The sequence below is a fragment of the Jaculus jaculus genome, chromosome X (assembly GCF_020740685.1).
Source record: "Jaculus jaculus isolate mJacJac1 chromosome X, mJacJac1.mat.Y.cur, whole genome shotgun sequence".
NCBI lineage: Eukaryota > Metazoa > Chordata > Mammalia > Rodentia > Dipodidae > Jaculus > Jaculus jaculus.
Window position 1 is genome coordinate 45,487,977 of NC_059125.1, and position 138,196 is coordinate 45,626,172.

The 138,196-nt window shown below is 38.8% G+C and overlaps 1 protein-coding gene across 1 annotated transcript; it reads left to right on the top strand.

Annotated features, from left to right (window-relative positions):
* Nucleotides 1-45,952: 45,952 nt before the first annotated feature.
* Nucleotides 45,953-121,583, top strand: LOC101594411 (amine oxidase [flavin-containing] A). Its single transcript, XM_004665758.2, has 15 exons — nucleotides 45,953-47,093; nucleotides 63,502-63,596; nucleotides 70,223-70,360; nucleotides 86,160-86,264; nucleotides 88,332-88,423; nucleotides 92,917-93,058; nucleotides 99,807-99,956; nucleotides 100,234-100,393; nucleotides 101,228-101,324; nucleotides 105,884-105,937; nucleotides 109,124-109,181; nucleotides 116,375-116,472; nucleotides 118,107-118,218; nucleotides 119,275-119,337; nucleotides 119,505-121,583. The coding sequence occupies exons 1-15, from the start codon at nucleotides 46,205-46,207 to the stop codon at nucleotides 119,649-119,651; spliced, it is 2,400 nt and encodes a 799-aa protein (XP_004665815.2). The 5' UTR covers nucleotides 45,953-46,204; the 3' UTR covers nucleotides 119,652-121,583.
* The last annotated feature ends 16,613 nt before the right edge of the window (nucleotides 121,584-138,196 follow it).

Genomic DNA, 138,196 nt, shown 5'->3' on the forward strand with positions numbered 1-138,196 from the left:
AATTCCCTCCCACCAAGTACACATTAGAAAACACTGTATTGCCCCTATAATTTATGTGTCACTGTTGCAATGGTGAGTACATCTCACATGGCAGGTTGATTTTAAAGCTTACAGGATCCACTATTCACACTGTTGATAACTTTTATCCCCCAGCATCTCACCCAGCATTTGCCATTACTATGACATTTAGCTAGTGTGGAGATTGTTTCTACTCAGTTATAGCTTGATTTCCTGACCAGTATTACTGATGGTTACTATAACGTATATACAAATTAAACTATGCTAAGTTAGGATCTGAATATGAGAGACAAGTAGTGTTTGTTTTTCTGAGCCTAGGTTGCATAACATAGTATATTTTTTCCAGGTCCCTCTGTTTCTCTGCAAATTTCATTTTTCCTTTCTGTTGAATAGAACTCCAATCTATCTATCTATCTATCTATCTATCTATCTATCTATCTATCTATCTACCTACCTATATACCTACCTGCCTACCTTTGTATCTATCTATGTATATGCCACATCTTCTTTATCCATTCACCAGTTGATGGGCATCTCAGTTGATTCTACTCCCTAGCTTTGCAAATAGAGGAGTAACAAAATTACTGAGCAAGTATCTCTATAGTAATATGCAAGAGTTTTTGGGATATATGCCCAGGAGTACCATAGCTGGGTCAAATGGTAGATCTAATAGATAAATATTGAAAATTCCTTTGTAATATCTGATTTGACTTTTGAGGTATGGGAAATTGAAGGATTTACACTCTCCGAAGTTTTGCACATCCCTAGATTTGAAATGGTTTCTCTATGGCTATTGTAACAGTACCCTAAAGAACATACTTAAAATTGTATTTTTTTTTTTATAGAGAACATGAGTTTTTTGTCTTTCTTCATTCAGGCCACTTCACTTAATATAATTCTTACCAAGTCCATTTTCTTGCAAATTTCATGATTTCAGTTTTTGTAGTGCTGAATGGAATTCCACTGGGTATATGTGCCACATTTTCATTATCCATTCATCTGTCAATGGTCATCTAGGCTGATTCCAGGTGTAAAAAGAGCAGCATTAAACATGAATGTGCAGGTATTGCTATAGCAGAATGTGGGGTCCTGAGGGAATATGTCTAGGAGTGGCATAGCAGGGTTATATGGGAGTTTGTTATACCAACATATAATATATATGAGTATGAGTATATATGGACAAACATGAGTAAGCCATGTAGAAGCAGCATGCTAACCATGAGCAAGTATAAAGAGATGAGCTGGAAGAGGGATGAGGAAAGGGTGAAAGGACATATGTTACATGTAAACAGATGGTGGAGAATATTTGGGGAGGAAGATTGTAGAAGGGCAGAGGGAAGAATCAACCAAAAGAAATTGTATTTGAAAATGCTGGAATGAATGAGAGCTAATTCTTTGTATACCAACTAAAAAATAAATTATTTTTAAATGGAATTTTTGAGAGTTAACACAGGCATCTCACATAACTCAAGTACTGCCTTTTGAAAACATATGTACAGCTCCATGGACCAAGAGAGTTTATTTAAAATCCAAATAATATTTTGGGAAAAACTTAAAGCTCTTCAAGACTTTATAATCCATTTCTTCTCCAGTATCACTCTCAGGGATGTAAAGCAAATAATGGCATTTGAGAAATATTCATGCTCCCAAATGAAATCAATTTTGCAAGCAATTGTTCACCCCTCAAAATTCCACACCAACTACAGTTTGTGTCCCTTTAACATTCACCACTAAATACTCATCAAAAGGACAGTACCTGGGAAATACTATGATTCCTCCTCCATATCATAGGACCTATATATCCCCGGATGCCATTAGCCATTTGACTTACACCTAGCAGCATGTTTTGCTGCTCAGGAATTCATGGTTTTAGAGACTAGTTAACTTTATGACAGAATGGATTATCCTCAGGCCTGGAGGCACATCTTGGAGTAGGGTACCATCAATGTTGAGCATTCAAAAAAGAAAAAGATCAAAGTCAGGTATCTGGAGTACACCTTTACCCTAGCACTTGGGAGGTTGAGAGAAGGATTACAAATTCATGGATAGATTAGTCTACATAGCAAGTTCCAGGTCAATGTGTGCTATAGATTAAAGCATATTGTCTCGAAAAAAGAAAAAAAAAAAGAAAGGAAAGGAAAAATAAAGCAAGGGTCAAGGAAAAGAGAAAGAATAGTTTATCTTGACTTGGTAACCCTCTTTAGTTGATGGTGATGGTTAGTTACTTTGATTCCTTGTTTATTTGGGACACAGCATCAAGATGTTGCTCAGAGTTGGGCGTGCTGGCCCATGCCTTTAATCCCAGCACTCGGGAGGCAGAAGTAGGAGGATTGCCGTGAGTTTGAGGCCACCCTGAGACTATATAGTTAATTCCAGGTCAGCCTGGGCCAGAGTGAGACCCTACCTTGGAAAACCAAAAGCAAAACAACAACAACAACAAAAAAAAGATGTTGCTCAGGCTGGCATGGGGTTTCTGAGCTTAAGCAGTCCAACTCTCACATCCACCTCACAAGCAGCTGAGACTACAGGGATGTTCCACTCTGCCAACGTAAGCAACTAAACTTGTACCTTTCCATTTACCTTTAAGAAATTTTATGTCTCAGTTTGAAACAGCATAAAGTATCATCCTTCCTACTCTAAGCCTCCCTGGATTCCAAAAGCATCTGTAGAGCCCCTGTACCTTCTCCTTGTCTCTCAGTCCTTTCTATGAATAGCTTTCCCACATCCTTCCTCTTATTTTGCTCAGTAGGTATCTTCTGTTCTTAGGATCCCCACTGGAAAGCCTCAAGGTCTATCAAAACACAGATGCAGCCAGTCCCCTGACAAGTAAGCTAGTAAGTACCTGAAAGACCAACTTCTCAGAAAGTCCAGTAAGATTGATTTTTTTAAATATTTTTATTTATTTGTGAGGAGAGAGAGCAAGAGAGAAGTAGAGATGGGGAATGAATATGGGCATGGCAGGGCATCCATCCACTGCAAACAAACTCCAGATGCTTGTGGAACTTTGTGTATCTAGCTTTACTTGGGTACTGAGGACTTGAACCCAGGTCATCAGGCTTCACAAGCAATCACCTTCTTCTGCTGAGCCTTCCCTAGCCCCTCCACTAAGACTTAAATGGGACTATATCCAACTGTGCCCTAATATGGTAAGGAATGTCAGTGCAGAAGGATAAACATTTGCAAAGCAAAACTTGACTCAGCTCCAGAAGCCTCCAAATAAAATGAGAAAGTCTGAAACTTTTCAATATCCAATAGGATCTATTCGCAAAGAATGAAGAATCTATTCTTTCATGGACTTGGAAATTAAGAAGAAAAGAGTTACAAAAGATAAATTGTGTGCATGCACACACACACACACACACACGGGGGGGGCGGAGAGAGAGGGAGGGAAAAAGATAACAAGTTAGAGGCAAAGGTCCTCATGGGCCAAATCAAGCTCCTAGTTCCTTAAGATATGGATTAATGATTTTTAGGCTCAATCTATCTGTAGGACTAGTTGCTTTGACATTTTAAAACAAGGAGTGATTTAAGAGGCAGAAGTTAGCATTTACGCCTACAAAGTAAAGTCTGCATCAGTCTTTTAGGTATGTTGTTTTGTTCTTGTCTTCTTGGTTGAGATGGCTTTGATATGTAGCTCAGGTTAGCCTAGAACTCACAAGGTACCTCTGGCGCTGCTCCTGATTGCTAGGATTCCAGGCATGTGCCACCACACTCAGTTAGAGTTGTTGAATTTTTTTTTTTATTTATGAGAAAGACACACAAAAAGACAGACAGAATACGAGCCAGAGCCTCTGATGCTACAAATGAAATCCAGACACACATGTACCACTTTTTATATCTGGCTTTATGTGGGTACTGGGGAATCAATTCCAGGCTGTTGGGCTTTGTAAGCAAGTACCTTTAAATACTTTAACCACTAGCCTCCCAAGTTAGACTTTTTTATGATATGTTCTCACTCTCTAAAGACTGACCTTATATCCACTATGTAACATAGACTGGCCTCAATCTCTCTTCAGTTTTCCTGCTCCACTTTCTGAGTACTGGTATTACAGATATGTGTCAACATGCCTAGCTTCTTGAGTAAGATTTTAATGTCTAGTTTGAAGTCTGAACCACATTTTGCATTAATCAAGCAAAGTTTTCTAGTTTGGAACTGAATGACAGAAACTTAATCCAATTTGAAAATCCAACAGTGTAGTAGAAAGTCAAAGGTGCCTGGATTAAGTGTTCTCTCTGTTAACTCATCCAGTTATTTGTCACAGTACTCATGCTTGACAGCACTCCAAAATGTACACATTTCCTCTTAAGCAAGGACAAAGCAAAATTGGTCTTGTGCACTGACTCATGGTTAGCAAACCATCTTGTGATTCAACTGAACCACCATTTCCCCAAAACAAGGAATTAACAAAAGAAAACAGCAAATAGAAAATCTGTACTGCCACCAGGTTTATAGCTCATGTGTACAATCCCTGTACTCCAGAGGCTGAGGCCAGAGGATTTGGAATTCAAGGCCAGTCCTGGCAAACAAAACCAAAACTGGGGCTGGGGGACATGAATAAGAGAAGAAGATATCCTACCTCACTAAAAGACCAAAGCGTTACCAAAAATGGTTCTACCTTGGTGATGTTTAGGAAACTCAAAGGTTTGGTTACTCTTATTTTATTTTGTTTATTTATTTGAGAGAAAGAGAAGGAGACAGATAGAGAGAATAGGTGCACTAGAGCTTTCAGACACTACCTTTTGCATCTGGCTTACATAGGTTCTGAGGAATCGAACCGGGGTCCTTCGGCTTTGTAGGCAAACACCTTAACCTCCAAACTACTTCTCCGGCCCAGGTTTGGGTACTCTTTAGAGAATGGCCTTCTGCCTGGCTGCTTGAATGCTGACAGCTCAAATTCACTGTCACCCTACTTCAAAGGGGTTCCCTTTAACTTTGGCTCTGATGTGTTCCTATTAGACAATCAGTGCCATCAAAAGCATACAATGAAGTCAGACACATGCCTCTAATCCTAGGACTTGGAAGGCTGAGATAGGAAGATTTTGAGTTCCAGGCCACCCTGGGCCAAAAAGCAAAAGCCTTAACTCAAAAAAAGGAGGGACTAATGCATTCCTATATAAATCTGTATATTTTGCTAGTACTGGTTTCATAATTTTGAAAAATATACCATGGTTACAGTTGCATCAGATGATATTATATTATATTATGTTATATAATATTATTAGCCTTCTTTTTCTAAATCTACATAAGATGCAAAATTATTTTAATTAAAAAGTGAATTACCAAGAAAAACTCTACTGTGTTCCCAGCACTGTAGTCTAGTACTGGTTGGCCTCAGCCGGCTGGCTATATCCTGGTTCTATCAGCAGGAGTTTAGCTAGTAAAGTCAGAAATATAAGGGAACATTCCAGGCAGCATACACCTGATGAAGAGGAAGAATATTTCTACAAACAGAGCCCCATTCACAAGAGGGGAGGTCAAGGATCTCCACAGTACTTGCTATTATCTGCTTCTGTCACTCCCTTAACAGGCAGCAACTGTATTCTTGAGTCTATCTAGAAGGCTTCAAGAGAAATGTGACTATCTAAGAAACATGCTCTAATGGGCATGTTCTTGTACTTTGCTCTTCCAGCTTCTTCTTTCATAAATGCTCATATGATCCTCCATTGGCATATAGGCCAACACTGTCAACGTGAAAGCAAGGAGTTTTCCATCCATTCACATTTGCAGTCTATTTGAATAGCTTAAATCCCTGATTAGATAGGCCTAATTGTTCTTGACAACAACCTTGACATCCTTACACTCTGAAACTCCTGCTAAGGAGTTATGATGATGACATGATGAAATGCAATTCGTAATTTCAGTAAAAGACTTTGTTAGTTACTTTGCTCTGCAGGGGTATTTCATGATAGATTATCTTTCTGCTACTTACTTTCTTACAGAGAATAGATTGTTTATCCCCTCTTTATTTCAGGATGCCAGCCTCAAGTTTGGGATATAAAAATTCAAGCATTTTATGTCCCTTTCCTCAATATATTCTGCCTCACTATTTGATATTCTTTCCTTTTCCTTTTCAATGTTAGTGATCCCATGTAGAGTTTCATGCATGACAGATAAGTGTTGTACCACTGAGCTACATTATCAGCCCATCTTGATATTTAAAAGGCCTTTAAATAGATTTGATTAAGCTTTATTCATTTTAAAGCTTCATGAGTAAGCTTGTTCAGGTGACTCAGTGAACGCCTTCAGTGAAAAAAATAAATATTTCAGGTCAAATCAACTGCTTTTTCTCAATCCATCAAAAATTTTATGATTTGTCCATCTGGCAGAGATAGAAGGAAGTTGGTTTGAAAATATGTTGAATGGGGCCTAGAAAGATTCCTTAGTGGTTAAAGGTGCTTGCTTGTAAAGCCTGATGGTCCATATTTGATTCCCCAGTGCCTACATAAAACCAGATGCACAAGTGGTACATATATCTGGAGTTTGTTTGCAGGGGGCCTTTCTCTCTCCATATGTATATATATATATGTATGTATGTATGTATGTATATATATATATATATATATAAATATATATATATATATATATATATATATATATATATATATATATATACACACACACATACATATTGAGTAAATGAAATAATTCTATTCTATTTTTGGTTTTTCAAGGTAGGGTCTTACTCTGGTCCAAACTGACCTGGAATTAACTATGTATTCTCAAAGTGGCCTCAAACTCACAGCAATCTTCCTACCTCTGCTTCCTGAGTGCTGGGATTAAAGGCATGTACCACCATGCCTGGCTAATGAAAATATTTTTAAAAGAATATATATTGAATGGAGGTTATATGGAAGCATCTAGGTAATGTTTTATAGCATTCACTGTAAGATACAAGGAGTTCTGGAGAAATAGTAAAGAATAAGAAAATTTTTGCCTACATAGGACTTATTTGTTCATTGAGGATTGAAATAAAAATTGAATCAATAAAATAATAGTTATAAGTTGCCATAATTTGTGTTAACTTTAGGCACTATGATAAAGTACTTAGCTTAAATAAATTAAAAGGAGGACGGATTCATTTTGGCTCAAAGTTTCTGTCTATGGTCAGCTGGCCCCTTTGCTGTTGGTCTACAGTAAGGCAGAACACCATGGCTGCAGAAAACATGGCAGAGGAAGATGCTTACTGCATGGCAGCCAAAAAGCAAAGAAAAGGGGGGGGGGGGGCAGAAGGGAAAGTATGCATTTAAAGAATATACCTTAGTGACTCATTTCTTTAAGTTATGCCTCTCCTTCACCCTTCTCCTCCTCCCAATAATAGCATCATAGTAATCCATCCAAGGATCAATCTATTGACTAGCACAAAGTCATCAGTTTGCAAGCACTTTCCAAGAGCCTCTAAGCTGCCAACTATTTCTCAAATATATAATTTTTCAGGAGGGCATTTCAGATTCAAAGCATAACTTAGGTATAAAAGAAACACAGTACACTGATATACAGACAACATTCGAAAGAAGGGAAATTCTACCTTGAGGTGGACTGTTTGGCAAGGCTTCCCTGAGAAGATGCCATTTGAAATGAGACCTAATAAAGTAAAGAAACAGCCTCAGAAAGACTGAAATAAAAGTCCTTTGCAGGTAGAAGTGATAGTTTGTGGAACATCCTAAAGTGTGAATAACTGGACATGTTGAAGCAAGTGAAAATGAGTTGGATTGAACCCTACTGAACAAAGGGCAAAATACTCCAAGGTTGTGTAAGAGAGATGAACAAAGACCAAATGACTCAGGACCTTGCAGGGTCATGGGGAAGATGTTGTGTTTTGTTACATGTATGGCATATAAAGCCATGGAAGAGCTTTAAGCTAGGGTGTGACCAGATCTTTAGACTTTTGTAAGCTTACTTTTGCCACTGGTTGGAATGATTCAATAGAAATAATCAAGAGAGGAAAAGGGAAGCCAGTTTTAGGCAGTTGCAGTGCTCCATAACTGGTTGATGAAAGTGCTCATGGCTCAGGGAAATTTTGCGGAAGAGGGGGCAGAAAGAATGTCAGAGTCACAAGTTGGGTCATGATATGCAGAGACATTTATCGTACCAATAACTGTGGGCTAACTCCACAATGCACGACCCATTTACATCAACAAGGAGGGTCCAATGGGAGGGGGTAGATCATGGATGAGCCTAAACAATGGTACCAAGCTGCCTGTATTTGCTGAAAAGAAAACTAATAAATTAAATTTTTTTTAAAAAAAAGAAAGCGCTAGTAGAGAATGGTAAAAGTGGGCAGAGTAAACAGACAAAAAAAGACCAGATCCTCTCATGAATGAGTTATATGGGATGAAAGAAAGTAAGAAAACTATTGTACCTACTACCTTCTTGTGGCTGGTACAAAACATTTGACTAAAAACAGCTGATAGGAGGAAAGGCTTTACTTTGGCTTTCAGTCTCAAAAGCAAGTTTCACCACTGCAGGGAAATGATGGTAGAGGAAAGACTGAATATTACAATCTACCAATGCAGGTGGAAAACAGTAGCAGGAGAGTGGGCTGAACTCTGGAAAAGGGGCACAGACTATAACACCCCAAAATCCACACCCAATAATACACCTCCTTCATCCAAGTTCCACTTCCCAAACTGCCACCAGCTTGGAACCAAGTATTCAAACCTCATGAGTTTATGAAGGGCAGCTTATTCAAACCACCACAGAGACTAAAATAACTCCCAATTCTGACTTGCATAATATGGTCAATAGAATTGTCACTGTAGTGAGGTGACCAATGCTGAGAATCATAACTGATCAAGTGCTGAAAATAAGTGATGAATGCCCATCCCTAAATGAGACATATACAACATCTTCTCCATGGCTCAGGGATGAGATAGAAAGTAAGAGCAGAAGAATGGAAAGGAACACTGTTGAACTCTGATCACCATACATAACAAGCTCATTGCCTTGATGAACCCACATCAGTTGTTCTGGCACATGACAGGGCCAGTCAACATTCTGTTTATAGATAGGGGAGGGTCTTAGGAGGTCACTCGCTTCATGAATTAATAAACATCAGTGGTTGATAAGAAGGGGGAATCTTTCTCTTCCAAAGCATATCCACTGGTAATTGATGAGAAGAAGGAGAATAGTGATAGTAAGGGGGAAATAGGAGGGCAATGTGGGGTACATATGGTCAAAATGTAATATACATATAAAAGTATCAAAAAACAAAACAGTATGGCATTGTATAGGGTAAAGTTATTTATATGGTGTGTTTTCTTTTTAAACTCATCTCAATTTTTAAAAATAAAGGTTTATGTCTTTGGTGTTCAAACTTTGATATATATTAGAATCACTTATATAATATTTTATTTGCTTACCATACAGATATCTGTTCTTTACTATAGCACTACTGAATGTAATTGAAGGACACAGGGCCCAAGCATCTGCTTTTCTAACAAGTTCTATAGAGTTCTAATGACAAGTCTGAGACCCAATGGTTCAAAGACAAAAATTTGAGATACACAAACATAATTTGTTTAAAGAATATATAATGTTCTCAGAATAGTGGTACACCCCTGGAATCCTAGCATTTGGAAAGTCAAATCAGAAGGAGTGCAGCAGGTTTGAGGTCATTCTGGGCTACACAGTGAATTCTAAGTAAGCCACGGCTGCATAGAAAGACCTTTTCTCAAAAAAAATATTTAAAAAGAATGAATCAGATGAACCTACAAGTTCACTAAAACAGCAGTTTTTGGCTAACACAGAAGTGGTTTTCAGATAACAATGATAAAGAACTCGTGGATATTGTCACACAACGTGTTTCTAAAAGACAAGTGAAATGACTGCAAGAGAAAAGGGGAAGAGAAGTTTCTGAAAAAAAATAATGTTTACTCCCACGATTCTCTGTCAGAACTGATTTATTTAGCGTAGAAGAGTATGCATCCAGTAGTATAATTACATACACACACAAGGTATTTCATTATGATTTACAGAAGTTCAAAGTGCTATCACCACTACTATCAGAATGACCACTGGGTGTGGTGGTATATACCTGTAATCCTAGCGGATGGGAGGTGGGAGAGGAACACCAGAAGTGCAAAGTCATCCCAGCTACATAATGAGATTGAGACCAGCCTAGAACTTTCTGTGAGATCTCATGTCATAAGCACACCATATCAGTGACATAACTATATGTGTTTGTGCTTTTCTATGATATTAAAATAAAAAGGAATACACAATGAATGTCAGTTTTATTGGTAGCATTTTGCCAAGTAGTCCCACCTTTTCTTGATAGCTGGGACAAAGCAAACACAAGTTCTTTTGTTCCAAAGTTAATTACTAACATTAACTTTTAGATCATGTATTATATATCATATAGTAAATATGTGTGGCTTACAAAATAGCTACAATGTGTTTTAAAAAGCTGCACCAGAGTTTAAGAAATTTCAAAGAGTCTGGGAAGCAGTAGCTGGGAAAATGATATAGATGCAAGAAGAGTCTCTGCAGGGACAAGGCAAAGAACCCCCAGCGGGCAAGAGATCTGTTGGACTTGTTGCTTCTAACACCATACTTTTGCCAGGTTATAATTTTGAGCAGTTATTGCAGAAATGAGGTGCAGAGCTGTGAAGACTATAGAAGTGAAAGGCAGGTCTGGATCTGGCAGATGGATGAAAGGTCCAGATGGATGAATTACCAGATAGGCATATGGGCTGACAGAAATTCAAGTAGGCCACATTGATAGCAAGGACTGAGCTGAGAAGAAGCTCTTGAAAGTCTGGAGTTCTCTGTTGGTCCCTTGATGCACACTGCAGGGGGGTAGATAACAAGTTTATGGGGGTGGATGTCACTATTGCAGTGTTATGTGCTCTCATTATATGGAATCCGGGTGACAGACCTACACTTTGTCCTCAGTCTAGTGTGTCTGTTGAGTTCTTAGGCCTAGTCTTCCTGATAGGATTTTAATACGCACATGTGCTCTGATATTCTCAACTTATATTGATAAATTTACAGGACGGCACTTTTTTTACTTTTAGGCATGTTATTAGTGCTGGGCAGAGAGAGTTTGTAGGTGTTCACTAAGGTGAAAATTCATTATCTATCCTCAAAATGAAGTCAAATGCTGCTTCTAAAATAGAGTCTATCAGGCTAAGGCACTATCTGAAAAACCACTGGTCTTTTAAAAAATTTGTTGGTTTATTTTTATTTATTTATTTGAGAGTGACAGACAAAGAGAGAAAGAAGCAGATAGATAGAGAGAGAATGGGTGCACCAGGGCCTCCAGCCACTGCAAACGAATTCCAGATGTGTGTGCCACCATGTGCAACTGGCTTATGTGGGTCCCGGGGAACTGAGCCTCGAACCAGAGTCCTTAGGCTTCACAGGGCACTAAGTCATCTCTCCAGCCCAAAACCACTGTTTTATATAACAGGGAGTAACTTAAAACAGGGAACCACCTGATATCTACATCCTGTCTCAAAAAGAAGCAAACAACAACAACAAAACCATAAAAAAAATGACTGTAAGTTTAATAAGTATTCGGAGAGGCGTTGGTGTATCATCAAATGTTTTTGAAGCTTGTAAAGGTAGGAGGCATGAGTAATGGTTTTAATCAATGAAAAAAGATAGCAAAAGAAAGGGTGCCTACAATGTGATGCATTTGTAGCATCCAGCATTTCATGTAGTCCTTATCTGAGACTGTTGTGAGACTGAAGTAACTATATTCATTTTAGAATTGAAGATAATGAAGCTCCAGGACGTTACATCTTGTGCTAAGCCATGGTTTTAGTAAGTAAGCAATAGGACCTGAATTTTTTTTAATATTTTATTTATTTATTTGAGAGCAACAGACACAGAGAGAAAGACAGATAGAGGGAGAGAGAGAGAATGGGCCAAGGCTTCCAGCCTCTTCAAACGAACTCCAGACACGTGCGCCCCCTTGTGCATCTGGCTAACGTGGGACCTGGGGAACCGAGCCTCGAACCGGGATCCTTAGGCTTCACAGGCAAGCGCTTAACCACTAAGCCATCTCTCCAGCCCCAATAGGACCTGAATTTAAACCAGGTCTCTGTGATATAACCCCTGTCTACATTTTGTGTGCATGCATTGGTGGGGAAAATTAAGCATGTTCAGCTAATCCTTGATGGGCAGGTAAAATCATGAAGGAATTGATAAAAGCTGATATATTTCTACCTCCTAACATGTGTGACCTTTTATCAAGTCCAGTAGGAATAAATATGACTTTGCTATGATCACAAGACAGACAGCCCATGATAATAAGTACGTTTACCCAATTGTGTTGTTTAATTTCACTCCTGCAACCTTGGAACACACAGCTTTGCTGCAACTATGGAATCACTTGAGGTTTCTTGAAACTTAGGTTTAATCCAATAGTAAATTATATAAGCATATTTATTTTCATGAGAAAGGAGAGGTGGATTTTGATTTTTTCATGTTAAATACAATTTTAGACTAAACATAAATTTTAGCATTTATGATAATGCATTAAATCCATGTGAGGAATTTTTGTGTCTTTTTCTCCTCTTTCTCCTCTTCCTCCTCTTTCTCCTTCTCTAATGCCTTTCTACCATGTTATGCTAAATTAATGGGGTAATTATAACACTATGTATTGTGGATTTTCATGCCACAAAATGGTAATTCCTGGGACCAAGGTACTGACTCCCTTGAAGATAGCATTTATTATTCAAATGTAATGTGCAAAACCTACTGAATAGCTATGAATACAATTCATTGCTTTGGCGAAGAACACATATGAATCCAGAATTGTACTCTAATGGATCTCACCAATAGATGGCAAATTTAGGAGCTACAAAACTATAAGCCCAGATGTGTCATGATTGTGTTTAGTCTTGTTGTGTCCACTGTTTTCTATGCACAATAGCATTCTATTCTATTATACATTCAATTTATTCTTTTAGTATTTTGCTTTATTTGTTTATGACAAAGTTTCATTCTTGCCCAGGCTAACCAGTAACCTACTCTGCACCCTAACCTGGCCTTGAACTCACAGTGATCTAACTATCTGAGAATTCCAAGTGCTGTAATTTTGTCTTTTAAGACACGGTCTCACAGTGTACATCAAGTTGGCTTGGTACTCACTATATAGCCAAGGCCTGCCTCAAACTCATGACAGTCCTCTTGATTAGACCTTCTGAGTGGCTTGTAATGTACGAGATAATAAATTACCATTTGTATTTGAAACCCTACATATACTGAATGTCTTACAAGTTACATTATTCATTATTATACTTCTAGTTTACTTACAACTTATACTTAACACTTTTTATGACTTTCTTCTTTCCATTTAATTTTCTTTTTTAGAATTTAATTATTAAATTGTGGCGGAAATAAAAATTATAGCAGCTGTATGATTCTGAAATAAAATAACAAAACCACATGCCCCTCTGTCTCTCAAAGGAAAGATAGCCCTTCACCAATTGAGGAATTATTTTTCTCAATATACATTTAGATTATGTGTCTCCATTAGAAATGTATGTTAATATTTAAAAGAAGTGATTTGAGGCAAGTATTGTGGCATATGCCTGTAATCCCAGCACTCCAGAGTCTGAGGCAAGAGGACTGTGGTGTGTTTGAGGCCAATCTGGGCTACACAGGAGATCATCTCTCAATTAGTTAATCAATAATTAGGTTACTGAGTAAAGAGACTACATGGCTATTAGCTTACTTGGACAATATATCTAGCCACACATATACCAGGCCCCCACTACTGCCTTCTTAACAACCAGTGGCAACTAGTAAAGTCTACCGAGAACATTAAGGAAGCCTAATGATGACTGAAGAAACCAAAGGGCCTCTTGCAGCTTTGGTTCTCTGGAAACAGAGGATGTGATAGAGTATATGGTATAAGGCGGCTATCAGTGAACAACATGCTTTAATGTAAGAGGAACAGAGGGGGAAGATGAGATATCACGCAGGCCCAATACGAACTGGTTCAGTACAATAGGGATTTCTGAAGGCAGTTTTGCCCATTAGAATAGTTCTCTGTCAGGCCAAAATAGGAGAACCTTTATGTCTCTCTGTCTTCTCTCTGTCTTGTGTTATTTATTTGCTGTGGGCTCCCCCTCTAACTGTATAGCCATTCTGACAGGAATAAAGATATTCTAGAGATACTACCTTCAACTATCAGGCTATAGAAACACTGCATTCTAGGAAATTGCAATTTCCCCAGTAATCTGTTGCTGGGAGATGAAAAGAAGTTGAAGCCTAATACCATCCAGTGAAGGAGACTCCAAAAACAGATTTCACACAGTCCTGACAACTTGTCAAGCCAAATTGCAGGAAAGATAAGAGCCAGAATAATGATGGACGAAACCAGACTTTGACCAGGACTTCTTGGTTAGACATACCTCTTGCCTTCTGTTTTCACCTAAACCTCATGTAATGACCCAAAAGATGAACTTAGATATCAGTGAGCTTCCTTACTTATATTCCTGTACCCAATGTAGCCACATTAAAGAAATCTCCCTTTTATACTTTCCATCATTATTTGTATATTTAATTGGCCTATTGAGGGCAGGTTGGCAAGCTTAGCTTTTTAGGGCCATCAGGGTTGAGGCTCTGACCCTAAACAGCTCCTATGGCATGACCTCCAGCAAGGCAGCTGCTCTCTTTAAATGAGGCAGCCTCTAAGGACTGACACTGGTAGACTGCTTGCTGATAATATTCCTCCTGGCTAGGTAGGAAATTCTTCCTAAAAAGGAGATCCATGGACTACACCTTTGTGTCTAACACATATCTAATAAATCTTTCTTTCCCTGTGAGATAGAATGTAGTTTCCCTGCTAGGGAGGAAAGGTATTCAGACTGAGAGTTTTGAAAAATTGCATTCTTGGAAAGGAATGATCAATGCTGACAAAAAAAAATTCCACTAATAGTTAAAGCAAAACAAGGAAAAAAGAGTCAAGGGAATTTAAGTGATACATGCCTCTAAGTCCAGCATTTGTGAATCTTGGGCAAGTAGACTTGTAAGACTGAGACCAGCCTGTGTTACATAAGAAAGTACTGTCTAAAAAAATAAGGAAAGTTGGGGAAGGGTGCCCTCTCCAAGGGATGACCTGTGTTTTGGGCTATCTCTCTCAGAAGACATAAAGGAAAGTCAACTGTTGCTAAAACTTTAATTTGTATCTCCAATCTCTCTCTCCCTCTCCCTCTCCCCCCTCCCTCCCTCCCTCCCTCTCTCTCTCTCTCTCTCTCTCTCTCTCTCTCTCTCTCTCTCTCTCTCTCTTTGTAGGGAGGGCCTCACTGTAATTCAGGCTGACCTGGAACTTACTCTGTGGTCCAAGGCTGATTATGAACTTAGCAATTCTCATATCTCTTCTTCCAAAATGTTATTGTTAATGGCGTGTATCACCACGCCTGGCTTCCATTTTTATAACAAAGGAGTTTATCCCTTTAGAAACAGTGTATTAAGGCAAGGGTTCCAGCAGAACGTGGTCTGCTGTAAACTACACTCATTCCTTTCCCCAGGTCCCAAGGAAAGTGGACATCTACCTACTGAGAGGGGCACATTTCTAAGAAAAAATACAGCAGTGTCTTCAAATCCTGGAGCTCTTCTCACAATTAAGGCACAGGCAATGGGAAGTATCAAGGCTATAACGGAACTGTTCTGGAGAGAAATCATGCAGGAAAGATCATAACATTTGGCTGTGTTCATAGATTAGCAATGATGCCTCTGAAATAAAGAGGACAAGGAATTACTCAACTTATTTTTAAACTGTTGGGCTTAAACGTGATGAGTACATCCGAAAAGCTATGTTAATATGTTGAGGTTCGATTCAAACCAAATCAATAGACTGGCATTTTATCAAAACACCAAAGAACCAGGTGTGGTGACTCATGCTTTAATCCCAGCACTTGGAGGCAGAGGTATGAGGATCACCATGAGTTTGAGGCCAACCTGAGACTATACAGTGAATTCCAGGTCAGCCTGAGCTAGAGTGAGACTCTACCTTGAAAAAACAATGAAATATAATAAAATAAAACAGCAAGATAAGCAGCCTTTCATATTCTCCCTGTAAAAGTAAAATAAGTAGTTCTTTACTGTTGTTTCTGTGAAATAGTTCTTTAAAACCATGAACAAACCAAATGTTTCCAGTGAATTCATGCCACCTAAACCAGGGATAAAAATATTATAGTTTCTGAATCTCTCACTACTCGTTGTTTATTTAATGCCTATTAGATGTAAGGCACTTTTCTCTGAGGATAAATGGCATTCATCCCTGCCTACTTAGAGCTTACACTGTCATGGATAGAAGATTGTAAGTGGTCTTGAGCAAGCAAAGTAACTGAGCAAGAAAGAAAGGTAGGAATTGACTTGGCACTCATCAGTGCTCAAAGAACTATTTGGGAATTAGGAGTTGAGAGAAAAGAAAATGAAGTCGTGGGCTTCCTATGGGGACTTCTGTGAAACTAGCTAAAGATCATGATGATACTATCCTTGATTATCACAAGGAGATATTAAATTATACTTTTGAGAAAAAATACATACCCATATGTTAGTGGTATGGGTAAGGTGGAGATCTTGGTAGAACTATGCATAGATCCAGCTCCCCTTTTCATTCATGTAAATGGTGGTATGAAGACTAAGAGATATATCATTGTAACCAGAGAGTGCATAGCTCTAGGTCTCAGTCTACATTCTTAATTTTCATTAATCTGTTTTTCCTACAAAAATATAAATTTTCTGGAAGGTAGGACTATACCTCCTACATGCTAGGATTCAATGCTGGACAAATAAATATCTATGAAATGCATTTGAAAATATAATGTTGGGGCTGAAGAGATGGCTTAGCAGTCTGCAAAGTCAAAGGACCTAGGTTCACTTCCTCAGTACCCATGTAAGCCAGATGCACGAAGTGGTGCATGCATCTGGAGTTTATTTACAGTGGCTGAAGGCTCTGGAGTACACCCATTTTCTTTCCCTTTCAAATAAATAAACCATATATATATATATATGGAGAGAGAGAGAGAGAGAGAGAGAGAGAAGAGAGAGAGAAGTGAAGTCTGCTCCATGGGAAGGAATTTATGCTTGGTACTGAAAACCTAGGCAAAAACCTATAGCTAGGAACGTCAAAGGCTCAAATACAGAAGCTATTATTTTTGAAATCAATAAGTTGTGCACATCAAACTGTCCCCAAATATTAAAACTTATGTCCACAGATTAGTTCTGCTTCCAAATTTGGTCAGAAGAGTTATTTTTGCACGTGTCAGAGATTACTGAGGAGACTCAAAACTTGTCAAAGTGCTAAGAATAAGTGACTATTGAATGTTCCACACTAAAAGAGAAAATTTTATCATGCAATTCAAGCCTTGGTGTACATTGCAGAAGAGATAGCTGAGAGAATGTAAGACCTAGAGGATGAAGAGGAGTCCTTTAGAATTCTGTCTTCTGGACATGAATTGGCCATTGCGTTCATAACCTCACAGTGACTATTTCTAGCTGCACAAGATCTGCATATAATAGGTTCATCAACATTTCATCATGGACGATGTGGGAAGACCAAAAAAAAAAAAAAAAAAGACATCAAAATAGAAGAGACTAGTTAGAAAAAAGAAGGGGTCCAGTGGAAGAGAGACAGGTGAGGAGGGGGGAAAGGAAGAAAATGGGAGTAGATTGTGATCAAATTATATTATGTTCATGTATGAAAATAAATATTTAAATAAAGTAGTTACAAAATAAAAATAAATAAAGAATATTAGCCACCTTGTAACAAGAGTAAAGTAGGCCAACTTTGTTAGGATGAACTATATTTTTCAGAATTCCATTTCTGGGAAAGTTTCTGATTAGGGTCAGTCACAAGAAAGATTTTGGGAGCTGAGCTTGGTGGCACATTGTGTGATCCTAGCACTTGGGAAGTAGAGGCAGGATGATCAGAAATTCAAGGTCATCCTCAGCTACGTAATAAAATCTTGGCCAGACTAGACTACATAGACCCTGTCTGCAAAAATGAAAAATGGAGAGAGTGAGAGTCAGAAAGAGAAGGAAGCAGCAGTCATTTACAACTTACTCATGCTGCTGACTCACTCACAGGTGTGAGGAATGTTAACATAAATAACCGTTGTAAAGGAAACAAGAAAACAGTTTTTTTCCAAGCCAACTATGAATAACCATGGTCTGGGAACACAGATTCAAGTAACCGTGAAAATGTGCTCTGAAATGAAACAGGTTACATAAACTTTTATTGCCAAAAAACAAAGTATGTCATAAATCAGTGCATTCAACAAATACATTGGTCAGATGGTTGAGGGTGTAAGTGGGCTACAGCAGAATGGGGAATTCTTTCCTGTGAGTTTCAGATCTTATCTTGTCACGTTCTTAGCTTGGGAGTTCATGGAGACTCAGGTTTACTAGTCATGAGAATGTCAGTTCAGATACAAAGGTTAAAGGTAAAGGGCTATATTTCTGAAAGGCCAAAGATATCCTGAGGCAATTTTGGCTCTGGAAATACAAATCTCTCCACAACTGCAATGTCTTACTCAGCTGGGGCCAATGAGACAGCAAAATCTTTAACATAGATGCAGTTCTCTAAGGATATAAATGCTTCAATCATTAACCTTCAATCATTAACACTATCAAAGAATTAATGTGTTAAGCCCTATGTTCTGTCCCCAGTACCAACCCCACTAAAGAAATGAAAACAATCCACATCTTGGCCACATAACCACCTATTTGTAGGAAAAGTTACTCTTTTAAAACTTTTAGCTGGGCGTGGTGGCGCACGCCTTTAATCCCAGCACTCGGGAGGCAGAGGTAGGCGGATTGTCGTGAGTTCGAGGCCACCCTGAGACTCCATAGTGAATTGCAGGACAGCCTGGGCTAGAGTGAGACCCTACCTTGAAAAAAAAAAGAAAGAAAGAAAGAAAGAAAGAAAGAAAGAAAGAAAGAAAGAAAGAAAGAAAGAAAGAAAGAAAGACAAAAAGCCTTTTTATTGACAAATTTAATACAGGTACATAGTATATTTTGATCATTATCTCCTGTTACCTCCTTTTGTCCCACCTTCCCTGGTCCCCCTCACATTTAACCCCTTCTTCTTTAGGACAATTTCTTGATCCCAGGAATAGGAGGGCAGCATGGACAACACAAAAAGATCTTGGCTCATACAAACAAAAATGTACTGAAATACCACATTAAAAATACTCTTTATAAAACCTAAAATGTTACTAGAATTATGCAGTTAAACTAAATTTGGCTTAAAGTTGACTTGGTACATAGCAAACTGTAGCTATTTAAACAAACTGTAACTTAATTTGGCAGTATATTCTTATTACAAATAACGGAGTTTCAACCAAACATAGTAGCTGAGCTTTCAGCCAACCACAGCCTGCAAACTATGTAAATAGCTTGAAAAAGTCAAACACCAATGCTGGAGAGATTGCTTAGTGGTTAAGGCGCTCGCCTGCAAAGCCACCAGACCCAGATTTGATTCCCTAAGACCCATATAAGCCAGATGCCAAAGGTGGTTCATGTGTCTGGAGTTTGTTTGCAACAGTTGAAGACTCTGACATACCCATTCTCTCTCTCTCTCTCTCTCTTTTCTCTCTCAAATAAATAAATAAAATAAAAATATTTTTTGAAAAGTCAAACACCAAACTGTAACCAATCCAGCTATTTCTAGGTCACTTTCTTTTTCTGGATATACTGCCTGCTTACATTGTTCTGAACCATTACTGGTTTGGGGAGCTGCCAATGCATGAATCGTTTCTCTGCTTATATAAATTCTGCTAAATTCAATTGATCTAATTTTTTTTTGTTGATGTTGTTTTAACATAATCCCTAACCATGGTAGAATTGCCTCTCTCTCTCTCTAATAAACAACCTATTTAAAATGAACAACTTTAAGTTTAAAAAACGTAGTAGCAGGTTTATTTTAATCAGTTGAAAGGGGTTGGTGGCTTAGCTCAATGTGATCACTTGTCTAGCATTACAGACAAAGAAAAGGAAAGGAAAGAAAAGATGAAGAGAAATACTGGAAAATATAATGACAGAAGCTTAGAAATTAGAACAGAAAGATTATGCTTTTAACTGTTTTCAGACTTTCTCTCTGGAGCTTCTTGTTTGCTTGTTATGGTGAATCCAGCTGCCACTTCTTGAACTGTGCCACTGAGACACCTGTGTGACAGGAAACTGGAAATCCTGTCCAGCTAAGAGCCAGCAAGGAACTTAGACTTGCCAATAATCATAGCAGACTTGAGATGACTGTGGACCAAGCCAACATCATAATGGCAGCTTCGTGTGAAAACCTGAGCTAGATCTAGCCACCTGGGCCATGCTCCAATTCCAGATCCCCAAAACTTGAGGCATAGTAAGAGGGAATGCATGTGGTTTTGGTTTTTAAATACAGATATATATATATATATATAGGTCTTACTTTACTTTATGATACTTTGCATTGTGTTGCACCTACTATGAAGTTGATGATTTTCATATTGAGGAAGTACTTTCCAGGAAAGCAATGGCAGCTATGATAATGGTTCTAGAATTTGTATGTGAAAAATACATCATATAAAGCTGCTTTTGCACTTCCTAAGTAGAGATTTTATATTGGGATGGACCTTTCAGACATGTTTAAGGATTTTAAACTATTGAAGACAATCTAGGCAAGAGCGCTCATATTTGTAATTCTAGCACTCAAGTTACTGAGTCAGGATTGCTAAAAGTTCAAGGTTACATAATAAGTTCCAGGACAGCATGGGCTACAGTGAGACCTTGTCTCAAAAAAAATTAAATGTAAATAAGTAATAATATTAAGGATAGGACAAAAGGAAAGATTGAAATGAAACATACATTTTGGAAATCTAAACAAATGAGTACTTTTAGATTAGAAAGCTTTTCCACGTGCTATTTGGTGTGGACATTGGATCAATGTTATATAATCAGTGCTCACTTGGTATTGATATTTTTAGTATGCATCTTCTTACTTTAATGACTTTTGGAAACAGCAAATAAAACTGTATGTGATTAACAGGTATGGTGATTGTTGCAGTTACCTTCTCGTTGCTGGAATTAGCACCCCACCAGAAGCAGCTTATGGGAGGAAAGGGTTTATTTCAGGCTTACAGAGGCCAAGGGCAACTTCATCATACACAATAGAGAGACAGCAGCTAGCACCAGCAAGCATGAGCTGACCCTGCACACACTGTAGAGCTAGACTCAAGATCCATCCCATTGACATATCTCTTCAGCCTGCTGGAGACTAAGTAAGAAGCTTAATCAAAAATAGTTGAGGCTAAGGGGCCATTTATAGTCAAACCACAATACTAGTATACATCTGTAATTCCAGTACTCAGGAAACGAGCAGATGGATACTTACTTTGAGGCCAGGTAGGGTTACATAGTGAGACCCTGTCTCCACGAATAAAATGGATATGACAATTATAGTAAAAGATCATAATATAATTGACTTCAGTAATTTCAAACACTCTAAACATGGAAGGAACATCAAATTTATTTCTCCTTTTTTTGAAACAGAATTTCATATATCTCATGTAGCCTAGGCAGGCCTTTAACTTGGTATGTAGCCAAGGCTGGCCTTGGGCTTCTAAGCTTCCTGCTCCCATCACCCTAGTGATAGAATTATAGACATGCACTACTATATCTAGCCTAAAATTTGCTTTCGGCTATGATACTAGATTTGGAAAAGGGAAAAACTGACAAAAAAAGAGCAATTGGAGGAATTAGGTATTAAAAGAACCACATATTTTAAAAGACAGCATATTGTATTTTCTCTGAAATTATAGTCATAATCTAAACTATTAAATTGGTCAGTAGAGTTTAAGTTTGGGAGTCTTTCTTTCCTTAATGTGTGAGAGGGTAACAGTGCAGAATAAATGTCTAACAATGTAAAACAAATAACAATACCTTTTCTTCACTTGCTCTCAAATCACTTAAAAGAAAGTGGATGCAAGGCTACAGATGGCTTACGAACGAACAGCAATTGCCTAGCCTGCACCAGACCCTGCACTGGAAAGAAAGAGAAATATGGGGGAGGAAACAAGGGGACAGGAAATGTATCAGTTACTTTCTTATTCCTGGGACATAATATTCCACCAGAAGCGGCTGATGGAAGCATAGGGTTTATTTCTGGCTCACAGCTTGGAGGGGAAGTTCCATCAAGACAGAGAAAGCATAGCAGGAGCAGACAGCTGGGCATCACATATCCATAGAAGGAGAGAGGAAGAAGTGAGCATGAGCAGATTACAATAGGTGGGGCTTGGCTATATAACACCCCAGAGACACACCTAAGGATCCATAAGTTGGGGATCAAGTATGAAGCTTAATTGCAAATACATGAGGCTATGCGGGACATTTTACATAAAAACCACCACAAGAAGGGAGGGAATAAACAAGAGAAAGAGAAAGACCATAAGTTTATTAGCAGAATATTTCATGTGTATATAGGAGACAACATAGTGGGTCTCAAAGGGGTAACCTTGAATACTAGCTTATACAGTATATTCAATAAAAACCAATAGTTTTTTTAGCTGAGCCTGTTGGCATATGCACATAATCCCAGCTCTCATGAGGCTGAGGCAGGTTGCTCTGTGAGTTGAAGGCCACCCCGAGGTAAGTTAATGTAGAAAGACAGAAAAAAAAATGGGCTGGGAAGATGGCTCAGTGCATGTATTCCCATAGAAACATGCATATACACATGCACATGTATCCCCACTGCACATTAACACACAGAAAAAAAATAAAAATAAAAAATAATCTATACTGTTTTCTGAGAAATATCTAAAAAATCAACTAACAAATCATACTTAAGGCCAAAGCAAGTCATAAACTTCCATTTAGTCAAAAGGCCAAGAAGTGATTATATGTCATAAACACATCTGACCTTTGATTTTAACCGTACCACCACACCTTTCTCATCCATAAACCTGAACAATGCATGCCATAAACCATCTTACACATTGTTAAAATACAAGTATTTCTTTTTCTTGAGTCAGTGTTTTGTATAGCCCATGCTGGCCTCAAACTCATTATGTAACTGAGGATGGCCTTGAACTTCTGACCTTGTCCCTACCTCCAGAGTTCTGGGAGTTCCAATGTGTGCCATCACACATTCCTAGGAAATTTTTTAAGATTTAGAGGGGAGAAAGGTAAATCAATTCATGTGTTTACTTACTTTTTTAAAACTTAATCTTTAATCTAGTTATAAATCACATCCTTTGAACAATGAAGCTACAAAAGCCACAAACATACATGAATAGCTATCATTGATGTGTATCAGTCTAAATACATGTGCTTACTCACATCCTTCTCGTTGAGCTTGTATTTTCTTTTACTTAAGAATCTCCAGCTTTGGTTCCCACCAACGCATCCAGACATTCGGAGGCATAAATCAGTGAAGATCCTGGCTGTGTCTGAGTCATGTTTTGAATAGAACTCTTCAGGCTTCACAGATGCCAACATGGAGTCTCATCCCACACTGCCTGTGACAGACCTACATGTCAAGGTTCAGGCCACCCTGCTAGCCTCCATAGCAAGACAATTGCCTCAACAAAACAAGGAAAAGCAGTATAATTTTTGTACAAATGACAAGACTAGTGAAAAGTAGTTTATCTCTTCACAGACAGCAACTTGCACAAAGGCAAATAACTTACTAACAGCCAAGTTAGTAAGCTTGTTCGCCTAGACTCCTGTTATATCACCATTACCAAACATGAAGATTTTGCTACCTGCCAATGCTACCAAGGGGGGAAGCAGGAGGACAGACTGATAGAGGGGTTAGCATTAATTTAGGTCTGAGTCTGAGGTGAATGGGATAAACTTTAAACTTTCATTCTCAAAGACCTCCCTTTTTCAAAGGGGGAAGAAAATCAGGGTCTTTGATGGGATGGTCGGTGGAAAAATCCCAGCTCACCCTTCCAGTACTTGATAAATTTCTCTGTCTCCATGTCTATTCATATCTCTGTTTTGACAGATTGTTGGGCCAAGGCTTCTCCTCTTTTTCTTTGAAACTCAGCTTCAAGATTGGCCTCCTGTGGTAGAACTAAATACATTAACTTTGTAAATGAAAGTTACAGAGTATGACAGGAGGGAGGGGCAGGGAGGAAAAATGAGATAACAAAACTGTTTACTTTGCATATCAAAGCCAATGAAAGTGGAAAGTAGGCTATTTCTTCCTGGCAAGGCAACGCTTATTTCTCATGTCATACTTTCATCTATTCCATAACATTACCTCCAGGCCGAAAAGGGTCCAAAGTTGTCTTTACTAGTTGTTCTTTGTTCTATCTGATAGAGCAAAGGGTAGGGTGCATTTAATCTGCTTTTGGCCAAAGTGTGAGGCAAAAAGCTTTCCAGCATCTGCTTCTTATCTGCCTTCAGTTCAACTATCCTTTGTATGTGTGAGAAGCATATTCTTGTCTCCCACATAAAAAAAAAGAATTATATTCTAAACCTACTGAATATACTTATGGTGCATATGCACAACTGATGACATTTGGGAGACATTCTGATGCAGCTTTCTGCTTTATGAGAAAGGTCTGCCTTGAGAGTCACTCTTTGCATGGTGTAGGGCAAAAGGAAATTTCTCTGTCACCTGAAAGGTCACTGCAATAAAATGAGAATACATTAAGTAGGAGAAAAGGCTCAGATTTCGTAATGTGTACAACATGAAAATTATATACAAATTATGAGACTCAAGGAGGTCTGGATAGTTGAAGTTTAGCATCCCTTCTTTATAAGGAAGAGAAAGGTCATGAGGGATCATAAATGATTATTAAGAAAATAAACTCAGAGTCAGAAATTAGATTGTAAAGGAATCCCCTTTGGTATTTGAATGAGCTCAAGGGAGTCACCTCATCTAATAACAAAGCTGGTCCAGGTATGATTACAATGTGCTTTTGTCAAATGGATAATGAGACTTCCCAGTGGGGATGAAAAATAAGTTTGCTCCCTTTTGTGGCTCTGACCTCAATGCAAATAAAAGAATTCCAGAGAGAGCTTCTTTCTTGTGCTTACATGAAGAGAAGGAAGAAAACATTAGAGGGATCTTGAATCTGAGGTAGGTCCTCAATATGGCAAGTCCCAGTCTTTGAGGTATTATTTTCTGAGCCCCAATATTGGTTAAGAAGACCAGAGGAATATGTGAATCAGCTAGATAAAGGACATCATGTGAAAAGGACCCAAGAACAGAATCCAGAAAAACATCCAGAAACAGGCAGAAAGACAGGAATCAGAGAAAGTCAGAAGGAAATCCAACAGTATGGTGCTCCAGAAGTGAAAAGAAAGAATTCAAGGACACTGACTACTGGAGAAAGCCAAATAAGATGACACCTGAGACATGTTTATTAGATTACTAACAAGTAGTCCGTACACTGGTAAACCTGGCAAAGACAGTAGTGTTATAGGTAGGCAGACGCTTGGAGGTTATGGAAGGATGGACTTCTGCCTCTGGTTTCCCTGGTAATATTAGACACTTGGAGGTCATGGGAGGATGGACTTCTGCCTCTGGTTTCCCTGGTAACATTAGACACTTGGAGGTCATGGAAGGATGGACTTCTGCCTCTGGTTTCCCTGGTAACATTAGAAGGGAAAGAGCCACTTCCTCCTGACCACAGAAGGTGGAGGCTGTCAAACACTCACCTGGTCAAGAGACCACCTCCCTACAAACATGCTAAAGAGATGGGAGGAATAGTTATTTCCTTAATGTGATGATATACAGTACCCCCCAAGAAGCCCATTCTTGGTGCAGTTGTTTATAAACTCTCGATGAGCCTGCCTGCTTTTCTGAGTTCTTACTCAAAAAAATTTTTCCTCCCCCTTCTTTGGATACCAGCTAAAATCCTACACATGCTTGCCCTGACACTTTAGGGCTTTTACACCTTTGTCTGAATAAATTTATTTTGCCTCACACCTTGGTTTCTTGTAAGGAGTCCAGAAGAAGGAGAGGTCAGTTGCCAATGGGGCAGTTTGGGTGGTGCTCCAATTTGACTAATAGGCTTCAGTTATATAAACTTTACTGGCATGACTCTTTCCCATGATGCATCTTATTTTAATCATATTCACAGGCATAAGATGGTAAATAGAGGATTCTTCCTAAAAGTTCAGTCTAGGCTGGATGGTCTCCTGCTATTCCAATCCCAGATATAACTTAGAACATTTGGGGAGGAATAATTGATGGTTACTAAGGGAGGAGAAACTTATTTGGAGAGTTGTACATGCAGATTGATACAGGTAAGGCTCTCCAGTTCCCAATAGCTTGCCAGACATCTTGTTAAGGAGAAGCTCAGTGCTTTTGTGCAATCCAAACAGTTTCTCAGTCAAGCCATTCCCTATGTTTGCCTGACTGAACAGGACTAACCAAGACTTTCTTCTCTGTTGCCTTTGTTTTCTCTTACTTGGATAAACTTAAGCACATTTCCATTTTGATGGGATGGAGAGTATAGAAATTAATGGGATTCTAACTAAAAATAAGACAGAGAGCCAGAAGTGAGAATAATGGGCCAAAACTGAGCCAGAGCTGAGCATGTGCTAAATACATCATAATCTAGCATTCAGGAGGTTGAGACAGGATGATTGAAAGTTTGAGGCAGCCTGAGCTACAGAGCTAGACTGTGTATCTGAAAAGAAAGACCTTTGGCATGGTGGCACATGTATGTATACCTGTATTCCCAGGACTTGGGAGGTAGGAGCAAGTAGCTCAGGAGCTCAAGGCCTTTCTGGTATATATGAGGTAATGCATCCCCCACTGCTCACAAAAAGGAAAAGAAAAAAAGTAAAGAAGCACTATCATTCAGGAGGCCGAGGCATGAAGTAGATTATGAGTTTGAGGCCAGCCTAGGCTACACAGTAAGTACCTAGCCAGCACTGGCTGTAGAGTGAGACCCTGTCTCAAAAAAAAAAAATTGAGGCAGTAAAAAGAAAGGAAGTAAGGTAAAGAGAGTCAGCAGAAGTAGAGGTCTAGTACAGTCTTGAGACACAGTTCCACCCTGCTACCTGTAGCAGCCTGAGGAGTTCTTTTCAGACCTCTTACTCAGGATTGTAAACGTTTGCCTTATTTCTATTCTTCTTGTTCCTTTCTACCCATACTTCAAGACATAGCAACTATAGCAGATCAGATCCCCTACTTAAACCCTTCCAATTATTTTGAACTGCTCAGAAATAAAACCTCAAGTTATAGTCATGTCATACTGCCAGGTCCTACATGGGCATTATCCTGCCCATCCACAAGATATGAAAAATAACTTTCTTCAAGCTTCATGAGTTCTTAGTTGAAATGGATCACTATGATAAAAGACAGATTAACAAGAGAAATACAAGCTATTCATGTATGAAATTCACATCAGTTGGAGAAATCTCAATGAAAAAAATACCAGAGAGCTGGAGGCTTTTATATATACACATATTCAGGCAAACTTTGAATTTGTCATTCCTCTGCCTCAACCTCTGAGTACTGGGAAGGAGAGAGAGAGAGAATGTCTCAAAAAATCCACTGATATAGTATTTTTAATGAAGAACAATAAATTTAAAGAGAAATGGTAGACTAAATCTGGCTGTGGTGGCACATGTCTGCAATCCTAGCACTTTGGAGCTGAAGGGAAAGGATTAGGGGACTATCCTGAAAAACAGGGACCTTGATCTCAAACAATCTCTTATAAAACAAAAAGGGTTTTATAAGTTTGGGAAACGGGCCATAAGTATAAGTAGATAAAATATGAATGCAGCAGCAACTTCCCTTAGAATACTATTTCTAGGACTGGAGAGGTGGCTTAGCCTTTAAGGCAATTGCTTGCAAAGCCAAAGGACACAAGTTCAACTCCCCAGGACCCACGTAACCCAGTTGCACAAGGGGGTGCATGCTTCTGCAGTTCATTTGTAGTGGCTGGAGGCCCTGAGCACTCATTCTCTATCTGCCTCTTTCTCTCTCCTTCTCTCTCACAAATAAATAAATAAATAAATAAATAATATTAAGAAAAGAAAAAGGAATACTATTTTTAAAGTAGTAGGCTGAATGATCAGGGTTACACATGCTTTCAGACCCAAAACTTAGTAAGTTCATGAGTTCAAGGTTAACCTGACTACAAAGTGAGATCCTGTCTCAAATATTAAAATAAAACAATAAAAGTGGTGCAATTGGTGTATTAGTTACCTTTCTCATTGCTGTGAAAAAAATGCATGACCAAAACTTAAGGAAGGAAGGGTTTATTTTGGATCACAATGTGATAGTTCAGTCCAATATGGCAGGGAAAGTAAGGTAGGAAGAGCTTCAGGCAGCTGATCACCTTGTGTTTGCTGTCAGGAGAGAACAATAAATGCTGGTGTTCAGCTCACTTTTTCCTTTTTAGTCAGTGTGAAACCCCAACCTATGGAAAGCTATCATGCCCAGCTAGGGTGAGTCTTCCCATCCCAATTAACCTAATGTGAGAAACTTCCTTAAGACATGCTCAGGGATTTGTTTCCATGGTGATTTTATATCCCATCAAGTTGACAATCAAGATTAACTATCACGTTGGAGAATTTTAAGACAATATGAAACATTTTAAAAAGATATTACAGGGGCTGGAGAGATGGCTTAGTGATTATGTTGCTTGCCTGCAAAGCCTAAGGACCCAGGATACACAAGGTGGTATATGTATCTGGAGTTCATTTGCAATGGCTAGAGGCCCTGGCATGCAATTCTCTCTCTCTCTCTCTCTCCCTCTCTCCTTCTCCCTGTCCTTCTAAATAAAGATATTTCAGAGTTAGTTTTAGCTCCAGAAATATTTCTGCCTACAGTTATTTTAAAACTGGAGATTCAGGCAGAAGTGCTGAGTTTTCAGTTGTGCTAAATTTTGCATGAATAGACCAAGGGTTGATATTTTAATATCTAAGAAGCTCATATACATCAATAAATAACATCATGAATACTTCAAACAATATAAATGTTTAATGGTGTGAGCAGACAACTCAAAAGCAGCAAATAATAAGAACAATCAGTAATAAAAATGTAATTAAAACAAAGCAATATTTTCCTTATTAAATTATAATACATTAAAAGTTTAAAAATGCCTAAACTTGGTGGGGTTTCAGTAAAACAAACATTGCTAATGGAGTAAAAATTGGTAGAGTCTGTGGATGTACTTTAATATTATACATTATTACAAAGAGAATAATATTTTTCATTAAAGAATATTTATTTCTTAGAATCTATTATATATATAAGAATATATATATAAGAAGTAATTCTAAATGTGAGAAAAACTCCATGGTATCCATTTTATCACATCACTAATTTAAATTACAAAAGCAGGGACTAGAGAGATGGCACAGCAGTTAAGGTACTTGCTTGCAAAGACTAGCAGCCCAGGTTCAAAGCCTCAGTACACACATAAATTGAGATACACAAAGTGGTACATCCATCTGTAAGTCCTTTGCAGTGAGAGAAGGCCCTGGAATACCCATTCCCTTTCTCTCTCTCGTTATCTCTGTCTCTCTGTCTCTCTCTTTGCTTGCAAGTAAAGAAATAAAATATTTAAAACTAGAGGGATAGAGAGATGGCTTAGCAGTGAAGGCACTTACCTGCAAAGCCAAAGAACACAGGTTCAATTCCCCAAGAAACATATAAGCCAGATGCACAATGTGGTACATGTGTCTGGAGTTCGCTTGCAGTGCCTGCAGGCCCTGACATGCCCATTCTCTCTCTTTCTCTATCTGCCTCTATCTCTCCCTCCATCTCTCTCTCTCTCTCAAATAAATAAATAAAAATTATCAAAATATTACAAAAAATGAACATATGTAATTATGAGACTTGTTTATAAAGGTATTTACATGCATTTGAAGTGTTGCACAATCATAAAAAGTGGTTATGAGGTCATAAAAGTTTAGAGAATGTTCCTAATTTAGAATTAACATAAATACATTCTGTATTTCCTCCTTGGTATTGAGTAGAAAATTGTTTTTCCAACCTGATACCAAATTTAAAGAATCATATTTTGCATTTAAACTATGTTTATCCAAATAATTTAAGACACTCAGAAGATACTATCTGTATCTGTTTTGTTAGTTTTAAGATAATCTTGATGTTGGCTGTGATTCATTCTCATCAGTTTATCTAGAAATTGGACAGATTGATTCAGTGAAATTTTGGGTGGAATCTAAAACACTAGAAGGTTAAACACTGTCCTACTGTATAGTGGTTTCTAATAATTTCAGGACTAAACAATGCCCCACTCTTTAGTGGTTTTTAATAATTTCAGGGATTTTAGATAGTCCAGAGCCCTGGATCATTGTCTTATTTGTTCTACAAAATGCAATGTGATTTTTACTTATTGAACTACCAATAGGATTTTGCCTCAAGGGCACTTGAATCATAAACAGTTATCAACAATAAAGCCCAAAGACCCTTTTGCAGGAGCATCCATCAGGGACAGATCTGAACTTCAAGCTATGCTTCATCATTAATGTTTTGGTCCTTAATGTTGTTTGAGCAGCATGTAGCATGCTTACTGGGCAGTTTGGTGGACATAATATATGCATTTAGCCAGACACCAGGAGGTGTTACATCCCTAGAGCTCATGACTTCCTGTTACAGGTTTTCAGTATCAGGCATGTATTCCCTCTTGTGGAGTGGGCCTCCAGTCCAATTAGCAAGTGGTGGGTTTCCCCCTCAACAGACAAGCCACTATTGCACCTATTGGCTCATTTGGCCTGGCTAGCCCAATTTAAGGCTTGCAGTGTCTACTGCTTTTTTTCTGCACTTCTCTCTCTCTCCCCCTGGAGCTGCATGCAGCATAGCTTTTCATAGCTTTCTGTCAACTGATCTACAGGAAGGAGGCTTTCATCTCAGCTCCAGCAAGATTTCTGAGTGATCTTGCATCCCAAGCATGTGGAGTCTTTAGCAATAGGTCTTACCATCTATTCCTGGTAGGAAACCAAGAGATTCAGCCATAGCTTGTAATGTTTTGGAGTCATCAGGCACCTCCCTGGTCAACAACTCACTGTAAGGTATCCTATTCCTGGCACTGAAAATTTTCTAGTGACAATATATGGGTTCTAGATGCAGCATTGTCCAAAAAAGTAGGATTCCATATGACTTATTCATACCTTCTTAGATTTTTATGAAGATGGGGTCTTGTTATGTAGCATTACCTAGCCCTGTACATGCAATGTAGCCCAGGATAGCCTCAAACTCATGGCAATTCTCCTGCTTTAGTCTCCCAACTGCTAGGATTGCAGGTTGTACCACCATGTCTAGCTTATGTAATAATTCTCTTCCTCATCTTTTTCCTTTTTGTGATTGAACCCAAATTCTAACTCTTTTTACTTTAAAGATTTTGGTGTGCATGTGTGGGGAGGGGTGTGCATGTGCACATGCATGTGTGTGTAGGCATGTGTGCCATAGAGTGTGTGTGGAGCACAGAGTACAACCTCAGGTATCATTCCTCATCTTTCACCTTATTTTTCAATCCTAGTGCTGTTCAAATATCCCCGTAGTCTAAGGTCTCTAAACTGTTAGCTGTAAAACCAAAAGTACATAATGGCACAGAGTAAACATTCACACTGCCGAAGATGCCACTGTAAGGAAAAGTTGAGCCTATGCAAGATTAATAACAAACAGAGCAAACATCAAGCCCTGTAGCTCCAAGTTCAACATCTCACCAGTGACAAACTCTCTGGACTTCCAACTTGCCCCCACAGCTGGATGCTTACAGACCTGGGAAAATCCACCCCGTTCTGGCAGCTCTCCTTGGCAACCATCCCTCAGTCCTGGCTGGAGTCTTCTCTGCGACCCTTGGTTCATCTTCCTGGCTCCATTAGGCCTCCACATAGCGACTCCTAACAAACCAGCCTCACATCTCCCATGTCCAAAATAAAAACAAAACAGCATTGCAAATCCAATGATCCTCTCTAACATTTGTTAGAATCCATAGTACCAGCTAGGTTACCAAACTCGTTAAGCCGGGGGGGGGCAATAAAACTGACTTTGAAGAGCAGGACAGCCCTTCAAATTTCAGGCCCCCAAATTTCAAGAGTTAGCATGCTTCCTTCAGTTCTAATGAAAAACAGCTGACCCAATCTCAAGTATGGTGATCTGTCATATCATTGCAGATGGAGCTGTTGTCTTTAGCCTGAAACTTTCATTTCTTTCTGTGTCATTTCCCCATATCTCAAAAGAAAAATATATCTTTTACTGTAGCAGTATATAAAAAATCACTTACATGTTAATACAAAATATTTTAATTTTCAAACATTTAATATTTCGAACAAAATAATATTGTGAAAAAAATTATCTATAAGCTGTCATCTTGACATGAAGTTGTCAAAAGTTATTTTTCTAATGTGTTAAAATATTTTAGCTATAGAAATGTGAAATTCAGGGCTTCTTCACTGCCTTATGATTGAAATTTCTTGCCTCATTTCTTCTCAGTAGGGGATACTTTTAAAATATCAGTAACAGGAACCAGGATTTTCAGAGCAAGTAACATTTGCTAAAAACAATTCTCATGCTAAAATTGCCACTTCTAATGCATTCATAGCCCCATGATGAATGCCAATAACCTCATGGAAAAGGCCTCTTGGTGGATGGGGTCAGGGGAGAGGGGATATAGCAGAATAATATGAGGGGAATGAGATCAACATGTGATTTGTTCATACGGTAAAGTTCATAATTAATTTTTTAAATAGCACTATTATTTTTCCCAAACATGATTTACATTGTTGTTCCCACCCTTCTAGGAAAAGGCTTATTATTTAGGCTTCAATTAGGATACCATAATTTGTCAAAGTGATGTATGTTTTTGAGACAGGGTCTCGTGTAGTCCAGGCCATCATCATACTAGCCATGCTGAGTATGACTTTTGACTTCAGATCCTCCTGCCTGCATCTCCTAAGATCTGGGATTCCAGATGGACGTTTGACATTCTTAATACTTAATAGAACATGACAGGAATGTTGGACAACTTGAATGCTCATAGATTGCTGGTGGTAAAGTAAAAGAGTATTACTATATTGTTTAAAACAGTGTGATATTTTCTTAAATTAAATATAAGAGGAAACCAAAATGTTGTCCTAAAATATTTCTGTCTGACACAAAAATTATTCTTGAGCTGAATTAAGAAACAGGAAAATGACTTCTTTCCAGCCTCCCACATTCCTGCATAAGGATGGACATGCTTCAGTAGTGACAGCTCTATTGGCTCACAGGCAACACCAGAGGATGCCGCAAACAAAAGTGCTATGTTAGGCATGGTAGCTTATATCTTTAATCCCAGTACTTGGTAGGGGGTTAACACTGAAGGATTGCCAAAATTTTGAGGCCAGCTTGGGCTACATAGTGAATTACAAGCCAGCATGAGCTTGAAGAGGCCTTGTCTCAATAAAACAATCACAGAGGGCTGGAGAGATGCTTCAGTGGGTAAGAGCACTTTTCTGTACAAGCATGGTATGGTGGTTTGATTCAGGTATCCCCCATAAACTTAGGTGTTCTGAATGCTAGATTCCCAGCTGATGGAGATTTGGGAATTAACACCTCCTGGAGGGAGTGTATTGTTGGGGTTAGAGAGATCAGTCAGTGGTTAAGGCGCTTGTCTGCAAAGCCTAATGACCAGGATTCAATTTCCCCAGTACCCAAACAAAGCCAGATACACAAAGTGGTACATGCATATGGAGTTCTTATGCAGTGGTTAGAGGCTTCTCTCTCTCTCTCTTTCTCTGTCTCTCTGTACATACAAATACATAAATTAATAAAAATTAAAAATGCCTGAGTCTATGGGGCCATACATTCAACCCACCACACTCAGTCTCTGGTCATCCAGTTTAATAAAAAAGAGGTGGGAGGAGCTCCAGATTCTATTAGAAACTGTCTCAGGGAAATAAGTAGGAAAATAAATACAGGAAGACACCTGAATATCTTCCTCTGGCCTCCCCATGTGTGCCCACAGCACATACATATCACACACACACACACATACATATGACACACACAACAATATATAAAAACAGGGACTTGGGATATGATTTAGTGGGCAAAGGGCAATGCATGTAATCCTGAGGATATTAGTACTTATCTCCAACACCCATGTAAATGCCAGGCAGGAATACATACATGCCTGTAATCCCTGAAACAGGGAAGCGGAGACAGGAAATTCTCAAGGTTTATTAGCTACCTAGTCTAGCTGAATGGGTGCATTCAATGTTCAGTGGGAGAAAAGCTGTCTCAAGAAATAAGGCCAAAAGCAATTGAGGAACAAACCCAACATCCACCTCTGGCCTCCACATGCTTGCACACCCCCACAAACATGTGTGCACATGCATACTCTCACACATGCACATAACACACACAATACACACAATTCAAAAGAATGCTTTTTTTTAATTATTTGTTTTATGTTTATTTATGTATTTGAAAGTGACAGAGAAAGAGGCAGAGAGAGAGAGAGAGAATGGGCATGCCAGGGCCTCTAGCCACTGCAAACAAACTCCAAACACGTGTGCCCCCTTGTGCATCTGGCTAACGTGGGTTCTGGGGAATCGAGCTTCGAACCGGGGTCCTTAGGCTTCGCAGGCAAGCGCTTAACTGCTAAGCCATCTCTCTAGCCCTCAAAAGAATGTTTTAAAAAGTGCTCTTAACCACTCAGTTGTCTCTTCAGTCCCCTGAACTGAATATTTTGAAAAACAGACAGAGCAGAAACTCTGAAATCAGGTAAATTACCATCTGGAGAAGAAATTTGAATCCATATAGGATACTTACATTTGTTTAAAATATTTTATTTATTTTAATTAATTAATTAATTAATTAATTAATTAATTTGAGAGAGAGAAGCACTTGCTGACCAAAAATGATACACTGGAGACACCCAGAGTTCAATTCTCCAGCACCCGTATAAATAGCAGTGAGTGGCCACACATGTCTATAACCCCAGTCCTGTGGGGGTGAAGCCCAGAAACTCATTGGGGAATTCCTGAACAGAAAAAAATACTGCAAAAACAAGCAAGTGTGGGTTGAGTGGGAGACTCCTTCTCAAAGACACCCAAAATTCTCTTTGGCATCTGCACACCTGTACATGGGGTGCACACATCTGCATTCAAGCATACATATACTACACACACATATCAAACATATTCAACATCCTCAAAAACAAAACCCCAAACCAAACAGCTTGAAAACTGTGCATGGTGGTATATTTATGTAATCCCCAGAGCAGAAAGATAGAAAGTTGAGGTCAAGAGATGGCTTAGCAGTTAAGGTGCTTGCCTCTGAAGCCTGTAGACCCATGTTTAACTCTGTAGTACCTATGTAAGCCAGATACACAAGATGTTGCATATGTCTGGAATTTCTTTTCAGTGCCTGGAGGCTCTGGTGTGCCCACTCACTCTCTCTCCCTCTTTCTCTCTCAAATAAATAATAACATATTTAAAGAAATAGTCAAGTGTGGTAGCAAATGTCTTTAATCCCAGCACTTAGGAGGCAGAGGTATGAGGATCATCATGACTTTGAGGCTACCCTGAGAGTATATATTGAATTACAGGTCAGCCTGGGATAGAGTGAAACCCTACCTCAAAAAAATAAAAATAAAAAATAAAGCTTGAGGCCAGTATGAGCTATATTGTGAGTTCCATCTCAGTCTTAGCTCATAGAGAGAACTTGTCTCAAATCAGTCCCTATAGCATACAAAAAACTCTGCTCAAAATAATTCTTATGTTGATGAGGCATATTTTGGAGTGACAGATTAGTTTCCTATAGCCATTGTGATTTGGAATAGTGTGATCTCCTGCACTGGATAATTAAAATAAGAGATAAATTATAATCCACGTTGTTCATAAAAGGCTTAAAGTAGAAGTGGTTCTACAGAAACAACTGGAAACCAGCTTGAAATGGTGAGTGCATGTAATCCCAAAATAATGCCAGAACAAAACACTGTATCAAAATGTTGAAAGGACTACTTACTGTTTTCTGGTAAGGTTGTAGGTGTTCATGAGCAAGCAACATCTTGAACCCATTAAAGTTAGCAGTTTTATCCTTTATTACTCAATTGTGGCCAAATGAAATTTCAAAATTGACAATAGGAAATGTAATGAGAATGAATTTATTTGTCCCCAGGGATAGGAATTCTTTCCTAGGAATATTTTTCATAGAGGTTATTCACTCTCTGACTCAATAGAAGCCAAACAACTATTCTGATCATTTGAAAAAATAGTAATGACTAAAGTGGTCATTACCATAAAAATTAATAGACTTTTAGAAACTCAATAATTTTTGAGTCGGGGATAATTACTTAAGTCAGATGAATGATCTTAAAGATTTTTGTGGGCTGGAGAGATGGCTTAGCGGTTAAGCGCTTGCCTGTGAAGCCTAAGGACCCCAGTTTGAGGCTCAGTTCCCCAGGTCCCAGTTAGCCAGACGCACAAGGGGGCGCACACGTCTGGAGTTCATTTGCAGAGGCTGGAAGCCCTGGCGCGCCCATTCTCTCTGTCTCCCTCTATCTGTCTTTCTCTCTGTGTCTGTCGCTCTCAGATAAATAAATTAAAAAAATTTAAAAAAAAAGATTTTTGTGCCACTTTCTGGATAATAATCCCTTTCAATGAATGAAAGATGTAAGATTACAAAGGAAACCAATTACAATGAAATACAGTTATCAAGCTATTAAAATTTTAAATACAATCATATGGGTGAATTTTTACTTAGCAGTTTAAATAGCAAAGTATGGTGGTTTTTTTTTTTAATTACTTTTGAAGTAATGTGTCAGTCCTAAAAGATTTCCAAGATAGTTATATTATGATAATATCTTACATTTTTCTGTTGGTGACAAAGCTACATGTGGTTTTCTGTCTTTTCTCATAATCAAATGACATGTTAGTACTAAATACTAAATTGTCACTTCTCAGCACTTTGATGAGTTTATTTATTTATTTATTTATTTTATTTGAGAGCGACAGACATAGAGAGAAAGACAGATAGAGGGAGAGAGAGAATGGGCGCGCCAGGGCTTCCAGCCACTGCAAACGAACTCCAGATGCGTGGGCCCCCTTGTGCATCTGGCTAACGTGGGACCTGGGGAACCGAGCCTCGAACCGGGGTCCTTAGGCTTCACAGGCAAGCGCTTAACCGCTAAGCCATCTCTCCAGCCCACTTTGATGAGTTTTGAAATCTCCCAATGGTCACCATTATCTGAAAAGAGAAGCTACTCTAATCAAAAGTGAGAGTAGCATTAATATGTGAGCATAAACATAAATATCTAGAGGACAGTTCGTTGGGCATAATATATCCATTTAGCCAAACAATTGTAAACAAACCAGACACAAAGTTGTGGTTACATTCAGGACCTCCTAGAGGCTGTCATTACCTGAACAAGACCTGCATAATATTGGGCTCACTAACATGTTTTTACAGATGATGGAGGAGGGCAAAAATGACATTAAATGAGAAGAGGATGAGGGGATTCATTGAAGGAGGGTTGGGAGACAAGGGACAGTGGTGCAGGGAGATGGTCTATATTTATAGAACTTGTCAATTTACAAGGCTTAGAAAAGACATGCTAATTTCAGTTAGATGTTAATAAAAATTGGGACTGGAGAAATGGTTCAATGGTTAAAGGAGCTTGTTTGCAAAGCCTGACAGCCTGGGTTTGGTTCCCCAGTACCCACGCAAAGCCAGATGCACAAAGTGGGACATGCATCTGAAATTTGTTTGCAGTGGTAGGAGACCTGGGCAGCCCATTCTCACTCTTTCTATCTGCTTCTTTCTCATTCTAATAAATAAAAATATTTTTAAAAGAGTTAATGAAAATTAATATGTATTTTTTGAGACAGTCTTGCTACTTTGCCCAGGTTTGAAATGGGGATCCTCTTGTCTCAGCCTCCTGATTGTAGGTGTTACAGGCACACACCACCATGCATGATACACACACACACACACACACACACACACACACACACACATATGTACATATATCCTTTTCAAGATCACAGTTCCTCCAAATTCTGTTAGTTGACTTTGAATTTAAGAACAACCTCTGATCTAAGCATTGGGGTGTAACTCAGTGGTAGAGCACTCGCCTAGCACTTGTGAGGTACTGTGATTGATTCCCACCACAATAAAAATTAAATAAGTAAATAAAACATTGAACAAACCTCTAATCTAATCTAAAAGTCTGTGGTCTTATTGTATACCCCTCCTATACATACATACATATTGGGTTTGCTAACATGTCCTGAGAAAAGCCCCCTTGTATATAAAACTACATACTTAGAGACAATACTTAAAATTTTCTAGACACATTTCCTCAAATCACCGAAGTATGGTCAAAACTATGTGCCAGACCTGGCAGCTCTGCTACTTGTACATCATCTGTTTATAACTTTTTTGTGGAAATCTCTCCACTTGTCTTGTCTCCACTGTCTCTAAAGCACTTCCTTAAAAAATAGTAATCATGGTTCTTTTTATTCTCTCTAGGGAACATTTTCTTTAAATTTTATCTTAATATAAAATAGATACAAATGAGGGATTTCTGAAAATATAGGTTCTTTATACGTGTGGTAAGCTGTCAGTTTCACAGTTTAATTCCAAAAATGAAAGCAATTGAAAATAATGAAAGGCTTACTCATACTCATTTTAACCCATCTAAATAGTTCTAAAGAACTTTCACTCTCCAAGAAAAGGATTTTGTACTTTTTATTTTCTAGATCACCAAATTTAGAATGGTATATTGAGTGTGCTTTTTTTCTTTTAACTGTATTACAAGTTTCATTTTGAAAAATTAAATTGAGACTGGGTCTTTCTATGTAGCCAGGCTTATCACAAACTCTTGATCCTTCTGCCTCAGCATTTGAGTTCTGGGAATGCAGACATATGTAATAATGGCCAGCTTGTTTTTGAAACTTTTTAGGGCCTGATCCAAAAGTCCAACATATAAAGAGAATATAGCTGCAACATCTTGTTTATCAGCTACCATAGGTCCTGTGGATAGTTAACCATCACCATCATGTGATAAGGAACATGTGAAAAATTAACTGTGATTTTTTTTGTCTGTGCTTACTGGTTTTGAAAAAGCATCTCAGCTCTGTTGCACAAACTGACCTAGAACTAGTGCTATCCTTCTACCTCAGCCTCGGGAGTGCTAAGATTACTAGCATGAGCTGCCCCACCCAGCTTATCCCCTAAAATTTCTGAACAGATGTTCTAAATGATTAAATGCAATATTGTGAGCCAAGTTCAGCAAAGATGGTGAAGCATACAAGGACTAGCCACTTCTTTCCTTACTGGGTAGGAGGATGGTGTTAAGGAATATTAGCTGAGATCTGGAGCTATGGAAGCTGTAGTCGGAGAGAGAGAGATGGCCATGGCCTTGACCTCAGGTTAGTGAGAGGTGCGATGATAGTAATGGAATAAACACCCCAACATTTCTTTCCTGCCCTTCAGTCTCTTACCAATGGGCACTCCCATGTTGCAAATCAACTAGAAGGCTAGTTGTTGTTGTTTCGAGGTAGGGATTTGCTCTAGTTCAGGCTGACCTAGAATTCAATATATAATCTCATGGTGACCTTGAATTTATGGCGATTCTCCTACCTCTCCCTCCAGAGACATGTGCCACCACATGGGGCTTTTAACTAGAAGTTTAAAGGCAGGGAGGGGTGCCCAAGTCATGCATCTCAAGGGGATTAGTGCAGAGCAGAGAAGGATGGAAATCACTATGGATAATCAGCCTTCCCCGGCCCTTTGGAACCATGTTTATACAAAAAGAGGTTGAAGAAACTGGGGGCCTTTATCTGATTTATAATTCAAGTCCTTTCTAACAGGATGCTTTTAAGGAAGGTCCTGTTTGCCTAAAGTCCTATATTGATCAAATTGTGTAGATAATTGTTTGTTTACTTTATACCATTTTACTTTGCCTTCCTGGTCCCAGCCAGTGGGAATGCCTGGAGCTGAAATCTCTTAAGTGAAGCTGATTTGAACTTAATTGCTTATCTGCTCAAAGGAAGCTCTGCCTGGTTTAAAAAAAATTCCTTGTTGTTTTTCAAATTGTGTCTTGAAATATTGAAAGTTCAAGGGATGATTTAAACAAGAGCTTGGACTTAACTTTGCCTAGAGCCACATGATTCAGAGGATTCTCTGACTCTTGTCTATTTAGGTGAAGAAGAGTAAACATGTTTATAAATGTCAGACATGACCCCTCTAGGGGCTATTGATGCAGACAGCCAGAGCCAACATTAAGAAAAATTACCCATAGGACTTGATTCAATATCTTTGCTGACCAGAAGTCTGGAAAAGAACTGATGTTGATGTGCTTGGAAAGCGCTTCCTTCCCCCAACCTTCTGGCTCCACACACAAGAATTTCTTTAAAGGAGTAGCAGCTCTTGGGGTTTGAGGTTAGAAATTTGGCCTTAAACCATGGAGCAATTGAAATCCTGATCTCACTTACTATACAACCAATGCCTTACTCCAAGCCCAATTTACCTGTCATTTGTTAAGGAACTTAACCAAGTACATTCATGCTTCTTGTCCTTGGGATATATTTCTGAGGATTTAATTTGGTCCCCATATATACCATTTCAGCAGTGCCATAACTGGCTATCATTTGTAGGATACCTTTACCCAATGGGGCATACTTCAAAGTGCTAGTCTGATTGCTCACAGCTTTCCCTAGCACCCTCTTCACTATCACTGGCACGCTAAGGACCAATTTCACCTTGGCAGTTTATCCTGGAAAGCAAATAAAAATATACAAAAAAAATTAAAAAAAAAAAACTTCTAGTATGTGTTGAATGAAAATTCTTAGTGATGTGTAAGATAAATTTTCTTCTCCCAGAGTTTAGATGAGATGGAGACAAAGAGGAAAGGGATGGAAAAGTAGACTCAAGGAGACCCAACAAAAGAACAGGAAGAAGATATTTTTTAAATCACAGTAACCAGAGAGCCGAAAAAACAGAACCCAAATGAAGGGCTGTCTTTGAGTTCAGATTTCTTTTCCCCTACCACTACCAACATATAACCTATAGGTGATTCATCTTTTAGTCATATTTGATCCCCAAAGATGACCATGTCTGTTAGTGGTAAGTAGCTTGCTTAGCATGAGTGAAGGCCATTAATGATTCTATCCCCAGCACCAAAAAATTGGATATTATTTTTCAATCTATTTACCTAAGCATTTATCATTTATGTATGTGTATGTGTGTGTTGAGGCTTGGTCTCACTCTATAGGCCAGGATGGCTTAGAATTCAGATTGAATACAAATTCACAGTGATCCTTGTGCCTCTATCCCCTGACTGCTAGGATTCCAAGAGTGAATCACAACACCTAGCTTATATTGGGCACTTGTGAGTCTTCTCCACTTCCCCCATCTCCATCCTTGACTAAAAGGCAGAGAGATGGGAGACAGGAACGGACAACCTCAATCCTTGGTGAGGTGGAACTTAATAGGTTGCTTATAAGTCTTAATAGGACCAGTTGGGAGTATCTTTGAAAAGGGCGACAGTAGACACATATTTATTGTTCCACATTCCTTTAAAGATATCAGCCAGGAGTGGTGGCACATCCCAGTACTCAAGAGGCTGAAGCTGGAGAATCCTGAGTTCAAGGACAGTATGTGCTGCATAGGAGGTGCTTCTCAACAACAACAAAAACAAAGAAAAAAACATTTTTAAAAGGACTGTATCAGTAAGATTAAGTTCAGATTGTTGTGACAAAACTCCTAATTATAATGGCTTACACAAAAAGAAGTTTATCAAACACATAAAAGAAACTTAAAAATTCACAACTAACATGATGTTGGATGTGCTTCATCTTTATGCATCTGGCTTATGTGGGATCTGGAGAGTTGAACATAGGTCCTGAGGCTTCACAGACAAGCCCCTTAAGTGCTAAGCTATCTCTCCAGTCCTCTTTTCTCCTTTTTTTCAATAGAGTCTTTCTGTGTTAGCCCAGGCTGGCCTTCAACTCTTGATCCTCTTACCAACCTCCCAACAATTGAAAATACAGGCATATGCTACCACACTGGGCAAAGAGAGCATCTAAATTATTGTGATCTCTATTAGGAGAAAAGATAAAGAGAAGGTTAATAAGAGTGGCCTTACTACTTCAGCTAGTTTTCCAAGTGAAATGCTAAGGAGCCATATTTTAGGATAATGGGTCCTGAACTTTGTTTTTGTTTTCCATTCCTTTTTTTTTAAATTTATTTATTTGAGAGTGACAGACACAGAGAGAAAGACAGATAGAGGGAGAGAGAGAGAGAATGGGCGCGCCAGGGTTTCCAGCCTCTGCAAACGAACTCCAGATGCGTGCGCCCCCTTGTGCATCTGGCTAACGTGGGACCTGGGGAACCGAGCCTCGAACCAGGGTCCTTAGGCTTCACAGACAAGCGCTTAACCACTAAGCCATCTCTCTAGCCCTGTTTTCCATTCCTTTTCTTTGCTCTTTTCTGTTCCTTATCCTTTTGTGTCTTTCCCCTTCCTCTTTATTTTTTCTTTTCCTTTTCTTTCCTTGTCTGCTCTTGTATCAAAAGGAAATTTAAAAATTTTCTGAGTACTCAATATTTTTCTATAAAGAGCTTCTCATTTTCAATCTATTTCTCTGTATGCTTTATCAACACATTTATTTTGGTCTAAGATAATGGGATTATGAATTTTTATTAATATTTGAAATTATCATTTGTGAATCCTGTTCCCTTGGACCTATACTACTTCTGGGGAATCTTCAGTGAATAGCTGTAGTCCAGATGTTTGGACTGCTCAGTGATCTGCTACAGAGATGCACAGTAAGTGCTCAATACTGCCATGCTGGCAAGTGATGATGTCTGTTCTGTGTCATTTTTAATTGATACCAAATACAGGTAGTTTTTATGAGTCTGAAGGTTTAATAAAAACCCATGGAGGGCTGGAGAGATTTAAGCGCTTGCCTGTGAAGCCTAAGGACCCCGGTTCGAGGCTCGGTTCCCCAGATCCCACGTTAGCCAGATGCACAAGGGGGCGCACGCGTCTGGAGTTCGTTTGCAGAGGCTGGAAGCCCTGGCGCGCCCATTCTCTCTCTCTCCCTCTATGTGTCTTTCTCTCTGTGTCTGTCGCTCTCAAATAAATAAATAAAAATTTAAAAAAAAAACCATGGAAATGGGGCTGGAGAGATGGCTTAGTGGTTAAGCGCTTGCCTGTGAAGCCTAAGGACCCTGGTTCGAGGCTCGGTTCCCCAGGTCCCACGTTAGCCAGATGCACAAGGGGGCGCACGCGTCTGGAGTTCGTTTGCAGAGGCTGGAAGCCCTGGCGCGCCCATTCTCTCTCTCTCCCTCTATCTGTCTTTCTCTCTGTGTCTGTCTCTCTCAAATAAATAAATAAATAAAAATTAAAAAAAAACATGGAAATGTACTAGTTGGAGCTACATTTTTTAAAACATATTCAGAGAAATTTTATGTCCATCTCTACCACTGACAGCCCAGTCTCAGCCATTTTCTTATGATTTATATATGTATATATATTTTTTTCTTTTTTTCTTTTTTTTGAGATTTCTGGAGGTGGGGTTTCACTCTAGACTAGGCTGACCTGGAATTCACTATTTAGTCTCAGGGTGGCCTCAAACTCATGTCTTTTTGAAAAATAAATATTTTTTCTTACATGATGATACACACACACACACACACACACACACACACACACGCCCACACACATAACAGTATAATATACATATTTCCGCAGCTTGATTTCATTGTTTAATAATATACATAAAAACATTCCAGATTAGTCCTTCATTTTTAACAGTCTGAAAAATGTTTCATGTACACACATTCAAAATTTATGGATCCAGTCTCTTATGAATTTATTTGTAAGTAATTCTAAAGATGCCTGTACTGGTGTAATCCAGTCACCTAGACTACTAGGGAGGAAGAAAGCAGATCACTTGAGTTTGTGAGTTTGAGGTCAGCTTGGCCAACACAGACACACTCCATTTTTTAATGGGGAAAAGAAAAAAAAAAAACACATAAAACATTCCAGATAGTGGTGAATGCTTGTAATCCCAGAAGTCAGGGGACTGAGTAAAGTTGAGTTTAAGGCCAGTCTGGGTAACATACTGAGAACTTGACTCATAAAGATCCCTAATAATTACCTGTCTCCTATTTGAGGAAGTACATGATTAGGGAAAATTCATTCCTTTCTTACTGTCCTTCCTCCCTTCCCTTCCTTTCTCTTTAAGAATCTGAGGCTGGAGAGATTGCTTAGTGGCTAAAACCACTTGCATGCAAGGCCTGACAGCCTGAGTTCGACACACAGTACTTACATAATGCCAGATGCACAAAGTGATACAGGAGTCTGAAATTTATTTGCAGCAGCTAGAGGCACTGGTGTGCCCAAAACACACATACACACACACACACACACACACACACACACAGACACACACTTCTCTTCCCCCCTCACTATGTCTTTATTTCTGTATCTCTCAAATAATTGAATATTTTTAAAAATTCTAGTTTTTTAATTAATTTTTTATTTCATTCATTTACTTATTTGAGAGAGAGAAAGAGGCAGATAGAGGGAGAGAATGGGCACATCAGGGCCTCTAGCCACTGCAAATGAACTCCAGATGCATGCTGCCACCTCATGCATCTGGCTTACATGGGTACTGGGGAATCGAAATTGGGTCCTTAGGCCTCACAGCACCTTAACCACTAAGTCATGTGTCTAGCCCCTCTAAATATATTTTTAAAAAATCATTTGAGATAATGTCTCACTCTGTAGCCTAATTTAGTTTGGAACTCAATATGTAAACCAGGCTGGTCTATAACTCTCCACCCTCTTGCCTCAGTCTCCCTGGTTCTGGGATTACCGGCATGTACCAGCACGCCCACCACTTTTTTAAATATATTTTTTATTTTTATTTATTTATTTGAGAGAGAAAGAGGCAGATAGAGACATAGAATGGGCGCAACAGGAACTCCAGCCACTGCAAACGAACTCCAGACGCGTGTGTCCCTTGTGCATCTGGCTAACGCGGGTCCTGGGGAATTGAGCCTTGAACCGGGGTCCTTAGGCTTCACAGCCAAGCACTAAACCGCTAAGCCATTTCTCCAGCCCACACCCGCCACTTTTTATATGTCCCTTAACAATCCTTTCACTTTAGCTTTTTTTTGGTGTTTCGAGGTAGGGTCTCACTCTAGCCCAGGCTGTCCTGGAATTCACTATGGAGTCTCAGGGTGGCCTCGAACTCACTGTTACCTCTGCTGGGATTAAAGGCGTGCTCGGCTTCACTTTAGCTTTTAAATTTCATTCCCACTTAATATTTGACAGTTATTATTTTTTTCCTGCCTACTTGCTTCGTGTTTTAAGAAACTCAGCTTAAAAAAGAAAAAGCCAACATGATACAGAACGATGAACAACAGCTGGTAAGGTTTCCAGTAATACAATCCGACACTTAGCTCTGTTTCCCCAGGGAGGGTGCGCGGCTGCGCAGACTGTGAGGGGAGCTTTCTGTTCCGTCACCGTTGGATCAAACCAAGTGGAACTAGGGAGGCGCCCACCACCTCGCCCACTGGGTTCGTTTTCTTGAAATTTTTGCTTCTTTGACCCAATTATAGCACGTCCCTACTATAATTTAAGCTTGATAATTAAGGTTTCAGGTTTTTATCACAGAAGATCACGAGAGAATGCACGTTTTCACCGTCGCCGGCGTACCTACCCCCCTTTCAAGTGGTATCGCCCTATCGCTGCCTGCTGAAGGACTTTTCGCGCGCTTCTACCTCAGGCGGGAAAGGCGGAGCTGGGCCAAGCTTGTGCCTCGTCTCCCCGCCTCCGAGTGGGCCGGGCGCTTGGGCTGGGCTTCAGATTGCGGACTGGTAACTGCAGGGCCCGAAAGGCGAACGTCGGTTGGGGAGGGTAAAGGGTAGCCGGAGGCTTTCTCCAGCGTCCTGCCAGTTTAATAACTATGAGCGAAAAGCGATCAGCCGTTACTTCAAGCCACGGCGGCAGTGGGGGCGGAGGTGGAGGCGGCGGTGGTAGTGGCGGTGGCGGCCGGGCGAGTGGCGGCGGAGGCAGGGGGCGTGAGGCGGCAAGGGCCCCCGAAACCCCGGGTACCAGTACCCAGGCCCCGGTTACGACCTCTTTCGTGGGCAGCACCTCGAGCAGCTCGCTCGATTTAAGCACCCAGTCTCAGTGGCAGACCCTGTCCCAACCTATTTCGACCCTCCACTCGAACGGGTCCAGCCGGGAACTGACCAGTTCCATAAGCTCCCACAGTGCCGTTTCTGGCCGGAGCTCTGACTCGGATATGAAATCTGTGGTCCAGGGCTTCACTGCCCAAGGCCTGAGTGATCTGAGCTCTACCATACCCTCCAGCATGAACTCAACCGACTTTGGCATCCAGGGGTTGTCGGTTGGAGGCACACTCCCGACCTTGGGCTCCTCCATAATGTCCATCCAAGGGGTCTCGTCATCTTCTATACCTAGCAGCCCCCTGGAGTCCATATCAGGGTCTGCCTCTATCTCGGTAGCCAACAGTCCCAGTGGTTCGCTAGAAGAGCCCACTCAGACCATAATGCCTGGCTATACTTGGGGTTTGACACCAGGAATTTCGGTATCCAATAATCCGTCTGTAATGTCGGTCCAAGTACCTTGTACACCCCAAAACAACCCCCGAGTTTCAGGAGAAGAATCCGCCACACCCTATATGCCTGGCTCATCTTGGTTACCGACGCCAGTACCCACTGCACCCTATTTCCTTTCCCGGATGTCCATACAAAGACCTATGACGCCGGATAACTCAATGCCCTCACTGTTCACCCCCCGGAGTTCCATGCAGGGACCTCCTCCATTTTTTGCCACCCCTCGAATTCAAGGGCCTGCCCTGCCCTCATTGCCACCTGGCTGTCCTTGGGTATCTCTAGAAGGATCAGCTCCGCCCCTGAGTGCTCCTCTAGTCTTAGGACCAGGGTCCGCTCCGCCCTCAGGGCTGGGCTCCCCCGGGGTATGGGTAGAAAGACCGGCTCCGCCCCATGACATCCAGCGAGAATCAGTACAAGGGTCCTTTCCACCCTGGGCGGTCTCCACTCCAATCCTCACGATTGGGGAGAGTGTCACCCAGACCATGGAGAATCCAGCAAAGCTGAACACTGCAAGCCACTTGTTCGACGTAGTTGTGATTGGAGGCGGCATCTCAGGTGAGTATAGTGATAGTAGTGGCTTGAGGGGCTCTGGCTGGCCAGGGGTGGACGGACTTTTAATACTCATTTTGTTTGGGAGTTTCTTTCATATGTGCAAGACTTTCCGAGTGGTCAACCCTAGACCTGCCAGGTGAGAGTGCAGGTTGGACAAGTTTTGCTGGTGGTATGAACCGTAAGAGGGATGCAAAATAATTGCATTACTACTACTAAATACTAAATGTTTAATTGGCTCTTATGCAGTTCTACTTAACACATTATGTGGATATCCTCTGTCCTCAGTTCTGTGAAGTGGGTACAAAATTCGCTCCTGTTTTATAAACCCAAGCAACTGAGGTTTGGGAGTTTTCATAACTCTCCTGAGGTTCTAGTGCCTCAAAGGGAGGCAGCTGAATGACTTTCTTATTAAGACCTTCACTAATAATTCCTGAGGTGACTGGGTTGCCTCACTGATACAACATTTTTTCTCCAGAACAGAGCATCAACATGAGGATGTCTGTATTACTGAGTAGAATTAGTTCAGTCCTGCCCTTGTCTAAAGGACGTTTCCTTACAAAATTGGGTAACTGAATAAAAAGGCAGAATTCCTTAGGAAAATGTGTTTTTTAAATGAGATATAAGTGAATTGCAACCTACTCATGCTGTTCTTCAGAACTTGCTTGAAAGTGTAGCTCATTTATTGCCCAAAGGGTATCCCTTTCTGAAGCAGAAGCTGAGGGCAATCAGGAAGTGTTGTGTCCTTTTGCTCAGAGCCCCACTACCTTCATCCTTTCCTGTGGTCCTGGCTTGGGTAGCTAACCAAATAAGAGGTACATTAGTTTTGTTTTTTCCTCTCTCACTTTTCCTGGAGGTCATTCATGTTGTCATAATTGGCAAGATTTAGATATTATCTTTCAGCTCTAGATGGAAGCCCAAGCTGGCCTGTTCCTTCACCCCACAAGTATGAATAATTTCAAAGGTATATTATATTATATGACCTACAAAGAGAGAAAGAAGGTGAGGGAAACTACTTAGGGTGGTCCCACAGTACCCATTTAATGTATGATTATTTTGAGCAGACTCTGAGTGTGCTTATATGTTAATTGTGGATACAGCTAGCTTTTTACTTGTCCTGCTCAGGATAAACAAGCCTAATCACCAGAGAAGAAATTGGTATTAACTTTTGTTTTCACAGTTCTAGCCTGTTCCAGCAATAATATGTATGTAAGTTGGAGCAGATCCTGGTGGATAGTAAGAAAAAGTAACATTTCACTTGTTTCCCTTCTTTCTTACATTTATTTAATCATTTGACAAACACTTGTTGAGTGCATGCAGTAAAGTGGGATGTGATTTCAAAAACCTGCTCCTTCTAAGAAAGGCTTCAAGAAGCAAGATGTTTGTTGATTGCTGAACAATGAATATGATTATAGTGAATAGTGTAAATTGATTATTTCTGTTTCCTCTTCTACTTCTATATCACAATTCAGAGGTCTTCCAGAGATTCCCCCTCCCCTTGGTGTGTTTCAAGTGTTCCTTAAAGAGAGTTTTGTCTTTTCCATTTTATTTTTGAAACAGGATTTCGTGTACCCCGGACTGACCTTAAACTTTCTGTTAATAGCTAAGGATGACCTTGAATTTCTGGTCCTTTTGCCTCTACATCTCAAGTGCTGACATTACAGGTGTGTGCCACCACACTCACTTCCTGTGTCAGTGTTACATGCTTTTAGATATTTCTTAAATTTTTGCTAGTATTTGTACACTTTGCCATTCTACTGTCATTCCTCTATTAAGTGTCCAGAAGGGTATATATTCTAAATGATATTACTATCTGCATTAATGAGTACTGTCTTTGCACAGGGAATAGTAATATCTTGATATTCTCCTTTTGTAATTAAAATATAAGACATAGCATGTCTATTAATTTTCTGTCCACCTACCAAATAAAATTTTATATACTTTTTTGATAGTCGAGAGGGCAAACAACCCTGCTCATTTGTTAGTGTAGTGTTTTCTTTAACACACCGTGGTCCTTCCATCTTCACCCATTTTCTATAACCCATTTTGAAGTGCTTTTCATGTTTGCTATTACACTAATGGATCCTATTCCATGTGGACTGTACCTTTTCTACTCTTATATTCTCTCATTCTAGGTCTTCAATGTTTCCTTATCTGTAGAAAACTCTCAAGTCTTCAATTTGATTTTTTTTTTTTTTTGCCGCTGAACTCATGTCCCATAGTTTATCTACTCCTAGATATTTCCCACCTAAGCTGTCATACTCTCCAGTCCAGTTTCTCTTCCTTACTTCTTTCACTCCTTTCTTTTTAAAATATTTTTATTTATTTATTTATATATTTGAGAGAGAAAGAGAGAGAGAGAGAGAGAGAGAGAGAGACATAGAGAATGGGCATGCCAGGGCCTCCAGCCCCTGCAAACGAACTCCAGACACATGTGCCCCTTGTACATCTGGTTAATGTGGGTTCTGGGGAATTGAACCTGGGTCCTTTGGTATTACAGGCAAATGCCTTAACCATTAAGCCATCCCTCCAGCCCTCTTTTTCTTTTCCTTTCTTTCTCCTTCCCTTCCTTCCTCCCTCCCTCCCTCCCTCCCTCCCTCCCTCCCTCCCTCCCTCCCTCCCTCCCTCCCTTCCTTCCTTCCTTTCTTTCTTTCTTTCTCTTTCTCTCTCCCCCCCCCTTTGTTTTTTTGAGGTAGCATCTCATTCTGGCCCAGGCTGACCTGGAATTTGCTATGTAGTCTCAGGGTGGCCTCGAACTCACAACAATCCTCCTACCTCTGCCTCCCAAGTGCTTGGATTAAAGCTGTGTGCCACCATGCTGAGCTCTTTTTTTTTTTTTTTCTCTTTTTGAGATAGGGTTTCATGTATCCCAGGTTCGCCTCAAATACTCTGAAGTGGCCAAGGATGCTCTTGAACTTCTGATGCTCCTTCCTCTATCTCTCATGTGCTGGGACAACATGTGTACTACTATGCCCAGTTTTTGGTTATATGTGGGCATTATATTCAGGGCATTGTGAATGCTAAGCAACCACTCTGTCAACTGAGCTACATCTCCAGCCACATCCTTTTCTTTCATCTTCTATAGCCCCTTACATTTTTTATGTGCTGGGGTTTTAATACTGGACATCACACATACTAAGCACATGCTTTAACCACTGAGCTATATTCCCAGCTTTTCCCTTTTATCACCTTTTTGGGATTAATTTCCCTTCTGTCTTGTCATTTACCATTCCCTTTTTCCCATCCCCAGAACAGACTCTTTACCCTTGAAGCTTACCTAATTATGACACCTACCTTGTGTCCACATTTTCAGTAATGCTGCTCCCTTCACATTTATCCTGCATGCAGTATTCTCCAACACTTGACTTGCTTTAAACACTTTCTGTCTCCTCTGTACCCTAGCCTCTCAATGGTCTTATATTACAAGTCTCTTAAGCTCCTAAACCACACTTCCAGTTATCTGATCCCACTTTGTTGGCCAAATAACTACTTTTTGCCAATATGAACTGCAGTGTTTAGTAATACTGCTTATTAGTGCTACACAATATTTATTTTGTTACTTCATGTTTTTCCTGTACATGTCTTCACAATGGAAGTGTTTCTGAACATTCATTCTAGCCATTCTGAAATGCTTGGATGGGGAATCCTTTTCTTGTTCATTCTGACTCACATTGATTTTTTTTCCTTCTTACAGAGTTTATAATCTGCTTAACAAGATATGCTTTGATAAGGTCTCTTATTTCTCCATTTGATTGTCTGGCAGGGGCATAGCCTGTGACTTTAGGTGTTAGTTCTTACCCATAAGCTGACACATAACTCTAGTAAAGATTTAAAAAATGCTTTTTATTTGGGGGAGGCAGGGAGAGAGAGAGAGAGAGAGAGAGAGAGAGAGAGAGAGAGAGAGAGAGAGAGAGAGAGAGAGAGAGAGAAGAATGAGGAGCAAGAGGAAGAAGGAGGGAGGACATACACATCAGACCCTCCAGTAACTGCAAACAAATTCCAGATGCATATGCCACTTTGTACATCTAGATTTACATGGGGACTGGGGAATCAAGCCTGTATTGGCAGGCTTTGCAAGGCCTTTAATTACTGAGCCATCTCTCCAGAACCCTCGAGAGAAGATTTTAATATTGCTCTTACCAGAGAGTTTCTAAAATGAATCTCTAGGGAGAGGTAAAAAGCATACATCCTTAGGACAATGTGGTCTCTTTGGACTTTCAAAATCTTTGGGTCAGAGGAGATTTTAAAGGCAATCTAGCCTGATAACCTATGATTTTAATCTTCTTGACAATGTGTGATTATCTGATTATAGTTACAAACACGTCTGGGAAAGAGAATGCTCTATTCCTGTAAGCAACTTGGGAACTCTGGCTCCTAGATTTGTTCAGACATTTTAGAACCTTTACCATATGCTGAGCAGATCACTAGAGTAGAGCAGTTTAAAGATGAGTAAGGAGCATCCCTGCTACAGAGGAGCTTCTATCCTCTTGAAAGAAGTGATCTAGTAAGAATATAACTGACATGAATACAATGAAAGAAGTATTAGTGTTATGAAAATGAACCTAAGTTCTAGGTCCTTAGGAGGACAGCAACATTTTTACAGGTAGAGCTAAGAGGCTGGAAAAAAGACATTCTAAACAGTAGAGACCAGAGCAGCACTGGTATGGAGACATAAGAGTGTAAGCCAGACATAAGCAGTACTTAATTAAAGCCTATGGCAGAGATGACCTGGAAGGAAGATAGTTTCCACCTGTGCCTCTAGGGTTATGATTCTGGGAGTTACTGAGAGGATTTGAGATGACATGTCTGCCTGTGAAGTTTAGTGCCTGTGAAATGTGAAGGATTAGCAAGTGAACAGGGAAAATAACTTAGTCATAGTGCTAGATGGCCCTTAGTGAATAGAACACTTTCCCACACACTTTCTTACAATTAAATGACAAGCTTACGTAAGAAAACAAGTTCACAGTGTCCAAATGCCTAAGCAATAGACCTCAGTCCTTATTGTTTGTCCATGAGCCAAGCACTGCTCAAAGAATTAGGAGCTCTAGCTTTCCATAATTTAGTACTCTACGAAATCAGCATCATTAAAAGGTATTTTGTCATCATCTGAGTCAGAAACATCAAGAAGCAAGGTGAATAGTATTCTAAATTCTAAAAATTGAGTTCTACCTACCATAACTTTCTTTTGCTGAAATACATTACCTATCACAATAATTTCTTTGAGAACCACTTTAAGCATTTTAACCCATAATTTAGTAGCACATAGAGTGTGGTTTTGCACTAATTAAGAAAAGTGTCTAGTTAAAAAAAGACACTTATTATTGATACAAAGGTAATTGGATACTTTGTGATTCAGAAAGGCTGAGAATTTTGTGCATGTTGGGTACTTCTTTGCTCCAATTTGTTTGTTAGACAAAGAATACAGGATTTGCATTTATTTGGCTTTCATTCCATTTTTAGAATGGTTAAATGAAGTTTTGAATTTATGTGACATTTAATGGGCAGTTTTAACATTTGTTCAATTCTAATTGATTTGAACTTATACACTTCTCAGTTAATGCGACAATGGCTTTTAGAACAAATCTAAGTATAGTATAAATACATGGATCACAAAGGCCAAATAGGGAGAAAAGAATGTGAAAACCCATTATTGTCGAATATTTTATCATATTATCTGTGCATTTATATTTAGCAGTCATTTGGGTCATTAGCTTCTTGCAGGTTTGCATCTTTAGGTTTCCCTTTTGGACTACTTAGCCCTGTGTGCTTATGTGCTTGATTCTGGAAATGATTTGCATTATTGTTCATACTGACTCCTTCCAGTGACTTAAATCATTGTCTTCACAGGTGCTTACTCACACTTCTTATGGCTTCTGTAAGTCTTGTTTAACAACTCCTTTCTAGTTGCTATGCAAAGTAAACAATTATCCACTTATTAGCAATATTTGATTGATTAAACAAATAAGTATGTCAATAAGAGCTTAAGAACCAGATGATAAGCTGAGTTGAATTAATTACATATTAACTAGTCTTAGAATGGCTGTCCATAAGGATTCAAAGGGACTAGGGTAGGGGAGAAGGCTTAGCAGTTAAGGACACTTGGTTAAAAAGCCTTCTGGCCTGGGTTCACGTCCCTAGTACCTATGTAACCAGATATACTAAGTGGTACATGCATCTGGAGTTAATTTGCAGTGGTTCCTCTTGGTCGGTCAGTTAGTCTGCCTTTCTGTCTCTCTCTCCTCCCTCTGTTTGCAAATAAATAAATAAAGAATTTAAAAAAATTCAGAGGAACAGAAATGGAAGCTTAAAGAAGTAAATGCATTATCAAGTGTCACAAAAGTTTTAGCAACATAATTAGACTTTGGATTCTTAAAATATTTACTTCTAGGACAGGCTTTTTTGTTGTTGTTGTTTGTTTGTTTGTTTCCCACCTCACTGGTTTTGCTTTATATCTCATCTGTAGCTCTGTAGGAAACTTTATTACGTATTTTGAGGCTTGATGCTCTAAAGCCTCCTAATTGCTAACTGATGGTAATTTATACATGAGACTGTAATATATTCCTATTATATTCCTTTGTGGACAGTTCAATTTGAAAACTATGGGGTATCTGATTAAGTATGATCACTTTCATAAGACAAACACATTTAATTTTTAAAGTGCTGAATTAAGGATAATGTATAGAGATTAAATAGTTATGATAAGTAAGTCTCTTTGAAAGCTGGGCATGGGGAATTATTTCTATAATTCCAGTACACAGAAGGCTGAGAAAGGAATACAGGGTGTATTGTCACAGATTTGAGGACAGGTTTGGCTATAGTAAGATCCTATCTCAAACCCTCCATAGCCCTTTAAAAATCTGGTAAGACCTTTTCACTAAAAAATTCATATTTTTCACATAGACATTTTCTTCTTATAGCCTATGTTTTTAAAACTTCTTCAGTGTCATTATCCCTGTATTATAATTTGGACTTATTCTGAGAACTCACAGAAGTGGTAAAAGTAAGTAATAAGATTCTAGCTGGACATGGAAGTTTACACAGGAAGTAAAGATATAGCTATGGATATGCATGTATGATTTACTATGTATTTATTATATCTTATAGAGAGTATTAGTCAACATTAAGACCCACTTGGAAGATGGAAGTTTTGGTCAGAGGTGTTTTTTGGTTTAATATTTGTCTATCCAGTACTAGTATGAGACATAGGACCCTTCTATATGCCAGAAATTACAGCTGTGAGCCTGAAGAGCTTTGGGCACATTTTGAGCATTCCAAAACTGAAGATCCAAAATCTGAAACTTTTGAGTCTAGGCACATTGCCATAGTGGAAAATTCCACACCTGACCTTGTGACAGTAGAAACTCAAATGTGACAAGAGTGGTGGGATTAAAAGTGTGAGCCATCATGCCTGGTTCAGGTTATTCATATAAGGTATATATTGTAACAGATGAATTTTATGTTTAGATATTGGTCACACCCCCAAGGTATCTCATATATATGTATGTGTATGTGTGTGTGTGTCACACACAAGTATAACAAAATCTGAAATCTGATCCTAAGCATTTCAGTTAAGGGATGCTTAGCTTTTACCTGTATGCAGAGAAGGGAGCAGTTATTTCTACCTGGAGGAAATGGCAAGGAAAATATTTCATAAACAAAGTAATGTTTGATAGAAGTGTCATGAATGTTAGATCAGTTCTGAAATACAATGAAGGTGACATTTAAAGCTATTTTCAGGGCTGGAGAGTTCACTTAGTGGGTAAGGCACTTGCCCATGAAGCCTAAGGACCCAGGTTCCATCTCTCCAGTACCCACATAGGCTGGATGCACATGTGGCACATGCATCTGGAATTTGTTTGAAGTGGTTAGAGGTCCTGATATGCCCATTCTCTCAAACAAACCAAAAATATAAAGTTATTTTTAGATTATGTTAACTATGAAATATGACTTAAAATCTTTTGCTTATGTGCCTGCATTCATTCATTTATTCATTGACTCAACATTTAGCAATCTTTGAGTAAAATTTGTAGGTTTTTCCGTCTTTTTCTTTTTTTTGAGAATATTATTGTGAAAATTTTAATGTGAGCTGATGTTTGAGTATACTTTTTATTGTCTTTAGCATTGTTCAGTCCAAGAGACCAAGCATGTACTTGTGTAAGAATTCTGTTGAGCAGAGATCACATCACTGAATAGTATAGTACTTTATGCACATCCTTGGGTGATGACAATTGTGAAAGTTTAAGAAAAATTACTTTTAGGAATAAAGAGAATATTGAGGTGGTAAAGTATAAGTCATGGCTACCCAAGGACTTTATTTCCACACTTACCTTATGCTTCAGATATCATTGACCAAGAACCCTACCTGTAGGAACTTCTTTCTGTAACTATTTGAACAATCTAAAAAGATATGAAAGCAGTTTTATCAAATGTATTTTGACATACAGTCTTTTTATTTATTTAACAGAGAAAAAGAGTGAGAGAGACAGAATGGGCATGCCAGGTCCTCCAGCCACTGCAAATGAACTCCAGATGCATGCACCACCTTCTGCATCTGGGTAACGTGGGTCCTGGGGAATCGAACCTGGGTCCTTTGGCTTTGCAGGCAAAAGCCTTAACCATTAAGCCATCCCTCCAGCCCTTTTTTGTTTTTCTGAGGTAGGGTTTTACTCTAGCTTAGGCTGACCTGGAATTCACTATGTAGTCTCAGGGTGGCCTTGAACTCATGGTGATCCTCCTACCTCTACCTCCCAAGTGCTGTTACATACCCGGCTTCAGTCTTTTTTTTTTTTTTTTTAAAGAATAGTAGAGGGGAGAAGAAGAATGAGTTCAACAGGTCTTGTTGCTAAAGAACTTCTCAAGGTGCTTATCATGTCTATGTGTGCTCTCTTAAATTTCTCCCTAATAGCAAAAAACAATATAAGCTGTTCCAATTTCCATGAGCATTGATACATTTCCTTGGAATATCTTTCATGATGACTAGTGTTCCATAAAACATTTTGGGAACTATGGCTTTAAATTATAGCCTGTCCTAGTACAAAGAATCTGAGAATGGCTGTGTGGAATACCTGCATTGAACTTCAAGTTTCTATGAAAGAACTGGGCAAATTAGGAATTAAGAGTTAATTGCATTCCCTAACTTAGGTGAGATTTGTTTATCTAATGTGAAGATGAAAGCTTAGCAATAATCAAATAAATTGAGACTGTCTAGACAACCAGTCTGTTGAATTCAGGGTAAATTGAAGTTAATTGTTAGCTTTATTTTGTCACTTGGGATAGCTCTAGCTTTTTTAGCTTATTGAAGTTGACAGGATCATAAGTGTTAGCCTTTTCAAAAGTAGAGCATGACTCCTCTGAAAGAAAAAAAAAAATAAAATAGAGGTAGATATAGGTAGATTAAAAATATATGTAGGTAGAGGAGATAGACAGGCAGGAATGCTTGTATGTATCAAGACTAAGTTTATGTGCACATTGATATTCTCTTGTCTTCTGCCAGCAAGCATAATGCCAGGTTTAAAATCAGAAAATAGGTTAGGAAATAGCTCAGCAGTTAAAGGCATTTACTTGCAAATCCTGCTATCCTGTGTTCAATCCCCTAGTGCCCACATAAAACTAGATGTAAAGTGGCAAGAGACTTTGTCTTGAAGTGAAGCAAAGCATCATTGAAGGTGTCCTCTGAACTCACTGCACGTGTGCCATGGCATGTACCCATGCACATGCACACACAAAGATAGAGAAACAGAGAGATTAAAATTAAAATTAAAAATCAAAGTATCATTAAAATTAACCTGCTGCCCATCCACGTAAGTGTGATTTTCTTTTTTGTATATCAGACTTTACCTTTTGTAGCAAGCATTTGGGTACCTGCAATGTGTTACAGAAGCAAAGATGTATAACACATTTGTGTAATCAAGAAGTCTGTAGCAAGGTGGAATGCTTGTATAGGCCTGTAATCACAGAACTCAGGGGGCTGAGGCAGCAGGAGTCTCAAGTTTGAGGTCAGCCTGAGCTCCCACTGTTTGACCCTATGTGATCATCTCATTAATTTTGGCAGTACTGGCTTCGTTGTTTATAACACACAGGTATTATCTTAATGCACTTCAAACCAAGCTTGTAAAGCAGTATAGGTGTTATTTCCTCTTAATTTACTTATAAGTAAGTGATATCATCATTTACTCAGTTGCTCATGTCAAAAATCTTGGAGCCCTTCTTATCTCCTTTCTTTTTAACTTACATCACTGTATGATAAGTCCTGTTGGCTTAGCCTCAAAACATATTCTCAATCTGACCATTTCCCTTCACTGCAACCACATCCACCTTAATTCAAGCTATGTGGTCTGATGTACTTATCCAAGCCACCATAGTATCTTGGCCAGAGATCTTTTAATTAGTCTCCATGCTTTCTTCCTCTTTTTTTCTTTTAAGCCTGTGTGCTTTACCCTAACTATGATTATCTTCTAAAAAGTTTAAATAGGATGATTTATTCTCCTCCAGTGGCATGTTCATCATGCTTATACCAAAACCACATGCTTATCCGTAGGCTACAAGATACTATGTGTCTTTTTATCTTCCTTGGAAACTTGTCTGATCTCATTTTCCCTTGACTTTTTGCCCTTTGACTACAATAAGACTTATTGCTTAATGAAAACACCAGCTTGGTTCCCAGCTTCTTGCATGGCCACTTACTTATTACATTGTGGTCTCTCATTTAATGTCATCTTGGAAAAGTTTTTACAGTGCATTCTTAACATTTTATAATGCTAAATGTCTATTTCTTGATATGTCTATCCATCTTCCCAGGAGCATGTAAGTTTTATGAGGACTTGCTTATATTTACCTTTATCACACCTAGAATAGCATAGTGCTTGAGCCCTATTAGGAGCACAATATTATTTTTTGGTTGAATGGATGAAGGTATTAATTTAACCAGGCTTATGATACTTGTGAAAGTTTAAAATAGGCATTTGGCTAATACTTACCATGCAATTTTAAAATTGGCAGTGGTGATCATTAGTACTTCATTTCTGACTTTGAATGCTACTATAATTTTATCATTGAACAGAATGTCAAATTAGTTACACCAAAATTTTTGTAAGCCTTTCCAAATCACTCCTAATAAGCTGGTATAAGTATGTCCATTAGAACCATATAATTCATTATTCTAGTGTTCAATGAACTCAGTTATGTGTCTATCTTACTGATAAACCTGGAGAAATTCTGTGTATATCCCAAAGATGTACTTGTCCACAGAACACTGAGTTAATGGATTCCGGTCTAGAAATGTATTATGCAAGAAAGCACCTGAGGGCTGGAGAGATGGCGTAGCGGTTAAGCGCTTGCCTGTGAAGCCTAAGGACCCTGGTTCGAGGCTCTGTTCCCCAGGCCCCGTGTTAGCCAGATGCACAAGGGGGCGCACGCGTCTGGAGTTTGTTTGCAGAGGCTGGAAGCCCTGGCGTGCCCATTCTCTCTCTCTCCCTCTATCTGTCTTTCTCTCTGTGTCTGTCGCTCTCAAATTAAAAAAAAAAAAAAATTAAAAAAAAAAGAAAGCACCTGAGTTGGGTAAAAAAGAATAAACCAAAAAAAGGGAAAAAAAAGATAAAAATTGATGTTACATTAGGTAATAAACATTGCCTAGTTTAGTATAAATGGGCTTAAGGACTGAAGCAAAAATTCTAGTCTTGGAAAAAAGTCATTAATAACCTTAAGTATAATGGTAATAATGGCAGCTCACAATAATGGGACATTTTACCATGTATCTACCAGTCACTTAGCTGAGTAATTATGTTAACTTATTTAATTCTAACCTATTCCACTAAGAGAGACCATTATTATCTCTTTTACATTATATAAACATAGCCTGAAGATACCTTCCAAAGGTGATCAGTGACTAGCAAGGTGTGATGCCAAAGCATCTGAGCTCTATAGTAAGAACTCTTACATATAGTGCACCTGACCTTCCAATTCATGGGGATTGCATCTGCAAATTCCACTAGCCTTAGAAAACATTTGAGGAAAAAAAATCCATCTGTACTGAGCAGGTGCATATTTTTTTATTATTCCCTAAACAATATAAAAGAGCAATGCTTATATAGCATTTACATTGCATTTGGTATTATAGAGATTATTAAAAGCATAAATAGGCTATGTGCTTATGCATTAATTTCTATAAGGAACTTGAGCATGAGCATCCCCAGATTTTGATATCCATGGAATATCTTGGAACCAGCCCTTCAAAGATACTAAGGGAAAAAAAGAAGACTGTATGAACAGGATCAACTAATTGCCTGCTCCAGGAATACTTGGTTTGACCAATTCACTATGGCATTCAAAAACAAAATTCTTGGGCATGGTGGCACCCACCTTTAATCACAGCATTCAGGAGGCAGAGGTAGGAGGATCACTATGAGTTCAAGACCAGCCTGAGTTTACATGGTGAATTCCAGGCCAGCTTGGGCTAGAGAAAAACCCTACCTCAAAAACCAATAAATAAATAAATAAATACATAAATTAAATAAATAAATAAATAAAAAACTTTAGTTGGAAGTCATAGCTTTTCAATTTGTGAGGATTTTTGAATTCAAGTATGCATCTGTTCACTAATAATAGAGACATAATGAGCAAAGACCCTACTTGTTCACTAATAATAGAGATATAATGAGCAAAGATCCTACTTTCATGGGGGCTTAATTCAATATACAGAAAATATGTCTCTGTGTGTGTGTGTGTGTGTGTGTAGTGTAGTGTAGTGTGAAGTAGTATTGTTTGCCAAGGAGAGAAATCAGAGTAATAGGGGCAGGGCATGATACATGACTGTATTCTTTATTGTTTATATACACAAACAGTGGGGCCATTGGACATTTTTCATGAAGAATGTGCTATACTTCATGGTTTGTTTTAAGGAAGAAATGGAGGTACCTGGTCATGTACTACAGAAGGAAAATCAGCACACACGAACTGATAAGGGTGGCCTTAGTCAAAAGGATAATTTTTTTTCTTTTCCTCTGATTGATTAAAATGAGTGTGCATAAATGAGTAAGGTAAGCCAGGCTTGGTGTCAAAAGCCTATAACCATAAATACTTGGGAGACTTAAGCAGGAGGGCCACAATGTTGAAGGCCACTCTAGTGAGATTCTGTCTCAAAATAAGATACAAACAGGGTTAGGGATATAGGTCAGTGGTACATTATCTGCCTAGTTAATCAAAGCCCTAGGTTTGATCCCAGTAATGAAAAATATGAAATAACGTTAAGCAAATGGACCTTTGTGACAAATGCCTAAGATACCTTAAGGAGCAAAGGAAGGTTTTCCAGTATTCATCACAGACCTAAGTGACTCCCAAGGTATGGTATGTCAAGTACTTCATTTATATGGTTTCTGTGGTGACAGTAGCCATTATAGGATGTTGGAAGCACTGCAGAATCTATGAGAACCCAGCTTCCAAGAGCAGTGGCTTTAGAATCTGCAAGTGGTTTGAGGTTGTCATGGTAACACCACTTCTAGCTGCATACAACCTTTCACCCAGACTCTCCTGATATAAAACCAGGGCTGGCATTTCTTGGACTGTCAAAATAGGTATGCTTTTAACAGATTTGCTGGTTTTTTTAAAAAATATTTATTTGAGGGAGATAGGCCAAGAAAGCTGAAGATCAAGCACCAAGGTCTCCTGTTAGTGCCAATGTACTCCAGATGCTTGCACATTTTTGAAAAGGAAAAAAGAAAAGAAAGAAAAAAGGAAAAGAAACCTCTGATAAATCCATCAGCCTATTTTATTTTGGTTTCTGTAAAGTTGAAATGAGAGAAATTGGATTGCTTAAGCTTAGTATCCTGACTTAAAATGCTACAAGACTAAGTATTTGCCTGCACCATGAACCACTATTTTCCTTGTCTCAAGTATTTTTTAATTTGAATGTTATCAAACCCCCTTATTGACATTAGTTGTAGCTTCTTTAGGCTCTCTACTATCACTTCTCTCTCAGAAAACCACAATATGGGCTGGAGAGATGGCTTAGTGGTTAAGCTCTTGCCTGTGAAGCCTAAGGACCCGATTCAAGGCTTGATTCCCCAGGACCCACGTTAGTCAGATGCACAAGGGGGCGCATGTGTCTGGAGTTCATTTGCAGTGGCTGGAAGCCCTGGCGTGCCCATTCTCTCTCTCTCCCTATCTGCTTCTTTCTCTGTTACTCTCAAAAATAAATAAATAAAAATGAACAAAAAAAAATTAAAAAAAGAAAACCACAATACACTTGGGAGTCCTAGACTCTTTTCCTTTTGATGAGGTTAGTTTACTGTGGTTTGGAAGACGAGGAGCTCTGACTGTATGGGATGGCAGATTTATTTTATTTTATTTGTTTATTCTTATTAACTAATTTTGTACTCAGTGAATACAGTCAAGTTGGTACCATTGTTAGGCTCATCCATGTCCTAACCCCTCCCCCTGGCCCCTCCTTGTTGAGGTATGTGGGTCATGCATTGTAGAGTTAACCCACAGTTATGGGTAGGAGAAATGTCTCTGCGTATCATGACCCACTGTGTGGCTCTGACATTCTTTTGGCCCCCTCTTTTGCAAAATTTCCCTGAGCTATATTGGGTTAGTTTTTGGTCTGCTTCAGTGATGAGGTGTTGGGGGCCTCTGTGTCTCTGGATATCTGATTTGGTAGGAGTTGATTGTTCTCAGTGTCAAGCTCCTTCACCCTTGTGCTGGTACCAGGTTCACCAAGAAAACAGCACCCTTGCTTGTTCCACCAGTTATTCTTAGTTCTGGCTGGGTCCCTTTTGAGGTATGATGGGGTGGTTCTCTCCTTAGGCAGATTTTTAACAATGCCCAATTAGAGTGCTTCCCTCAAAAACAGGTAGGAGAACCACAGACTTTTGACACTAAAACACCAAAGAGTATAGCCCTATGATATGCTCCTTTCTAACATGGCACAGCAATGCCTAAACCCAGTGAATACTATAATACTTGTTGACCTAAAAGTCACATTGTGGTTTGAAATGGGAATATGTATACACAATGGAAATTCAAATACTGCCAAAGAAGTGCTTCCTATCCCTGGTTATGTATAATTCACTACCATGTCTCTATCATCATGTGCTTATCTTACAGAGTATGGTAGTATGTGACCAGTTTCCTACTCTTAAGTTTCATGTAGCCATTAAATCTCAGAAAATGAAAGAAGGAAGAGTTACAATATACCAAAATCTGATCAGGTTTCTTGTATAAAATGGTATCTAGTATTTGCATAGACCCTATATAGTCCACCCATATCCTTTACATCATATCTAGATTACTTATAGTAACTAATATAAGTGATGTGTAAAGAGTTATCATACAGTTTATAGAATTATGTACAAAAGTTAGTACATGATGAATACAGACCCAATTTTAATTTCACTTGTTTTTAAGAAAGGGTCTCCTGTAGTCAGCTGGTCTCAAACTCACTATGTAGCTGAAAATGAAGCAGATGGCTACTAACATTTAGAATCTTGGAATATAGTAGAGGAAACATGATGTAGGAAGCATGTAATCTAGATATAAGTCATAGAAGATGTTGACAGGATTTTTTAAGTTAAGGAAAGTCTAGATATCTGAGGGCTGGTGTATGGAGGGAAATTTTTTAGGAAAACATCTTTTATTTGTATAACCAGCATTGTGTTTGAAGTGCTGGGAATGAAACTTGGGGTTTGGAGCATGGTAGGGAAATGCTGTACCACAGAGCCACATTCCTGTTTATGCAGTCAGGATTTCTGGAACAGGGAACAGGTACTCAGAAGGTTCTCTAAATATGATTTGACTAGTACCCGTAAATAAATACACACGAAAAATTCAAGTCTTTGCCTAACAACCAACCTGAAATACAAGATAACTATACCAATTGTAACAGACAGCTTCAGGTTCACTGAGATAAACTTTCAGACCAGGCACAGTTATGGAGGAAGGGATTTATTGAAGCTTACAGATCCAGGGGAAGTTCCATAAAGGCAGAAGAAGCTGGCCTGCCTTCACAGGCCCAAGCAGACAGAGAGAAGCACAAGCCTAAAAGGTCAAAAGCCACAGCACATTTTAGGAACTCCAGCTAGGCACACTTTGCATATCTTTAGATTGAAATCAGAAACCCACCACCCCACCTTAAGATCACCCAGTGACATTGCCTCCAGCAGGTGGCCAGTAGATGCAAACTACAAACAATAAAGAACTGAATATATTGGGGGCCATCTATTCTATTCAAACCACCACATCAATCATTTTGACATCTTTTACGACAGATAGTAATATTGGTGTCTTAATTAGTATGGTCAGAATTTCTTAGAAAGAAAGCAAATCAATAGATTGTATGTAATACCCTGTATTCATTACATGAGGAGATGTGGTAAAATCTGGGATGCCTGGAACTTTGTTATTAAGGTTTCTTCTCTTTTAGGATTGGCTGCTGCCAAGCTCTTGTCTGAATATGGTATTAATGTCGTGGTTTTAGAAGCTCGAGATAGAGTTGGAGGAAGAACATATACTGTGAGGGTAAGTGATTTTAATGCATACATATAACATCCCACTTAAAATTACAAATGGGGCCATTAGAAGGCACAGTACTCGAGGAGGAAATCTCAAGAATTCATACAATTAATCCATTTGTACTTTAAGGCCCTAAACTACTTCATCAAGTAAGGGATCTTTATTATTTCCTCTTATTTATTTATTTACTTATCTATTTATTTTTGAGAGAGAGTCTCACTATATATTCCATGCTGATCTTGAACTCACTATATCTCCCAGGCTGGCCATAAATTCATGAACTTCCTGGCCCTGCCTCCCAAATGCTAGGGTAACTCGTATACACCACCATACCTAGCATGATCATTCTGTTTAATAATTACTCACTGAAGACTGATACCATCTGACCTTCGGTCACTTCCAGTCTAGTGAAGATCACACATATAAATAAGTCACTTAGTCCCTATAGTTTTTATCAATCGCAATGATGTTCAAACATCCCCATAATTGAAGACCTTTCAACTGAGCGGTAATACCAAAAAATACCCCCCTCCCCCCCAAAAAAAAACCTATAATGGCACAGAATACACATTAACACTGCAAAAGATGGCATTGGGCACAGCAAAAAATATATATATATTGAACCAATACAAGATTAAAACAGGTAAACATCAAACTCTGTAGTTCTAAGTCCAACAACTCTAGTCATTGACAAATCTCCAAGTCCAGTAATTCTAACCAGTGACAATTCACTGGAGTTCCAATTCTGCCCTTCTAGCTAGGCTACTCTCAGTCCTGGAAAACTTCATCTGGGGCCAGCAGCTCTACTTAGCAGCCCTCTTGTGGTCCTGGCATCTCCACTGGGTCTCCACTGCAACCTACAGTCCATCCTCATGGCTCCATCAGGTCTCCATGCAGGCATCCAGCAAACCCACTTTACACTGCCCATGGCTGTTTCCAAAACACCAGCCCATGTTGCAAATTCAACGACCCACTCTTTCCTGTATTTCTCATACTCCAAAATACCAGGTGGGGTGCCAGATTGTTAATTCAGGGGGGAGTAAAGCAGACTTTGAAGAACAGGACACTCCTTGATCACTCAGGCTCCTTCAAAAGAGGCTACATTCTTCCTGTTGCTCCAGAGCAGGTCAGCTGGTTCAATCTCAAAGGTTGTAATCTCTCATATAATTGCAGCTTTCAACCCAAAGATTTCATTTATGCCCATATTCCCCTGCTCACAGTAGTACATTTCTATGCAATATAACCCTGCACAACTTCTCAGAACATGGCCATAACAGCAAGCCTCTCACACAAACTGCTTCTAGTCCAGTCCAGGCAAAGGTCTTTCTCACCCTCATAAGCCAAACCTCACAGTCCATAGTTCTTACTGTATTTAGGTCTTTCAACTCTGACAAACATAGTCCATCAAGCTGTACTTACAGCACTACAAGGTGTCTCTTAGGCCAAGGTTTCAAATCCTTCCACATTCCTCTTGAAAATCAGCTCCAAAAGGCCAAAGCTACGCAGTCAGTTGTCTAGCAGCAATCCCACTCCTCGGTACCAACTTTACTGTTGCAGTCAGGTATGCATTTCTGGTAGAAATCACCACCAAGAGCAGCTTGTGGGAACAAAAAAGGTTTATTTTGGTTTTCACACTTGAGGGGAAGCTCCCTCATGGCAGGGAAAATGATGGCATGAGCACAGTGTAGACATCAATTTCTGGCCAACATTAGGTGGACATCAGGAACAGGAGAATGTGTGCCAAACACTGGTAAGGGGAAACTGGCTATAATATCCATAAGCCCAGCCCCAACAATATACTGCCTCCAGGAGGTTTTAATTCCCAAATCTCCTTCAGCTGGGAACCTAGTATTTAGAATACCTAAGTGTATCTGGGACACCTGAATCAAGCCACCACAGGTACCAAAACTACATATTGAGCTAGGTGTAGTGAGGGTCTGAAAACTCAGATCTCCTATAGAAAGATTAGAGGTGAAGACAGAACAGAGACCCTGCCTCAAATCTGGAAGACGGTGAGGTTGTCCTCTTGCCTCTACACATATGAACACACATACAAATAACAAAACAAAAATTTAATTAAAGGCTGTGTGTGGTAGCCCAAAAGAATCCCTGAATAGTCTTCCTGTATTCCCTTGGCAGATGTGATTGTTCTGTCATTTTCTGAAAAATATTCCTTCATTTTAAAGATAGTTATTAAGTTGTCCCTTAGCCCTACTTTTCTTATCTCTTAAACCTTTTGCTTATTAAATAGGAGCATCAGTCATGCTGTAAATTTTTAGTAAAGAACAAGTCATACAAAGGAAATGAGATTCCAACATGCTTATCCCAATCTAAGTTATTGTCCTAGGTTACTTGGTCATGTTACATCATTTATATATGTCAGCATCAGAGAGGAACTATTAGTGTCTGTTCAGTATGGTACTATATACCTCTGCAGTATATGAGAAATGGATGTGTTTATAAATGAGCACTTATTATTTATGCTACAAATGACTGGAGAGTGTAAAAGAAGACTTTAAGGGACAAAATGGTGTTTGATAGGAAAGTGAATCAATAATTACTAATAATTAATTTAAAGTAATAATTACTTTAAATAGTATAATTAGGATAATTTTGAAAAAAAGATGCCATAAAAAAACAACTCTGTGTACTGAGAGGATGGCATGAGGTCCTGTCTTCAATCCCAGGAACCTGGGTATGACATCAAATATCTGTAATCACTATATTGTGGAGGCATTAGTATCCTTTGGTCTTGCAGGCTAACTAGTCTAGCTCAGTCAGTTAAGCTCTTGGTTTAGAGAAATTCTGTCTCAAAAATAAGGTGTAGAGCAATTGAGGAAGACACCCAGTGTTGACCTCAAGCCTCCACATATGTACACTCACATAAGAATATACATACATATGAATGCCACATAAACACATACACATGAAAAAATATCTGGATTTTAAAGACTATCAAATTTGGTATTGTAACCTAATAGTTACTTAGATAGATATTCCATAAGTTCAGAACCTACCAATTTTATCCAATGTAAACCATCCATAATTCTTCAAAATCAAATTAGTAAAGCTGAAATGCTTTCAAAGCTATCACAAGCTTGGTATGTTTCCTAATCCAGTTATATCTCTTATAGACATATGTCTTATAGACCTCTTCAAAAGCTGTCTTTTCTCCAGTCTATGTCATTGGGGCCTTTCTCAAAGATCACATAGCTGTAGTTACTTGACCTAAAGTCCAGATCCTAAATTCTGTTTCATTGTTCTGTATTCCTGTTCTAATGCCAGTACCGTGCTGTTTTTGTTACTATGGCTTTGTAATATAGCTTTAGATGGTAATATCTCCAGAGAGCTTTATTTATTTATTTATTTTGCTGAGGACATGCTTGGATATCTGAGACTGCCATTCCATGTGGATTTTTATTGGTATTGCATTAAATTGGTATATTGCTTTTGGTAGGATTGCCAGTTTTACAATGTTAATTCTACCTTATCAGGAGCATGAGAGTTCTTTCCATCTTCTCAAGTCCTCCTCAATTTCTTTCATGAGTGTTTTTATGTTTTCATTATATAGGTCTTTCACATACTTGGTTAGTGTTATTCCAAGGTATTTTATTTTGTTGCTATTGAAAATGGGACAGTGTCACTAATTTCATTCTCTGTATCTTTGTCCTGTGCAAGTAGAAAGACTACTGACTTTTGTGTGTTGATTTTGTATCCTGCTACTTTGATTTACTTTTCTGCAAGTTCTGCCAATTGATTGGTCATGGTCACATATCTTATATCTTCATTTTGGGGTTTTGATGCTGTTGTCACTTCTTTGTTTGGATTGGAGACTTCTATTTTAAAATTGTGAAACCTTGTTGGGGTTCATTCCACTTGATGTTTCTTGTTGTTCCTTTTGTGCTGTGGTCTGCCCATCACAGTGTGGGAGTCTTATTTAATTCATCAGGAAGCTATGGTTTGCCCTTGAAGTGTCTTCAGTGATTGTTCCCTTGTATGTTTGAGTAGATTAGGCTTTTGATGGTACAGGGCCCTGCCTGCTCAGGTGGGATTAGCTGGTACGGCCCAGGTACAGACCGAGAAGCCTGGTGGTGGGGAGAGGAAACGGGACATGGCATGGTCCTGGAGGTGGGTGGAGAGGTGGGGAGAGGCGACTTCACCAATCCAGTAGCAGGTGGTGGGGTAGGGAGAGAGGTCAATGCAATCCTGGAGGCAGGGCAGGAAGAGGGGTGGTGCAGACCTGGTGGCTGATGGTCTGGCAGGGAGAGGGGATGACACATGCCTGTTGGCATGGTGGGGTGGGTCCTAGTGGTAGGTAGGGGTTGTAGAAGGGAAGAGAGATATAGGAGGTTGAGAGAAGACTGGGTCAGCAGGAGGAAAAGTGAGAGTCACTTGATCCTGATCTGCTACAGACATGCAGGTAGCACAGCAGAGAACTTGTTTTGTGGTACAGTGGCTGGGATGGGTGCTTGAGGGGTTTGTGGGGACTAGTGGGTTACCCGAAAGCATGTGAATTAGTGGATTCCCTATTGTGCCCCTCTGCACCCTCCCACTGGAGTTCTTCGAGGACCTGCTGACCCTGGAAACCCACAGATCTTGCCTGGCATTATCCTTGGCGCTGAAGCGTGGCTAGGTGGATGCCATATCCCCTATCCATGTTTTGATGAGGAATATCAGAGTATCAGAAGTTCAGTGTGGGATGCTGCGGATGTGGATTAGTGGTAGAGTATTTGCTGTCAAGGCCTTGGGTTCCATTGCTAACACTGAAAAGAATTTTATAAAATAAAGACTCCTACAGAGCAACTCGGCTAACACTTGGGGTTTTGTTCAACACTTCCAGACCCACATTCATTCTGTCAAGAAATTTTTCTGCCTCTGTCCTCAAAGGCTCCCTATAATTAATTTGTAATGTAGTAGTGGTGAAAGTGTACCTTTCTAATCTAAGTCAGACCCTACCACTGCTCATACCTTTGAAAGGTTATTCTTCTCTCTCAAGAGCAAAACCTTATGTCATTCCAATGTCCTGTGAGATTTTTACCTGACTTGTTCCTGGGTAGTCTTCATTTTCCTCATTCCCTTTTTTCAAACATACTGACTTCTGTACTGTTGAGCGTAAGAGCTACACAACTGACTTAGAGTCTTTGTACTGACTTTTCTTTCCACCAGGAGTACTCTTCTGGAAAAAATAAAACAGATGGGGTAAATTATAACAAAGTACATATACTAGACAAATTGCATTGTGTGTATGCACATGTATACCCTGCCTTCAAATCAACAGAGATCTATCAAGATAGTATAGAGTCACTAGACCAACATCCAAAAGCATTGATTTACACTTTCTCAGGTGCTGGTGGAAGCTGCTAACAAAAGAAGCTACTGGAAAAACCAAGCAATGCTTTCCATAGTCTTGCAAGGCAAGGGTTATAGAAGTTGAAGTCCAAAGCGCAGAAAAATGTGCATATGTATGGAGGGAGATTTTCAACTCCTCACTTTGGGTTAGGTTGCATTTTAGAAGTAATGGTGAACTGTGAGAGGACCAGGCCACATGTTGCATTTCAACCCAGCTTCAAATCATTTCAAATACTAAAAAGAAATAAAGTTATTTAATATTATTAGTGCCCCACGTATTGGATAGAAGTAAATTTAAATCTCTGAGAAAGATATCTCCTAGTATTCAAGTTATTTTGGCATGTTTTTCAAGCATAGTGATTGTCACACAGTAATATCAATCAAGTAAGGCCAAAAAAACCAACATGAATACATGAGAATTGATTAAAAACAATAAAATTGAAATACACTTATAAGTTCTTCCAAAAAATGAGAGTTGTAGGTAACAAATACTCAGTTTATTTACTAAAATAAATGTGTTAATAAAAATCTGGGAACTTGGAGAAATATATTTAAAGGGGGAAGAAAATAATTTTATCTTATGACTTAGAGTATACACAATAACTTAGTAGGTATTTGAATCTTTTAAAATATTTTATTTTTATTGATTTATTTATTTGACAGAGAAAGAGGGAGGGAGGGAGAGAGAGAGAGAATGGGCATGCCAGGGCCTCCAGCCACTGCAAAGGAACTCCTGAAGCGTGCACCCCCTTGTACCTCTGGCTAACGTGGGTTCTGGGCAATCAAACCCGGGTCCTTTGGATTTACAGGCAAACGCCTTAACCACTAAGCAATCCCTCCAGCCCATGAATCTTTTTATATTTTATTTTTCCTGTTGTGCATTCTTCCCTATTTAAAAATAACAGGATACTATCAATGTGAGCTATTTAAGATTTCATCTAGTGGAAATAAATCAGGGAATTATGGTTAATGAATCTCCAGCAATAACCTCAGGGCAAAGCACACATAGTGACTTAATGATTTGCAAATGATATAGACTGCAGGAGGTACTACTGTATGACATGTGTTGTATTGCCGACTCAGCTTCACCAGTAACTGTATAAATGGTGGTGCTTAATGAACCATCATTGTTGTGCCCCAGTTCTTGAGGGGAGGAGAAAATACTACTAGTTTCACTTGAACTTTATATATTTTCAAAATAAATAGAATTTTTAGAAGACTAAATGATGTCTTGATTCCAGGTTTCAACTAAAGTCTCCTTACCAATTTCTCTCTTTCTGCAGAATGAGCATGTTAACTGGGTAGATGTTGGTGGAGCCTATGTTGGACCAACCCAGAACAGAATCTTACGCTTGTCTAAAGAGCTAGGCATAGAGACTTATAAAGTGAACATCAGTGAGCGCCTAGTTCAATATGTCAAGGTAAGCATAACATTTTGCCCATGTAACTAAATGCAGGAGAATTTTATTAAACAAGTATTGGGTTTGTTGTTTATATACTGGCTTTTTTACTTTTTAATTTTTTAAACAAACATTTTCAGTGTATATTCATTGTACATGGTACTGTGATAGGACATTTCCATTTAGAGTTAATATTTGTATAGCATGACAAGGATTTAGTTTCATTCTTCTATACATCTGGATATCCAGTTTTCTTAGCACCATTTGTTGAAGAGGTTGTCTTTTCTGTGATGTATGTTTTGGTATCTTTATCCAAATTCAACTGTCTTTAGCTGTGTAGGTTTCTACCTGTGTCTTTTGTTCCATTGATCTACTTCTCTGTTTATGCCAGTACATGTTATTTTGTTTCTATGGCTTAAAATCAAGTATGGTATGGTTACTTTTAGCATTATTCTTTTTGTTGTTTTCTTTCCTCAGATAAATCATAAAAATAGTCTCTTGATTTTTAAAATAGCATTTTACTGTTCTTTTTAAGAACTTCCTGGGTCACAGAGATGGCTTAGTGGGTAAGACAGTTGCCTGTGAAGCCTTGGGACCCAGGTCCAATTCTCTAGCACCCACTTAAGCCAAATGCACATTATTGCACATATGTCTGGAGTTAATTTGCAGTGCCTACAGGCCCTGGCATGCTCATTCTTTCTCTGCCTCTCTCTCTCAAATGAAGCAAATGACTTAACAAAAAAGAAATAAAGAAATTCCTAAGAATTACTGTAATTGCTGTTGAAGGTCATGCCTCAGTTTGGCCCTCCTCCCTTTTTCCCACTATACTTCTCCCATTCCTCTTCAAAAGTCATTTGTGAGGCATGGCATATCATTAAGACACACACACACACACACACACACACACACACACTAGCACAGTTTGGTCGATCTTTATTTATCTCCACAGCACCAGGTCACTGCTGAGTTACATAGGAGCCAATTTAAAGTCCCAAGGTTCCTTTTTATTCTTTCTTACCTTGGATGCCACTGAACATGTGATCATTTCCTTTGAGCTGGGTTTTTCCTCTTGGAACGTATATCTTAGTTGTTCATTTTCCTACTGATTAAACAAGGGATTGTTTAAACTCAGCTGCTCATACCCACCTAAGAAACAACAGCTGTTGCCACTGTCATTCTTTGTTATTGAAGCCACACATGGGCTATCCAGAGTCTGGAAATATGCAGTGAGAAATCAAATTTCTGATATAACATTGTAACCCACTTTCTGAAACTAGTGAGGATAATTTACTCTTTCCAATGGTAGAATTTCTACACTAATAACCACTTAAGTTTTCAACAGATACATCTCTACCCAGATTCACTGCAGACAACTACTATGGGTCTAGAGGACTTTGGGTGTATAATGGGATCTAAGGAGACTTGAGAAGTATGCACACTGATACTCAGTCAGGATGTCAGGAATGTTGGCAAACTCTGAGAGCCATTTGGTATGGGATGCCTGTGAATGTCTGGCAGTAACACATGTGAAAAAACCAAACCAGCAGTCTTTAGAAATATGGGTTCAGGGGTTAAGGGAAGAATAAAAACATTAAAAAAAATACTATGCCAAGTGGCAGCTCAGGTAATCTTAGTGGCAGAGCACTGGCCTAGGATGCATGGGGTGCTTGGTTCAGTCTCCATGGTAACAAAAAAATATACAAAGTGTTTTAGCATGTTGGCTTCACTAGGCTATAGTCAGAAAATAAAAAAAAAATACCCTTTAGACATAGGGTTTTCCTAGCCTAATAAGGAATGGCAACAATAAGAATAATAGAGGCTAACATTTATTAAACAATTTGTTGAGACAGTGTTTTATTCTGTAGCACAGATGTCCTGAACTTACTATGTAGACTATGCTAGCCTTGAATTTAATATGATACACCTATGTCAGTGCTGGGATTATAGGAATGGGCTATCATTATTAAATTGCTAAATCCTTTTACATTCTCATTTAATGGGAGAAGAGGAAACCAAACCTTTTGCACTGTACTAATCAAACATTCATGGGAATTCAACCTCCATTCCAAGTGGGAAGCAGATATCTATCATCTATCTATCTAACTATCATCTATCTATCTATCTATCTATCTATCTATCTATCTATCTATCTATCTATCTGATCAATCTATCATCTATCTACCTATCTCTCTGTCTTCTATCTTCTCATCATTGATGTCTGTTAGCTATTACCTTCCTCTGTTCATCACCATAGTTGATCCCTTAAGTTTAGCACCACTCCTGCTGTGTTCCAGATCCTATACTGAGATTTTCACTTCTGTTATCTCACTTAACCTTTACACTTATAAGACTTTCAGGCAGGGATTATAGCCTTATATCAAAGAAAGGGTCTCAATATTAGAGGCCAAGTATTCTGACAAGCAAGTAAGACATTGAGCTGGTATCTAGTCTCAACTTTTCCATGCTGACTCTTGCTGTGTCACATTCTACTGTCAAGGACTATGTACTCCAAGAAGCTTCTTTAGTTTGTGCTTGTCCCAGTTCTTTGATGGTTCTCTAATAAAGGTCATCTCACACCCTTTGCTCTGTGCCCATATGTAAAAGAGGTAACTATTTTGCTTAGTCATTTGGCCTAGAAGCCTGAAAGAGCAATGTAACTACCTGCTGTGTTACTCAGTGTCGTTGATATTCTTTTTTTTTTTTTTTTTGAGTCAGGGTTTTATGCAGTTGTGGAGACATACGATACGCACTGTGTAGCTGAGTATGACTTTGAACTTTTTATTATCTTACTCCCACATTCCAAATGCTGGGATTACAGGTGTGAACCACCACACCCAATTTTATGTGGTGTTGGGGACCAAACCCAGGGCTTTGTCCATGCTGGGCAAGCTCTCTACCAACTGACCTACATCCCCAGCTTATAGTATGTACTTTAATATGATCATGAAACAATAATTGGAGGGTGATATGTCAAACCAGAAAGAAGTTTACAGTATTTTGTATATTGTTAATCAATGGTGTAATAAAAATTATCTCCAATTTCACTGTGCTTCCTAATTCTAGGGTAAAATAAGGATTTTTTCTAACATGAAAATGAATTGAGTTACTACAAATTGCCTTTGTGATGTTCTGCATCATCCTCGGGCAACCTTGGCTTCCATAGTGTAAGATAGTACATTGTTTTCAGTAAATAGCAATGAAAAGACTACAATTAACAAGGTTTTTGAATATCGTGAATTTGATGCTTTTTCTTTTATTTCCGAGAAAAGTTTTCGCTATGTATCCCAGAATGACTACAGACCTGAAGTAATACTCTCCTGCCATGGCATTCTGAATGTTGTGAATTTGGTATGGTTTTATTTGAAAGAGTATATCTTACCTGTCAAATTAATATAAATTAATCCTACTGTCTTTAACCCAAAAGGTGGATTGTAAATGGCATCAGATAAGTATCTGTAAAATACTTTCTGATAATTATTTTCCTTTGGATGGTAAGAAAAGCATTTAGACCAAATGCCTATTGAATTAATTTATTACTTGCATTTGTAAATAATCTGCTACATCTTTTTTTTTTTGCTTGTGTTTCACTGAGTTGTGACAACCTTTTGTGAATTCTTTCAGTGGTAAGTCTTACAGAGGATATAAGGAATGCTTGATTTCTCTCTTTGTTTTCTTTGAGTTCTTCCAGGTCATAATGCTCATAGAATGAAGTGTATGGAAAGGAAAACCTAGCCAGAGTTGGAACAAGGCATTTTGTAGATGCTGGTGTTTAACTATGTTTTTAATTATTAAAAATTTGTAGATGCTGCTTTAAAAGAGAAATTGACATATTCATGCATTCTCACTTTCCCCCTGACTTTCACATCCTCTCTAAATAAAACTTAAAGGCATAAATATGTACCACATGTTTGGATTTAGAGGGTGGTGAGATAAAGGTTTATTTCAAACATCAGAGATTTTCCTGATAGTAACAGCCTGTAAACATTTTTTTTTTTTTTAGTATTGCTTCTGTTCTGTCTGTAGCCATTAACTCCAGGTTTCTATGCCAACAACTGAAATCAAAAGCTTTTCAGAATGTGTGTGTCCTAGAATACTAAGTACATTTTGTTGTTGCTAAGAGATGAGCTTACTTTCAGCCAGTAGGTCATGCAGAAAATAGACAATGCGTTTTATAGTTTTTTTTTTTTAATGTGTACCATATGTATCTTTGTATTTGATCCCTGCCTGGCTTAGAAGTGTCTCTTTTGAATAAGGGACACTTAATTTTAAGCTTTTAAAAGCATCTTTTCTGTGCTAACATGTTTCTTTGTCTCAAAATAAAGTATTTTTACTCTCAGTGTTTCTCTGAAAGAAACTCAAAAGGTTGAAGGTATTAATCCCTTGTAGGGATGTTGCTTCTTCCTTTAATTACTTAAATTTATGCTTTCTTGTTTCATGTTACTAATATTGCTTTCCATTTGTGGTATGCAAATAGATGTTTTAATGTATTAGAATTTCCCAATTATAACTAGGTTTCATAAAAATAGATTAAAATTATTTACATGTTTTCAGTTTTATCTATCAACTGTCCAATATAAAGAAATGTGGAGGTAGCTTATAAAATAGCATTTAATAACTTGTACCATCTCCCATTTTGAGAAGACTTCATTTTCTTTTTGTGGATTACCATGCTTATTAATGATAGAATTACTCATAAAGCTTCACATTAGGGCTTAGAAGTAAATAGCTCAGCAGCAGATCTCTTGCTTAGCATGTATGACATCCTGGTTTCCATCAAAGTTTTAAGAAAAAACCTTACCGTTTAAAGAACCAATCACCGTTAGCCATTTCACCTCAGGGGCTTCTTTCTTTGTCCTGTATATTCAGAGATAATTTCACATTGGGTTTCCACAGTCTAAAGTTCTTACTCAGCCAAAGTAGTAGCAAAAAAATATATAAATGGAAGGCTATTATATATATATTGATCATGTTTTATTTTTCTAAAAACTGTAAGAAAATAAACATGGCATAAAACTTACCATCTCCACCAATTTCAGCAGTATAATTTAGTGTTCTTGCTCACTTTCTCATCATTATACAACCATCACCACAATCCATCCACAGACTCCCCTTATTTTGTGATGCTGTGAGGCCTTATACTACCACTAAGCTACAATTCCAGCTCCACAGACCCTTTTTTGGTGCATGTATGTGTGTGTATTCATATATTAAACTTGTGCATTTCCTTTCATTTGTACAATGCTTTTTTAATTTGCCAGACTCAGAAGATATTCAGTGAACTGAAAGCTGAGTTGTAATTTTATTTTTGCCAAAGTACCTAGTGGCCTAGTTTATAACATTATCCAGCAGGTAAATATCTCTGGGAAAAACATTATGCTTCATTGACAATAGTAGGAAGTAACTCTGACTCAAATTTGCTGACTAGCAGCCAGTGATGAAAGTAGAACTTGGGGCACAGACATGGATGCAGTTGCTAATCTACATAATTTTTGGGGTATTAACAAATGTACTAGTCCTGAGTACCTATGACATTCTAAAGATTTCTAAACATAATTCTGTGGCACCCACATGCTAGGAAGATTGTAACGATAGTCTGATGACTCCAGGCCCACTCTCCCTCAAACTCTACACCATTATCCTGTCTGCATCATGATGCTAGAGCCATTAATGAAGTAACTTCTTCCAGTTGAGGGACACGGCTACATTTGCCCATCATTGGGATGCACAATGTGGACACATTCAGTTAACAACCTCACAAGCTTGGTCTGCTTTGCACATAGTATTCTTGACCTATGAAATACTTTCTCACTGTACTGTCTGATAACAAAAGACACAGCACAGAGCCCATGATGCATGTTCAGTTTTAGTTAGATGTGCAAGTGATTTCATTAAACCTGTTTGACCAGAAGGGATATAAGTAAGAATACCTTCTCATGGGTAATAGGTGGAAAATAAGTATTCTGATTATCAAAGCTCGTCTTTCATCATATGTTCCCACATGTTATCTCAGGCTCCTGCCAGGGCTAACCAGAACATGAAGAAAAGTAGTAAGGGAAATATTTCCTGAATGTTTTATTTCTCTCTCTTTTTTTTTTTACATCTTCTTTCCTTTTGTTGAAAAAATGTATAAAGTATCAGTTAATAAAGAGCAGAAACAAATCAATAAGAACATGATAGTGAAAAGCATAGACTAAAAGTAAAAATGTCGCTGTCTTTAATTAGTTAAGAGCACAAAATCTAACATGCAGAAAGTTTATTTCACCCAAATTAAAAACTGTTTTTATAAAATAACTCAAAATTAGGTATGTGTCTTTCTTTCTTTCCTCCCTCCCTCCCTCCCTCACTCTTTCTCACTCTCTTTCTTTCCAGCCATCTGTCTGTCTGTCTGTCTGTCTGTCTGTCTATCTATCTATCTATCTATCTATCTATCTATCTATCTATCTATCCATCCATCCTTACAAAAATGTTATGTGAAGGAAAGCTGCCATACATAAAAAGCTCAATTCATCAAGGAAACAACTGTTAAAGCAAGGATTAACAGAGTCAGCAGCACATCAACAACCTCCCTCCCCCAAACAGGGTTTTACTATGCAGTGTAGGATGGGTTCAATCTCATGGTCCTCTGGCCTCAACCTCCCAAGTGTTGGGATTACAGGTGGGCAGTACTATGTCCAGCAATGTTAACAATTAATAATGCTGCATAGCACAAAGATATATTTATATCAAGTACTGCTAAGCATAAAGAAAATGTCTATATAGATTTTAGCAGAAATGCTTTCCCAAAAACCAAATCAAAATATCTGTGCTAGAAAATCCTACTTATCAAAAATGGACTAAAATTTCAGGATAAGACATGGACTTTTAAAGCATTTCATACTTTATCTATTTTAAGCTCTCTTTTTATTCCCTCTGCCCACCAGTAATTCAGCATGATCCAGCAGAAAAATTCAGCTGCTTTAGAAGTGGCTATTTTTCCTTCTGTGGTGAAACTGACATGGAGACTGTCAAGTTCATATGCATCTATGACCAGTAGTCCGCTGTGGTCAAAAAACTTAGCATTGGACTTGGTGAACTCAGATTTCTGTTGCTACTTTAACCACTGATGGAGGTCAGCTTCAGGGGGTATCTACTTCCATTCTTCATTACTGTACTTTATTCTATCCTCTAGCCTGGGCTAGAGAGCTTTCCTTTGGATTTTAGAAGTAGAATTACCATACCATTAGACAGACAGGAAGGTATTTCTAATGTCCATTAAAATAAAATTTTCATAATTTATAATTTTTTAATTGAAAATAACTGAGTCTGAGTCTCTTGGTATGTATTTGTAATCATAGCATAGAAGAGACAGGGAAATCATCAGTTTGATAATACCTTACCTACATAACAAATCACTGTCTCAATTAAAGATAAAACCCTACACCATCCAAAATGGACATTGTAAAAACGACAGTAATGAGTGTTGAATAGGACAGAGATAATAGAAACAAACATTGCTGGAGGGGAATGAAAATAGGAGAGTAACTTTGGAAAATAGTTTGGCCATCCTTCAAAATGCAATGAGGAAGAATGGAAAGTGACTATAAATGAGTAAGGGTTTCTTCTTCGGCTGATGAAGATGCTTTAAAATTAAATATAATGATGAATGTGTGCTGGGAACATACCAAAAGCTACCGAATTCTAACTTAAAAATGGGCATGTGAATGATATGCTAATAAGGCTTTTAGACAGCTGTAACCCTCTTAGAGTTTTCATCTTTTTTTTTTTTTACCGATTCCATGTTTTTCTTCTGAGTTAATGACATTTATGAAAGATGAAAAGGTTGTAATAGCTGCTCTGCCAGGAATCTTAAATTAACCAAGAGCTTCCAGAAGAACTTGTGTTGTTTCTATCTTAATTGCTTTGTTTTAAATTTCTGTATATAACTAGAATCTTGGGGGTATAGTAACATAATCATCCATTTAAATCCCTTCATTCCTGATGCTAGAGTATAATTTTTACCTAAGTATATATATATATATATTTTTTTTTTCTGACAATGGGACTGTACAAATCAGATCCCCAACTGTGTTAACCGGTTGCTGTGCACATCTTTAGATAAGCTGAGAATATGATGAAAAAAAAAAATGCCAGTTCTTGAGCAAACATGCAAAAATGTGCTGCTAAGCCCTTGAAGCTGTGTAAGAAGTTATAGATAACAATTTCATACTCATAAACAGAAGCAACAGAGACATAAAAATGCAAACCATAACACTATGCAAATATAATAACAAAACCAGATGGTGAACAATGGTGGGAAATGGGTGGAGAGAGAAAAAGGAAGAGGCTAAGGATTCAGTTGGATCCAAGAAGGAAGGAGAGTCTTTGAGAACTAGAGAAAGATTTAGGAAAACCAGCACAATCCAATAGGGTGCATCAGATGCAATCAAGTGCTAATGGGATTGACACATGCTTTTAGATCTGTCAATAAATTACTCTTTGATGACCTTAGAGAAAAAGGACCATGTAGATTTTGGTGAAGGGGGGTATAAATCACATTTTAGTAAATAAAATGATAGGAAGGAACTTTAATGTGAGTATTAAAGGGAAATGCAGGTCTTGGTGTGGGTAGTTTAGTGGTAGGGCATAAAAAAGAAAAAAATTCATGAGTTCTTGGTCTTGATTCCTAGCACCAAAACGGAAAGGGAAAGAAAGAGATGTTTCCATGTAGAACATAAAAGCTTTTTCTAGGTTAAAAAAAGTTATTTATGTTTGAAGTGAACTTGGTGGATGTTTCCATTCAGAAAGAGGAATTAAATTATGTTGCTTACTTTTATTTATTTATTTATTTATTTAAAATTGTTACTTTATTTGAGAGCAACAGACAGAGAGAGAATGAGGCAGATATGTGTGTATATATATATATATATATATATATATATATATATAGAGAGAGAGAGAGAGAGAGAGAGAGAGAGAGAGAGAGACAGGGAGAGAGAGAGAGAGACAGGGAGAGAGAGAGACAGGGAGAGAGAGAGAGAGACAGGGAGAGAGAGAGAGAGAGAGAGAGAGGGAAAGAGAGAGAGAGAGAATGGGAACACCAGGGCCTTCAGCCACTGCAAATGAGCTCCAGACGCTTGTGCCCCCTTGTGCATCTGGCTAACGTGGGTTCTGGGGAATCAAGCCTCAAACCGGGATCCTTAGGCTTCACGGGCAAAGGCTTAACTGCTAAGCCATCTCTCCAGCCATTTTTTAAAAAAAATTTTATTTATTTATTTGAGAGTGACAGATAGAGGAAAAGGCAGATACAGAGAGACAGAGAATGGGCATGCCAGGGCTTCCAGCCACTGCAAATGAACTCCAGACATGTGCACCCCCTTGTGCATCTGGCTAATGTGGGTCCTGGGGAATCAAGCCTTGAACCAGGGTCCTTAGGCTTCACAGGCAGGCACTTAACCACCAAGCCATCTCTCCAGCCTTATTGTTTACTTTTAAAACAGCATAATAGTACCATCCTATTTAATTGGATTATTTATTTATTTTTATGCCAGTTTCTTTCTTAATTAGTTATGACCATACTAAGTGTATAAACAGCACATGTTGGTACCATCTTTACTCTCATCCCTGTCCACCCCCATTCCAGTGAGGGCCCTCTTCAGTGGGATTGTTAGGGTTATGAATATTCTATTCATTCTCTGGGGGTGGGGGACAATGCCTCAGGATACTCCTTCCCACCCTGTGGCTCTTACAATCTTTTTACTCCCTGAGCCTTGGGGGTTATGTTATAAGTCTGCTTTACTGTTGAGTTTTCTGCAACCTCTGAATTTTTGCTTTGATGTGTTTTGAGTGTCCTCAGTGACTACTGCCATCTCCCTGGAGCAGGTTGTCAGGCTCGCAGTGAGAACAGAACTCATGTTTAAATTGCCACTTCCTCTGTGAAGTCTCCTAGGCCCTGGCAAATGTTCTAGAGGTGGGTTGTCTAGGCAGTTGGTTATCTTATCTTTACATATTGATGGATTTTGGTTCTCCCCAGGTTTTGCTGCCCTACATAACTCAAAGTTTCTTTATTTTATGCATTATTATGAACTGTGGTAAAGGTTTCTGTTATAGGCTTTGTCACAACACCATGAGGTTAGGCAGGTCCCAATGAATTCATACAGGTTGAAAAGGCTTATTCTTAATTTAATACAAAACCTATCTGTTTATTTTAAAGTTGATTAAACAAAGATATTTGGCAGCTTTCCCAATGACTTAGGATATTGTAATAACACTCACTTCCCTTTGCTTAACTAAAACATAAAGGTATAGGGAGGTGAAACTCTTCATTGTGCCAATCAGTAAATACTACTTGGCTACTATAAACTTGATTTATCCCATTAGTTTATTGGATCCATAAACTCTCATGTCCTGTTAATAGCCTCACATTATTATAAATATTGCTAGATTAAAGATATGGCTTCTTTAAGGGACTTTATTTTAGGACACAATTCCAGGGACATTGTGTTCTACACAACATCAACAATTTCTTCTGTCATTCCTTTAGAAAATAAAGGCCATTTTGGCAAAGTAGTAAGGTTTCAGAGCCTGCCCAAACAAAGAATGACTGTTTCTCAAGATTTTTTTTTTCATTTTTCCTATGTATTTATATTTTTATAACTTTTTATTGACACATTTTATATATGTACATAATGTACTTTGATCGTAATTCCCTCCCATCACCCTCTGTTGTCCCGACTTTAATCATTTGGATATATGCATCCTAGAGCTCCTAGCTTACTCTCAGGTCACAAAAGTATTTATTGCTGAGAAGTTGTTTAGGACTGAGAAACTGCTGATACTTTGGTGGGGAATTATGAGTCGCATATGGGAGACTGAGAAAGTCCCTGCTTTCTGCCAAGAGACATTCCGAGGTCATCTTATTGCTTTACTTCCAGGATGAACACATGCAAAGGCAGTCTCCATTTGTCTAGCAGTCACCATGCAGGATTAAGTACTTCCAGACATTTGTAAGAAAAGAACTGTCTTTTACTTGCTAGCTCCCCACATATTCATGATTCTATAGCAGATTTAGGCTTATTGGGAAATGGGAACAAAAAAAAACCTGATAAGGCTGAAATTGATCATGAGATCATTTGCCTACATAAAGCCTTTGTTAGTAGGATAAAAGCTTATGTTATAGAAGGCCTTTATTGATGGTCTTTTAGACTATTCCATGACTTCCATTTGTAGATTGGCAGGCCAAGCTTTCCTCTGTCTGACCTCTTCACTTCAGGACCTTTGTGTTTATAAATGCTGGAATTAAGGAGCCCTTGGGACCTTGTATAATATACTTGTGTCATTATCATTCTGTGCATAACTTCATTGGAAAAATGGAATACATTTTTTGAATTACATTTATAATACTTTGCTTAATGTCCTCAGATAATTAAGGATATTTATTGTTTTAAGAATAAAATATTTGTTTTCAAGGCAGTGATCATTTTTGTATGAAGACTATTTCTTTAGTAAAAATGCATTTCATAGAGAAAATGTGGATTTTTCTTTTCAGATTACAAGTTAGGGAAGAATTATAACAAGAACCAGCTGTTCTAAAGGCTGCACAAACTATTGCTTAACTCTAGCCTCTGTCTTCTCTTTAGCTATTTTTGTATTCTGTATAAAGTATCTTTGCCCATTTCTCTCAGAATACACATTAGCATTTTCCAAAGATGGTCATGTTTCTCTACAGTTATACCCCTGGGACTTCTTATGCTCTATTTTTACTCTTTAGGAGTAGAAACAATACATGTGGAAGATTTGTAAGTTTCACAATTCAGAGCTCTCTTTATTTTAGTGGGGAAATTTAAAATGTCTCTAGAACAAACCTGACTTCACAATCCAATAACCCTGTATGAGTCAGGAAAACACTGAATGAGCAAAGGCTTTGGGAGCAGGACATTTTCATTCTACTATTTACTAGTATAGCAGTTACCTTATTATTGCTGGGACAGAACACTCAATCACAAGCAGCTTATGGTAGGGAAGGGTTTATTTCAGTTTATAGTTTCAAGGAAAAGCTTCATTATTGCGGGGAAAGTATGGTAGAGAAGGCATCAAGATTGTCACATCATGCCACAGCAGCAGGAAGGAAGTAGTCGTAGAGTGAGTTAACTCTCAAGACCCAGTAGGGCTGGACTAATAAACATTAAATTCTAACTCTAATAGCATACTCCTTCCAGAAATGTTCCACGTCCCAGAGGCTCACCCAGTTTGGGACTAAGCAGTAGGCTTAATCACAAACACTTGTGGTTATGGAAGAGTACATTCAAATCACTACAACTAGCTGCTATCATTAGACTTTAGTTTCCTTACTTATAAAATAGAAATATTAGTCGCCCTTGTCTCCAAAAGCCTGAAAGGGATCTTAATATGACATAATGTATATGAAGAGTTTCAGCCACTTCCAGGCATAGGGAAAGAGTTTACTAAATATTTGATGATGGTGGCAATGATGAAAAAGGATTTGGAGGCTCAAAAAGTTGTGTTGCAGAATTTCAATTAGTATTTCTTAACACGAAATCTGATCACATAATCTACAGAGGTTATTTGAATTTGATGTGTGGAAAGGAAATTTACTTCTTTGTCACCTATGTATGCTATGGATTTTTACTCATTTGGGTGGTAGGAAATGTACAAATACTGCTATATCTGTCTACTTGCCTAAATAGTTAGGAATTATTCTTGAACCTTTTGAAAATGTAACACAACTTTTGATATTGTAAAGTGCATGCAGTAAGCATTCTAAAAATATTTACTTAATTAAAAATTGAATATTCAGGGGCTGTAGGGATGGCTTAGTGGTTGAGGTGTTAGCCTGTAAAGCGAAAGGACCCAGGTTTGATTCCACAGGACCCACATAAGCCAGATACACAAGGTGGTACATGCTTCTGGAGTTCATTTGCAGTGGCAGAAGGCACTGCCATGCCCATTCTGTCTGTTTCTCTGCCTCTTTCTCTCTCAAATATAAATAAAAATAAAGTATATATATAAACTTGAATTTTCATGCAGAATTATACTAGTTGTAAAGATGTTTTCTTTATGAATGTTGAGAAGACATTTTAGTATAATTGTTCTTATATATCTATAGGGAATAGTTTCCAGGACTCCCTGTGAAAATCTAAAATCCAAAGTAGCTCAAGTCTCTTATTAAAATGGTCCAGTATCCACATTTAACCTATTCATATCTATCTGTCTATACATTATATTATCTCTAGATTATTTATAATATCTAGTATATGTAAATTACACTTAAATAGTTGCTATAATTTGTTGGTTAGTGGAGTAAGGAAAAGGGTCAGTACATGTTCAGTAGAGATATATTCTTTTTTTTTTTTCTATTTATTTATTTGAGAGCAACAGACCCAGAGAGAAAGACAGATAGAGGGAGAGAGAGAGAATGGGCGCGCCAGGGCTTCCAGCCTCTGCAAACGAACTCCAGATGTGTGCACCCCCTTGTGCATCTGGCTAACGTGGGACCTGGGAACCGAGCCTCGAACCGGGGTCCTTAGGCTTCACAGGCAAGCGCTTAACCGCTAAGCCATCTCTCCAGCCCAATATCTTCTTTTTTAAATACTTCCTATCTGCAGTTGGTTGGATCTGCAGATGCAGAACCTGAGGATATGTAAAGCAAATGAGACTTTAGAAATTGCCGGGTTTTACCCTCTTTTCATAGGGATTAACCCTCCCCTCACCCTTACTTTTGCTTAGCATAATGTGTGTCACAAAATGAAATTAAGTAAATGGTCTCTAATGTCAGGCTGTCTTTATGTTAGAAATCTCAATAGCAAGCAATACAAACCAACTTTTGGGCTAACAAATTTACTGCAATGTAATGGGAGGGGTCATAAAAATATAGATGAGGCTGGAAGACTATTCTTGAATATCTGCAGACTCAAATCTAGGGACAAGAACCATAGTCATTGCCTTTGTAATAGAAATCATCAGCATGTTGGTTCAGGGAAAGAGAATCCTCATTCTACTTTCTTCTGTTTTTGGATGATGGCTTCCAGGGTCAAGCCCTCTGAGAGTATTTGATTAGCCAGGGTCAGACCCAGGCTTACAGCTGAGCTATATCAAGTTATGGTGAGAATATAACCTATCACTTCTTTTAGTGGTAGCTGCAATCTTCCTCCCTACACAGAAGAGATGAGGTAGTTTCTCAAAAGGAAATTAGGAAACTTCTAGGAAAGAAGAATGGAGGCCAAACTGACAAATGTCCATTGCTGCACACTATTGATTATTGGCATCAAACAGCAGTCTGACTAGTTTTATTTACCCTGTGTAAACATTAAATCATAGTCTGAAATATTCTCTTTTGCTATCCCTATCCTATACATGGTCTAATGACAGTCCTCTATTTTTTCATGGCCTCAACGCCATAGGTTCATCCTTCCAAAGAAATTACATAAAAACTTAGCAGTGGGCTGGAGAGATGGCTTAGCGGTTAAGCGCTTGCCTGTGAAGCCTAAGGACCCCGGTTCGAGGCTCGGTTCCTCAGGTCCCACATTAGCCAGATGCACAAGGGGGCGCGTGCATCTGGAGTTCGTTTGCAGAGGCTGGAAGCCCTGGCGCGCCCATTCTCTCTCTCTCCCTCTATCTGTCTTTCTCTCTGTGTCTGTCGCTCTCAAATAAATAAAAAAATTAAAAAAAAACTCAGGAGTTAAGAACATTGCTACCTCAGCCTGATATATTATAAAGTTATCTTTGTGTATATTTGTTCAAATAAGTAGAAATGAATCAAAGCTTATGTAAGAGCCAAAGGAAGGGGAGGAGTATTTATAATACTGTCAACCAGACACAAAGTGGTCTTGATGTTCATGACCTCATAGTGGTTGAAGCTACCTACACAAAAACTGCATAATAGGAGGGGAAAATAATGTCATCAAATTGGAAGGGTCACTAGTTGGAAAAAAGAGGGTATTCAGTGGAGGGGGAATTTGGAAGGGGGAAAGGAGAGTGGTGGAAGGGAATATGGTCTTGGTACATTGCTTATATTTAAGGAACTTGTCTACAAAAAGTTTTAAAATGAAGAAGAAAACTAATTTCCTATGAACTAAAAATCAGCTAACAAAATTTTAGTGATTTTATTAAAATTATGTCTCTTTAGGAAAAAATATATATTTTTTTCAAAAGGAATGCTTCTGAAAAATTAGAGAATTCTGGCTGTTTTGAAATGGCTTAGGTTAATTGTCTTTCTAATTTTATTTTATTTATTTTATTTTTTTAAACAGCTAAGTTTTTTTTAATTTTTGTTTGTTTGTTTATTTTTATTTATTTATTTGAGAGCAACAGAGAGAAGTAGGCAGAGGTGGGGGGAGGAATGGGTATTCCAGGGCTTCCAGCCATTGTAAAAGAACTCCAGACATGTGTGCCCCCTTGTGTATCTGGCTAACGTGGGTCCTGGGGAATTGAGCCTCGAACCGGGGTCCTTAGGCTTCACAGGCAAGCACTTATCTGCTAAGCCATCTTTCCAGCCCATTATTTTATTTTATTTATTAATTAAGTTTTACAGTACTAGGGATTGAACCCAGGGCCTTCCTCATGCCAAACAAGTACTCTATCATGAAGCTATACTTCCAGCCCTCTTTTTACTTTTAATTTTATAAAAGAGTTGTCCAGGCTGATCTAGAGCTAGCTATGCAGAGCAGGTTGGTCATGAACTTGGAATCTTCCTAACTTAACCTCCTGAGTATCTGAGATTATTGGACCTGTACCACCAGGACTTGCTGGTTCTTGTATTTTTAGAATATCATATAATTTAAGGTATTATCCTTTTCTATTGATCCTCTTTACTTTTATGTTCCAGGGAAAAATTTATCCATTTCGAGGAGCATTTCCACCAGTATGGAATCCTGTGGCCTATTTGGATTACAACAACCTGTGGAGAACAATGGATGAAATGGGAAAAGAGGTAAAATGTGTGCTCACTTTACATATGATTTGTTGCCTAGCTTACATACTGTAACATCCTTCCAAAGTGCAGAGAATATTTCTATGTATATTGATACATATAACTTCCTATCACCCAACAACACTGCAAAGCTGGTAGGATTTCTACTTGACAGGTGCAGAAAATAAGTACCAAGAGGTTTTTATAATTTACCTAAGTCCACACAGCAAGAGAAGTAGGATACAAAACCCTTTTCTGGTACTGATGGCTGTGTGCTTTAAATTTTATGCCATCAACTATTTGTGTGACATGTTTTTATCAAATGCCTCTACTTAACAGTTATCCATCCTTAATGCTATTTTAGGTAGTAAAGGAGAGAAGTACTTTCTGCTACAGAGTTTAGTTACTTGCTCTCAGCCTCTTTAACATTACTTTCTGAACTTCAATTGGGAGCCTAAAATGAGCTTTCAATAGTAATATTGAAATAACATATTAATAAATTTAATAACATATGAATAAAATATTGATAATCACCATTCATGCTAATTTCAACAATCTTTTATATGTATTTTTTATATAATAAGCTCAACCAAGTTGTAAAATCAAGCATTTTACATAGTAACTAAATTCTTAATATCTATAGGTAAGGTAAATAACAGAAGGCCAAGACTGGCATATTGTATTACTTTTCTTTGGCAAGTCCCTATCATCCTCTGCAGAAACAGAATAAGTATTTAAAAATCCCATGTTCATAAAATAATTGTCCCTTAGTGTAAACAAAATGTTCAGCCTAATACAGTAGAAGTAATTTTCAAATGACAAAAATATATATTACTTTATACCTCAAAGATAAAGTAAGCTTCTTTCCAAAATTAAGGCACATAGAAAGGCACCCTTTTTGTCTAGCTATTTATCCTGTGTTTTTTTTTAATGTCACATTTGAACTCCCTGTCAGATACCATTCATAAGGAAAATAAAAATACATTCATATATACAAAGTCTGCCTCACAAGTTAGTCTGATACCCCATCCCAACCAAATCTGATTTATACAAGAAATTTAGTTTTCTTAAGTCAGTAACATTTAAAATTGGTGTCCCATTTTTTTTTTTTGAGGTAGGGTCTCAATCTGGTCCAGGCTGACCTGGAATTCACTGTGTAGTCTCAGGGTGGCCTTGAACTAATGGCGATCCTCCTACCTCTGCCTCCCAAGTGCGATTAAAAGCATGTGCCATCACGCCCGGCTGGTATCCCAAATTTTGAAGAAAAAATAAATCTTCTAATTTATAGCACATATACATATTGTGGCTCTTTTGAAGCTATATATACAGGTCAGAACTAAAAGAAAAACAAGGAGCCCAATCAATACATAGCAGCTCATGTTGAATATATGCGTAGATATGTAGGATTTGCAGTTAATCTTTTAAAATTTCACTTGAAGGCTGGGAGATTGCTTAGTTACAGTTGCTAGTTTGCAAAGCCTGGTGATTCAGGTTGAGTATCCAACCCAACACATAAATCCAGGCACAAAAGGTGGTGCATGCATCTAGCATTCACTTGGCAGTGTCAAGAGACACTAGCACACCTATACATAAACACATATACACATATGTACAAATAAATAAAAATAAAACATTATACTTGACATGTTCAGAAATATTTCCCCAACTGTAAATATATTAAAATCTCAACTACTAAAAATGTAGTGCAAGAATGTATCTAATTAAACAAATTTTCAAAATCTTTAAAAACAGATACTTGAAATCAATTAAGATTGAGGTGTCATATATTCTGCCAGTGCCTGTAGATAGGAATCAGTCTTCTAAACACAGTAGGAGAGAGATTCCAACACTTAGAAAGAATTGGAAGCCTTCTCATATGCAATTTTGATCATCATTATTATTTTGACAGTATCATTGAGGCATGCAATCCTTTAAGTTTTCCTACCTCCATGTAGACTTCCAAGCTAATCACATATTCCAACAGAGACCAAGAAACTGATTTCCAAAGGTTCTCACTATGCTACTCTGAGGGGTGTGGCAGTGGTGACAGTTCCTTCACACTGAGTGTGGGACTTTCTTACATTACAGATCCCAGCTGATGCACCATGGCAGGCATCACATGCTGAAGAATGGGACAAGATGACCATGAAGGATCTCTTTGACAAAATCTGCTGGACAAAGTATGCTTCATTACAAAATCTTATCTTATTATCCCTTTCAATCTTTTCATCCTGTCTTGAGTAATAGTACACTTTCTAGCAACTTAGGAAACAAGTTAAGCAGTAGAATAACCTCAAGGAGGGGCAGAAAAGTTACTTGGTAAAGTGCTTGCCTTGAAATTATGAAGACCAAGAAGAATCCAGTGTAAAATGTCAGCTATACTGGCATGGACCTCTAATCCCTGTGCTGTAGAAGTAGAGACAAGAGAATCTCCAAGGCTCACTGGCCATTGAGTCTAGTCTTATTGGTGAGCTCCAGGACAGTGAAAGACAATATCTCAAAGGATACAGATGGTTTTCCTGAGAATGACCCCCAGAGTTGAGCTCTTGCCTCCACATATACATGGAAACATATGCACCTCCCACAAACTTGATCAGTTTCTGTCCAGTAAGAATGGATAATATGGCAGGGTGGTTTCATTCAAGACTGACTCACAGAGTCAAGGGGGATATTGAAAGTAGATTGTGGCAGTGATAACAGTGTCTTACAGGCATATTCTCAGGGACTAGGGAGAAAAGAAAATGTGGACATTGAGAGGCATGGATAGTATCTTTTGGGGGGTTGATATACTGGGGCAAATGGAAGTAAGGAAGGTAAGTGGTATTAGGAAGATGTTATCTTCTGAGAATGATACGGTGAATTGAGAAGGAATAACATGACAAAGGATTGTTATGAGAGGGCTGACAGAATCTTCTAGGAGTGAATTGGGGCCATGAGGGAGAAAGAAGGCTAGAGAGCATGAAGGTATAAAATTTTCCAGGAAAGAGCCAAGGTCATGAGGGAACCATGAAAAGTTAATGGCATGGCAAAATGATACTTTCTTTTTTTAAAAAAAATTTTATTTATTTATTTGAGAGCGACAGACACAGAGAGAAAGACAGATAGAGGGAGAGAGAGAGAGAGAGAGAATGGGCATGCCAGGGCTTCCAGCCTCTGCAAACGAACTCCAGACGCGTGCGCCCCCTTGTACATCTGGCTAACGTGGGACCTGGGGAACTGAGCCTCGAACCGGGGTCCTTAGGCTTCACAGACATGCGCTTAACCGCTAAGCCATCTCTCCAGCCCGATATTTTCTTTTAATACCCACAGAGGTTTGGGGGAATTAATGGTTAGATATCACAAGGAAGGGGTAAAGTATTTCTCAAGGATAACCCGCAAGTTCAAGGTAGCTGGCTGGAAAATGAGATGGTGTGGAATGGATGGTGTCTTCCATGATAGAGCCACTAAGTCAGCTATAGAGACAGGAAGAGTGTAGCAGAATGATAGTTTTCAAAAATGACCTACCTTCTAGGAGAAGAAAGTGGTTCTTTGTCATGGTATTATCTTCCATAAAATCGTCACAGGAAAAAAAAAGTGAAATGGGAGGATGAATGGTGAGGAGTGGGATTATTATAGAGCAATAATACATGCAGGGGCTAAAGGAGACATGGGGGATGGGGAATGGTATCTTCCAGAAATTATCCATAAAATGAGATGGAGGGTTGTCAAGGGAAGTTGGGTGAGATAGTGGTTTTGGTATCTCTCGAGAATCAGCCATACAGATGAAGGGGAGATTAAAAAGGTTTACATGGTGGAAGGATACTGTTCTATCTTAATCAGTAACAGGGATTGGTAGGAGACAGAAAGCATGAACAGTTTGAAAAGATGGTATCTTCCAGGAAATAAGGACAGGTAGTGGTAGAACAAAAGAGTTAATGGAATGGAAGGATGACATCTTCTAGGAATAACTCAATGGAAGGGCTCAGGGTGATAATCTTCATGATGAGTGATGGGATGTGGGGGTAGCATCTTCCTGGAATGAGCCAAAGGAGCTGAGGGGGAAGAAGTTGGAATGTGGGGAGAAGGGGATACTATCATCCAAGATTGATCAATAGGGTCTTTTAGGGGCTCAGGGAAGTATAGGTATGAATGGAATGGTATCCTCTAGGGTTGAAAAGAAGGAGCAGGATTGGCTCATTATATTGAAGATATGGTATCTTTTGTGCATAATCCAAAGGGAACAAGGAGGAAGAAGAGGCTGGAGATTCTGTTTATTATGTATAAGGAATGCAATGTACTCAATGAATGGACCAACATCATGTGAGGAGAAAGAAAGAATGATTGCTGGGGCAGGAAGCTCTTTTCTAGTAATAGAGCACAGGGTAGGAGGAGACAGGAAAAGTTTTGGGGTAAGAATGTGTAGGGAGGACAGAGAAAAACATGGAAATTTTGGTAGGAGAAATTGGCTGTGTGATCCAGGAATATGCCAGGGTCATGAGAGAAAAGAGATATAGAATGGTTTGTGGGAAATGCTCTTTTCTAGGGAAAATCCAGGTACCAAGGACAAACAGGAAGAGTGGATGATTTGGTACATTTGCATAATCTGCCAATGACCCATTAGCGCTGTGGGGAGAAAGAAATGGGTGGATGGTGGGGAAAGAAGGGAATTAATAATTTAGGAGTTACCCAAGGGATTGTGATGAGACATGAAAGGGTGGATATTATTTGGTGGAATAGTATTTTCCTGAAATGAGCTACTGTGACAAGGCAGTAGATTGGAAAGATGGATGATATTTTCCAGAAATGACAGCCAGGTTTCAGAAAAGATATAACAAGATGGTATTGGGGGGCTATGACCACAAGGGTATAGGGATATTGGAAACTTGGATCTTGAAGGATGTGGTATCATTTAGGAATGCACCCATAGGATGCTGCTATAAAACAGATAAGGGTGTAGTAGATGTTATCTTCCAGAAATGGTCCACTGTGTCTGGATGGGATGCAGAAAGAATATATGGTTTGGGTGAATAGTATCTTGTGGGAATGACCAATAAGGACTGGGGAAGGGATGATAGAGAAAGTAGGACTATTTAAAAAGTTCTTATTTTCTAGAAATATACTTACATACTTATAGAGACATGGGAAACCCAGGAACAGTAGATGCTAGAAGAGGGTGGTATTTAGGCATCATCCACAGCTGCAGGTAATATAGGCTGGGTGAGTAGTATCAGAACAATGTTATCTTCCAGGAATGATTTGTTGGGCTGGGGGAGGAGAACAGATAAGTTGAAAGTTGTGAGGTGGAATGGTATCTTTCCACAAGGTGCCAGAGTCATTGGGAAGAGGGGAAGGTGGTTGATGTGAAAAATGAAAGATCCAGGGTCAGAGAAGAGAACAGTCTGTGATATGGCAGGATAATACATTACAGCAATGACCACAGGGAATCCAGAAGAGTGAATAGTGCACTTTGGGGATGATACCTTCCAAGATTTCAGCATAATGTCTAAACTGGAAAAGAAGAAATTATAAAGGGGATGAGGATAGCATATTCCAAATTCCCCAAAGCAGACTGTTTAGGAATTATCCACAAGAGAAGGGACGAGACCATAAGAGTCTGCTTATTGTTGAGGTGGTATCTTTCAGATACAGCCCAAGATTGGTGAGAGTTAATGATGGTTAATGTGGGAGTGGTAATATCTCCCAGGGGCATCTGGTACTCAGACAAATATATGATTAGAATACAAAATTCCAGGGATAAATCACTAGGCCAGGAATGACCAACAAGGTGGAGAAGAGAGAGAGCTACCTGTGGATAATGTGAGGAGATGGTATCTTCTGGGCAGAACAAATTAAACAGTGAGGGACTTTTGTGAATGGAATAAGTTGGGGAGGAAATAGGCAAATTCTAGAAATAGGTCATTATACTGTGACCATAGAGATACCAAGAGTGGTATAAAAGGGTGGCTAGAGTAGTGATTAAGAGTCTATGGTCTAGTATGTATTAGCTGTGTTTAAGACTTGACCTTTTTTCTGTATTGGGACATTGAAGATTTTTAGTTTGACTTTGTGGTTTTTGTTGTTGTTGTGTTTTGTGGGTGAGTTGTTTGTTTTGATTGGGCTGTTTTTACTTTTATGAGACTATATAGCCCAGGTTGGCCTCTAACTTGTGATCCTCCTGCCTCAGCCTATCAAGTTCTAGTATTACAGGCCTGTGTCACTATGCCCAGGATAATGCTGGCTTTCAAAAGGATTTTAAAAGTTTGTATTGTGTATAGTATGACAAGAGGAGACATAGGATGACCACATAGGAGCCACTACTTTGTGGTTCAGCTGCAAGACTATACAGTAGCCTGGGCCAGGGTGGAGGCAGAAGAGATGGAGAGGTGATGATTTTTATTAAAATAAATGAGAAATATACCTAATGATCCTTGGCAAGCATAATGAATCTTTAGGCAGAGCCATGATTTTCATATTTGGAGCTTACTCATATTTCTTAGCAGCGGGAGAAAAGTTTTAACTTTCTCAAGATATAAAAATATGTGCTGGCAGAAATTGACCCTTGAGTATTTTTAATCCAAAAGCAATAGAAATAATTTCTAATCATGCTAATCATGCTACATTGCATTTTGGAAACATGTGCTCCTCTGACTCTGTATGTATTGACACCTGACTTCTACTGTTGTCTTATAAACAGAACTGCTAGGGAGTTTGCTACTCTTTTTGTGAACATCAATGTGACTTCTGAACCTCACGAGGTATCTGCCCTATGGTTCTTGTGGTATGTGAAGCAGTGTGGTGGTACCACTCGGATATTCTCAGTCACCAATGGAGGCCAGGTATGGTGCATCTATTCTAAAACTGTAACTGTGAGGCTTTGCCTTCACCCAGACTGATGCCTTAATAATTGCTTCAATATTCATGGTCATGATTCCTCAGACATTTGAGATTCTTTATTGCAGAGCTCTACCATATTCTTTTGTAAGATGTTAGACCTGAGTGGGAAGAGGCTTACTGAATGATAGTTTACTTCTAACTTATGCTTTGTTTTCTGAGTCCCAGAATTCTGAGCACATTATGAGGCATATAGTCTGTTCCCTCAGTTGAGCTATTCCTCCACATTAAGGATCATAAAAACTCCTCAGATTATTTTTATGACACCTAAAATTACTGCTCATTTACCCTTAGTTTTGAAAATGTGGCATATTTGCATTTTAAGTGTCATGCTTGTAAGTGGAAGCCCCAGATTTCTCCTTTTATTGGTTTGGTTGAACCTAGAGCCTTGTGCATGCAAGCCACTCTTATCACTAAGCTGTATCTTTAGCCCCACACTTCTCCCTTTAACCTGAATTTCATTCTCTGATAAATTGACTCATGTCAGTTATTTAAATCCTTCATTGAGAGAGGACTGAATACTGATTAATAAGCCATACCTAAAAAGTAGAATTCAGATTATGCATCTCGAGTCATTATCTCATATATTGTTTTTAAATTTTATTTTTTTTCCATTTTGACATTTCATTCATGTATATGGTGTATTTTGATCTTATTCTCCCAATTATACTCTCTTCCCCTGTTAACACTCTTCTTCCTGATTAACTCCAACGTTACTTTCAAGCCTGTTTTAACCCACTGAGTTAAATTAGGATTGATTATATGGTCATGAATGGAAGGTTATTGCTTACCAGTGGTTACACCACTGATAAACCTGATTCCTTCTCTCATAGCCATTACACTCATGAATTCTCAAAAACTGGTTTCCGGTAAAAGAATGAGCCTGTTGGGCTGGAGAGATGGCTTAGTAGTTAAGTGCTTGCCTGTGAAGCCTAAGGACCCCAGTTCGAGGCTCCATTCCCCAGGACCCACGTTAGCCAGATGCACAAGGGGGCGCACGCGTCTGGAGTTCGTTTGCCGTGGCTGGAGGCCCTGGCACGGCTATTCTCTTTCACTCACTCACTCTCTCTCTCTCTCTCTCTCTCTGCCTCTTTCTCTCTCTGTCTGTCTCTCTCAAATAAATAAATAAACAAAAAAAATTTAAAAAAAAGGAATGAGTCTGTCAATACTTCACTCATCAATGGGGAAAGGTTACATTGTTGCAATATTTTTTTAATTAAGTACACACTTTGTATGGATACATCCTGTATTGGTACAATCACTTGCTTCCTCATTATCCCCATTCACCATGGGGTTGTGGGTTATACGTTGTGAGAACAACAGTCAGTCAGTGTGAGGGGGAGAGCAATGCCTGTGGATATTCCTTCCCACCCTGTCTTAATATATTTTCAACTCCTCTTCTGCAAAATTCTCTGAACCTTGGGGGGTATGTCTTAAGTCTACTGTAGTGTTGCTCTCTCAGCAGCTTCTGAATTTCTGCTTTGATAAGTTTTGAATATCTTCATTGTCAGTCTCTTTCACCCTGGTGCAAGTTTATCAGCCTCAGCATGAAAGCAGCACTCTTGCTCATCTTTCCAATTCCTCTGTGGTTTTACCTGGGCCCTAGCTGATATGTGAGGGGTGGCTCATCTCTTGATAGGGAGTCAGCTCACTGTTAGCAAGCAGGGAACACTTCTATATGAAAGCAACCAGCCTCTCATTGTGTATTCACCTGTGTAATAGTGGCACCCAGCCCAGGTGGGTAACCAGTGGCTGTCTGATTGGCTAATAGATCTACTCAATGGACAGAAACTCATAGCTGGGACTGTGAACCAAATCAGAATCCTGTGGACACCAGGATCATGGACTTCCAACAAGAAGTTCCAGCTAGGCTTTTGCAAAATATCTAAATTAACTATGGTTATCCCCTTTAACCTATATGGAACTCACTTTCTGTTGGGGAATCTGTTTGTCTTTTACAGAAAGCAATGACAACCAAGGACAACCAAAATCTATCAGCAGTATATTTTTTTAAAGAACATTTAGCCAAGTGTGGTAGCACACACCTTTAATCCCAGCACTAGGAGGCAGAGGTAGGAGGATCACTGTGAGTTCAAGGCCAGCCCAACTCTCCATAGTGAATTCTATGTCAGCCTGGGCTAGAGTGAGACACTACCTCAAAAAAAAGAACATTTAAGCCAGGCATGGTGGCGCATGCCTTTAATCCCAGCACTCGGGAGGCAGGGGTAGGAGGATCACTGTGAGTGCGAGGCCACCCTGAGACTACATAGTGAATTCCAGGTCAGCCTGAGCTAGAGTGAGACCCTACCTCAAAAAAAAAAGAACATTTATCCAGGTGTGGTGGCACATGCCTTTAATCCCAGCACTCAGGAGGCAAAGGTAGGAGGTTTACTGTGAGTTTGAGGCCACCCAGAGACTACAGAGTGAATTCCAGGTCAGTCTGAGCTAGAATAAGACGCTACCTTGAAACACCCCCCACAAAAAATTATCCTTTTCTAACTTATGCCAACAAATCTTAATAAACACAGCATATATTTTCAAAACATTTTACATATTAAATGGTACTAATTTCTTAAGGAAGGAAAAATCATAAATTTAAGTCTTAACCACAATGGAAACATTTTTATAAATAACTTTCATGGTGTCAATAAAACACCAGATGTAAAAGTTTAAAATTATTGTGTGCTTACTCATGATTTAAGTGCCTCATTGTTAGTTGAGGCCAGTGTCTCAGTTTGCCAACACATCTTAATAATCTTTTAAGTTGTTTTATTTTTATTTTTTATTTATTTATTTGAGAGTGACAGAGAAAGGCAGAGAGAGAGAGAGAAAAGGGGTACACCAGGACCTCCAGCCACTGCCAACGAATTCCAGACACATGTGCCCCCTTGTGCATCTGGCTAACATGGGTCCTGGGCAATCAAGCCTCGAATCAGGGTCCTTAGGCTTCACAAGCAAGCGCTTAACCGCTAAGCCATCTCTCCAGCCCTTAATAATCTTTCAAATAATCTTCTATAACAGATCAACCATATTCTCCTTGTTCTTACTAAATATATTGTTAGGATTTTTTCTCTCCTCTCTCCCACTTTCCCCTTTGTAACTCTGCACTCCATCATATCCCTTCCCTTTCTCCATTAGTCTCTATTTTTAATTTGATGTCATCATCTTTTTCTCCTATTATGAGGGTCTTGTGTAGGTATTGCTAGGCACTGCAAGGTCTTAGATATTGAGGACAAATTCTGTCCAGACAGTTTATGTAAAGAGTGGTACTCTTCCTTTGGCTCTTACATTTTTCCGGCCACCTCTTTCACAGTAGTCTCTGAACCTTGTTGTATGTGAGATGTTTCAGTGCTGGACACTCCTCCGTCCCTTCTTCCCAGCACTGTGTTGCCTTTTGGGTCATTCCAGTGATTATTGTCATCTAAAAGAGAAGCTTCTCTAACCAGAAGTAAGAGTAGCATTCATATATGAGTAGGAACATTAATTGTAGTGCTCTCAGGGCAATTTGGTGAGAGTAATCTATGCATTTATCCAGACAAGAGCAGGCTTTATACCCCTAAGGCTCATGACCTTCCCTGTCATAGCCTTTTGATTAGGTTTTCAGTACCAGGCATGTGTTCCCTCCCATAGAGCGGGCCTTCAGTCCAGTTAGAGAATAGTTTCCCCCAGAGCAGACATGCCACTGTCCTACTTGTTCAGTCATTTGGTCTGTCTGGCCAAACTTGCAGCTTCCAGTGTATACTGTTTTCACCTCTGATGACTTCTGTCTCCCATAAGATTGCATACATTGCAGGTTTTTCCATCTTTCAGTTGGCTGGGCTACAGGGAGAAGGTTTTCTGCTCAGCACCACCTTGATTTCTCAGTGACTCTGCTGCTCCGGCATATGAAATCTTCAGCAATAGGGTTTTACCATTTCTTTCTCATAGGAAACCAAGGGCCTTGGTAATAGCCTATAATTTTTTGGAGGCAACAGGGTCTTCCCTGGCCAACAACTCACTGGAAGGTATCCCATCCCTGGCACTGAAAATTTTCTAATAACAATCTATGGCTTCTAGATGTGCCATTATTCAAGAAAGTAGATTTTCATATGTCTTATTCAGAATATCCTGAATTTTGATTGACCCTCACCCACCCTTTTTTCCTCAATCTCTTCCCCTGGCCTCACTTAGGTCTTTCCCCTCCTTGTACTCTGTTCTTCTACTTACATATATACAATACCATCCCTGTAAGGCCTTCCCTCTCCTCCCTCCCTTATTGCCTTTTTCTAGCTTATGGGCCTCTCCTACTGACTACTGGTTCCAGATCACACACAAGTCTATACATTTGTAGCTAGGATCCACATATGAGAGATAACATGTGATGTTTGGCTTTCTGGGCCTGGGTTACCTCACTTAGTATAATCCTTTCCAGATCCATCCATTTCCCTGCAAATTTCATAATTTCATTTTTCTTGACCACTGAATTTAACTACATTGTGTAGGTGTACCACATCTTTATTATCCATTCATCTGTGGATGGACATCTAGGCTGGCTCCATATCCTAGCTATTGTGAATAGAACAGCAATAAACATGGTTGTACAAATATCTCTAAGGTAGTAAGAAGAGTCATTAGGATATATGCATACGAGTGATATAGCTAGATCATATGCCAAATCTATTTTTAGCTGTCTCAAGAACCTCCACACTGTTTTCCACAATGGCTATACTAGATTACATTCCCACCAACAGTGTAGAATGGTTCCCCTTTCATCACATCCTCACCAACATTTATTGTCATTTGTTTTCATGATGGTAGCCATTTTGACAGGAGAGAGATGGAATCTCAAGGTAGTTTTAATTTGCATTTCCCTGATGGCTAAGGATGTAGAACACCTTTTAGATGTCTATATATTATCTGTGTTTCTTCTGATGAGAACTCTCTATTTAGTTCCATAGCCCACTTTTGGATTGGGTTGTTTGATTTCTTATTGTTCTGTTTTATGAGTTCTTTGTATATTCTGGATATTAATCCTCTGTCAGATATGTAGCTGACAAAGATTTTCTCCCATTCTGTAGGTTTTCTCTTTGTTCTGTTCACAGTGTCCTTTGCTGTACAAAAGCTTTGTAATTTCATGAGATCCCTGTAGTTGATTAGTGGTTTTATTTCCTAAGCAACTGGGGTTATACTCAGAAAGTCATTACCTATGCCAATATGTTGAAGGGTTTTCCCTACCTTCTCCTCTAGAAATTTCAGAGTTTCAGACCTGATATTAAGGTACCTGATCCACTTGGATTTGATTCTCACTCATGGATAAAGACAAGGACTTATTTTCATCTTTGTATATATAGATACCCAGTTTCCCCAGCACCACTTGTTGAAGAGGCTGTCTTTTCTCCAGTAAATATTTTTGGCATTTTCGTCAAAAATCAGATGGCTATAGCTGCCTGGATTAACATCTGGGTCCTCTGTTCTGTTCCATTGATCGTCATGTCTGTTTTTATGTTAGGAATTTTTATTCTTAGATTACTCTAGAAATATATTTGTACAAAGAATGGCAGATTACACCTTCCAGGGAAATCCTGATCCTATAAGACTTTTTAAGGGAAATATTTAACAATGTCCAAAGGAGTAAATGCTTAGCCTTTACCATCTTCCTCTACTATGAAACTTTCAGACAGTTTTGTAAAAAGTTAGATAAGAGCTGAGATCCAGGTTCCTAAACCTCCTGTGGTAATGCCTGATAGGGCCTCACTAGCCCTGAGAGTGTCCTGAGCCAATTCTCATCACATCACTTTGTCTGTGATCTTGTACTATTGCATCCTTATCTGCCCAGGCCATATCAGCCTGGGATTAAGGGAAACACAGAGGGGTTAATATATATATATACACATACACCAACCTCATAAGCCATTAAGGACCTCAGTCTTGCTATTACTGGCTGGTCATGGCAGCATTGGCATATGGTGAACTTTTATAGTCTTTTTTTGTGTCATTATTTATTTATTTATTTGAGAGCGACAGACACAGACAGAAAGACAGATAGAGGGAGAGAGAGAGAATGGGCACGCCAGGGCTTCTAGCCACTGCAAACGAACTCCAGACGCGTGCGCCCCCTTGTGCATCTGGCTAACGTGGGACCTGGAGAATTGAGCCTCGAACCGGGGTCCTTAGGCATCACAGGCAAGCGCTTAACCGCTAAGCCATCTCTCCAACCCGTCTTTTTTTTTTTTAATATGCTAGGAATAGCTTTTTCTGCTGAAAGCTGTGTGGATGGTGGTAACTGAGATTCCTTGGCAGATTCCACTTCTGTCATAATGATTTCCCCACCAGTTAACTGTGCTAAGGATAAAGATCTGGCTGTGACTTTTTGAAGTCCTCCTAATTAATGGTAAATATTCCTCTGCTCTTATTTTTTTTTCAAAATTTTTATTTATTTATTTGAGAGCGACAGACACAGAGAGAAAGACAGGTAGAAGGAGAGAGAGAGAGAATTGGCGCGCCAGGGCTTCCAGCCTCTGCAAATGAACTCCAGATGCGTGTGCCCCCTTGTGCATCTGGCTAACGTGGGACCTGGGGAACCGAGCCTCGAACCGGGGTCCTTAGGCTTCACAGGCAAGCACTTAACTGCTAAGCCATCTCTCCAGCCCTCCTCTGCTCTTATTGCTTCCTCAAGCTTTTGTATCTTTCCTTTCCTGCCCATTTCTTCTACAGGAGCGGAAGTTTGTAGGTGGATCTGGCCAAGTAAGTGAACAGATAATGGCCCTCCTTGGGGATCGCGTGAAGTTGAGCCGTCCTGTTACCTTCATTGACCAGACAGGTGACAACATCATTGTAGAGACTCTGAATCACGAAATCTATCAGGTAACTCATTTTAGTCAAAAGGAAGTTGTGGCAAATAAGTCTTGTATCTTTTGCCACTTTTAATCAAGTATAATCAAAGCAATGGTTTACATAATGCTGGCATGTATCTACCTTAGTCTTCTAAATTACAGCCTTGATTGACCTACCTTATATTGCTTTATTCATTTTATATATTGTTACTGCTGTGTGTCATCTAAAATGATAATCATGGGGTTTTATACCATATACAAAGGCCACAGCTTATGCTTGAGGTGATATTTTCATATATGTATTTTAGTGCAGATACGTAATTAGTGCCATCCCTCCAACCTTGACTGCCAAGATCCATTTCCAACCGGAGCTTCCACCAGAGAGAAACCAGTTAATTCAGCGTCTTCCAATGGGGGCTGTCATAAAGTGCATGGTATATTACAAGGAAGCCTTCTGGAAGAAAAAGGGTAGGCTGTTCTTATTCCTGTTTAAGCTATATTAAGGGAAGGAACCACATTGTTTTAAAGATGATGAACAGAAGGTACTGGATTGAAAATGATCAGTATTTTCAAATTGGTATAGAAAAGATCATAAACCAGTTTGTAAATTTCTTCATGGCCTCCAGCATCACAAAACAACCCCAAGAGCAGTTGTTGGCCATGGGAGAGGAAGGAGAACTTGCAATGAGAATGCTAGTTGTGAAGCCAACACTATGGTTCTTGGCATTGTCCTGCCACTAGTACTATTTATTAACATAAAGAGGCCAGGTGTCCTTGTAGACACCTGCTTTAAAGTCAAATGTTTCTGGACTCCAACATCTCTAAGCATAAAATGGTGATACTAATACCTTCTGCCAGGGTGGGCAGGGCCTAGGACTTTAGAGCTTTCCTCATATGGTGGATGCTTTGATAAGTCCCTGCTTGTACACGACAAGATCCCTTTTCACTTCTTTCAAGGTTGATAGAGATAATCCCTTCTAAAACATTCCATTTCTTTCCCCCTTGTGACCTGCTACCCAGGGCCATTTTAGAATTTTTCTGTCTTACCATTTTCTGTCATGTATGAGTTGTAATTCCTTTATATAAAAGTAATAGATTTGGATAATTTTCCACATGAGGAAGAGGCATCCTTGTATTTTCAGTTGTGTAAATTTTATGGCCAAAGGGTTCAAGGGTTGTGACAAAGACCAAAATTGCAAGACTTTTTTTTTCCCGTAGTAAAATATGTTATATATACTTTATATGTGTATGTATCTCTAATGAACTTAGTGTCAATCCATTGTTGATTTTCTCTGGGTTAAGACTTTTGTGGCTGCATGATCATTGAAGATGAAGAAGCTCCAATTTCAATCACCCTGGATGACACCAAACCAGATGGATCACTGCCTGCCATCATGGGGTAAGTTTGAGTTGGGTGTTTTGAATTTTCCAAATTGTGTTGGTATAGATGCTGGCAAAGGGTATTGTTTTGTAATTGAACTCAAACAATGGTAAATAGCTACATACAACTATATCATGTATTAAAATAATTATTGTCATGGCTCGTGTGTTACATGAGAACACTTGACTTGACACCATTTTGAATTTGTTCCCATTCTTTTCTTTGTTGTCTAAAAACTAACATGTTAAGGATCAAGTGAAAAAGGCAGTTAGATGGTCAATATAGTGGACAAATTTGCTGAGAGGCAAGAGAAGTACTTTACCCTGTAAGACCTTCCAAATGCAGGGTATTTGGGCTTTATTTTTTCTGCATTCCAAAAACTTACTGCATAGCAAGTGTCCCCTGTTATTTTGAGATATAAGATGGTTAACCAATTAGAAGTCATATTTCAGTCAAGGGAGGCCATGAGCAGATAGCATGGTATTTCTTTTATCTGGTCTGCCATCTTTCAATTATCCTTCACTGGTGATGTTTCTTTTACCACTGAAAGCACATAGCCAGTGTAGGGCATGATTACATACCACTTGCCCACTGGGATCTTGGGATCCAGAGAAAGAAATAGAACCTGTTCCAAGGAAATACTACAGAGGGCAAAGCTTCCCAGTTGCCTACCTTTTGCCCTTCCAAAAAATCTTATAAGAATAAGATGCTTTTTACTCTACTGCACTGTAACAAAATTAATCCAGCTTTAGTAGCTGTTAGGCCACTTTTAGAGGAGCAGTGGTTTTCACTTTGCTCCCAGGAAATGTATGCCTTTTGCCTGAAGGGAGAGGTGAGCTCCTATACATTGTGCCATTTTAGGAAAATTTCAATGACAAAAGCAGCAGACTCATGGCTCAAAGCCTTGGAAAACAGGTTGCTCTACTAGGCTGCTAACAAGATATTTTGTCATAGCTACTTCTTTGGCTAGACTAGAATGTAAGAAATAGCGCTAAATTTCTTGAGAATGGCAGATACTACAAAATGACTATGGGAGCAGTGAGTCTTCTTTATCTCTAGAGCCATTGAATGAGAAAGGATCCAGGTAGTTTTGCTAGCTTAATATCACCTGTATAAGTTAGAGAAAAGCAGGAAGTCGGGGCATAGGTATTATACTTGCAATCACATTGCTGAGACAAAACACCTGACCAAAAGAGCTGGTGCAAGGAGAAGGGATTATTTTGGTTTACAGTCTTGAAGGGATGATTCAGCATGGCAGGGAAGGAGTGGTAGAGTAGATCTTGCCACAACAGCTGTTATAAAGCAAGAGTGAGCCTACTTCTGGCAAGCAGAAAGCTGGATATAATACCCCTTGTCTTCCCTCCCACTTATGATGTAACCAACCAAATTTAGCCATGAACTCCTGATCCTCCTGATTCTAATTCCTGAGTTGGAATGCCAGGTATATACCACTACACCTATCTTTGTGCTTTGTTCTTGATATTAAAAACCTTGTAGATAGTACACTTTGACGTTGTTCTTTATACTTGGCCGTTAGAACCTCTAAAACAGAGGTGATGATGGCTTAACACTATGCTTGCTAATGGCCATCACCTTTTGGAACCTGAAAAGGACTTTATATTTTAGAACTATGAAATGTATCCAAACCAAAGCCAGCATATTTTATTTTCACAATAAATCACTAAGGAAATTTGTACCTCGTTTTTCCATGGTGAAAATTAAAGAGATTATTTCATACCAGACTTGAGATTTGATAGAAATAACCAATACTTACTGTCTTTTGGGTCAAGTATTGTAAAATCCATAAAAGATGAGGTTACTGAAAAGATTTTCAAATAAACAATTTAATCATTCATCAGATCTTGATAATTTTCTTTTAATTAGCATATGTATTTTGATTCTTGTTTAAGCCAAAATTAACTAAAATAATTAATGTGCGATAACAGAAAATGTTAAATCAAACATATTAGGATTACATCCCACAAAGCTCAATGGTCAATATTTTTATTTATTACTTATTTTAAATTAAAGTGATAGATTTAATTATGAAATTTTAATATATACTTTGTTTTTTTTTTTTTTATCCTTCTTCATTCCCTATGCTTCTCTCTTCCTCACAAATAGTCCACAGCTGCATCTGTAATGATCTTGTAAGGGTTATCACATTTTGTATCTTTTCTTCTCAAAACATTATCTAACAGCAGCTCTAAAGGAGTCGACAACTGTATTAAGGAACTGTTTGATATGGGAGTGGAGAGAAGGAATATCTCTTTTCAGTCATGATCTACTTATCCTTTGAGTCTAGAACAAAAGAAATACAACTTAAAACTTTTAAACATGGCTTGAGAGATAGTTCTGTGGTTAAGGTGCTTGATTGCAAAGCTTGACATCCTGGGTTTGATTCCCTGGTACCCACATAAAACCAGATTCACAAAGCAGCACATGGATCTGAAGTTTCTATGAAATGGCAGGAGGCCCTGATGTACCCTTACCTCCCTCCCTCACTTTCTCCCCTTTCAAATAAATATAAAAAATATTTTTATAACTCTTTCAAATGAAGAACTAATTTAATTATTTCTTAGTTCATTTACATTTTTTTTAAATTTAATTTATTAGTTTTCATTTCAGTGAATACAGGCAGTTTGGTACCATTATTTAGGCTCATCTGTGATCTACCCCCTCCCATTAGACCCTCCTTGTTAATGAAAATGGGTCGTGCATTGTGGAGTTAGCCCCCAGTTATTAGTATGATAAATGTCTCTGCAAATCATGACCCAACATGTAACTCTGACATTCTTTCCCCCCCCTCTTCCGCAAAATTTCCCTGAGCCATGTTGGGTTCATTTTTGGTCTGCTTCAGTGCTGAGGTGTTGGGGACCTCTGAGGCTTTGGCTCTCTGATTTGGTAGGAGTTGATTTTTCTCTGCATTGATCTCCTTCCCCTTTGTGCTGGTATCCGGTTCACAGGAAAACATCACCCTTGCTTATTTCACCAGTTGTCCTTAGTTTCAGTTGGGCCCCTTTTGAGGTATGTTGGGGCAGCTCTCGCCTTAGGATCTGCATCTATCTGGAAAAGAGAAGCAGATTCTCCAACGGAGAGTAAGTTAGCACCCGGAAAATTGAGATAACACTTACTTTTTTTGATAGACAGTTTGATAGGTGTAGGCCCTCTTATACCCCGTGATTGATGGTAGCTTGATATTGTAGAGTGGGCTTGTGTTTGGGTGTGGTTCTGACTTGTTTCCCAGCTCCAGCTAAGGGTCTAGTACCACTGAGTGGATCAGTTAGCCAAATCAAGAGCAATTGATTCCTCACCATGGCTGTGTACCACTATTGCACTTGTGTGGGCATCACATCCGGTTATTTGTTGCTAATTAGGTTAAACAATGTGTTGCTTGGACAGATCTTGGTCATTTCCCCCAGTCGCCTATGTAGCGCCTTCTGGCACTAGACACGCTGACTGTCTGGGGACTGACTCTCTCCTGGCTTCCAGCCATGTCATCCCATTTTACGCGTCAGCTGTGTGTGGAGTCTTCAGCAATAGGGTCTTACCACTGGCCTTTGGTGGGTCATCAAGTACTCTGACAGAAGTCTGTCATTGTTTTGGGAAACCTGGGGGTACTGAGGATGGAACCCAAAGCCTTATACCAGTCAAGAAGTTTACCACTGAGTTAAATTCCCAGCCCACATGTAGATCTCTTTCTAGTAATAGTGTAACTAAGGATTTCATGTCACAGTTCAATTCTTTTATATATATATATGTAATTTATAATATTGGCATAATAATTACACTATTTAATTAAAGGATAATAGATTATACTAGAATTCTGCTGAGTAACTTTATTGGAGGGTGTGTACTTGGTCATTTTCCCAGGAAGGTGACCTGGAAATGAAGATTTTGGTGTAGGAGGTTTATTAGGTAAAGATGTAGGGAATGCCACGATGGGGGAAAGGAAGGAATCAGGATCAGACAGGGGATGTTGAACTTCAGTGTTATCACAACCAAGACCCCTAGTAAGCTGGAACCTGGGGTGGTCTTTCACAGTTTTCCTGAACTGAACCAAGGGAGTAGGCCTTCTTATCAATTCCACCTCAGAGCTGGTGCCAATTGCCTCTGGGAGGGGCAGGATCTTGGCCCAGGATGTTCTCTGCTATTGAGTATAATTGCTGCCGAAGGTTTCAGGTGTGAGCTAAGGGCACCAATTATTGATTCTGAAGGACATTTTGGAGGGCTGATCATGATAATGACTATAAGCAACCTATCAATATCTGTCCAGCTTTTAGCTAGTGTCATTACCAGAATTATCATTTAGTGCAACATTAATTTTTCCAATGTTTGATTTCCTCTTATACCAAATGTTATGTTAAACTTTAGGAGTAAAATATGGATCAGCAGGTGACCTATCTCCTAGGACCTAAAAACTTATCAGGGTTTTGACTATAGAGGGAGCCTGAAGACAGCAGAGCATTTGCTATCATGGAGGGGAAGGGGCTGGGAGAGTTCATTAATGTTAAATAGGTGGTAAAACTTACAAAAATGACTGTAACTGATCATTGACATGTGGCTTCTCCCTCTAGTTTCATACTTGCTCGGAAAGCTGATCGACTTGCTAAGCTACATAAAGAAATAAGGTAAGTAATTTATATCTGAAAATCAACAATGGTTATCTTTATCTTTTCTTTCTTCAGCGACGGGTAGAATGCCAACAGAAAATGACATAGTACTTCACAAATATTCTTAAACCCAAGAAATAACTATTTCATATTTTTCTGTGGCTCCCTTGACTGAGTCTTTGTCAATGTACATAAATTAATTTAATTTTACATGCCTGTGTTCATTTCATGTGGTTAAGAGGTAATATTTTCCTGTCAGATCATAGAATTTGTAAGCTATATAAAGCCCTCATGACTTAATTACTTTCCCATAGATCTCAACTCTTAATGCCATCACATTTAGAATTAATTTCTAACATGGAAATTTTGGAGGGCCACATACATTCAAATTATGGCAGCTAACTTGTAACAAAGTCAGAAGTAGTAGATAACACATCCACGTTTTTTCATTATAGCACACTAAGCTTGACATTTTCTTTTGGATTTCCTGCTTTTTCTCCTTATTGATGATAAATGCCAGCCTGGAGGTAGACATTTGGTTATGATTCCACACAGTGGCTGAACTCCTATAAAGTTCTTTTAAAGAAAAACCTGATGAGAGCAGTGGTTTCATGAACAAATTATATGACATTCTCTCAAAGGGTATTGGGAAGTATGTTTTCTTGACTAAGTATGCTTGAGATAGAGCTTGACTGTTAGTATCTTAAGCAACTTGTACAGGTGGTTATCAACACCACCCACATTTAGAAACCAGTGGATGAATTGAACTATGAGATGATTTTCATAGTAATTTCTTTTGGCCATCATTTAAATTTCATTCTAGGGCTGAACAGATGGCTTAATGGATAAGGCACTTGCCTGCAAAGCCAAAGGGCCCAGGATTGATTTCCTAGGACCCATGTAAGCCAGATGTACAAGGTGCTGCACGAGTCTGGAGCTCATTTACAGAGGCTAGAGGCCCTGGTGTGCCCATTCTATCTCTCTCTCTCAAATAAATAAATAACTTTTTTTTTCTAAAGGTGACATATGATTCTGTTTTTAACTTGTAAGTGAACCAAGTGAAATCATGCTTTCTCTTCTAACTAACTAACCTAGATGTCCACATTTCTATGACTTTGGAGGACACTTAAGGCCCTTCATATCCTTCTAAATTTTGAGATTCTGTGTGATAAAATATCTATAAAACAATGATTTATTAAAAAATACAATAAGAGATTCATCAAATTTCATTCTGTTATCAAAGTGAAACTAATCAATAAGCATATTGCTCGGGGCTGGGAATGTAGTTCAGTAGTAGAAGACATCTTCTGTATGTGTGAGGTCCTGTGTTCCATCCTCCGCACTTAAAAATGTGTTACTCCAGTATCTTTGCCTTACATATATTGTCAAAAAATTTAATTTTATTGAGGGGAAGGAAAGGAAAAGATACTTTTCTGGTATGCTTGTGTGAACTTAGCTTATCTAATGATATGAAGTACAGTAAATGACTTAAACTTCTTTTACAACTGCTTTTAGAATTCATGATTTAAAAATTGATTACAGTATAAGTTGATTAAACTTTAGATTTAACTATGTTTTAATAAATATATTATGTATCCAGAACTTAAATTAAGGTTCTTAAGCTTTTTGGAACATTAATTGGAAATATTCTTACTTTTTTAGTATACATTTTTTATTTATTTGCAAGGAGAGAGAAAAAGAGAGGGAGAGAGAGAGAGAATAAATGGACACACCAGAACCTCTTGCCACTGTAAATGAACTTCAGATACAGATACATGTACCACTTTTGCTTTAGGTGGGCACTGGGGAATTGAGCCCCAGGCCACAGCAAGCTTTTCAGGCAAGCACCTTTAACCACTTAGCCATCTCCCCAATCCTATATTCTTACTTTCTAATTGACTCAAAATGCTTGAATTATTGAGCATAGATTTTGTTTCAGCAAAAATTGGGCACATACTGTGTGTAGGATGCTCAGGATGACAGAACCTGGTACTGCTCTTAAGTAGCTGTGTGCTTTATTACTAGTAAGCTTGACCCCTCCCCACATATACACACATATTTTATAGCTATTTGTCATGTTGGCTCAGCTCTTAACTGCTTGTTTTCCAGATTTGAATTCAATCTTTCACTTCATTTTCTATAAAGATATTTTCCACTTTGATTGCTCATTATATTTTCTTTATTGAAAAACTTTATTATATGAACATATTGCAGTTTGGTCTTATTTCTATCAAGGGCCCTCCTAACATGTATTTAGGGGGCAATTTGAAAAATTTGAACTACATAAAGACTTAAAAGATGAATTTTATAGCTTAGATTAATATGAACCTATTCAATTAAATCCTGAAATGAAACAATTTATAAAATGTATGATTTGGGGCTGGAGTGATTGCTTAGTGGTTAAGTGCTTGCCTGTGAAGCTTAAGGACCCCTGTTCGAGGCTTGATTGCCCAGGACCCACGTAAGCTAGATGCACAAGGTGGCACATGCATCTGGAGTTTGTTTGCAATGGTTGGAGGCCCTGCCATGGCCGTTCTCTCTTTATTTGCCTCTTTCTCTGTCTGTTTATCACTCTCAAATAAATAAATAAAAGTAAACAAAAATTTTAAAATGTATGACTTTAGTAAATTAGGCCTTTAAAAAAGTATGCAAGAAGAGTTCAGTAGACATAGAGGCACATAGCTGTAATGCCAGCACTCAAGAGACTGATGCAGGAGGATTGCAAATTCCTAGCTAGCCTGAGCTATGTGATACCCTGTCTCAAAAAATAAGGGTGAAAAATACTGACTTTTCAACTCACATGACTGCATTGAGGCATACATAGTCTGAGTCCAGAGAATCATTGAAATGTTTATTTTGTAGGTATAGCTTCATGTTCTTTAATGAGTTCATTATCAAGCACCATGAAACTCACTGCTTATTAGAAACATTCTAGTTATTACTTCATTTTTAAAGATATTTTTATTTATTTATTTATTACAAAGAGAGGGAGAGAGAGATGGTGAGTAAGAATGGGCATGCCAGGGCCTCTAGCCACTGTAAAGAAACCCCAGATGCATGTGCCACCATGTGCATCTGGCCTATGTGGGAACTGGAGAATCGAACCTGGGTCCTTTGGCTTTGTAGGCAAACTCCTTAACTGCTAAGCCATCTCTCCAGCCCTAGTTATTACTTCTTTAACAAATTTTGTTCCTTTTTTTATAGGAAGAGGAAAATCTGTGAGCTGTATGCTAAAGTTCTAGGATCTCAAGAAGCTTTGCATGTAAGAACCCTTAGCTTTAATCCTTAGTGGGCTTGGCTCTGCTCACTCGAAGCACTAAAGCAAAAAAGTTCTGCTTTCCTGACAGTCTTAAGAATAGAAAGAGATGTCCTTAATTTACAGGATTAACTTTAGCAATCTCAAAAGGCTATTAAAAACTATTGTCAGGTACATGAAACTTCTTCTTCTGTGTTGACTTGAGCTGTTTAAATTTCACTGGATAAATGGCAGCCTATTGTGAGCAGAGCTTTGGAGGTAAAGGTATTATGTCGAGGATGAATGAGGTTGGTTTGTAGAACAGAGCTCATGCCCTCTTGTCATCATCAACTGCCTACTTCAAAATAAAATCCTAACTATGTCATCATGTGTTACTGTAAATATAGTGGTATATACCTGACACATTAGACTCAATCCCTGCCCAGGTGAAAGGCATACTAATTTCTTTTCTCATGTGGAGACTCAATTCTTAGCCCATTTAGCAATCCCACTCTGCTTTCACTTCGCCATAGAAAGCAACAGGTAGGATATGATTTCTAGAGAGCCCAACCATAGCTAGGAACTGTTGGTAGGGTTTACCTCTGAAATGTCCAAATAATAAATTTTTCAGAATGTACTTGGGTAGTCAGAGAAGATTCCCATATCCTGTAGGAAACACTTCCATCTTAATTATCCCTTTCTGAGCAGACTTCCTGTGATGTATAAGCAGCTTAGGAAAAAGATTCTGAAAAAAAAATTGTAGCCATGTGCTTGTTCCCTGCTTTTTGCCTCTGAACCTTTCCGTGTCAGCAATGTCTGTCTAGGTGAAGAAATAAAGCCCATTGTCATAGAGACTGCAGAGAGTGGAGCAGATCTTTCCACAAACTACTTGCTGGTATGGGTTTCCTGAAGATTTAGTTCTGAATTCTTCAGAAACTGAAGGAATGAAAGTATACTTTCTACTAATATTGAGATATGTTAATATCCCTTGGTCAAGAGGTCACAAAAATCAAAGTATCTGTTTTGTAAGCCCTGCCTCCTCTTCCTCTTCTTGTAATACTTGGGATCAAACCCAAGTCCTTGCACATGCTAGGCAAGTACTCTTCCTAACACTAAACATCCCAGACTTCCCTCCTTCCTTTTTTTTCTTTCCTTTCCTTTATTTTTCTTTCCCTTCTTTTCCTGTCTTCTTCTTTCCCTTCCTTCCTTTCTTCCTTTATTTTTATGGTACTGGGGCTCAATCCCTGAGCTTTCTGTATATTAGGCAACTAATATAGTACTGTACCACTGAGCTTCATCTTCTGATTCATTCTCTCTCTCTCACCAATGTTCTCTTTTTTACTCCCTCCTTTTCTTCTTCCCTCCTTCTCCCATTCTCTTGATCTCTCCTCTCTCACATTGGAGCACAAATTCTACCCAGGTCTTATTCATACTAAGCAAGCCCTCTGCCACTGAGTTCATACTGCAACCCTGATTATTGTTTAATTTTTTAATAACAACTTCTATATTTACAGACAATAGACAATGATAATCCCCTCCCCTCCCCCACTTTCCCCTTCACAACTCTGCTTTCCATCATATCCCCTCCCTCTCTCCATTAGTCTGTCTTTTATTTTGATGTCATCATCTTTTTCTCCTATTATGAGGGTCATGTGAAAGTACTGCTAGGCACTGCAAGGTCATGGATATCAAGGCCAGTTCCTATCTGGACAGTTGTATGTAAGGAGTGGTACCCTTCCTTTGTCTCTTACATTCTTACCACCACCTCTTCCACAAAGGGCCCTGAGCTTTGGAGGATGTGATAGCAATGTTTCAGTGCTGGACACTCCTCTGTCACTTATTCTCAGCGCTGTGTTGCCTTTTGGGTCATCCCAGTTGTTACCACCATATAAAAAGAGAATATTCTCTAACTAAAAGTGAGAGTAGCATTAATATATGAATATGAACATTAAGTGTAGCGTTTTCAGGGCAGTTTGGTGAGAATAATATACACATTTAGCCAGACAAGAGCAGGCTTTATATACCACTAAGGCTCATGATCTCCCCTGTCATAGGCTTTTGATTAGGCTTTCAAAACCAGGCATGTATTCCCTCCCATAGAGAAGGCCTCTAGTCCAATTAGAGAACAGTTGGTTTTTCCCAGAGAAGACATACCATTATTGTACCTGTTCGGTCAATTGGCCAGTCTGACAAAACTTGAGGCTTCTAGTGTCTACTGTTTTTACCGCTGATGACTTCTGTCTCCCATGGGGCTGCATGCAGAGCATTTTTATCCAGCTTTCAGTTGGCTGGTCTACAGATACAAGGTTTTTAGCTCAGCACCAGCTTGGTTTCTCAGTGACCTTGCCATCCATGTATGTAAAGTCTTCAGCATTAGGGTCTTACGATCTGTTACTCATGGGAAACCAAAGGCTTTGGCAATAGCCTATAATGTTTTAGAGGCAACAGAGACCTCCCTGGCTAACAACTTACCAGAAGGTGTCCCATCCCTGGCACTGAAAATTTTCTAGTAACAATCTATGACTTCTAGATATGCCATTATCTAAAAAAGTATGCTTTGTATGTCTTATTCAGAATATCTTGAATTTTGATTGACCCTCCCCCCACTGCTATTTTACTCAATCTCTTCCCCTGGCTTCACTTAAGTCATTCCATTTTCTGTACTCTGTTCTTCTACTTATATATACACAATATCATCCCCTTGAGTCCTTTCCTCTCTACCCTCCCTTATAGCCTTTTTCTGGCTTATTGGACTCTGCTACCAATTTTTGGTTCTAGCTCACACACAAGTCTAAACATTTGTAGGTAGGTTCCATATATCAAAGAGAACATGTGACATGTGGCTTTCTGGGCCTGGGTTACTTCACTTAGTACAATCCTTTCCAGATCTATCCATTTCCCTGCCAATTTCATAACTTCATTTTTCTTTACCACTGAATAGAACTCCATTGTGTAAATATATCACATATTTTTTATCCATTCATCTGTTGAGGGACATCTAGGCTGATTCAATTTCCTAGCTATTATGAATAGAGCAGGAATAAACATGGTTGTGCAAGTATCTCTAAGGTACTGAGAAGAGTCATTAGGATATATGCCTAGGAGTGCTATAGCTGGATCATACAATAAATCTATTTTTAGCTGAATCAAGAACCTCCACACTGATTTCTACAGTGGCTGACCTGACTACATTTCTATCAACAGTGTAGAAGGGGTCCCCTTTTTCTGCTTCCTTGCCAACAATTATTGTTATTTGGTTTCTTGATGGTAGCCATTCTGACAGGAATGAGATGAAATCTCAAAGTAGATTGAATTTGTATTTTCCTGATGGCTAAAGATGTAGAACACTTTTTTTAGATGCTTATATGCCATCTGTATTTATTTATTTGAGAACTCTCTATTTAGTTCAATAGCCCAATTTTAAATGGGCTGTTGGATTTCTTACTGTTTTTTTTTTTTTTTAGTTCTTTGTATATTCTAGATATTAATTCTCTGTTAGATGTATAGTTGGCAAACATTTTCTCCCATTCTGTATATTGTTTCTTTGCTCATTCACAGTGTCTTTGGCTGTACAAAAGCTTTGTAATTTCATGAGATCTCAGTGGTTGAGTAGTGGTTTTGTTTCCTGAGCTATTGGGATCATATTCAGAAAGTCATTGCCTATGCCAGTATGTTGAAGGGTTTCTCCTACCCTTTCTTTCCTCTAGCAATTTTAGATATGAAGGTCCTTGATACATTTTGACTTGATTCTTGTGCATGGAGAAAGACAAGGATATCTTTTCATCCTTCTACATGTAGATATCCAATCATCCCAGCACCACTTGTTGAAGAGGCTATCTTTTCTGCAATGAATATTTTTGGCATTTTAGTCAAAACTCAGGTGGCTGTAGCTGCCTGGTTTAATATCTGGGTCCTCTGTTCTGTTCCATCGATCTATGTGTCTGTCTTTGTGCCAGTACCATGGTGGTTTTGTTACTGTGGCTCTGTAATACAGCTTAAAATCAGGTATGGTGATACTACCAGCATTATTTTTGTTGCTCAAAATTGTTTTGCCTATTCAAGGTTTTTAGTGCTTCCAAATGAATTTTAGGATTGTTTTTCTATTTCTGTGAAGAATGCCATTGAAATTTTAGTGGGGATTGCATTAAATGTGTAGATTTCTTTTAGTAAGATTGACATTTTCACAATATTGATTCTTCCAATCCAAGAACATGGGATGTCTTTCCATTTCCTAGTGTCTTCTGCAATTTCTTGCTTGAGTGTTTTAAAGTTCTCATTGTAGAGATCCTTTACTTCCTTGGTTAGGTTTATTCCAAGGTACTTTATTTTTTGAGGCAATAGTGAATGGGAGAGATTCCCTGATTTCATCCTCTGCATGTTTGTTGTTAGTATATAAGAAAGCTACTGATTTCTGTGTGTTTATTTTGTATCCTGCTATGTTGCTAAAAGTGTTTATCAGCTTTAACAGTTGGCTGATAGAGTCTTTAGGGTCCTTTATGTATAGAATCATACCATTTGCAAATAATGATAATTTGATCTCTTCCTTTCCAATTTGTATCCCTTTTTTGAGTGCTATTACCTTATCACTATAGCTGAGATTTCCAGTGCTATATTAAAGTGGGGACAGTGGACACAGTTGCCTTGTTCCTGAATTTAGTGGAAATGCTTCAAGTTTTTCCCCATTTAATATTATGTTCACTGTAGGTTTGTCATAAATAGCTTTTATTTTGTTGAGATATGTTCCTTCTATTCCAAGTTTCTGTAGTACTTTTACTATGAAGGGATGTTGTATTTTTGTCAAATGCCTTCTCTGCATCTACTGAGATGATCATGTGATTTTTGTCCTTCTGTCTATTTATATTGTAGTGTATTATGTTTATCAATTTTCATATGTTAAACCATCCCTGCATCTCTGGGATAAAGCCTACTTGGATGGGGTGAATAATCTTTCTGGTATATTCTTTTTTTTTTTTTTTAATCTGAGAGAGACAAAGAGAGAATGAATATGGGCACGCCAGGTCCTCCAGCCACTGCAAACACACTCCAGATGCATGTGTCCCCTTGTTTATCAGGCTTATGTGGGTCCTGGAGAATTATTCCAAGCCTTCTGGCTTTTAAAGTTTGTGTTGAGTAATCTGCTGTGATCCTGATGGACTTGCCTTTATAGGTGACTTGCTTTTTTTCTCTAACTGCTTTCAATATATTTTCTTTGGTTTGTGTGTTTAGTAGTTAAATTATAATATGGCAAGGAGAGGTTTTTTCCAGGTTTTGTGTTGTAAAAGCTTCCTGTATCTGCATTGACATTTCTTTCCCAACTTGGGAAATGTTTTCTGATTTTGTTTAAAATGCCTACTATGCCTCTGGATTGAAATTCTTCTCCTTCTACTATACCCTGAATTCTTATGTTTGATCTTTTCATAGTGTCCCTGATATCTTGAAATTCCCATTCATACTTACCTATTAGCTTGTCTTTCTCTTTGTTGGACTGTATTAGGTCTGCCACCTGGTCTTCTAGTTTAGATATTCTATTCTCTCTTTCATCCATTCTGCTGGTGAGTCTTTCCATAGAGCTTTTTATGGTACTGAGTGTATTTTTCAGTGCTAGTATTTCTGCCTGTTTTTTCTTCAGTATTTCTATTTCCTCACTCATGTTTTTAAATGTCCTCTTTATTTCATTAAGCTGGTCTACTGTGTTCTCTTGGAATACCTTCAGGAGTTTGATTTCTTCTTTATTCCTTTGTTTTCTTTGACTCCTTTGAGTATAGATAAAATCATTTCTTTTAAAAACTTTGTCAGGCATTTCATCTAAAACTGTCTCCATGGGGGTAATTTCTGATGGATTTATCATTTTTGGTGCAATTGTGTTGTCTTGAATTTTTGTGTTTCTTGTATTATAATGTAGCAATTTGTGCATCCTGAGTTGATTTGATACTTGGATTTTCTAGTTATTTATGGTGCTTTTACACTTGGAAATCCAACTCTATATACCTTCAGAGTAGCAGTTTAAACTGCCAAGTTTAGCTCTTGTACTCTAATCCAACCACAGAAGTAGTCCTAGGTGTTGAGTTTGCCTGCTATTCAAGTATTCTAGTAGGCTAGGTGGAGCAATTTACTGGAAAATTCTAAAATTCAATTGAGCAATATACACATTCAATTAAAAAAAACAGCACAAAGTATGCAAGGGTGGGGATTGAAACAAGCAGATAACCTTATAAAGCCAAAATCCCTAAGGGTGTGTGTTACTCTATACCCTTAATCCTGTCAGCTGGGAGGTTGAGATTTCTCTTCTGAAATGTGTTCCAGGTTAGCCTGGGCCTGAATCAGACCCTGCCCCCGAATAATGGTAGAAGCAAAAGACAAAGTCCCTATGAATCTGAATGCATCAAAAGCAACAATAGTCAGTCAATACCCAAATACAGCTTATTTGAGAATGGTAAAACCAACCAAGAATATGTAACCCATAATCTGCCCTGACATGGAAAGAGAGATTAGCACTTTCATTGCATTCAAGCCTATGTACCTGCTTTTTTTGTCAGTCAGCCTCATTATCTTTTGGGGTGGCTTTAAATCTCACCAATGCTGAGTGTCCACCTCGATCCCTCTGTGTTGTGCTGTGAAGTTCTGATCAGCAATGCTGGATGCCTTGCCACCAAGGGCTGAATGTACTTTCCTGAGGGTCACGGTGCTGTTGGTTATGGGATGGGAATGTACAGGAAGCCTGGAGTTGTACAAGAAATGCTCAGCTGGTCTTGCCTGTGTCCCCTTCAGCAGCTCCTCAGCCAATCTCTGCTGTCTCCCCTTCAGGTTTCTTGACTTTGCAAGGAGGCTTATAAGGTTGGAAAATCCCCTTGTTTGGTGTCTGCTCCTGCAGCTGAACACTGGACTGATCCACACGGATCAGGTCCGGGTCCACAAGCACCTCAGTGGGATTCTGGCTGGTTTCCTTCTTTCTGACAGGATCTTTGTCTATCCTGCTTCTCTGTTGGGGCTGCTAAAAATCTATACACCTTCGTTTTTTGGATGAGCAGTTTATTTTGCTGTGGTTTTGCTTAAATCCCTCCCTAGGCTGGATTAGCATGATTGCTATGCAACCATCTTACCCTCTGATTACTTTTTAATGTAAACATTTTGTTAAAGTAAAATACACAAGAGCCTTCATTGTTGAAGGGTAGCATTTCAACTTTGTTTTCTTCTGAAATTTTCTTCTCACTGAACTACAGCCTGTCCATTATGAAGAGAAGAACTGGTGTGAGGAACAGTATTCTGGAGGCTGCTATACTGCCTACTTCCCTCCTGGGATCATGACCCAGTTTGGAAGGTACTACCTAAGCACTACATGAATTCGTACAAGACCAACACCACATGTAAGATCAGCCATATTCAATGAGAATTACAGAAATAAGCAACATTATTATTTCCAAGTCTCAGGTTGATACTCAGTTTGTAACTTTCTGGATATTCCTAGAAAAAATGGTTGTGAAGACAGGAAATAGGACAACTGCTGATGTCGATACTTGTGAGACGAAGACAACTATAGTTTTCTCCAAGGATCCTTCTTGAACTCAGTTTGACATTTAATTTCACAGGACTACCCAAGACTTCTGGGTATCAGTATACCCAGAAAGACATTGGATATGCTTATGCAGCACATTTAGCACATTTGTCTGGACAAGTGAGGAGCATCAGATATTCCTTTAGAGAAAGGAGCCTCACTGTCAACAGCTGATGTGGGAGGAGATGAGATTCACATGGTCCTGAGTATTCCTATTTGTTTAGGCACCTCATACTCCATAGAAGCCATTGTCTCAATGCCTCATAGACATTATCTAGGGTCAGTTTTTTTTTTTTTTTTTTTTTTTTTTTGTTACTAGTGCCACCACACTCAAGGAAGTCCAAAGTGATAGCCTCCTACCAGGTATTTAAAATTCATTCACCGTTTTCCCCACTTGGATATGATCACTGTAGTGGGAGAGGAGGCATCTTTAGCATAAGTGTATGTAAGTGGTATCATATATTCATCTGGTTTCTACAGGGCAAGAGCTAGAAAGTTAGTGTAAGGTTACATCAGTACACATAGAAAGAAGTAGCACTTGTTACCTTGTTCCTTTAAAGAGTGTTCTGGTACCTTTTTTCCTTAACTGAGTCAAATGGCCTTTGCTAGTGACTGTGATATTGATGAAGTAAATTAGTTCTGTACTCAAAGAAGAAATTCAAGATGATAGAATGATTATCATAGAGAGATGTGGCACAGGATTCCAAAATTGGAGAAAGGAGTGCTAGTGGGCTGTGGTGCAGGCTTTAGGTGGGCTTGGTGTGTAGCTTAAGGGAGTTCATGGAAATAGCTCAGACAGTTTTCCATTGAGTTCAACCTTTTCTTGGTTCTCTTTAGAAGACCTCTTTATAAGAAGAGGCTTAACCAGGTATGGTGGCACATGACTTTAATCCCAGTACTTGGGAGGCAGAGGTAGGAGGATCACTGTGAGTTCAAGGCCACCCTAAGACTACATAGTGAATTCCAAGTCATCCTCAACCAAATTGAGACCCTCCCTAGCAAAAGAAAAAAAAAAAGAGGCTCATTTCCTTGCCCTTAGTCAATACCTAGAAATATTTACAGAAACTCTAGATAGGTTATCATTTCAGGAGATACATCTTTATAAACCCTGAGGTATGAACTTTAAACAGGAAACATAACTGTGGATGCATGTGAATAGGTCACCATCACCATTAATGATGAATGTCCTGACAGTCTGCTTTTCCCTGAGCTGAATGTTCAGATCCTTGTATATAGGCCCAGGGAGCAAGAATTAGCCTTTTACCTTGGACTGCCTTCTTTGTGCTTTCTATATGATATGTTACCCTGTCTTTGTGGAACAGATTAGGGCAGTAATTGAATGGTTCATTTCCCTTTCATGTCTTCCCAAGTAACTGTGTGACCTCTTTGTTCCCTTAAAGGGTGATTCGCCAGCCAGTAGGCAGGGTGTACTTTGCTGGCACAGAGACAGCAACACAATGGAGTGGCTACATGGAAGGAGCAGTCCAGGCTGGAGAACGGGCAGCTAGAGAGGTAAAAGAAGAAGCTGAGGTGCATTCCTTCTTGAATTGGGGCACGATTTTTGTTATCTGGTCCTTGGTTTTAGCCTTTTACAAAGAACATGTTTTAATATTTTATATTTGTGTATATGCATGAGTCCTTGCTTACCTTGGTGCCTGTGTAAATGTCATTGGACAACCTCGGGATGTTTCTCCTCTCCTCCCACCCTTTTGAGACATGGTCTCTCTTGCTATTGCCATTGCAGGCTTCTGTTTTCTCCTGCTCTGCCTCCCTTTGAGGGGCCACCATTGGAAATACAGATGTGTGTGCTACTTTGGTCTGGGTTTACATAGGCACTAAAGATCGAATTTGAGTTAGCCTGCTTGCAACAACAAGCATCTTTTAACAGATGAGCCATTTCAGCCACTTGTTTTGTCTTGAAAGGGATTTATTATATGCTATGGGATTGCATATTTGGGTTTTTATTGTGCATGTTTGTGGTGTAGAGTATAATGTTTCGAATGCATATAAAGAGCATTGATCAGATCAGAATAATTAGCATCCCTTTCATATCACACATTTATAATTTATTTGAAACATTCAATAGCCTTTGTAGTATGTAGTAAATTATAGTTGTCTTTAGTCATCCTACATTTTTACAGAACACTCAAATTTATTTCTTCCTTTAACTGTTTTAGTGCCCACTTCATGCTATACTTCTTAACCTCTGGTCACCTTCATTCAATTTTCTACTACTATGCAATACACTTTCAGCTTCTCTGTGTGAATAACATGTGCTATTTGTCTTTCTAGGCCTGGAAGATTTCATTTGATGTATTATTCTCTAAGGTTATCCATGTTATAATATTGATAAGATTTCATTCCTATTTATGGCTTAATAAATATTCTAGTATATGTATAATATCACATTTTCTTAATCCATCCATCCTAGTCTAGTTCTTGAAATGATAGAATCTGTAGATTCAGTTCTCTGTCACCCACCCCTGGACTCATCTAAGGTCAACAGGGCTTTAAGTCTTTCAAAACTATATATCCTCTTTGATAATAGCATAGTCACTTTTCTTTCAGGTTTTGAATGCTCTAGGGAAAGTTGACAAGAAGGACATATGGGTTCAAGAGCCTGAATCTAAGGTAAGGTTGGCCACTCTTATATCTTTAGACCAGCCGTAGCACATAAAATTCTTATCTCTCTCCATCCTCTGCTTTCATTACAGATAATACTGTGTAGGGGACAGTAGGCTTTGTTTCTTCTAGGTCGTACAAGAAGTTCTGCTAATGATCTGTGTTCATTCACCTAGGATGTTCCATCAGTTGAAATCACTCACACCTTCTTGGAGAGAAACCTGCCTTCTGTGCCTGGTCTATTAAAGATCACTGGTATTTCCACCTGTCTAGCTGCTCTCTGCATTGTTGCATACAAGTTCAAACTGCTGTCACGACCTTGAAGGTCTTCTCCCTCTGGCCTCCTGCTTGATCGTCCTCAGTATCATCACCATCAAATGGAAAATATGGACGAATTACAGCCTGTGCCATTGGGCCATTCAAGTGCACTTGATTTAACCCTTCTCTGTTTAATCTCAGTCTGTGTTGAAGTGTAAACAACCCAAAGAATCTCCTGGTTAATTTCAGTAATTCAAGTTTTATCTTGTTTATGTAGACTAACTCATGTTGGTTGGTAGAATCAAAATGCCTGTGAGTGCTTAACTTCAAAAAGTTGATGTGCTTGTGAAAAACAGTTTCTGGGTTCTGTTTTTATGGCTGATGCAAAATACCTAATGATTTCAGAAATAAAGTTTTAGGCTTGCTGTGACTCGTGCAGTTCCCCATATGAGCAGAGTGAATAATGGCAGGACTTTCTCTTAGGAGGCCTTGCTTACTAGGTAACTCCATGTGAGACCAACTACACTAGACATTTCTCCTCTGGACTATAGCTACACATCAGTCCTTGTCAGGAATAACATCTTGTGTTGCTTTCAGGACAGAAGCATAATTTTTTTCAAGTGGTCTTTGGCTTTCCGATCATAGAACTAGATAACTTACCTGTGTCTTCAACCTGGTTAAATATTATCATGCCCTTTTTTCTCAAGTACTGAAATATACATGAAAAATTCCTGATTATTATTTACTGAGACTATTGAATACAAAAAGAACATTAGGGCTTTCTATAATAACCTCACTTGCTTACATTATTAGGTTTTATAACAGACATTAAATTGAGTAATTTTTTATATGGAGATTGAGTTCTCTATCAAGAGTAGTGTAGGCTTAAAATGGTGCCTACCTCTTCACTTTTCCATTTGAAAATTTGTCAGATTTTTTAAAACTTTACGAGCATTTCAACCACAAGGCAATTTCTTTTTTAAAAAATAAACATATTTTTATTTAAGAGGAATTAAAATAGTGACAGAGCAGCCAACTAGCCCAGACTTATAACGTTAGCCTTACTATAAGTGCTAGCTTAAGTATCTGAACACTGATGTGAGGACTTCAGGTCTTCTAATGTTTTGTCCTTCTGAAGAGCAAAGAGCTGGATTTTCCTGCCACTCTTTAGCTTGCAATTCAAAAGTATTTTAATTAACTTACAAGGTTCAGTAGTGTCTTGGATATGTACCAGTACATAAGATGTTGCCACATTATATCAAACTGCACTGAGAAATCTTATCCCTAATCTCTTGCAGTTCTTTCTGTTCACTTACTGCTTAACTCAGTCCTGATATACCTTGGGAAATGATGATTTAAACATCTGAACTGGTAACAGTATTAATAGTAATCATAATGTTAACATTAAAAATTGAATAGCAAAGGCCGCCTGAGTATGTAATTTTATCCTCTTCTCTCACATGGAATGCCAATTAATTCATCTTAATGACATCAACCCTATTAAGTTGCAGTTTGGGTATCAAAATTAATGTCAGTACAAATGTGTTTAGACGTATAATTGGAACTGAGATCACCCACCATATATGAGCTTGTCCACCACAAAGATAGCATAGGTTATTTTCTCTAATCCAGAGAAACAAGTCAGTTTATGAGATTGATAGAACCTTGTTGTATTAAGACATTCTAATCTTCACAGTTCTTTAAGACAAATTGGCCTTTTTCATGGTTAGATAAAAAACTAGAATTTAAAACTTCGACTGTTTGTCATAGCTAACTGCTAAATAAGGTTTTATACCATGAACTTACTCTACTGGAGGAAAAAAGTCTTACTGAAGGACTGTGAACCCTGTTTTGTTTGATTGTAACTTGGTGCCTAATGTTTCTTGTCCAAAGCTTGTGCCCAGTGTTTCATGTGGGGGTATGTATATGTGTGTGAAGTAAGATTTTGCCTTTACAGTACTGATTTTTTTGTCAATAAAGTGTATTACCACCCTTGATTCAGACTGGGCTTCTCTATTCAGCTGGTAATTCTATTCAGAAGGTTCAAATTGCTCCTCATAGCCAGAGATCATAATGAGGCATTGTCTATGGATGATGGGCTTTAAGAATTATTTGTTATTAAGACTCCAGATTCCCAATCTTGGGGTTGACTTTTATGTTATTAAGGTTGCCTAGAAAGAGATTTAATGCTAGAATACTATAGCCAGCTTGATTGGGCCACAGGATTCTGAACCAATATTTCTTATCTAATTAGCTCATGATACTTTGAACAGATTACTTTTCTTTTCTGCCTCAATCTCCCCACCTGGAAAAAAAATGTGGTTTACTAGGGTTTATAAGAATGATTTAATTAATGCATTTTAATTGCTAGTACCATATCTACATTTACCTGTTAGTATGGCAAGGGAAAACATTTAGCCTTTGTATCTCAGTTGATTCCTCTTAGATTGGATTTCCTAGGAACAAAATGTGAGCAGAAGTTGTCTTGGTATCAAGAAGTATATCTAAGCAAATGAGGAAGGCAGGATTGGGTAGGAGGAGAATCAACCTACAATGCAGTTGCAACTGAGGCCTAAGGACATTCTAATGAGGAACTGGGAAAATTGTTCAGAACATAGATAAGGATATCTGGATACTGTACCTCCTTCAGCTACCCTCTGGAAGAAGTTATAATATCAGGTGAGGCACGTTCAGGAACAATTCCTAATGAGAACCTACAACTCTAATCCTTAATTCCTGATGAAAAACTTATATTAGACTACATTCTAAGCAACTGGTGGATCCAAAGTGAGTGACCGTAGTTCTAGTTCCCCAGAAGGTAGAAATTGCCTTGTCATGTGTAAGACATTGTAGACTTGATCTTGGTTATATACCATGAACTTATCCCTGTTAGATAAAGGAGCCTCACTTATAATGTTTTATTTGTACACTGCTTTTCAAAATATGTATTTATTTGAGAGAGAGGGACACAGAGACAGAGAGCAGAAGAGCAAACATGCTAGGGCTTCCTGCTACAGTGAAAGAACCCCAGATATATGTGTGACTTTGTGCATCTGGCCTTATGTGGATAATGGAGAATTAAACTCAGGCCATCAGGCTTTACAAGCAAGCACATTTAACCACTGAGCCATCTCTTGAGCCCCCCTGCATTCTTTATATAGAAAAAATTAGATTTGAAAGAACGCTGAAAATGTTTATACTTCCTTCTAGATAGAGAAGTCACATCTACATATTACTAACAAAAATTTATACTTAAAAGTAGGAACCCAAAATCCAGTGTCACTTTAGGTGTCAGCTAAAAGTGAATGGGCAGAAAGCATGAAACTTTATGGATGAGTGGGTCAGTGGTTGACTATGGAAGTTTGTGTCCCTCTGAAGAATATTTAACTTCCTTTAAATGATACCTGACCAAACATACCTGAGAATTTGGCTCATGTGTCCAAACAGGACCTCAGGTACCTGACTGCTTAGTGGTTAACACACTTGCCTGTGAAGCCCAGGTAACCATGTTGGATCTTTCTCCAGATCATACATAACCCAGAAGCACAAGGGTGAGGCAACTACAAGGTTGAACATGTCCACTAGGTGGTCAAGCATCTGGAGTTCAATTGCAATGGCTGAGGCCCTAGTGTGCCAATTCTTTCTCTTTCTTAAAAAATAGTTTAGTTTTATATCACTTTAGTGACAAATTATCTTTGGATGCCTTTGACTTTCTGAGGAATGAACCACAAAACAGCAGCAACAAGCTTGTAAAATTATCTGGAGACAGTAAAAAAAGGGGAGGGGGCTAGTGGGAGGGCAAAAAGGGAAAACACATTAAAGACATTCTTAAACCCCATTTTTTGCATCATTTTATTGTCATTCCTAATGAGAACAAGTTTCTCCTATTTAATGTGCCTCAGATATTTTCTATGAACCACTGATATACATGAAAGATGGAGTGGTATGGGCCTATTTCTGGAAATGGTGTTGCTCATGGTGAGAAGGGAAGAGGAAAATGAGGGAAGTGCTTAAACTTCCACAGAGCAGCAAACCAATGAGAGTTCTCATAAATTGATGGCATAGTTATTTACATGCTCTTAGCCACTCTGGAACTCCAAATGCTTAAAAGCAGTCACAGGGAAAGTGCAATAGTGCAGATAAGGCCTCCACATAGCTGTTCACCAACCTTTGAGAATGGAAACCAGACAGCACTTTAAAAAAATATATGGGCAATCACCACCTTAGACTTATTTAAATCACTCAACACACATTTATGGAACACCTACTACATGCTAAGTAGGGACCATTTTTTGATTCAATAGTAGACAAGGAAGTCAGCCTGAATCCTAGAGCATACAGTCCATAGGAGAGGCTCCTCAATGCTACTACAGAAAAACATACTAAGCATATTACAGGAAGATACGAATGGAAGGGAAGTGAGATTTAAAGGGAGGTGGTTAGGATGTAGTCTCAAGACTTCAAAGGCATCACCATGTGTAACATGTCAGTAGGGAGCCTACGTAACAGAAAGGAAGGAAAAGAAGAGATGCATGGCTGACCACACAACAAGCATCCTCATAAGTGCCCAATGTTATGTCCCCGGTGTCCTATTGACTATAGTAGTTCCGTCCACCAGTGCTCAATGTTACGTGCCCTGTGTCCTCTCAACTAACTATAATTCAGTCCACCAGTATTGTACCACCATGTCCTTTCTGCACAGCCCTTGCCTGCTGTTGGAGATCTGTATCACTAATGACTTTGAGTCTCCCAGGCCCCTATGCTAGGGGATCAAGTAAATTTGTTTTAAGAGCCTGCCACCTACTGGCCAAATACTGCTCCTTTCCAGTGGAAATATTTAAAGATTCAAGATAGCTATCCTTGACAAAATAAAGAGGTGTCACCTGACAAAGAACACATTTGTCTGGGATTATTTAAATATTTCCAACTGTGACATGGATCTAAAATGTTACTATCGAATATTCACGGCTTTTTCTCTGCCCTGTTCTCTGAGCAAGATCTCTTTTTGTTAGAGCTGCTTAGCTCTTTGGCTTCTGTTGTGTCTCTGTAATGGAAAAATAGGAAAATTGATAGAAAGTAAGAGAATAGCAAGAGCAAGAGAGTGCTATGAGATTGGAAAAAGAAAATTTTTAACAGCTTCCTTATCCTAGACAGGCAGGAAGTAAGGAGGGAAGAAAGCCACATTTTCTGTGTTTGGCCAGGAGTGTGTAGTTAGAGATCTACATGACTCTTTAGGGTTTGGGAGGCAAAGTCATGTTGTAGATATTATGTTTCCTGGAATCTCCATAGAGGGCCTCAAAGCACACTAGATTATGTTGATCTGTACAGATTCAGAAATCATACAGCTAATAACCCCTTAGCCTCTCAAACGGTGCCTGAGACCCATGGGTTCCATTTAAGGGACCTCTAAATGTAGCTAAACAGAAAGGACCTTGGTGATGCTGCCAGTAGCAAGATCAAAATTCAAGATGGCAAACTATATATTCCAAGCCATACCTACACTAAATATGTCTACTAGTGACTCGATTTGCAAGAAAATGAGCAAAAGTGATCATCTTCCCCAGTGAATATAGCCATTTGTCTACTATATGCCATCTTATCACATAAATCAGCAAATGTGGGAGAGGCAGATGTGAAATCTCTAGATGGGAGTCAGCTGGCATTAGATGAGCCTGGAAGCCAGACTGTGCAACGTAGGCCAGTGTGCATATGAAAGGTTTAGCAGGAGATAGGGCCAATTCAGATAGGCCAAGGGCAGCAAGTGATGCCAAATCAGCTTCTCTCACAAGCATACTGACCAACACCAGCCATGTTAATTTTATGAGCATCGGTGGCTCCCATAATAAACTCCTATAAACCTAGTTGTTTAAAACAAGACATTTTTATGATCTTACAATTCTTGGGGTCAAAACTTTAAAATGAATCTTACAGAGCAAAATCGGGGTATCAGAAGGGGGAGTGCCTTCTTGAGGTTCCAGGAAAGAATGTATTCCTTGCCAAAGTTGACACATTCCTTGATTCATTACTGCATCATTCCAGTGGAGGGCTTGGTTATTTTGATCCTCTTTCCTTCCTCTTATGAAAGTCCTTGTGATTACATTGAACCTACCAGGATATTCTACTTTAAGATCCTTACTCACATCAGCAAGGTCTTGTTTGCATGTAAAAGGACATATGCATTGGCACCAGGATTATTATGTGGACTTCTTTGGGGTCATTATTCTGCCTACCACATAGGCCTTGATATCATTGAAAACTAAGTCAAATTCTTGCTATTTTGGACACCTTAATGGCGAACAGAAAATAAAACTTTTGATGATTTATAATTTCATAGGCTCTGCCCACCAATGCTGGCCCTCTTCCCCACCATGTACTCTTTTTTTTTTAAATTTTTTTAAATTTATTTGAGAGCGACAGACACAGAGAGAAAGACAGATAGAGGGAGAGAGAGAGAATGGGTGCACCAGGGCTTCCAGCCTCTGCAAACGAACTCCAGACGCGTGCGCCCCCTTGTTTATCTGGCTAACGTGGGACCTGGGGAACCGAGCCTCGAACCGGGGTCCTTAGGCTTCACAGGCAAGCGCTTAACCGCTAAGCCATCTCTCCAGCCCACACCATGTACTCTTGATTGTAATCATTTCCCAGTTTTTTTTTTTCTGTAACCTGTGTTCCTGAGAAACAGCCTGTGTTCCATAAGCACAAAAATAGATTCCAATTTTGCACCTTTAGTAAACTGGAAGATGGGCTGGGAATATAGCTCACTTGGTAGAATGCTAGCCTAGCATGCCTGAAGACCTGGATATGAGCCCCACCACATCAACCAGGCAAGGTGCAATTCTAGCACTCCAGAAGTGGAGGCAGCACGATCAGAAGGAAGGTCAAGGTCTTCCTCAACTATATAGTGAGTTTGAGGCCGGCATTGGCTACACAAGGCCCTGTCTCTTAAATTAATTAATTAATTAACAAAGAAAGAAATTAAAAGGGATAAATGTTTATACTGTAGTTCCAGCAACTGGATTACTTTTGGACTGCATGTGACTCAATACTGTACTTTCATCAAAACCTGATAGGCCTCCCTTCAGGTGGCAAATGTATGAAACCAGAGCCTTCTACCAAGTACTTGTCAACTATTTCCTCTCAAAAGATCACCAGAAAACAAGGCAAGAAAACAAAACTAAATTCACCAGTTACTGTAGCAAAGGGTCCCATCACATTGACAGTCTCAGTCAGTTGTTGTTTTGTTTTGCTGTCCTTGAACTCTATGTAGCGGAGGATCACCTTGAGGTCCTGATCCTCCTGCCTCTACTCTCGAATACTGGGATTGTAGGCATGTGCCACAAGGCCATCTCTAAGTAGGGTTTTGAAATAGTGAAATTAGTGAGGGACCTACAAGATTTCACTTTGGGCTGGGTTCTTAGCAGATCTAGCAGGGCAGAAATCTGGTTGGAGTTGCAAGAATACATGGCCTAGTGGCTGGGGACTGGTAGGCATGGTGAGGTAGAGGCCTCTAACGAACTTGTTTGAAACAATGAGCAAGTCATTAGCTATTTCGATTGTGTTAAAGCTTGGTATTCAGGGAGCATTTTCTGGAACAAACAGCCAGGTTATTTTGATTGGCTCCCCTATTGCTTAGCTCAGGGACAGAAAATCATGGTTTTGTTTTATGTTCTAAAGTGACACAAAATTGTACATATTTATGGGATAATGTGATTCTTCAGTTACACAACTATTCATTGTTTAGTGTTTAAATCAGAGTTAGCAAACCTATAACTTCAAACTTTTATCATTTTGATTGTGAAGCATTCAAAATCCTTTCTTTTAGCTTTTGGAAATACACATTATATTATCATTGCCTTTAGTCACTCTGCTGTGCAATAGAAATGTCATATTTATTTTGCCTATTTAACTTTAATTTACTTCAGTATTCACTGATAGTTTATTCTATCCTTCCTTCCTTCCGCAATCCATAATATGATTCTACTCTAAACTTCTATAAGTTCAATGTTTTTAGGTTCTATATATAAGTGCTAGGCTTATTCTGGTTATCATAATGATCTCCGGTTCTGTCTATACTGTCATAATGGCAAGATTTTGTCCTTTTTATAGCTGAATTTTTATAGCTGAATATAGTTTCATGAAATAAAAAACTACAATTTCAACATTTTATTTATCCACTTAGTTGAGTTATACTTAGGATTTTTTTCCATTACTTGGTTATTATGATCTATGATATACTAAACATGGGAGTATAGATGTCTGTTTAACACAAAAATTTCATGTCCTTTAAATATATACTCATGGGCTGGAGAGATGGCTTAGCAGTTAAGCGCTTGCCTGTGAAGCCTAAGGACCCCGGTTCGAGGCTCGATTCCCCAGGTCCCACGTTAGCCAGATGCACAAGGGGGCGCACGTGTCTGGAGTTCGTTTGCAGAGGCTGGAAGCCCTGGCGCGCCCATTCTCTCCCTCTATCTGTCTTTCTCTCTGTGTCTGTCGCTCTCAAATAAATAAATAAAAAATATTAAAATAAATAAATAAATATATATATACTCACCATGCAGGATTTCTGTCCCATTTTATTCAATATGTGGTACTGAGAAAATTTGCTACCCACATATGAAAGAAGGATAGTACAGCCTTATCACTCACTATGTATAAAAATCAACTCAAAATGGATTAAAGACTTAAATGTGAGACCTGAAACTGTCAGAAGAAAACACTGGAGATATACTTTGGGGCATTGGATAGGGCCCCCAAAGCAGTGGAAACAAATGTAAAAATACACAAATGAAAAGGCTCCACAGCAATTCCCTCTCTCATTCTCTGTCTGCAAATAAATAAATACAAATATTTTTGGAATATGAACACATTGATTTTATTTATTGGATTTAAAAAATTTTTTATTAACATTTTCCATGATTATAAAAAAAATCCCATGGTAATACCCTCCCTCCCCCACCACACTTTCCCCTTTGAAATTCCATTCTCCATCATATTACCTCCCCATCTCAATCATTGTACTTACATATATACAATACCAACCTATTAAGTACCTTCCTCACTTCCTTTCTCTTCCCTCTATATCTCCTTTTTAACTTACTGGCCTCTGCTAGTAAGTATTTTCCTTCTCACGCAGAAGCCCAATCATCTGTAGCTAGGATCCACATATGAGGGAGAACATGTGGCGCTTGGCTTTCTGGGCCTGGGTTACCTCACTTAGTATAATCCTTTCCAGATCCATCCATTTTTCTGCAAATTTTATAATTTCATTTTTCTTTACCACTGAGTCGAACTCCATTGTATAACTGTGCCAAATCTTCATTATCCACTCATCAGTTGAGGGACATCTAGGCTGGTTCCATTTCCCAGCTATTATAAATTGAGTAGCAATAAACATGTTTGAGCACATACTTCTAAGGAAATGAGATGATTCCTTCGGATATATACCTAGGAGTGCTATAGCTGGGTCATATGGAATAAAAATATTTTTTAAAGAGTGAAGAATAAAAGAAAATATTTGCAAATTACATCTGACAAATGATTCATATCCAAAATACATAAAGCCTATGGCAAATAAAGAAAAACTCCAAACTTAATTTGGTTAAAAATGGACAACAGTCCTAAATACCCATTTCTCAAATGAACACATAAAAGTGACAAACATGTACATGAAAAAAGTGCTCAACATCATTAATGGGGGGATGTGAATCAAATCCACAATGAAGTATCACCTCACTCCAGTTAGAATAGCTGAAATTCAAAGCAGAAACTATGACTCTGTTTCTTGTATTTAAAGCAGAAATGGAACTAGTGATTATTCCACAATTCACGTACTCTTATTTATTAATCCCAAGCATTAATTCTATTTTTACTTATTTGCAAGTAAAGAGAGAGAAGAGAGAGATCAGAAAATGGGTGTGTCTGAGCCTTTAGCCACTGCAAGTGAATTCCATGTTACTTTGCGCCTTTATGTGGGCACTGAATTGAATCCAGGTCAACAGACTTTGCAAACAGGTGCCTTTAACTGCCAAACTATATCCCCAGACCCCCAAACGTTTTCTTTTTTGAAACAGACTCTTTGTTAAGTCACCCTCCTATGTCAGAGGGCATTAATGTTCAGAACTCCCATTTCTAGAGTCAGCTAGGTCTGACTTTCATTGTTCATCTTTTTTTAATTTATTTATTTATTTATTTATTTATTTATTTATTTATTTATTTATTTATTTAAGAGCGACAGACACAGAGAGAAAGACAGATAGAGGGAGAGAGAGAGAATGGGCGCGCCAGGGCTTCCAGCCTCTGCAAATGAACTCCAGATGCGTGTGCCCCCTTGTGCATCTGGCTAACGTGGGACCTGGGGAACCGAGCCTCCAACCGGGGCCCTTAGGCTTCACAGGCAAGCGCTTAACCGCTAAGCCATCTCTCCAGCCCTCATTGTTCATCTTGAGCACACGTTTTTGTCATGTGATAAATGCAAGTGTTTGTTCTGAGCATTTAATAGGATAATGAAGATGAAGCTACTAGTAACAATAAATTGTAGTCACAAAAAACGGTTTCACTATGACTTCTATTTGTATCTTTGCTTCCTTTGCTTGTGTGTAGTGTGGTGAGTGTGTGTTGTATGTAATGTGTGTGTGTGGTGTGGTAACTGCACATATGCATGTGTATGTGCCCTTGGAGCACTTCACATGCTTGCCTACAGCAAGAGCCATTCACCTGTGATAGCCGGAGCAGAATGTTGGCTGCACCACTCCATTGTTCTGCCAATTCTCATTTTCAACAAGAGTCTCATACTGATACTAGAGCTTGATGATATTTTTACAAGCCCTGGTGATTCTGTGGTCCCCTTTGCAGAACTGGAGTTGCAAGTACACATGGCTACCCCCAGATATTTATGTGGAATCTGGAGATTCAAATTTGGGCAGTTTCAGGCTCCCTCAGGTTCCTGTGGTCAATGAGGATGCACAACTAACTTCTAAACCATCATCATGGCCCTGATTCTGATTTGTAAGACACAGCTTGAGTTACTTATTTCCTCTATTACCACCTCTTCTGGTGAGTTGTCACTTGTCAAGACGTCCTAGGTCCCCTTTAACCAAGCAGCCCAAATGATCTTCCATTTTTGCTTTTGTTTGACAGTACTGGGGATGTAACCTAGGAAATAACATGTACTGCGCAAATATGATGGCACTGAACTACATCCTCAGCACTTTAGAAAACATTTTTAAGGCTGTGAGAGATGGCTTAGCAGTTAAAGGCTTTTGCCTACAAAACCAGATGGCCTGGGGTCCAATTCTCCACTATCCACATAAAGCCAGAGGCACATGCATCTGGAGTTCATTTGCAGTGGTCCTGGTTTGCTCTCTCTCTTTCATAAATAAATAAACAAGCAAATATATATATTTTTAAAGATAAAATAAAGCTGGCATGGTGGTGCATGCCTTTAATCCCAGCACTTGGGAGGCAGACGTAGGAGGATCATCATGAATTCGAGGCCACCCTGAGATTACATAGTTAAATTCCAGGTCAGCTTGGGCTAGAGTGAAACCTTACCTCAAAAAAAACAGAAAAATAAAAAATAAAATAAAATATTTTGATATATGGTCTTTCCATGTAGTGAAGGCAGGCAGGCCTCAAATTTGTGAACCTTCTGTCTCAGCTTCCCAAGTATCTGGGATTCAGGCATGGGTCGTGATGTCCAGCTCCAAATATTCTATTAATTCAGGCTCAAGTCCCTGTAATAACTATTTATTCTCCTTTGAGTATGATAAATCATGGTTCCCCAGGCCTTGTATACTATATCTACACTTGTTTCCCTAAACTTGCTCTTAGCTACTTTTCTCTCCCTCAAAACCTTCCAGCCAGCTAGTTATTCTTATACATTCTGAGTCATATCCTGTCTTTTCCATCTCAGTTTTCTGTCCGTGGATGATCCTTTTCTCCATTCTTCCCTTGGGTGAACCTTTCAAGTTACTGGTGAAACATCATGTCCTCAGAGATACATTCTTTACAATTCTACCTCAAAATTCTTCATTGTGATATCTTAGAACCACTTCTATATTCTCTTCAGAAAGATTTGAAGTTACCTGATTGTGGTTGTGTGCACCTATAATCTCAGTACTCTGGAGGCTCAGGCAAGAGGTTCACTCTTTTGAGGGAAATGCAAATCAAAGGAGAGATAATATATCATCACACTTCAGTTAGAATCACTATAATCAAAAAGGAAAGCATTTTGTTTTCAGTTGAAATAATTGTTAAATTCTAAGCAAATGATGGGCCCCATCATAATGAGTTTTTCAGCTCTCCAAGCATAGGGACAAGACCACAACCCTGGGCTATGTACTTCCAGACATATAGCAGCCTTCTTCACCTATGCAGTGTACCATAAGCAATCTTCTTTTTTTTTTTTTCCTATGTGTTCAAATGCTGGTGAGTATTGCCAGATGCAAAGGTTTTTGCTACAGATAGAACTATAAGCAAGCAAGGATCTTCGTGAATATTCAGGGTTTACTATGAAATGTCATTTTCCTGTAAAAAATGAAACCTGCTATTATTTCCCAGGGCCACAATTTTATATGGTGCCCAATATTATAATGGTAATAACAGCTTCAAATGTATCCAACTACAAATTCATGGTTAGTGCTCTTTAATTATTTTACTTCCATTGTAACATGCCCTAAAAAGAGGGAATTTAAATGAGCCTGTTAGTCACTGGAGGTCAGTCTGAAGGAAATAATTGAGGAGTTCAGCTCTTAGATCTCACCGAGGCTCTGTGGATTCAAATTGGAATCCAAGAGAGGAGCATTTATTTATTATTTATTTCATTTGATCATTTATGACATGCTCCATCTCTAAGGAAAACTGTGCATCTGGCTAAAATACAAAATTAGCAAAATAAAATTAATAAGTACAGAAAGGGAGAAAAAGTCCATTGTGGTCCCAGCTCATGCCAAAGCCTAGCATGGACAATAGACATAGGGGAAGGGTGAGTTCTCAGAGTTAAGCCAACCTTATCCCTCACATCCTGCATCCCTATCTCCTACACTCCTACACAAGAATCCAGAACATAAGGGGGCCATGGAGAGGAAATTAGAAGAGCACGTGCCTTGTTTGACATTGGGTGGGTGCTTTTGAACATGTAGCTGAGTTCATCCTCCTCCACAGATCAGCGTCCAGGCAAACAGTGGCTCTGCAGGGCCAGTAACTCATGTACTTGGCACAAAGTATTCTCCTGGTCAGAGACATTGTGGTGGTGTGGAAAGGATAAACAACGGAAACAGAGCCTCCATGTTCAGGAAATATTCTAATGGCAAGTGGCTTGCCACACCAGGTCAAATAAAAGCATGGGAACTTTCATGGGTTTGGCAGATGATAGCAAGAGGAAATTCAGGCAGAGATATAATTTCAAGTTTGAATAGGAGAACCTTATACACTGGGAGCAGGGGCTGGGGTAGTAGGGGGGAGGGTTTCTGAGCATGGGCCTGTTCCAAGACTCACCCATCTGAGAAAAATAATGAGCACTGGGCACCTTAACTCCTGTGTTCTCCTTACAGCTCCTTGTACTTTCCAGTCTCCTTTCCACTGGCTGAATATGGCTCTTCATAGTCCAGCAGAGGACATTATTCCTGAGTACCTCCCAATAAGCCTCTACAGATCAACTCCCCCACCCCTGCACTGGATAGAATCACCTGCTGTTCTGCCCTGCTCACCCATCTGGGCTCCATATCAAGCAGGTCATTAGATGTGATTTGCACTGCCAGCCACAATGGGATGAGCAGGAAAAGACCCTCACTGAACCCAGATATTGCTCTTTGGCTTCACAGAGAGAAAAATTCTATAGCTAAGCTATAAATAAAGAAATGTAGAAATTCTCCAAGGTAATAACTGGAAGCAAACGCCCAAGGCAAAGGGAATGGCAAAGTGTGAAGTACACAACCAAGGACAAGGTTTGGAGGAAAGCATGTTACATGGTCAAAAAGTTAAAAGAACTCATGGAGTTTTGCACCAATTTCAGTTACTTTTCTCATCACTGTCACAAAACATCTTAAACAACTTAGGGGAGTAAAGATCTATTTTGGCAGGGAAGATGTGGCAGTGGGAACATGTGACAGAGGCCTCTTACATCATGGCAGACCAGGAAACAAAGAGGATGTGCTCTCACCTTCAAAGGCCCACCAGTAATGACCTGCTTTTACCAGCTAGGACCCACCTTCTAAAGTTTCTGCAACATCCAAAAATAGTGCCATCAGCTGGGAAACTCATATTTAAAGCATGAGCCTGAGCAGAGGTAAGGGGCACTTCTGATTCCAACTACAACATCCATTCTCTTATCTTTAGTTTTCTTTCCCTTACATTGTTTCATAGAGACTCTTTAAGTAATAACTGATAGGATAGGAGGAATCATTGAAGCTTCCAACACCCTACAGTTGAATGTGTGGCTTTCACCCAGAATGTCATCTTCACAATAGATTTTCTCTGTGGGTTGACCCCACTTTGGTGGAGTTCAATCACACTAAGATGAGATACACAGGAAGCCACCTGGAGAGCTGAGTATACATCTTGAGAGACTCCATAAAGCTTTCTGATGTAATGCTTAAGACAGGGTGAGAACAATTAAAGTTGAAAAGTCTGGGCCTTGTTCAGGTTCTCCATCTAGACTGTCATTGGCCTTCCATGTACTCATGTGTGCATCCAGCTTTTCCTTGCCCACTTACTGCTTACCCACTGTCTTCTTTGCTTTTCTTTAGCTAATATTATATGTGCATGTATTACTGAATGTGCCTCAGATCTCTGGGGATGCAGCAGACAAGAAACGCATAAATAGTAGAGATTATTGAACCAGGTGTAAAAGCAACAGAGATATATAACAGAAATGCTTTGAAAAAATTCCCAAAAAATAATTACTCACTTTAAGCATCACTGAAAAAGTGTAATAAGGTGGATTATAATGAATGATTGCAGTCAAATCACAATAGTCAGAGTACATGTTGTTATAGATTTTATTAAATTCATATATTTCTGTTTCTTTTAAAGGGTACTGGTGCCTATAATTACAAAATGCAGTTATCCCCTGGTTTCATTGGATATTGGTTCCAAGATCAGAGGATACCAAAGTCTCTAGAAGTTCATGTCCTTTATATCTAATAATGTAATATTTGCATACAACCTATGAACATCTTCCTGTATATTTAAAATCACTCCTAGATTACCTGAGTCATGATACAAGGTACATGCCTTATATACAATTGTCACACTGTTTTGTTTAGGGAAAATGGCAAGAAAAAAAAAAACATCTGTATATGTTAGATGTATATGCCATTGTTTTAGTAACAAGTGATTTTAGTGTTACTACTCATACAATTTGATTAAAATTTTCATTTATTTTTCTTTTGTAAACATTTATGTATTTGAGAGAGTGAGAAAGAGAGAGAGGAAAATTGGCATACCAGGGCCTCCTGCATTGTAAATGAACTCCAGATGAATGTGCTAGTCTGTGCATCTGGCTTTACATGGGTAATGGGAATTGAACCCAGCAGACTTTGCAAGCAAGCACCTTTCCCACCCCTGAATCCTCTCTCCAGCCCAGATTAATACTTTTTAAATAAACACTTGAAACTGACAACTTTGTAAAATACACATTACTTTCCTTTCTGACTCTCACCAGTCTAAGAAGTTTAATAAATTCATTTTCTTATCATATGCATTTCATTACAATTTATTTTTCATTTTACATATTTACTGTACATGGCATTGTGTTTCATAAGGACATTTTCATACCACCCTATGTTGATCATATTGCCTCCCATATTAATTTACCCTCACTTTTCTCATCCCATCTTTCTCCCATTAGTCCTCTTTTCCCTTCCAGATACAATTTTAAAATAGTTTTGACCTGATATTGAACTTATAGAATATAGAACTAATGAATATAGAAGGCCAACTATATATACTGAACATTTCACATGTGATATTTAGATTGCTCATGCCTCATTCTCAGATCTTTCTCTATTTACATGTACTCCATGGCTTTCCAAATTATATGACTGGCCCCAGCCTCTTTTCAGAATTTTAGCATATCTCCACTTGGATCTCCATGTAATTATCTAATAGCAATGTTTGTTCAGTTTACTATACTAAATCAAGCCACCATTCATTTGACACAAACAATTAACTGTCTTGGTCTCCTTGCTCATACATATCCTGCTTCCTCTCTTTCCATACAATAATCTTTAAGCAAAGTGTATCCAAGATTGGGTTTCCCTGGAAGTGGACTCAGATGGAGATCTGCATATAAGAAGTTAATTGGAAGGTGTACCTGGCATCAATGCAAATGTCAATGAGTGATGGAAGAAAAGATGGGCAGAGAGTAAAGTGAAACACTGAAGCAATTGTACTAACACCTTCAGCTGATCCCACGGAGAGCTATAGCTATGGATCTGGAAGAGTTCTTTGTACACTACCATTGTTTAGTCATTGGATGTGGTCTACTCCTTGGAAAGAGTATGACTCTGGATCAAGGGGCCACAGTTATTACATCTGCAGACTTTAACTTACTGGAAATCCTCCAATGATTGTCTTCACACTTAAACGTACTGGTTTAATCATTTAAAAGCTCTTAGAAGCCATTAATTTGGGGGGCTGGGGAGATGGCTCAGTGTATAAAGCACTTACAATTCAAGCTACAATACCTCATTTCAGATCCTTAGATCCCACATAAAAGCCAGAAGCAAAGACAAGAGAATTTCCAGGAAGCTCATGGATCAGCTATTCTGACAAGCACAGCAATGAACAACAATGAGGACCAGAAGATCCCACCCCAAAGGAGGTGGAAGGAAAGGACCTACTCCCAAAAGTTGTCCTCTGACCTCCACATGTATGATATGGTACACTCATGTCCACAGTAACACCCATGCACACATACACACACACCATACACATGCATGCTACATAATGAAAAAGTCATTAATTTGAAGACAATGCTGACCTTGGAATGCTTCCAAAAGCATTGGTATACATAGTCTAGCAATCCAGTCACCCCGGGGAACCGTGGACTCCAACATGAATTATATTTATTCAAAGCCAGCTATCTGGTGAACTAAAAGCCTAAGCATTTGACAGCACTGAGCATAGGAAAGGAGAATATAAATAGAACACAGTGTATAGCCAGAGAAGTGGGATGAATGAATGACTTATAGACTAAACCAGCTCTTATTTGCTTTCTAATTTACTTTATTATTTCTTTTTTGTGAGACAAAATCTGAGTAACCCAGATTTCCCCCAAGCTGAATTAGGCTCTCCAGTGCCATGGGATGCACCATCATGCCCAGATGTCCTCACTCTGTTCTAAGACAACAAAGAGTATTCTTCCTTCAGCCCCCACACACATCCAGGACCTATGTCTTGGATTTTACATAACCCAGGGACCATTTTAGTATTTGAAAAAATTTTGAAAGCAGGTTAAGAGAAAGAAAATATAATGAAATGAAATGGCCTAGAGATAAGATAGGTGAATGTATCAAACTCAAGAGCAATAGCTCAGTGCTACTAAGAATTTTGCCTTCCAGGGAAATGGAATTTATAGAATCAAATGAGTCAGAATGCTTAAGGAAGAAATAGCTAGGGATTAGAGATGGGAATAAATGTGAAAGAAAAGGTCAATGTGATCAGTGCTGAGGTCCAGAGGTCTAGAGTGGTATATGGCTGGCTTGTCAATGACTTATCATTTGGATTCAGCAGATATGAAAAAGGAAATTACACGAGAAAGCAACAGTTTTTCTGGGAATGATGGTGCATATCTATAATTCCCAAACCCCAGAAGCCGAGGCAGGAAAATCATGAGTCCAGGTCAAGCCTAACATACATAATGAGACTATGACTCGATATATATGAATGGCTTCTGTATTTTTAGCTCAAATGAGTCCTTCTAAGCTCTTAAATTAATAGGAAACAAATAAAGACCTAAGAATATATTTTACTGAGTTGTGTACTCATTTCTCTGGAGTGAAGAAGTGTTTACATTATTTGATATGGTTACAGTGTTTACTCCACTATAGTATGTGTGTGTGTGAGAGAGAGAGACAGAGAGAAAGAGAGAGAGAGATTGAGAGAGAGAGAGGTGTGTGTGTGTTCATGAAGCACCTTGTGGGCTCACCTCTGGCAGAGTGTGCTCGCCTGTGATGGCTGTAAGAAAACATCAGATATCCCTCTCCATTGTTCTTTGATATACTCTAACTTGAACCAGAGCCTTATTGATCCCAGAACTTGTTTTTTTTTTTTTTTTTTTTTTCTTCATGAGTCCTGACAGTTTTCTGTTCTCTGCACCTCACAGGATTGAGGTTACAGATGTGTGTGGCCACAGCTATCTATTTCTGTGGATGTTGGGAATCTACCTTGAGATCCTTGTGCTTGCACAAGAAGCGTTAACTGCTAAGCCATCTTTCCAGCCTAGTTTACTCCACTAGTGAAACGAAGCATGAGCAAGCAAAATAGAAGGGTCTTAATGCCTGTCTAGGATTAAGATGCTGGGTAACTAAGGATAAGAAGATGTGAATGAAAGCCATGTAAGAAGATAGGAAGAAGCAAGTGAAAGAAAGATAGGTATGCCACTTTCACA

Excerpts from the sequence above, each read along its gene's own strand:
- LOC101594411 (XM_004665758.2), top strand. The coding sequence starts at position 46,205 with ATGAAATCTGTGGTCCAGGGCTTCACTGCCCAAGGCCTGAGTGATCTG. Across the intron at positions 116,473-118,106 it reads ATCATGACCCAGTTTGGAAG|GGTGATTCGCCAGCCAGTAG; the intron begins GTACTACCTAAG and ends GTTCCCTTAAAG. Across the intron at positions 118,219-119,274 it reads GAGAACGGGCAGCTAGAGAG|GTTTTGAATGCTCTAGGGAA; the intron begins GTAAAAGAAGAA and ends CTTTTCTTTCAG.